The following is a 132,837-nucleotide window of genomic DNA, read 5'->3' as shown; positions in this document are numbered from 1 at the left end:
CAAAGTGCTGGAATTACACCGTGCCCAGCTCTCCCGAATCTTTATATGGTCACTCTTTTTCATCCTTCGAGGTTTAGCTGCACAACTGTAGTCCCAGCTGCTTGGGAGGCTGAGGCGGGAAGATCGCTTGAGCCCAGGAGTTTGAGGTTGCAGTGAGTCAGGATTATACCACTGCACTCCAGCCTGGGCAACAGAGCAAGACCCTCTAAAAAGCAATAAGAACAATAAAAACCAAGCTTTAGCTACTTTCCTCTGGGAAGCCTTTCTGACTTGCTGTCCTCAGAGCTCCTCACCTCCTCCTCACCCTGTCCCTCACTGACTCCCATCCTAGCAGGTAGCACATTCTGCATTTCTACAACAATTGGGTCAATTTTTTTTTTACCGACCGCCTCTCACACCAACCTGTGAAATCCACAAAGGCAGGGGCCGTGTGCATTTTATTAACCAACGTGCCCCCACCACCAGACACTCAGCAAATGCTTCACCCGCTCCCAAGGCCTCAATCAGATCTCCAGACCTGGGCTCTGTGGCCTTGGGGAAGTTACTCACCCTCTCTGGGCCTGTCTGGCAGGTAGAGGGGCCTGGCTGGTGATGTATGCCTCCTCTTATCCCTGGCCCACGTTGTGGCAGGGAGGGGAGGCTGCCCAGGCTGGCCTTTCATGTGCTGGGTACTTCTCAGGGCAAGCTTCCACAGACAGAGCTCCCTGAGTGTTTGCTGAGTTAAACAGAAGGACCTGGAAACCTCGATGCCAACACCTCCAGGAATGAGAAGGCTGCAGGGGAGCCAGCTTAAGGCCCAGGGAGCTAATTGCACCATTAGATGATTAAAGATGTTTAATGACGGGGATGCAGCTGTGGTACAAAGTTAAGCACAGACCACAAGTGGCCCGAGGCTTGGTTCAAATTTGGGGTGTGGGAAGGAGCCTCCCCCAGATCCAACCATCTGGATAGGAGAGGTCACAGCCACAGCCTGTGGCCCCAGGCAGCTGAGGCCTGAGCCAGCACTGGGGCTGGGCTCCTTCCGGGCTCCTTGGGGATCCCTGCCTCTGGAGTCCTCCCTGAGCTGGCTGGGCCCTGGGAGAAGGTGAGGCCAGACTCAGGGTGTGACGTGGGGCGGGGTGGCTGGCTCAGTTCCTGCTCTGGAAGCCAAGCTAATGTGCTAGCCTCAGATAGGGGCTGAGATGGGCCTGGCATGGCGCCAGCCAATCTGGGGAATCCAGGCCTGAGATTCCTGTCCCAACAAGTGTTGGGGCCTGTTCAGCGTCAAGTGCTGATCTGAGCAATGCTGGAACATGATGATGACCCAGCCCACCCTCTCCCTGCTGGCGAAACATCCACTGTGAGGAGTGCAGATGGGATCCACGAAGCTTTGCCCCGGGCTGGGGGGTCAGGGGAGGGACCAAAGAATGGAAGAGGAGTGAGCAGGGGGATTAGAGACAGGAAGGACATCCCAGCAGACGGCAAGCAGGAGCAGGGCCCACTGGAGAGACAGTGGCAGGGGCAGGGACGCGGGGTGGTGGAGGTTCAGCCGTTTAGCCCTGCAGGCAGATGAGATGGGACTGGAGAGGCTGGCGGGGCCCTGGTGGCCTCTTAAGTGTGAGCTTTGGCCTAAGGCCCCTGGAGAGCCACTGAAGGACCAGAGCTGTGATTTGGAAAGAGGAACACAAGGACTGTTTTGTTTTTTTTTTTAAATTATTTTATTTTTTTGAGATGGAGTCTTGCTCTGTCACCCAGGCTGGAGTACAGTGGCATGATCTCGGCTCACTGCAGCCTCTGCCTCCTGGGTTCAAGCAATTCTCCTGCCTCAGCCTCCTGAGTAACTGGGATTACAGGTGCACACCACCACGCCTGGCTAATTTTTTTGTATTTTTGGTAGAGACTGGGTTTTGCCATGTTGGCCAGGCTGGTCTCAAACTCCTGACCTCAAGTGATTCGCCCGCCTCAGCCTCCCAAAGTGCTGGGATTACAGGCGTGACCACTGAGCTCGGCCACGAGGACTGTTATAGGATGAATTAGGGAGGGGCACAGCTGGTATCTGGATGAGCCAGGCCCCACCTTAGTATTGGGGAGGGGATGAAAGGAGGGGATAATTGGAGTGAAGGAGGGAGGCTGGGGATGCCAGGTTTCTGGCGGAAGTTCTTTTTGTTTTTTTAGATAGGATCTTACTTTGTCGTCCAGGCTGGAGTGCAGTGGTCATGGCTCACTGCAGCCTCAACCTCCCTTGCTCAAGCAACTCTCCCACCTCGGCCTCTCAGGGTGCTGGGATTCCAGGTGTAAGCGACCTCACCCCGCCTGCCTCTGGCTGAAGTTCTTGAAAGGGTGGGATCCCGGAGGAGGGCCAGTTTCAGGGAACAGAGAATGTGTTCTGCCTGGGATGAGTGGAGTCTCTGGGATACTGTGCCGGCGTAGGGGGACGTTCTAGGGAAAGGTCTGGATGATGACTGGACAGACAGGTCCAGAGTTCTGGAGGGAGGCCAGGGCTGGGGAGGGAGGTCTGGCATGGAGCTGGGTAGGTAGTCCCTTCTCGAGCCTACAGCAGTGACCTCCAGAGTGCTCCATGTATTGGCTTTTCTCCTTCCCTGCCTTTCTCTTCCTGCTCCTTTGCTCCAGCTTCCTGGGGTCACTTCCCAAAAGAGTAGTCTCAGGCTCTGCTTCAGGAGAACCTGAACTAAGATAGAGTGAAGCTGAAGCCACCAGACAGTTGGCTGACTCCTCTTAGGCTAACACTGGCTGTGTGCTCAGCCCAGGCCCAGTGCAAAGGAGCCCACCTTCCTCATTACCCACTTCTGCCCTACCCTGGGAACGTGTGTGGATGTAGAAAGGGTGAGTCAAGGTCAAGGGGAAGGGGAAGGGGCATCCCAGAACGTCATGGAGAAGAACTGGGCACTTCCTCCTGGGGGTAGCACTCTTTCTCATCAATGGTGCCAGGACAGGTACAAAATGCACAACAGACGTCACAGAGCATCCCCAGCAGGTGCCCCCAGAGGGACCAGCCCAGAGGGGCTGCAGAAAGGCCAAGTGCATGACCAGCTGCCTTGAGGACTTTGGCCCCCAGGAACCTTGGGCCATGGACTAGGCCTCATACTTGGGCTTCCCAACTAGTTGGGAAGCAAAGATCTGTGTGAGTAGAGGGCGCTAGATGGCACTTTAAAAATAACTCATAGGCCGGGTGCAGTGGCTCACGTCTGTAATCCTAGCACTTTGGGAGGCCAAAGAAGGAGGATCACTTGAGCCCAGGAATTCAAGATCAGCCTGGGCAACATAGGGAGACCCTTGTCTTTACAAAAAAAAAAAAAAAAAAAAATTAGCAAGGCATGGTGGCAGTTGCCTGTGGTCCCAGCTACTTGGGAGGCTGAAGTGGCAGGATCACTTGAGCCCAGGAGTTCAGGATCAGCCTGGGCAAAATGGCGACACCCTATCTCTAAACAAACAAACAAACAAACAGAAAAAGAAAAGAAAAGAAAGAAGGAAGGAAGGAAAGAAATGAAAGAAAGGAGGAACGAAGGAAGAAAGGAAGAGAAAAAGAGAAAGAAAAAGAAAGAAAGAGAAAGACAGAAGGAAAGAAAGACAGAAAGACAGAAAGAGAAAGAAAGAAAGAAAGAGAAAGAAAGAAAGAAAAGACAAGCCAGGTGTGGTGGCGCTCATCTCTAGTCCCAGCTACTCTGGAGGCTGAGGTGGGAGGATCTCCTGAGTCCCGGAGGCTGAGGCTGCAGTGAGCCGTGATTGTGCCATTGCACTCCAGCCTAGGCGACAGAGCAAGACCTTTTCTCAAAAGAACTAAAAAAGAAAATAAAGGTTATATGGATCTACATTATTAATTTTAAGGCTGTCATAATTATCTACTTTATTAAGGGACTTCTCCGGCTGTACCAGAAATAATAATGATATGCATTTACTGGGTATCTAGCATGTGTATCATTACACAGGCATATGAGGTGCGTACAAGTATCCCCGTTTTACCAGTGAGAGAAATGAGAGTTGGGGGTTAATGACTTCCAAGGCCACACAGCTACCAAGGCAGGATTCAAACCCGGGTCTGCTCTTAACCGTGATGTTCAGCCACCTGGCAGGTCCCTCCCACTGACCCCTATATATTTGTTTCTGAAAAAAGTTCTGATGAGTCAGAGCCCCGTGTGTGCATTTTACCAGTTCCACTTGGAGGGAAACTTTATTTGCAGGACATTACATTGGGGCAGGCAGGGTTGGGGGAGCAGTCATCACCATCCGTCCTGCCTGCCCCCTGGACATCATACTGCTTCCCTTAGCAGCTATGGAAACCACGCTGGCCAGAGAAGGGAAGGGACTTGCCCAAGGCCACACTGTTCAGAGGCTGCACAGGACTGCGGTCCTGGCTTCCGATTCCCCACCCGGGTGTGGATGAAGCATGCGTGACACACGGGATAGAGACCCAAGCTCCAAAGGGCAGGGATGGTGCCAGTCTTGGTCATTCACTGCTCACTCATCTGTCCCCAGCTCCAGCACAGGAGCTGACATGCAGGCCTGAATGGATAAAGACGATAAGGAAGCCAAGATTGGGAGGGATCTCTGTGGAAGACTTCCAGGAGGGGCTGGGGGTGGGCCAAGGGGGAGTGGGGTTTGGACCATGGTACCTCGTGGGCAGGTGTGTGGAGGAGGGAGGAGACCTGGCCTGCCGAGGGCAGAAATGGGTCTGGGAGCAGGCCGACCAGCCAGATGGGGGTGAGTCTGGGAGTGGCCAGAGCAGACTGAGGAGGCTCCAGGCCCTGTCTCTGAGGCAGCCCCTGTCCCCCAGTCCCACCACAGAGCCCTGCCTGGGTAATTCCTGAACAGGAACAGAAGGAGGAAGTTCTACAAGTGACACTCAGCTGGTGAGTGGGAGGCAGGGTTTGGTTTCCTTTCCAGATGAGCCCTGGGTTTGTTCAGCCCTGGTGCCTGCCCCCACCCCTCCCCCTCCGCTGCTGCCTGTGCCCTTGGCTTAGGCACTGGTGAATCTCAGAGGCCAGGGAGGCCAGGAAGGAGCCATCCAGGCCAGGAAATGGGGAAGTCCTGCTGTGTGGGAATCCCCTGGGAGGGTGGCTTGACGTGTCCCCTTCTCTCTCGGACCAGACTGTGAGAACTGAAAGCTGGGGCCGCAGCTTTCACATCCTTCCGGTGTGGCAAACTCCTTTCCATCCTTCGGGACCCAGTCTATTTTATTTTTTTACTTTGGAGATGGGATCTTGCTTTGCTGCCCAGGCTGGAGTGTAGTGGCACAATCATGGCTCACTGCAGCCTCAAACTCTTGGGCTCAAGTGATCCTCCTGCCTCAACCTCCTGAGTAGCTGGGAGTACAGGCACACCCACCACACCTGGCTAATTTTTAATCATTTTTGTAGATACGGGGCCTCGCTATGTTGCCCAGGCTGATTTCAAACTCCTGGGCTCAAGCGATTCTCCTGCCTCAGCCTCCTAAAATGTTGGGATTACAGGTGTGAGCCTCTGCACCCAGCCAAGACTCAATCTAAATGTCCCGTTTGGTAAACTCTCCGAGAATCCCCTATCAAGGCAAACTGGCAAACGCTCCCCACCCCTGAACTCCTGTAGCACTCAGAACACACATAAAAATAAAAAGAATCACTGTTTCTTGGGAGTCCACAATGCACAGGGTCTCACATTTCACCTCCTTGTACCTCTCGGCATCACTGACAATTGGCACCATCCTTAGTTCCATTTTACTGAGCAGCTCAGTGGGGCTCAGGGAGGTTGCAGGGTTGCAGGCAGTGGGGCTGGGTCTCCTGGATACCAAAGTGTGTTGCTCTCTGGCCCTCCTGCTCATAGCGTTTCAGGGTCTGTTTTCTCCTCTGGCTTGGAGTCTTCAAGGGGCAGAGTCCGTGTCCCTGGAGACCTGGCCGTGGGGAGGTGTTGACCCATGGACAAATCTTTGAACCTCCCCACCAGCCTTCACCATGATGAGGACCTAGACTGGTGCCTTGTATACAGTAGGCTGTTACTGAATTCTTGTGACATTGAGAAAGCTTGATCTTAAATTTGTCATAAACGTGCAGTTTGAGCTTGGGCAAGTCACTTCTCTTCTCTGGTCCTAAGTTTCCCCGGGTTTAGAAGGAAATGTTTACAGACAAGTGTCTTAGCTTCCTCCCTGTCCAAAAATTCAGTCCTTTGCTCTAGAACATGGCACATACCCCACACTAAATTTCCCTGATATTTCCCTTATATTGTTATATTAATTTTTTTCCTCAAGTGGGCTTTCTAGGGAATCCCTTATTATTAATATCCATGATAGTATAGTATATTTGTTACAATTAATGAACCAATATTGATACATTATTATTAACTAAAGTCCATATTTGATATGGAGTTTCTTAGTTTTTCCCTAGTGTCTTTTTTTTGTTTTTTTAGATGGTGTCTCTATCTGTTGCCCAGGCTGGAGTGCAGTGGCATGATCTTGGCTCACTGCAGCCTCCACCTCCTGGGTTCCAGATATCCTCTTGCCTTAGCCTCCTGGGTAGGTGGGATTATAGGCACACACCACCATGCCTGGCTAATTTTTGTACTTTTAGCAGAGACAGGGTTTTACCATGTTGGCCAGGCTGGTCTCGAACTCCTGATCTCAGGTGTTCCACCCGCTTTGACCTCCCAAAGTGCTGGGAATCCAGGTGTGAGCCACTGCACCCGGCCCCTATGTCCTTTTTCTCTTCCAGAATCATGTCTCCTCTTGGTTTTGATAGTTTCTGAGACTTTCCTTTTTTTGATGACCCTGACAGTTTTGAGGAGTACTAGTTAGGTGTTCCGTTTTTTGTTTTTTTGTGTTTGTTTGTTTGTTTGTTTTTTGAGATGGATTTTCGCTCTGTTGCCAGGACAGAGAACAGTGGTGTGATCTCAGCTCACTTCAACATCTACCTCCTGAGTTCAAGCGATTCTCCTGCCTCAGCCTCCCCAGTAGCTGGGACTACATGTGCCCGCCGCCAGGCCCAGCTAATTTTTGTATTTTTAGTAGAGATGGCGTTTCACCATATTGGCCAGGATGGTCTCGATCTTTTGACCTTGTGATCTGCCTTCCTCAGCCTCCCAAAGTGCTGGGATCACAGGCATGAGTCACCGTGCCCGACCTTTTTTGTTTTTTATTTTTTGAGATAGTGTCTCACTCTGTCACCTAGGCTGGAGTACCATGGCACAATCATAGCTCACTGGAGCCTGCACCTCCCAGGCTCAAGCGATTCTCCCACCTCAGCCTCCTGAGTAGCTGGGACTACAGGCATGTGCCCCCACACCCAGCTAATTTTTTTTTTAAATTTGTTTTTTGGTAGAGATAGGGTCTCGCCATGTCACCCAGGTTGGTCTTGAAGTCCTGGCCTCAAGCGATCCTCCCGCCTTGGCCTCCCAAAGTGCTGGGATTATAGACGTGAGCCACAGTGCCTGGCCTAGTCTGGTGTTCTGTAGAATGCCCCGCTATTGGAATCTGTCTGAAGCTTTTCTCATGGCTAGACTGGGGTTCTGGGTTCTCAGGAGAAAGACCACAGAGGTAAAATGCCATTCTCATCACATCATATCAGGGACAAATGTTATCAGCAGGCTTGTTGGCCCTGATCACCTGGCTGAGATAGCGTTCGTAAGGTTCCTGCACTGCAAAGGCACCACCCCCACCCCTCTTTCCACCCTGAATTCTTTGGAAGGGAGCCACCAAGCACAGCCCACACCTAGGGACTGGGGAGTCATGCTCCCCCTCCTTGAGGGTGGAGTATAGTGTGAACATTTTTTCTTCTATCTACTTTTCAAAGTACTCCCACAAAGCATTGCTACATTGTATCTTCCCAATGCCTAGGAAATGTGGAGGATGGAGGCATTCCACTGAAGTGGAGGCCAGTGCTCAGAGGGGCAGCGGTGGTTCCCTGCCCGGCCCCTGTGCATCCGGCCTTTCGCTTTTGGATATGAAATACGTGAGCTTCGAGGTTCACAGACCCGGGTAGCACAGAACCGCAATGCCTGAGTTCCAGATTCAGGAAGCCTTAAATTTTTTTTTTTTTTTTGAGAGTGAGTCTCGCTCTGTCACCCGGGCTAGAGTGCAGTGGTGCAATCTCAGCTCACTGCAATCTCAGCTCCACCTCTTGAATTCAGGCAATTCTCCTGCCTCAGGCTCCTGAGTAGCTGGGACTACAGGCACCCGCCACCACGCCCGGTTAATTTTTGTATTTTTAGTAGAGACGGGGTTTCACCATGTTGGCCAGGCTGGTCTCGGACTCCTGACCTCTGGGAAACACCTGCCTCGGCCTCCCACACTGCTGGGATTACAGGCGTGAGCCACCGCGCCCGGCCAGGAAGGCTTGAATTTTGCCTGGGTTTGAATTCAAGTTCCTGCCCTTCCTCACCACGTCATGTCACCTCACTGAGTCTCAGTTTCCTCATCTGTACGGTGGGATAACAATAGCTCCTACCTTGTTGCGTTGTGAAGAATGAACTAGATACTACTTCAGGGTCCCTGGAAGCAATTCCCTGCTCAGGAAACTCCTTGCACCAGGACTGTGAGCCGTGGTGATTATTTTTACAACGATTCTTTCAGCCGTCCCGTCGTGACCGTCTCCTCTCTGTGCGGCGGGTTTCTCGCCCCCTGTGGACTGTGGGGTCACAGCTCTAGCTGCAGATTTCCGGCTGCCCTCTGCCCTCCCGTCAGGCCAGGCAGATCAAGGGCCCAGCCTCCTTTCATCTTTTCTCACAAACATTCTGGGATGTGGCGGAAGGAGGCCTGGGCTGGGGTGGGGTGGTGGCTCTGCCTGCCAGCGACTCTCTGTGTGACCGTGGGAGAATGCCTGTCCCTCTCTGGGCCTCTTCTGCAGCCTGAGGTGAGTGAGGTGATGAGTGGCTGAGTTTCTTGGCACTTGGCCGTCACGTGAGCCCAGTGGGGCCAGGCGTCTCCCCCATTTTCACACGGACAGGTCTTTTCTGCCTTTGACGTCAGTGTTTTGTCTCCAGATTCTGGGCTGGGTAGAGACACTTTTGAGCCTGAGGTCCCCATCTGTGAACCGGCCACACAGCCCAGAAGGTCCGGCTGTGGGGTTTGAGTGTGTGGGGCTGTGCTCGGTGGTTAACGCCGTTTGACCACCGAGGTCACCACTTGGGCACCACCTGCTCAGGTGCTGCTGTCTCCATCTCTTCCCTGACGGGGACACATTTGTTATGATTAATGAATCAATACAATATTGATACATTATTATTATTTTTAAAAATTTCAGAGGCAGAGTCTCACTCTGTTTGCTAGGCTAGAGTGCAGTGGCATGATCACAGCTCACCACAGCCTTGACCTCCTGGGCTCAAGCGATCCTCCTGCCTCGGCCTCCCAAGTAGCTGGGATACAGGTGCACACCACCATGCCTAGCTAATTTTTTGTTGTTTTTTGTGGAGACAGGGGTCTCACTGTGTGCCCAGGCTAATCTTGAACTCCTAGACTCAAGTGATCCTCCTGCCTCAGCCTCGATGCTGGGATTACAGGCGTGAGCCACTGCCCCTGGCCTGATATATTATTATAACTGAAGTCCATGCTTTAGTCAGACTTCCTAAGTCTTTCCCTAATGTCTTTTTTCTACCCCAGGATCATGTCTCCTCTTTGCTCTGATAGTTTTTCAGATTTTTCTTTTCTGCCTCTGACATCCATGTTACGGATGCCCCTCCCGGCGCTGGCCGCTGCGGGAGAACAAGCTCATCTGCTTCTGGCTCCTGACTCCCATGTGGCTGGGAGTCTCTAGTGTCTTGGGTTTCCCACCTTTGGCCAGTTTGGCCTCACTTCCTGGAACACAGATATATGCCCATGCACACACTCCTGTGTGAGCCAGGCCTTCTGCCTTAACTGGGTCCCTGCTGCTCCTTAGCACAGAGGCCTCCTGACTGCCCCCTCCCTGTCCCCTAATGTGGCTGCCACTCCACATCTCCCCAGGCCCTGCTCTGCTCACCACCCTCCATGGCTCCCACCACCTCCAGGACGGAAGCCACGACTGGCACTCAGGGATCGTCAGGTTCCCCTGCCACCCTTCCCACTTTACTTTCCTGACTCCAGCCCAACCGCCATGCTGTGCTTTGCAAACACCACGTGCTTCTGCATGGAGTTCCAGACGCAGCGGCATCCGCATCTCTGTCTTTGCTCATGCTGTCCCTCTACCTGCACGCTGGCCCTGTCCTGTTTGTTATTATAATTATTTTTTTTTGAGACAGGGTCTTGCTCTGTTACCCAGGCTAGAGTACAGTGGTCGATCATGGCTCACTGCAGCCTCGATCTCCTGGGGTCAAGTTATCTTCCCAGTTCAGCCTTCCCAGTACCTGGGACCACAGGTGCACACCATCACATAAGGCTAATTTTTAGGGTTTTTTTTGTAGAGACAGGGCCTCACTATGTTGCCCAGGCTGGTCTCAAACTCCTGGGCTCAAGTGATCCTCTTGCTTCGGCCTCCCAAAGTGTTGGGATTATAGGCATGACCCACCATGCCCTGCCTCCCTGTCCCATTTTCACCTGGCAACCATCTCCCCAGGCTTTTAAACTCTCCATAGACAACTCTCTCCTCAACACACATGCTGGGTTAGGGGCCTCACTCGGGGCCCTGCAGCCCCTGTTCTTGCCCATCCCTGATTCCTCTAAGTTAGAGACCAGAGACCAGCCTTGGTTTTTTCACTGCTGTATCCCAGCATGTAGCGCAGACCCTAGCACATAGTAGATGCTCAATAAATGACCACTGCAGGAGGAAGGATGAGTGCAGCCCAGCCAAGGGCCAGGGGGTGGGAACCTTCCAGGCAGAGGGATCAACACATGCAAAGGCCTCAGGACAGGGACTACTTGTGGAGGGACAGCAGGAGGCAGGTAGAGGAGGGGAGGGGACCAGGGCCTGCACAGCAGGACATCTCTGTGGAAACTGTGAAGTGCAGTGCCAGGGGAGGTGCCAAGCCCATTCCACAGCTTCAGGCTAGAGCCCATCCCTCACCCAACCCTATCCTGTAGCCCTGAGCCCGGTGGCTTCAACTAGACCACTCACAGCACACCATGTGGAGAATGGCGGAGCTGGTCTGGAATTTCCCACTGAGGCCTGTGATGGGTCCAGTTTCCTGGCTGCTGCAGCAAGGGTGAGCTGGGCTGGGGCTGGGCATGGCAGATCAGCCACCATTGAGCCAGAGTCACCAGGGCACTAGGTGTGGTGTGGGCAGTACCTCTAATCCCATGTGATGGGACAACTCTGACTGGTGGGTTCACTGCCTTACCCTACCCCCTCCACCCCTCCCCTCAGTTGTGGCTTTGACCCACCCAGGTTGAGGGAAGGAGGGAAGAGGAGGTTTCTGGAGACAGAGGACTATATGACCAGCACTCACCATCTCAGCAATGTTGATGTCAGTAGCATCTATCATCTGCTGGATGCTTTTGGATTGGGAAGTGGTTCCTGTTGGTGTTCTAAGACTGGTCTGGCACCATGTATACAGTTGGTAGTCAATAAATGCTTGCTGTCCATTAATGATGATTTGCAAGAATTAAGCAGTAAGTTGCTGCTTTACCAACAAAGAATGTTTTAAGCAAAATAATTTGCACAAAGAGTCACTTATCCACCAGGCCAGACCCGCAACTCCCAACTGCATAATCCTGGAGCTTGCCAGGGTTGTTACCCTCGTTTTACTGATGAGTAAACTGAGGCCCAGAGAAAGCGGGTTCAAATAGTCACTGAAGGGAAGAGCTGGAACTTGAACTCTTGTCTGTAGGTCCTAAGTCAGTGTGTGCTGCCTGGCCAACTGGGCAGTGCCTGCTCTGTGCTGGGCATGGGCCAGGCCTTGGTCACTGCCCTCAGGGTGGGGACAGACACACTCAGAATGGACTTGGCACGTGCCTCCATCAGGGTGTGTCAGGAAGCATGTTGTGGAGAAGGTGGCATTTACTCTGGACTTTGAAGAACAAGGCGAGGTAGCCAGGGACAGGGGCTGAGCATTCCTGGCAGGGGTTACAGCCTGAGCAAAAGCCCAGAGGGGTGGTTAAAAATAAAGAGCGCTTCAAACGCTCAATAATGAAACCATTGTGCTGGCCACATCCTCCTGAGAACCTCAGCCGCTGAGCCAGGCCCTTGAAGCCAGCGGTAGCTTCAGGTGCGAAGCGGCATCTGCCTGCAGAACCCTTACTTGTCTGAGTTGCCTCCTCTCTGATAAGAGCGTGTAGGGTATGAATGAGAATGAGATTTCACATGTGCTGAGCGGGCATCACCTCATTTCATCCTTACGTGCGTCTTCTGGGGGCTGTGATATCTTTAGCCCACTGTTCAGGTTGGCATACTGAGGCTTCTTGCATTATCTGCAAAGTGGCAGAGTTGAGACTTGAACCTGGGTCTGGTCCAAAATCTGTACTTTTAAGCTCTCTGTCATCCCAGTTCTCGAAAAGCCCAGAATTTTCTGTTGAACTCCTGGGGATGAATTTAGTGATGTGCTGGTACATATTGAACAACCAGCTCTGTGGAAGAAAAAAGAGACTTGATTGATAGCGTATTCTGATGTCCAAGGGGTAAATACTCCCACTGTGGCTGACATGGAGCTAACCAGTGTGACATTCTTGAATATGGACTTGGGAAGAGATGAGCACAGTCGGTTCTTGCAAGTAGGCAAGGGCCAGCTCCAGCGTGTCACTGGGTGAATATACCTGCCTCCCCCCGAGCCCAGTACGGCCAGTAAAGGCCTTTAGACATGTCTAAGGAATGGAAGAGGGCTGAGAAACCTGCTTCTCCAGCCGGGGGCCCGCCTAGCCCTGAGAAGCTGCGGTTAATCTTTAAGCCAGCCTTGCAAACAAGGGCAGCCATTTCGCCTGGCTTCTGCTGTTGACTGGCTGTGGCACCTCAAGCCTCAAGCAGCCCCTTTCCCCTTTGGCCTCAGTTTATCACCGGAAGAGCTACTATTCATCTAGCACAACCTGACCATCCTCACACTGGTCAGTTTCAGCCTTCCCAGGAATCTTCTCTGGCCACGTTCACTCCGGTTTTACAGGTGAGGGGGCTGGGCTGGGAAGTTGATGGACTTGTCCACCCCACAACAGAGGGGCAGCTAGCCTAGATGCAAACCTAGATCAGTGTAGAGTAAGGCTTTGCTCATTCCTGGTCTCCTGGAAGGTATTTTGTACCCAGAGGCCTTTGCCTTCCACATTCTAGGGTGCTCCTCCCGGTTCCTCTCAGCGGGGACCTTTGCCCAGGGAATAGAAGCCTGGCAAAGGCTTCTATTTGTCTTTGACCTGGCTGGGCCTTAATTTCCCATCTGTGAAATGGGAGAACTTTCAAAGAAGGAACATGGAGGCAGGTGTGATATTTAAAGCAGGACCCAGGTCCACCTTTCCCTGTGCTAGGATTCCAGGACAGGTGAGGAGCCAAGGGTGGGGTGCCCAACCCCAAAAGGATAGCCCTGGAGCCTGTGCCAGGGGGTGATAGGGGAGTCTTTGTGGCCTAAAGCAGCATTTCCTCAATGTCCCGTTTCTCCGCTACACTTCCTGCCCTGGTTCAGAGATACTTAGCCTGTTTACTTACTTGGAACTGTGAGTGCCTCTCCGATGCCCTGGTCAGCCCCTCCTAAGCAGTAATAACCGGAACTAGGGCACTTCCAATGGGCTGCCAGGGATGTTTTTTCCTTACGCACTTAAAATGAACCCACAACTATTAAAATAAATGTCGCTCCTCCCCACCCTGTCCCTCCTGCTTCAGCCCCCACTTTGAGAAACTCAGGTTAAGGTTAAAGTCTAGGGCCTGGTTCTTGTCAGTGCCTCAGTTTCCCCATCTGTAAAGTGGGGCGATCTTCCGCCACTCAGGTCAGGTGGTGGTTAGGATTAAACCCTGAAGTCGAACTGAGCAGCTTATCCTGGCGCCTGGCCCAGAGCGGGCGCTCCACGCCCGCTGATATTATTACTAATTGTAATTTCGGGAGAGGCAGATTTGGGGCGTAAAGGGTGGGTGGGTTGAGGAGGGCATTTTGTCCTGGGGGCGGATGGGGCCCGCGGGGTGGGGCGCCCTGGCGGAGTGGGAGGCGGGGCTTATGTGCCCGGTGTCCCCACACCCCCCCAGACCCCGGCTTGGGCCGTGCCTGGGTCTCTCCCGGGTCACCGGCGGGGAATCCGTCCCCGCGCGCTTCCTCCTTCCTTCTCCTCCCGGCTGCCTGCCGGGCCCCTCCTCCCAGCTCGCGCGCTCCCTCCCTCCTCTTCCCCTCCCCGGGCCGCCGCCGCCTCCTTCTCCTCCTCCTCCCTTTCTCTCTCGATCTGTCTCTCCCAGCCCGGAATCCATTCCGGCCTGGGAGCCGGAGCGGCCAGGCCGCCGTCTGCCCTACCCGCCGGCCGTCCCGCGGTCCGCCCTTCCGTGCGTCCGTCTGCCGGTGCGCCCGCCCGCCCGCCGGCCCAGGTGAGCGCCCCCTGCCCCTCCGCGGGCCCCCCGTCCCGGCCAGCGCGGGGGAGCCCCCGCCCTGGACCACCTGGCGTCGGATCGCGGGCCCGCAGGGGCTCCTGTCCACCCCCCAATTCCCATCCCCCGGGCCGAGCCGCGATACCCGAGCGCCGGGCGGGCGCACGGGGCCATGCCCAGCGCGGCCTTTTGTTATGATGCCGCGGGGGGAGGGGACTGGGCGGGGGGACGCAGGGGTCCTGGCTGCGTGGGGACCCCCTCCAGCTAGTGCTCCCCATAGGAGCCCCCAGAGAAGCGGGTGAGCTGGGCCCTAGCCCCCGGGCCAGGTCTAGGCCAAATCTGAAATCTGAGCCAGTCGGCGCCGCCTCTGGCTGGGCTGCTCGGTCCTGCGCCCCCCGGCCCAGGGTGGGAGGTGGAGGGGCTCGGCAGGGCAGGCTGAGGGGCCCCGGGGTCAGGGCACCAGGCCGAACCACCAGGACCTCCCTGCCCTCATGGGGCCTCGGGTAGGGCCTGGTGCTGCCGGCCTGGAAGGGACTGGGCCAGACTGCGTCTAGTCTCCACTGCCCACAGCCCCCAGCCTCGCCCCAGAGCAGGCCCAGCCACCAGCCGGCTCAGAAGTTGGCAAAAGTTTTGGGTGTTGGCCACCGGGCCAGGTCCACTTGTCTGCCTGGGCTGGGATTGGGGGTGGGTTTGAGTCCTGCACCAGGGCTGCCACTTGCCCTGCTGTGTGTCCTCAGACAACTGCCTGCCTCTCTGAACTGGGGTCCTCATTGGTGGCAGGTGGGCCTGGCTGGAATTGCTCTGGTGGAAGGATGGGGTGAACAGAAGGGGCTCACCTTTGTGGTATCCTTTCAGCCCCTGTCCTTCAGGTGGACTTAGGAGTGGACAGAGCCTGTGTGTGCCCCTGGGCAAGGCCTTCTGAACTTCATGGACTCTGTACAATTTGGGGCAGTGGTTGCTGGGTCACCTGGGGTAAGTCCAGGCCCAGCCACAGCCACAGTGCAGCTGGGATCAGACTTGGTTTCTAGGGTGGGCCAGGCTGGTCCTGTTGCAGACCCTCTTCTCAGCCCCACTGGCTGGTGAGTCAAGGCACTGAGGCTTCTTGTCTTGCCCACTGACCTGGGCCAAGAGACTGCCCCACTAAGTCCCCATACATGAAATGAGAATCCTTAGGTGAAGATTCTAAGCGCTTCTGCAGGTAGAGGCTTGGCATGTAGTAGATGCTCAATAAATGAATTGTTCACTGGATGCATTGGCTGAGAAAGACGGGTGAGATGTGAGGTTGCTGGCTAGTTCATCCTAGAAGAAGATGGGTTGGTGCCTTGAGAAACAGCCCTGGCACCATCCTGCCAGCCAGCAGCTGGGTGACTGTAAGCAACTCACTTTTCCCTTCTGGCCTCAGTTTTGCCACGTATAAAACTGGGCCAATGGTAATGACAGCTGCCAACATCTACTGAACACCTTTTAGGAGGTAAGGACTCTTGTTTATCCTCATTTTGCTGATGGGGAAACTGAGGCTAAGAGAGGGGAAGTGACTTGACCAAAGTCATACAGTTGCAAGCTGGAATGAAAGCCCAGACCTCAGAGACCACGGTCTGGCTGCCCTTGCATCCCTCCAGTGATGGGGCAGCGGAGGCTCCCAAGACAGGACTGTGCACACAGCAGGGTCGGAAAAGACTGTTGTGCCAAGGGATTGAATGAAAGCCACGAGGCCTTTTTGGTGATGTGGTGATGTGGTCTTTCCACCCAAGGAAATGATTTACAGTGTGTCACCTCTCTCAGCTGACTGCCCGCCTAGGCCCTCCCGCGTGCCCCTGGGCCTTTGCTTCTAAACAGCGTCCCTCCCAGAGCACCCTCTCCTCCAGGTGCTGCTTATCTACCCTTGCCCCACCAGGCTTAGCTTAGGCCCATCTCTTCTAGGAAGAAGAGCCCTGGCTCTCTCTCCCTGTCCCCTAGCTCTTCTTGGAGCATGACTTACCCACAGCTCAGCCTGGTTCCTGCTTTTGCTTCTCTGATTGTGACCTGGGGGGCGGGGTGGAGGGCTGTCTGGCTCCCTCAAGCCCCAGGAACCAGAGAGGAGATGGCTCAGTGACCTGTTGAGGGACCCTATGCCCATCTCTGTTGTCCTCAGCTGACCCCATTTTCTCAAACCTCCCCATGTATAAGCATTTGTGACCCCTGTATTGAGCACCTGCTGTGTACCAGGAACTTGGAACTGGGGCTGAGCAGTATTGTGCTGGAGTTAGCAGGGAGTGGGAGCTGTGGGAGTCTTGGAGGCTTCTAGAAGGTGGCAGGGCCTGAGCTGAGGACTAGCAAGAGTTCACCCAGCAAAGAAGGGGAGAGGGAGCTCTTTTTCCCTTCCTAGGGGCCCTGGGGTGGTGGGGTGTGGTCAGCCTGGTTGGATACTTGCTGGGAGCCTGGGAACAGGTCCTTGGCCTGCCATAAGTTTGAATCTGGAGGGTGAACAAAGTTGCAAACAAGTTGCCAGTTGAGTTACTGTATAATCACAGATATGATAAGGGCTCAGGGAGAGAGGCCTGGGGTACAGAGGAATCTTGAAGGAGGCATGTAGGGGTTGACCAGGCATAGAGTTAGGGAAAGGGCTTGCCAGGCAGCAGGAAGTGCACGTGCAAAGGCCCTGGGGTGTGTGCCAAGATGTGTCCTGTCATGGAGAATCAGTGGGAGAAGCTGTGAGGCTGGAGTGTACACAATGAAGGGGAGTGGGTAAGAGGTAGAACGAGCGGGTGTATCAGCAGGGCCGGACCATGCTGGGGCCTTGTGGGCCCTGGGGAGGAGTTTGGCCTTCATCGTCACACAGAGGGCTGATTGGTGTCCCCTGTGTGAACAGCGTCAGGCTGGAGACCAGAGGTACAGAGCTGACCAATAGAAAGATCTGACGATAGAACTAGATTTGTGGGCTGGACTCCAGTATTTTATGGAGGCCTAGATCAGGTCTCAAGAGGATCGGGTATTTGAGGCTGGGCTTTGGAAGTGGAGTAGAAGTTCACTAGCAGCGAGGCTGGAGAGGATGAGAGCCGGGGGTGTGGGAAGTGCAATGCTGGGTGGCTGGAAGCTGGGAGTGAGGTGGGGAGCAGGGAGGGGTCAGCCCAAGAGATGGGGACCAAAGATTTGATAAGGGCTCAGGAGTCAGACAGGCCTGGGTTTATGTTGCAACCGTCCCACTTGCTGTGTGTCTTTGGATCATTTACTGTATCTTTTGAGAGACTTAGTTTCTCTGTCATGAAAATGGGGACAATAGCTATCTCCTTGTTAGATTAGGGTTAAAGGAGGGCTGTGTGCCCAGTGTCTGGTACCGGTAGGTACTTGGCAAATGGGACCTGCTTTGCACTGTTGCACTGGACAGGTCACTTGGCCTCTCTGGGTCTGGCCCTGCCATCTCTGTGGTCAAGCCTTTGCCTGGGTGATCTCATTGAGTCTGAAGATGCCGGTTGGGGCAGGGCTGGCTCAGGAGAGGATGTTGGCAGCCAAGGCTGCCAATGTGCAGGGTGACTTTGAGCCCTGCCCTGCACTCTCTTTGCCTTCTCTGTGTGTGAAGAGGCTGAACTGGGGAGAATGCCATGCGTCTAGCCTAGCCCCGCTTCTTCAAAGCCTGCCTTTGGTGTGATTGGCCCCATTTTCCAGTTGTAAGTACTAAGGCCCGGGAAGGGAAAGCCACTTGCCTAGGGTCTCCCAGTTGCCAAGTGACAGGGTCAGGCCTTGGCTGTAGGGCTCTGGACTCCTAGTCCAGTAGAGCCACTGAAAAAGGCTGCCACTTCCCTGCTCTGGGCCTTTTGCCGGAGCTTCATTTCCTGCCTCGGTGTGTGTCCCCACATCTCTATCTCCCTTCGGATTCCCACAGCCCTTTCCTTCCCCTCCATGGCTCCCACCCCTTATCTCCATGGAAAACCCCTCTGGCTTCCCCTTGAACTCCTGGGGGCCACTTCCTCTGGGGAGCCTCAGTTTCTTCATCCCTGAAGTAGGATAGTGAGTCATGGTTCCCAGGATGTCCCAAGAGGACAGAAATAAAGTGCTTAGCACACATTAGGGACTCAATCAGTGGAGGCGGGGGAGGGCCAGGCACCTGCTCAAGTCCTGCCTCCTCTGGCAGCTGATTCCCTGTCCTGTGATTCAGTTTCTGAAGCTGTGAAATGGGCCTAGGGCTTGTACCTAGTAAGGCTAACAAGAGGATGGTATGAGGCTGTACCTTAGGTCCCCACCTGATGGCTGGCTCCGTGTCTCTGTTCCTGGGGGAGGGATACCCAGTAGAGGCCTCCTCTGTGTTCAAGGCCTCATTCCCCGCTGTTTGTCCAAAGCCAAGTCACTTAGTCTCTCTCATCCTCAGCCTCTGCACACCTCCCTTGTGAGGATTAAATCAGCTAATGTATTCCCAGTGGCTCAAATCTACTGGGTGCTTGGAAATTTTTATATTTTTCTTTCCCCATCCTTTTCCCTCTTGGGGACTCAGATATTATCTAGTTTAGGGAAGGCTCTGAGCTTTCATCCCCCTGGCCTAGAGTGCTGTGTTGAGAAGCATTCTGAGGCTTAGTCTTGGCTTCATGGGAAAGAGTGCTGTGATAGATTAGTCATGTCTGCCATGGGCAGAGGATAAGAGAATATTGTATGTGTGCCATGAGTTTGTCATTCTTGATCTATTCTGACCTTCTCCTTTCACAGATGGGGGGATTGAGGCCAGAAAGACCCAGGGCAAATCATCTAAGCTGGGAAAAAAATGCAGAGCTCTTGTCTTTGATCCAGGACTCTCCCCAGCCAGCCAGCCTCCTCCTTCCCACAGTACAGCCTGGTAAGGCTGAGTCAGGGATAGATGACTGGGGAGGATCTCAGAGCTGGGAGCCAGACCTCCATCTCCCTACTCCTTGCTTTGGGTCCCTGAGCAAGTGACCTTCCCCCAACCTTGGTTCCTTTGGTCTTCCTTCTCCCTTAGAACTACTCAGAGAAGTTCCAGAGTAAAAGGAGAAGCCAGAAGGGAGGAGAAGTTGAATGATCTTGGCCAAATCCCTTCCTGTCTGGTCCTCAGTTTCCTCAGTATGGTGAGGACTCCTCCCATTGAGGCTCTGTGATGGTAACCCTAGCTGGGGAGTGTTCCAGGGGCAGGCCCAGTGGAGTCCTCTTAGATGCTCATGTAGGGGTGGGGATGTCTGTGGTGGGTGGGTGGTGATATCTGTGGACCCACTGAGAAACTTTAGGAATGGGTTCTTTTGAACCCTTGGACCTGCTGGGCTATGAGGCTGACAGACAGAATCCAGTGGCTGGGAGTGGAAATTAAGCTGGAGTGGCTTCGGGAAGCATGGCTTCCCTGTTGGGGTCTGATTAGCTTCTCTTAGGCTGCTTTGCCCAAATTCATGGCCTTGACTTTTGCCTTATCTGATATTGATATCTTCATGTCATGCCCTTCTGAGCTGGATCATAATAAGGTGACCCATCGTGTCCCTTGCTCCATCCTGGCAGCAGTCAAACTCTTATTCCTGTTACATGGAAAAGGAAACTGAAGCTCAGAGAGGCTAAGAGCTGGGGCCATAGGAGCGCAGCAAAGTGAGGTGTGAGCCCAGATTACTGGTTGCTGAGTAATTTGTGGGGATCTGATTCCTATTAAGTGTGTACCCAATGTGGCTAAAACTTTTCCCAGGTATAGGAGGGGTGTGTTGCTGGGGGCAGGTGACCCTGACTCTCTGGGTTCCAGCTCTGGCTGATGGATTCCCCAGTCGGACCTGGAGTACTGGGATCTTGAGTGCTCAAGGGTGCTTATGCCATAAAGGGTAATGGAATTAGCAAAGCCTTTGAAGGCAGTTGGTTCTGGGTTCATATCCTGGCTTGGCCACTTGTTTGCTGTGTATGATTTTACAGCTTAGAACCTCAGTTTCCCCATCTGTGAAATGGGGATGATGAGGCTGGCACCAGCTTTGACAAGATAGCATGAGGATCCAGTGAGCCAATGTGTGCCAAGTGCTTGGGTGTGGGGCCTGCACTCAGGAAGTGTGTGATATTTATGAATGCCTGTTAGAAAGGTGATTCCCTGATGAGGCAGGAATCCTGGGCCTCTGCAGGTCGATTGATCCAGAAATCCCCAGGGCAGTGACCGGCCACCTTTGTCTGTGGTTGGCTTGTTCTGTGGGGAAGGGAGTAGGGGGAAGATTAACTAGAGACAGACAAACTTGGTGGCTGGATCCATTGGAAGCCATGAGCTCCCTCCAACCTCCCTGAGCCTGGCTCCTGCCTTAGCCCTTGCCTGCCTGTGACCTAGCATAGCCTCCCAGTGCCCTGATGCCTCACCCTGGCCTCCCTCCTCCCCCTCACTGAATGGGCCCCTCTCTTCAAAGGTGGATTCTATTTGAGCATCCTTGCCTGTTTGACCTGAGAGGCAGGAGCTGTTCTTGCTCTTGTTTTTTGTGAGGCAGCTGAAGCTCAGAGAGAGGCAGGGATGGGCTTAGGCTGCACATCAAGGGCTGTAGCTATCTTCCTGCCTGCCCGGGATTGTCGGGCCACACACCTTTGCCTCTGCAGCTCCCACTGCCTGGTGTGCCCTCCCTCTCAGTACCCCTCCAGTGGCTGAGATGCCTCTGGCTTCAGAAGGCCTTCGTGACCACCCTCCCAGTCCCACTGAGTCCATGAGTCCGTACTGACCCCACATCTGCCACTGAACTTCACCTTGTCCCTTCTTTGCCCTTTCTCATGGCTCTGACACATTCTGCCTTAGATGGCAAGTCATAGGATTCTTTTTGCCTCTAAGGGAATATGGTAATCATCACTCGCAAGGGCATAGCCCTTTACAAAGAACTTCCCGCAGTTACCTCTGTGCATCCCTATCACCAGCAGGGCTGAGACAGGCAGAACCACCGTCATAAACTTTGTGTGGCAGATGAGGAAACTGTGACCTCAAGTCAGGGTCATGCCAGGTGCTCTCTCTGCTTGGGCAAAAGGAACTGGACTCTTGCCCCACCGAGCCTGTCTCCTCAGTCCGGAACCCCTCTCCCAGAGCCCTGTGAAAAGTATGACTTATTGTCAAAAGGAGGATTTGGAGGTTCAGAGAGGTAAAGTGATTTGCCTGAGGTCACGCAGCTCTGAAGGAACTTGGAGGGTTCCTTCTAAGAATCAGAGAAGAGGCAGATTAGGCCAGTTTTCTTCCCACTTCTGAAGGGAGGACCAGACACGCCCGGGACCCTGAAGGAGCAGTGAGCCACGGTGAGCCCTTGTGGTCCCTTCAGCCAGCGTTCGTTCCTCCAGCACAGAGTTGAGCCCTTCTGCAGTGCCAGGCAAATGGTTGTCTCATGCTCACAGCAGCCCCGCAGGGTAGTGGTCCCGGCCCCATTTCACCAAAGAGGAAGCTCAGGAGCCAGGGGACTTGCCCAAGGTCATCCAGTGCATGGATTTGAACCCAGGGCCTCCTGGGCATGCCAGGCCTGCCCTGCTTCATCTGGACTGAGCCCTCCTCTGCTTCCACAGACCCTTGATCAGCCCTCTAGCCCTCCCCACAGTTCCTCACTGGGCAGCGTGAAGACCGGGAGACTTCCCCTCTACCTCCAACTGCTGTCACCCACTAGCTGCGTGGCTTTGGTGAGTCAGTTTAACCGCTCTGTGCCTCAGTTTCCCCATCTGAAAAATGAGCCTAGTGGTAGAACCCACCCCATGGGCTTGTTCCAAGGATGAAGTCTTGCGTCCAATGCTCTCAGCAATGCCAGCACATAGTAAGTGCTCGATGCGTGTTGTTATTTTATTGTAATTTGTATTGACCTGGGGAAGAAGGGAAAGACCACCCCGTTATCCAGATAGGAAGATGGAGAGAAAGGAAATAACATCCGCCAGGTCACAATGTGATGTCACAGCCAGAAGTCTCTTGGGGCGCATTCTGCTTTCCAGAGGGGGAACTGAGGCCTGGAACCTGAGAAGGGACTCAATCAAGGTCCTAATTTCTTGCCTTCAGTTTGGGTTGCAGCCTCCTTGTCCACCTGCTTGCCCTGGGACTATGGGTCAGTTGCTTCCCCTCGCTGAGGCTCAGTTTCCTCATCTGGGAAATGAGGGTAACAAGCGTGCATCCGGTGGGGCTGGGCTGGGGACTGGGTACAGTCATCTCCATAAAGCATTTAGTTCAAGGCCTGGCCTGGAGGCAGCACTCAACAAATAGCTGCAGGGACGGACTTCCAGGGCTCCATTTTCTCATCTGTGCCATGCTCTGTGCATGTTTCTGGGGAGACAGTTCCATCACGCCTCGCCAGTGTGGCTCCTCAGTCTCTTAGAAGCCACCCTAGGCAGGGGCAGGGGCTGGGGAGGTGAGGTCTGGCTTTCTCTTCTGCCTGGGAGGTCAGGGCTGTGCCTTGTGGACCTTTTCCCTGAGTTGTGCCAAGTCCTCAAGGCTGGGCGTGGTTGGGAGGCTGCACCAATCCCCACCAGGCCTTCTGGGTGCCCTGTGGTTGCCAGCACCCAGATCCTGCCACATCACTGCATCTGCCTGCCTTTGCTGCCACGTGCCCCAGGTGGGGCTTCTCTTTCTGAGCCTTGGTTTTCTCACCTATGAGATGGGGTCAGGAGTCTTCCTCACCAAGCTGTTGGGAAGGCTTGATGAGCTCATTCTCCCCATGCCAGGCCTATAGACAGTGTCACTGTTAATGGGCATGGCTGTGAGGACGGGTAGGATCCTGACTGGCAGGAGGGGCGAACAGCATCCTGGGTAGAGGATACACATGAGCACAGGCTTGGAGGTGGCACAGTTTGGGGAGCACCCTGTAGCCAGGTGGGTGAAGTGGGAGAGGACCCCATAATGTGGGGATTTGGACTGGTGCTGGGTGAAATGGGCAGGATCTCAGCGCCAACTGTGGTGATTTTGGGTGATGCTGACTCCCCTGCCCTCTAAACTTTAGATTTCTGTTTGAAGCCTCGGGAGCAGCCTCCTGCCCTCCCCACCCCCACCCCGCCAGGTGTTCCCGAAGGCCCCGGAACCAGATGAGACATAGTTCTATTTGGGGACAATACTGCTGTTCCCGTTTCTCTCCTGTGCCCTAGTTTTAGAAATGGAGTGGGTTTGGTTACCAGTTGGCCATTTGCAGAGAGCTCCCCCCTCCGCCCACTCCACCCATACCTTAGAGCTGTGGGCATCACGGGCAAAATAGGACTCAGTGCTGTCACTGGGAGCGGCTCCTGGGCTCTGCCCCTGGGTTCTCTGGGTAGGGAGTTGGCAGCTGGACTCTCGCTTGTCCACCGGTGATATCTGGGCCTTGTGATGGCTGCTGGGAACCCTAAGGATGTGCTTGGGACATAGCTTATATTTTGGGGGAGCCAGACACAGACCCCAATAATTTTCCTATGGCACCACGGGGTAGGGGCCATATGAACTATGGTAGCCCAGCACAATGCCAGGAGAGCTTCCCGGAGGAGGTGATACCTGGCCTGGGTCTTAAAGGGTGAGCAGGAGCTCATGAGAAAAAAAATAAGGGCAAGGGTGGGCCAGGAAGAGGGTACCGTGTGCACAAAAGCCTGAGGGTAGGTAGTAGCCAGGAGGTGTGGATAGCCGGGGAGGTGGGAAGCAGCAGGCGTGTATGGGGGTTAAAATGTGGCTTGGCTGATCAGGCAGAGCCTCACACTCTCACAAGGCACTCAGGCTTGGGCCTGGGGCTGATGAGAGCAGAGCAGGTTGAGGCTGAACTCCTGCTGCAGGTGTGGAGGACAGGGAAGGATCAGATCAGCCTCAGGGGCTCAATGACTTTTGCCAAGTAAAGGCAGCCCACAGAGGCTAGGGTTCAAGACAGGGATCAAAAACCTCTCCCTGGGGCAAAAGGTAGAGGCTGGCCTGGGTCCTTGGAGGGAGTGGGTCGGGGAAGACTTCCTGGGGGAGGAGATACTCTGATGGAAGGATGGGAGGGACCTCTAGCGGGGGATAGAGCTTGACAAAGGGCCTGAAGGTGCCTCTTGGAGGTCCGAGGAGCCGTGGAGTCTGGACTTGGGTCAGTTGGCTGGTGGCAACGGGTAGAGGGCCTGGGGGGCCTGCTCCTCCGGCAGTGAGGAGGGGCTACTGGACGAGAGTCATGTGTCCCACGTTCTGGGTAGTGCCTAACTCAGGGTCAGTGTGGCTTCAGTGAGGTGACCCTGGTGGCCACACTGAGAACAGATGGGCCTGGAGAGAAGGGGAGTACTGGCAGGGGAAATGACCAGGTCTGGGATGGACAGGGGAGTGGTGGGGGGCAGGGTGGGAGCCTCTGCCCCTGGGTCCTTCTGCCTGTCCATCCTTTTCTCGAAGACTCCCACCTGGCAGGAAGTGGTGGAGACGTGGTGCAACCCAACTGGCAGATTCCCAAGGTGCCTCGGGCTTTGGGCAAAGGCTGTGGGGTTAGGGCCTGGCCTAAGGGCTGTGGAGTTAGGGCCTGGCCTCTCTTCCTTTTCGGGTAAACCTCACCAGGGCAAAGCTCCCCTACTCAGGTGAAGGGCTAGGCCTGATGGCCTCTATAAAGACCCCCTCTTCCCTCTTGAACCCAGAGGGTCTGGACTCTAGACAGGGGGAGTTGAGAGCCTTGGCTGTTGGCACTGGTGCCAGGTGAGCCTGGATTAGAATCCAGGCTTTGTTACCTGCTGGCTGGCAGACGTTGGCCTTTGAGAGCCTCAGTTTCCCCATCCGCAAAAATGGGGGTCACACTAGAGCTTCCCTCCTACGGCTCCTGAGAAAATGAAATGATCCTGTGAAGAGCTGTGCCAGCACTCTGCCCGCCTCAGGGGTCTGTGACTAGAGCTGTTGCTCTAGCCGGCTCGGGGACTGAGATTTGCTGGGCTGTGGAGGGCGGCTTCCGGTCTACCCTGGGCTCTCAGCACAGAGGACAAAGCCCCTTTGTGGAGGGCGGATGGAGCCTGAGAGCCCCCGTACTTGGGGAGCAGGGGACTGCTTGCCCCTTCTCTTCACTCAGCTCCCCCGGGAGAAGGACCTTCCTCAGACACAGAGGGTGGGAAACGAAAGTTGGGCTGTGCAGAAGGAGAGGCTGGGCTGGCTGCGGCTGCCCCCCCTGCTCACTCCTCCATCCATCCATCCATCCATCCGTCCATCCATCCATGATCAGGTACTCACTCCATGCTGGGCTGTGTGCCTTTGGCCAGTGTCTGTTCTGACCCGCTGGTACCCAAGCATCCCAGCTATTCATTGTTTTGAATATTATACCTGCTGCAGAGTATTCAACTATAGGGAAGACAGAAGTGGCCCCGTCCCCATGAGACGGGTTCTCACACAGTGAGTTTTGTCAGCAGATCTGTGATCATCCATGCTAGGAAGCAGAAGCTGAAGATCCTCACTGAGACTGGGGTTTGAGGGAGGCTTTCTGTGAGGAAGTGGCTTTGGAGCTGAGACTTGGAGAACAGAGTTGGCCGGGTGTATCAAGAAACAGGTGGTCGAGGCAGGCCTGTCTGAGCAGGTGGCTGAGTCCTGAAGACCTGAAGGAGGCAAGAGAGTTGAGTGAGCCTCCCGATGCACTGTAGGGGACTGTATCTCTTCCTGCTGGGGACCCGATGCCCTGCATATGCGATGTGTTCAGTGGTTAGTGAGGATTTTGATTACTCTTGTTTTTGTGGGGAGTAAGGGCCTGTGTGTGGGTTCAGGCTCACAAGGGAGGCAAGTGTAGGTGCGGGTGGAGTGTGCTGCCGGTGCAGGAACAGCAGGTGCAAAGGCTCTGAGGCAGGAGTATGCTAGCTTCTCAGGGAAGGGGCAGGCGGCCGGTGTGGATGGAATAGAGTGAGGGGAGGGATGGGGTTGGTGGAGGCCACTGAGGGCCCTGGAGGCCTCTGTGACGACTTTGGCCTTTGTGTCAGGAGTGTGGGTACTGTGGGTGGTATTAAGCAGGAGCGAAGGGTTCAGACATTTCAGAAGGGTTCCCTGCTCCATGTTAGCCAGTCTGAGAGGAGGAGGCTGGGTCTGGCTGAGGATGTGGTCATGGTGGGAGGGAGGGAAGTGGATTCAGAGTGTGTTGGAGGTGAAACTGACAGGGCTTGGAGCTGGGGAACAGCAGGACAAGAGGAATCATCGTTCCTCTTTTGGGCAGCTGGTGGTGAAGGGCAGCATCCCCTCACAGACAACGGTGGGCTTCTGGTCCATGTGGGCCGCCCTCCCCACGTGCATCTGGAGCTACACAGCCCCAGGGCTTCCCTACCTGGCCCCGAGCGCTGGCCCAAGTCCTCGGTCCTGCAGCTTCTGATACTGGATGTACCTTAGGCGAAGCTGGCAGGATTCTACCCATTTTACAGGTGAAAATACTGAGACTGTGAGCGGCACACCCATGGCCTGGGTTACACAGAGGGGCAGGGGTGGGTCTCAGCCTCCCCAGGACCAAGGGGGGCTATGGACTTGGGGAATATGGACTCTGTCCCCTAAACGCCAGCCAGCGACTTCAGAGCATACCTGGGACAGTACCTGTCTCAGGGAGATGGAGGCTGCACAGTGTGACCTTGGGGATGGGGCCAGGAGGCCTGAACTCCAACTTGCCATGTGAATTGGGCCTCAGCTTCCCTTCCTGTGAAATGGGCACAGTAACGGTCCCTACCTCGCAGTGCTGGCAGGAGGAGCCGACGAGGCTGAGTGTGAAGTGCTGGCCGGATGCCCTGCATGCGCAATGTGTTCAGTAGTGAGTGAGGATTTTGATGACTGTTGTTTTTGTGGGGAGTAAGGGCATGTGTGTGCGCCCGGGCTCTGGCCGTGGTCATCCCAGAGCTGGGCTTTGGGGAGGGGGCTAGAGGGCTGAGTGGCCTCTTACAGGTAACTCAGCACTTTGGGATTCACAGTCCTGGAATCCATCCCAACGCCACTTTCCACACAGGGAAACAGAGTCCAGAAGGGCTCGTGGATGCACTCAAGGCCCCCAGCACCTTGGGACAGATCAGGGTTTCCGTGCCGGGTGGTCTCTGCACAGCCCAGGGCTCACCTCTCCTTGCCCTGTTCAGGCGCTACCCACTTCCAGGCAGTATGCTTCCTTGGAGGGCTTCCAGGCCCTGCACAGGCCCCGGTGGGAAGGGATACAGGCCCCTACAGTGCAGGCCAGGGGCTGGGGTCTGAAAGAAGCCCCTTTTTTGCCTGGGAGGAAGCTGAAGAGCGGCCGGAGCTGGGACAGTTGTACTCTACAGGGTGTGAGTTGGTAGGAGCTCTGTGGCCCCCCTGCTGGGCCTCTGCCCTTTGTGGGCTGCAGGCCCCATCCCCAGTGCACCCCTCCATCTCTGTCGGTGTCCGCCCCAGCCTGCCGTCTCCACCCCAGCCCCACTGGCAGAGCCGGTTTGAGCCTACTGTCCCTGAGCATGTTCGCACCGCGGACACGGGACCAGACATGTTCTGGCTGCCCTGGCCCGCGCACGGCCCCTTGCTCACTCTTCACTCACTCCTCGCTCACTCAGCAAACATCCCCTGGGACCTCAGTTCCCAGCCTGGGCTGTGCTGGGCGGGGATCAGGGCCTAGAGTTGTCTCAGACTTGCGTATGCCCTGTGTAAGCCAGGGTGGGCAGAAGCTCTGCCCCAGAGATGGACCAGGCCGGTGGCAGAAGGGCATAGTGGCGGAGCATAGGCTGTGAGACTGGACAGATCTGGGGCCGAGGCCTGCCACCTCTTATTCCTGTGGGGCCCTGGGTGGGGCCCATCCGTCTATCCATCCCACAAATATTTTCTGTGCTCAACAATGTTCTACAGGCTGCAGATAGCAAGGAAACAACCAAAGATCCCTGCTTTTGCAAAACTCACATTCTAGAGGGGGAGACAGAAAAACACAACAAATAAGGAAACTGCACACATAGCCCATAAGAAGGGGGTAAGGGCCACGAATCCATAATGCAGGGAAGCGGGTGGGCCTGCTGGCGAGCTCATGGAGGATGGGTCGCAATTAGATGGTGGCCAGGGAAGGCCTCACACCTCAAAGAAGCTCACAACAAAGGAGGGGAGGAAGGAGCCATGCAGCTCCTTGGGGAGGGAACAGCCAGTGCGGAGACCCCGAGGCAGGGGAGAGCCTGGAGTGCTGGTGAAACTGAAGGGGGCCAGGGGTACAGAGTGAGAAAGGGGAAGAACAGGGGAAGAATGGAGGGAGAGGAGGGCAGATCAGGGAGGGCCCCTGAGCCATCTAAAATGCAGGCTTTGGACTTGGAGCGAGATGGGGTCACACGAGGGTTCTGGGCGCACCTGGCTACTGTGTGAAAAGCAGACTAGGGGGTGAGGGTGGTGGCGGGTGGACCAGTGAGGCGGCTGCTGCATTAGTCTGGGGGGTGGCGGTTCGCTCAGTAAAGTCAGTAACTTTCCTAAGGTCACACAGCAAGGAAGGGGTAGTTGTTGGGAGGGTTAAGGGTCCAAGCATTTTTTTTTCTTTGCATCATTTAAGTTAGTCTTGCTTTTCCCATTCTATGCTGGAGGTGTGTTCATAGAATGAGGCCCATGAACCCATCGCTGAGCCAAGCACCACTACCCGTGGCCAGTCCCGCCTCCTCCACACCTGTTCTATCCCATCCTATCTTGTGTCGTTTTAGAGCAAATCACAGGCATCATATTTCATATGTAAAATATTTCAGTGTGTATCTCTAAAAGACAAGGACTCTTGTGTTTAAAAAGTAGCCATACAACTATAGTCCATATAAAATAAGTTAACAATTTCTTTCTCTATCTCTCTCTCTCTCTTTTTTTTTTTTTTTTTGTGAGACAGGGTCTCACTCTGTCAACGAGGCTGGAGTGCAGTGGTGCGATCTCAGCTCACTGCAGCCTCAAGCTCCTGGGCTTGAGCGATCCTTCCACCTCAGCCTCCTGAGTAACTGGGACTACAGGTGCATACCACCACACCTGGCAAGTTCTTAAAATTTTTAATTTGTAGCGATGAGGTCTCTCTATGTTACCCAGACTGGTCATTCCTGAGTCAATTCCTGACTCAAGTGATCCTCCTGCCTCTGCCTCCCAAAGTGCTGGATTACAGGCATGAGCCACCGCCTAATGGCTAACTTCTTAATATCAGCAAAAGTCCCCTCCTCTCCCAGATACACTCTGGTGGTGCCACTGATGTCTCTGGGCTTCCCCTCCTTGCCATAAAGTGAGGTTCGTAATAGCCACCACTGTCATGCTATTGTGAGATCATTCAAGTAGGATGCCTAGCACAGGCCCAGCACATAGGTGCTCAACAAGGAATAGCTACTCCTACTATTTTGACTGATAGCAAACACTTAGGGCACACTTGCTAGGGTCTGGGCCCAGTCCTGTGTGCTTCACAGATACAAACATATTTAATCCTCACAACAGTCCTTTGAAGTAGATGATGTTTATCACTATTTTATGAGAGGGAGTGGAGCCACAGAGAGGTGGAGTAACTTTCCCAAGGTCACACAGCAAGGAAGGGCCAGAGCTGAGTTTTGAATCCTGGCAGTCTAGCTCTTAATCCCTATGTGGTGGAGGCTATGTGAGCCCAGAAAAGGGTGGGGGTCCCTCTCTCAGCTTGTGGGGGGGCAGGCAAGGTCAGACACTGCCTGTGGTCAGCCCCAAAGGGTACACTGTAGTTCATGGGGGGGCAGGGAAAGGGGAGGTGGTTGGTGGAGCTTAGGGGAGGGAAGAGCATGTGCAAAGGCTTGGAGGCTAGAGGGTAGTTAGGAGTTTAAGGGAGGGTCAAGGGATGGGAGCTTGTGGCAGGCCCCCTCCACCACCCCAGGTTGACCTTGGTCCTGTGATCACCAGGCTGGAGTGTAGAGCGTTTTTATCATCTTACGATCACCGTCCCCGGCCTTAGTCTCGGATGCCCTCTCCTTCCTCTGAGACCTGCCAGAGACCCCATTTCATGGATGAGTAAAGGGAGGCTGACCTTCCTGTGACCACACCGCCAGGGGTAGGCCACCTGCAGGCTTGAACGGGGCCGGGGGGTGGGTTTGGAGCTCAGACTGGGTTGTGTGGAGGGGCCTGGCCACTAGGCGCTCCTGCCCACCAGTGTCCCTGGAGGGAGATACTGCATGGGTGTGGGCGTGGAGGAGGGGGCACTGTGTGTTCCCAGAGCAGCTGGCAGGGAACAGCGGGTGCTGTGGGCAGGGGCCGGCTGGCGGCCATCTCCACAAAGCACATCAGCCATCAGCCATCGGGGTGGGGCAGCTGGGGGCTCTGGGAGAGATGACTTACCACTGGGAGAGAGCAAAACTTGTCACCTCAGTGTTCCCTGTGGTCCTTTACTGACGCTGAGCAGGGGTGGGGGTGCTGCTGAGGGCCTCTGTGTGCGGGTAGAGATGTCGGGGTCTCTGTGTGCGGGTAGAGATGCTGAAGCCCAGGTTAGCTCTTCTTGTTCTTCTTTTATTTTTTTCTGAGACAAGGTCTCACTCGGTTGCCCAGGTTGGAGTGCAGTCGTGTAATTGTAGCTCACTGCAGCCTCAAACTCCTGGTTGCAAGCCATCCTCCCACCTCGGCTTACCGAGTAGCTGGAACTCTTAGGTACCACTATGACCGGTTACATTTTTTTTTCTATTTTTTTGTGGAGATGGGGGTCTCGCTTTGTTGCCCAGGCTGGTCTCAAACTCTTGGCCTCAAGCGATCCTCCCATCTTGGCCTCCCGAGTCACTGGGATTACAGGTGCAAGCTGCTGCTCCGGCACACAGTGATTCTGATGGAAGCCTTCACTTGGCCACGTGGTGGTTAGCCCTCAGCAGGCCGGCTCAAAGTTTTGTTTCCTCTTCCAGTTTCTCCTCAGCTCAGTGCTTTGGGGCCTGGTGCCCCCAGAATCTTATCCTCAGTGCCATTGCCCCCAGCCCACACCCTTATTTCAGGGCAGGCCTTGGCCTTGTTGTGTGACCAAGGGCTGGCAGCCCCCTCTCAGCCTTAGCCTCCTCATCTGCCCAGGAGAAGGGCCCACAAAGGCTCCCGGGGGTTGGGGCTGTGACCTCCGGGCCTTGTGAGCTGCCCTACCCACCCCGAGACGGGGCTGCCTGCTGATAGACAGATAGATAGGGATGGTACCTGGAGTGGGGTGGGGAGGTCTGTGAAGCCTCCTCCCCCCTCCAACTCACCAGTCCCTAGATACTGTCTCCTTCTCAGTGACCTCACTCCGGGGCATGGGAGCTTGGAGGAGGGAGAGATGGTGGGAAGTGGGTATAGGGAAGAGGGAGGCACCCCCGTGTGCCTGTCTTTCCCCCATTTTGCTGCTGAGGAGACTGAGGCTGCAGGACTGAAATTGACATAGCTCCCTCACCTTTCTCTAAGCGGTCCCAGCTGCAGGCCCTGTCAAAGCCGTCCCACCTACCTGGGTCACACTCACCACCCTCTCTTCACAAACCGCTTAGCCTTTGGGCCTCAGCTGAGATACCCCCTCCTCTGGGAAGGCCACCATGGTTTAGGTGTCTCCTCTTGCCCCTCAGGCCCTTTGGAGCTGGAGATGACTGTCCCTGAGAAGACACTGGGGGAAGGGCCACTGTGCTCTGGCCTCCGGCTCCCAGGGGCCTGAGAAAAGCTTCCTGGCCCTGCTCTCAGTTTTGCAGGCCTTCGTGGCTTACATTGCTGAAATATCCCTCTGGGGGTCTCCCCTAGGCCCCCTCGTGCCTAGGCCAAGGGCCAGCAGTGACCCAGTTACACTGGAACCCACTCTGGCCAGACCTCGTTCTGGACAAGGCCCTGCCCACCTGACACTCTGGTCCGCCTGCGCCTCTGCACCCAGGCTCCCTCCTGAGCTGCCCTTGCTGTGCTCCTCACAGGGGAGGTAGGGGAGGGTGGGCTCTGGTGTCCCTCAGATCTGGTTGGCATCCTGGCTGTCTGCCCTCTGGCTGGGGCAGCCTCCTGGAGCCCCCGTGGCCTTGTGTGTGAAACGAGTGTGGCCACAGCTTGCTACAGGCTGCTGGCAGCTTTGGAAGGGAGCATGAACTCCAGGCAGAAGGATGTGAGGGGGAAAAACTGAGGGGGAGAAGCGTGGGTTTCTGCACTCCCGTCAGCACACCCCATTCCACCCCTGGCCTAGACCAGAGCAGCTGGTGACATTGGGTTTTGCCAGGAGGAGCCCAGGCTCCTTCCTTTGGCTGTTTCCAGGGCCCTGGGTGGCCGTCCTGGTTAGGAAGACATGCAGAGGGTTAGGGGTTGTCACTCGGCTGCTAAGAGTTGGGATCTCAGGCACACCATTTAACCCGTCTGTGCTTCGGTTTCCTCATCTGTGCGATGGGGTGATGAGTGTGGCGCATGGCAGGTGATGCGTGAATATCAGCCACCGCTGCTGTCAGTGTTCGTATCCCTTGCTGTGAAGCCCATGCCTTTCTGCATTTCTACACTTGTAGAAAAACACTGCGGGTGAGCAGGTCATTCTTTTTTTTTTTTTTTTGAGATGGAGTCTCGCTCTGTCTCTCAGGCTGGAGTGCAGTGGTGCAATCTCCACTCACTGCAAGCTCTGCCTCCCAGGTTCACGCCATTCTCCTGCCTCAGCCTCCCGTGTAGCTGGGACTACAGGCGCCCACCACCGCGCCCTGCTAATTTTTGTATTTGTAGTAGAGACGGGGTTTCACCGTGTTAGCCAGGATGGTCTCGATCTCTTGACCTCGTGATCCGCCCGTCTCGGCCTCCCAAAGTGCTGGGATTACAGGCGTGAGCCACTGCACCCAGCCGAGCAGGTCATTCTTTTGATAGCGGGAAGGAAAAAGAGAAGCAGGGGAGGATCCCTGCCCACGGGGAGCTTCCACTCCAGTGTGAGGGGCAGGAAGAGGGTGTTGGGCTTGGAGGAAGACGGTGCCCATCTATGAAATGGGCAGATTGCGCCCCCTCTCATGCTTCTCCCAGCTTCAGCCTTGCTGTCTCTGGATGCGGCCAGTGCTGGCAGGGGGCCCTGACCCCCAGGGTTGTTGTAGTGGCCTGGGCCCTGGTGGCTGCTCCCGCCCTATTGCTGGCCTGCTCTGCGGCCTTGGGCCAGCCACTTTCCCTGTCTGGCTCTCCATTTCCCCTTTTGGAAAATGGGCCAGCCATGGGGCTCTGCTTAGTCCCTGGGGTAATTTCCAGCTGGGAGAGTGGCCTTGGGGAGCAGTGCCCACACTGGCCTGGGGCATCAGCTGGCCATCTGCTGTGTTGGACGGGCCCCAGGCATCTCACTTGGCTTCTCTGAGTCCCTCTCTGTGCCCCCATCTGGAAAGAGGTGCAGGTTGTTGCTGTGTAGCAGGGTCTTGGTGAGAATAGAAGTCCGAACAGTACCAGTGAGAATCTAAGGTTGGGGCACAGCAGGGATCTCTGTTCATGGGGCACGGCCTGTGTGCCCAGGTCTTGGCGTGGATTCACCTGTTAGCCTTTGCAACTACCTGAGGGTGACTCTGGGCATCTCCATGGCACTGAAGGAAACTTCAGTCCATGTGCCCAGAGTCCTCCTGTGGTGGCAGCAGGGTCCCCTTAACCATGATGCCCCCACCTGGCTTGGACAGGTGCCTGACAAGCCCTTCTGCTCTCCCGTCAGAGAGAGGATGGCTGCCAAAGGGCCAAGTCCCTGCCTGCCGCCTTCCCCCTTCATCCCCGAACAGGCCTGACACTACACCCACCGCTGCTCTTCCCTGCCCCGCCTCCCACCTTTCCCCCGCCACTGGGGCACTGTTATCAGGAGGCATTCCAGGACTGGCTGAGAACAGCTTCCACCCTGGGCCTTTCTGAGTGGATGTGATCACTGATAGGATGCCCTGCTGGGGCCTCCTTTAAGGAATGGGCTCTGGGGTACGAGACGGTGGAACCCAGATAGTCCGGGTTTGCCTCCCAGTGCTGTGTCTTATGAGCTGTGTGACATCAGGCAAGCAGCTCCACCTCTCTGTGCTTCAGTTTCCTCATCTGCAAATCAGGGCCCGCCACAGAGGGCTGGGGTGGTCCACTGAGTTCCTAAGCCTGGTGCCCGCCACCCAGAAACACCGTGATGGTGACGCTGTAGCTGTTGTTATCCTCTGAGGACCAACCATCCCTCCTCCTTGTGGGGCCCCTGGTTTATTTGGCCTCTGTGTCCACCCCTTGATGAGGGCATGGCAGGAGGACCCCTCTGGACTTTCTCTTCTCCAGGTCTAGAGGACAAGGAGAGGGTGGAGCTGAGAGAGGCTATGTTCAGAAATTGGGAACCTGCTGTGTGATCTTGGATGGCCCCTCTCCCTTTCTGAGCCTCCATTTCCTGGCCTGCTCTATGAGCCTGTGGACCTGGCCCCTCATTATATCTGTCACGATACTTTCTGTAGTTCCTCCCTTGGCCAGCCCAGCTACATGGCTTTTGACTGTCTTTCCCACTACAGCATCAGTAGGTGCTCAGCTAAGCCTTGTTGGAGGAGCCTGGCAGTGCACCATTGAGTGACTGTCCAGGGCTTTCCCACTTCCGGCCTTTTGCTTGTGTGGCCCCCTTTGCCAAGAATGTGGCCCCCATTCATCTCTACTTGTGGAAATCCTTCTTGTCCTCAAAGCCCTTCGCAAATGCTGCCTCCCCCAGGAAGCCTTTCCCAGTTTCTCCCAGCCAGAGGGGATGCTGGTCCTTGGAACACTTGCTCTAAGGCTCTCTGGTGGTCCCTGTTACAGTGCACTGCAGTGTCCATAGTTACAGATGAATGGCAAACAGGGACTGTGCACTTACTAGGAGCCAGGCACAGGGGGAGGCCCTGAGCTTGTGCTGTCTTATTTCATCTTCCACACCAACCTTGCAAGGTGGATATTAATCCTATTATCCCTCCCTTTACAGAACAGAGAACAGAGGCTCAGAGAAGTGAAGCAACTTGGCCAGCTATGAGAGACAGAGCCAGGATTTGAAACCAGGTAAGCTTGTGTTTTTTCTTTAAAAAGGAAAGAAAAAACATCACACACACACACACACACACACACACACACACACACGACAGGGAAAAGTAAGTCTCTCTCACACCCAGGTCTCCTTGCCAGAGTCAACCACTTGAAAAAATTTCTGGTGTATCCTTCCAGGGAGATCCAGGCATATATAAGCATGTATATTAACAATTTTTTTTAGCATAATGTGAATTTCAATAATGATGGGAATGCCAGGTGTTGATATTTTTAGCTTCCGCACTTGACTCAATATTACACATTTGCAAAGAATTTTGTTTTTTTCTTAGACAGGGTCTTGCTCTGTTGCCCAGGCTGTAGTGCAGTGTCACAATCATGCTTACTGAGGCCTCGAACTCCTGGGCTCAAACGATCCTCCCACCTCAGCGTCCCAAGGAGCTAGGACTGCAGGGAAATGCACCACACCCAGCTAATTATTTATTTTTTTGTAGAGACAGAGTCTCACTATGTTGCCTAGGCTGGTCTCGAATGTCTGGGCTCAAGCAGTCCTCCTGTCTTAGCCTCCCAAAGTACTGGGATTATAGGTGTGAGCCATCACCCCCAGCCAGAAAGTTTTTTCTCTTTTTTAGACAAATGATAGCACACAGTCTACCCTGTCCTCAACTGACTTTTTTCTCTGGACAGTGTACCTCAGAGGTCATTTATTTGTGCTGCATTTTTCTTGTTCATGGTTGCGTAGTATTCCACTGCATGTACGGTGGTCACACTGTACTTAACTAAGGACAGATATTTTGGTTGTTTCCAGTCTTTTGCTTGTTCTAGACAATTCCACAAATGAATATCCTCAATCATATGCCTTGTGTTTGTGTGTTCTTTTAGGATTAATTCCACACTGCAGGGTCAGTGGGTGTGTAATTGTGATAGGTATTGCCAAATTGTCTTTCAGAGAGATTGCGCTGGTGTCCCCACACCCTCTGTTCTCCTCACTCTCACCAGCATAGGATGTTATCAAATTTGGGGATAAATTGCATAGGTGCAATTTGCCAAGCTGATAGGTGAACAGTAGCCCCCAGTGTAGTTTATTTGAAAAATGTGTATCACAGCTTTACTGAGATAAAATTCACATAGCATACAATTTATCTATTTAAAGTATACAATTCGGTGGATTTTAGTAGAGTCACAGAGTTGTACAATCGTTACCACAGTCAAATTTAGAACATTTTCATTACCCCACAAAGAAACTTTACCCATTACAGTTACTCCCCACTTCCCCCTAAACTTCCCTCCCCTAGACCTGGGTGGCAACTAATCTAGTTTCTGTTTCTATAGATTTGCCTATTCTGGGCATTTAATAGAAATGAAATCATTCAAGTGTACTCTTTTGCGGCTGACTTCTTTCACTTAGCATAATGTTTTCAAGATTCACTCATGTTGTAGCATGGATCAATATTTCATTCTTTTTTTCTTGCCAAATAATATTCTATCATATGGATATACCATATTTTATTTATCCATTCATCAGCTGATGGACATTTGGGCTTTCTGGCTATTACGGGTAATACTGTTCTGGACATTCATGTGCAAGTTTTTGTGTAGACATATGTTTTTCATTTCTCTTGAGTGTGTACCTACGAGTAGAATTGCTAGATCATATGGTAATTCCATGTTTAACTTTCTGAGGAACTGCCAGATTGTTTTGCAAAGCAGCTGCACCATTTTACATTCCCATCAGCAATGTCTGAGGGTTCCAGTTTCTCCACATCCTTGCCAACATTTGTCTTTTAGATTCTAGTCATCCATCCTAGTGTCTGTGAAGTGGCATCTCACGGTGGTTCTGATTTTTTTTTTTTTTTGACAGGGTCTCAGTCTGTTGCCGAGGCTCACTGCAGCCTCAAACTCTTGGGCTCTAACAATCCTCTCATCTCAGCCTCCTGAGCAGCTGGGACCAAAAGTGTGTGCCACTACTCAGGCTCATTTTTTTTTTTTTTTAGTTTGTAGAGATAGGGTCTCACCATGTTGCCCAGGCTGGTCTTGAACTCCTGGGCTCAAATGATCCTCGCACCTCGGCCTCCCAAAGTGCTGGGTTTACAGGCATGTGCCACTGTACTCAGCCATTTTGATTTTTATTTGCCTAATTATGAGTGACATTAAGCATCTTTTCATGTGCTTATTGGCCATTTGTATATCTTCTTTGGAGGAATGTCTATTCAAGTTCTTTGCCTACTTTTATTATTAATGTAATCTATTTTTTTTTTGTCTTAGCAACAGGGTCTCACTATGTTGCCCAGGCTAGTCTAGAAGTCCTGGCCTCAAGTGATCCCCCTGCCTCAGCCTCCCAAGTAGCTAGGACTATAAGCGTGTGCCACTGTGCCTGGCTTAATTTTTTTTTAATTTTGTAGAGATAGGATCTTACTCTGCCACCCAGGCTGGAGTGCAATGGTGTGATCATAGCTGACTGTAACCTCAAATTCCTGGGCTCAAGCAATCCTCCCATCTCAGCCTCCTGAGTAGATAGGACCACAGGCATGCAACACCACGCCTGGCTAATTTTTTTTCTTAATTTTTAGTAGGGGTCTGACTATGTTTCCCAGGCTGGTCTCAAGCTCCTGGCCTCAAGAGATCCTCCTGTCTTGGCTTCCAAAGCACTGGGATTACATGCATGAGCCACTGTAAGAGATTTTTATATATTGTAGATACAAGTATATGATTTACAAATATTTTCTCCTATTCTATGGGTTGTCCTTTTACTTTCTTGATGTTGTTCTTTGGAAAACAAAAGTTTTTAATTGTGATGAAGTGCAGTTTATTTTTCCTTTTGTTGCTTGTGCTCTAGGTGTTATATTTAAGAAATCATAATCTGGCCATGCGCAGTGGCTCACACCTGTAATCCCAGCACTTTGGGAGGCTGAGGCGGGTGGATCACCTGAGGTCAGGAGTTAGAGACCAACCTGGCCAACATAGTGAAACCCCGTCTCTACTAAAAATACAAAAATTAGCCAGATGCATTGGCAGGTGCCTGTGATCCCAGCTACTAGGGAGGCTGAGGCAGGCCAATCACTTCAATCCGGGAGGCAGAGATTGCGGTGAGCTGAGATCGTACCATTTCACTCCAGCCTGGGCAACAGAGTGAGACTTCGTCTCAAAACAAGCAAATGAACAAACACAAATAAAGCAACCAAACAAAAAAAGAAATCATAATCCAAGGTCATAAAATTTACGCCTGTATTTTCTTATGAGAATTTTTATTTTCACCTTTTTCATTTAGGTTTGTGATTCAATTTGAGTTGATTTTTATGCAGGATTTGAGGAAGGTGTCCAGCTTTCTTCTTTTATATGTGGATATCCAATTGTTCCTGCACCATTTGTTGAAAAGACAGTTCTTTCTCCCTTGAATTGTCTTGGCACCCTTGTATAAAATCAATTGACTGTCAATGTGAGTGTTTCTTTTTGGACTCTGAATTCCCCTCCACTGGTTTATAGGTCTACACTTATACCAGTACCATGTTGTCTTTGTTATTGTAGTTTTACAGTTTTGAAATTGAAAAGTGTGAGTCCTCAAACCTTGTTTTTCTTAAAGACTGTTTTGGCTTTTCTGGGTCCCATGATTTTCCATATGAATTTTAAGATCAATTTGTCAATTTTGGCAAAGCTAGGGCTTTGATAGGGAGCAGACCAATTGGGGAGCATTGCCATCTTAATAATATTTAGGCTTCTGAGACATGAACACGGGATGTCTTTCCATTTCTTTTGACTTTTTTTTGTAGTTTTCAGAGTATACACTTTATACTTTTATTAATCTTATTCCTAAGTATTCTTTTGATGCTATCATAAATTTCCTTCTTAATTTTATTTTTGGATTCTTCATTGCCAGCCTATAGAAATACAATGTATTTTTGTATATTGATTTTTTACTCTACAGCCTTGCTGAACTCATTTATTAGTTCTAATGATTTTTGATGGAACTCTTAGGATTTTCTCTATATAAGATCATATTATCTGTAAATAAAGATAGTTTTACTTCTTCCTTTCTAATCTGGATGCCTTATGTTTCATTTTCCTTCCTAATTGTCCTGGCTAGAAACTCCAGTACAATCTTGAATAGAAGTGGTGAGAGTGGATATTCTTGTCATTTCTGATCTTAGGTGGATGGCATGCAGTCTTTTACCGTTAAGTAGGATGTTAGCTATGGCGTTTTCTTTTTCTTTTTTCTTTTCTTCTTCTTTTTTTTTTTTTTTTTAGACGGAGTTTCACTCTGTCACCCAGGCTGGAGTGCCGGGGCGTGATCTCGGCTCACTGAAACCTTTGCCTCCCGGGTTCAAGCGATTCTCCTGCCTCGGCCTCCTGAGTGGCTGGGATTACTGGCATCTGCCACTACGCCCAGCTAATTTTTGTACTTGCCGTAGAGACGGAGTTTTGCCATGTTGGCCAGACTGGTCTCGAACTCCTGACCTCAGGTGATCCGCCTGCCTCTGCCTCCCAGAGTGCTGGGATTACAGGTGTGCGCCGCCGTGCCCGGCCTGGCTGTGAGGTTTTCATTGCTGCTCTTTATCGGGTGAGGAGGTTCCCGTCTATCATTTTTGTCATGAAGGAGGTTGAATTTTGTCAAATGCTTTTCCTGCATATATTAGAATTATTACATGGTTCTTGACCTTTATTATATTGGCATAGTGTATCACATTAATCGATTTTCAGAAGGTAAACCAACTTTGGCTGGGCTTGGTACCTCACACCTGTAATCCCAGCACTTTGGGAGGCTGAGGCGGGTGGGTTGCCTGGGGTCAGGAGTTCAAAACCAGCCTGGTCAACATGGTGAAACCCTGTCTCTACTAAAAATAGAAAAACTAGCCGACGGTGCTGGCGGGCGCCTGTAGTCCCAGCTACTTGGGAGGCTGAGGAACGAGAATCGCTTGAAGCCGGGAGGTGGAGGTTGCAGTGAGCCGAGATCGTGCCACTGCACTCCCGCCTGGGCAACAGAGGAAGATTCTGTCTCAAAAAAAAAGTTAAACCGACTTTATATTCCTGAGATTGGTCTTACTTGGTCATGGTGTCTAATTCTTTTCACATGTTGCTGGATCCAGTTTTCTAGTATTTTGTAGAATATTTATATGTATGTAATACATATATTCATTTTCATAAAAGTTACCGGTCTGTAATTTTCTTTTCTTGTGATGTCTTTGTGTGGTTATGGGATCGGGTAATACCGGCTTCAGAAAATGAGTTGGGAAGTATTTCCTAGAGAAGAACTGGTATTATTTCTTCTTCAAATATTTGGTAGAATTCACCAGTCCAGCTATCTGGGCCTGGGCTGCTTCTGTGAGAAAATTTAAAATTAATAATTCCATCTCCTTATTGCTTTAGATTTATTCGAATTTTCTATTTCTTCTTCTTCTTCTTTTTTTTTTTTTTTTTTGAGATGGTGTTTCATTCTTGTTGCCCAGGCTGGAGTGCAATGGCACTATCTTGGCCCACCTCAACCTCCGCCTCCTGGGTTCAAGCAATTCTCCTGCGTCAGCCTCCTGAGTAGCTGGGATTACAGGCATGTGCCACCACGCCTGGCTGGTTTTTCATTTTTAGTGGAGACAGGGTTTCACCATGTGGGCCAGGCTGGTCTTAAACTCCTGAACTCAGGTGATCCGCCCGCCTCGGCCTCCCAAAGTGCTGGGATTACAGGCGTGAGCCACCGCGCCCAGCCTATTTCTTCTAATTTTTGATAATTTGTGTTTATTTCTAGGAATTTCATGTAAGTTATCTAGTTTACTGACATAGAATTATTCACAGTAGTCTCTTATAATCTTTGTTTCTTTAAGGTTAGTAATAATGTCTTCCCTTTCATTCCTGAGTTTAGTAATTTGAGTCTTCTCTTTTTTTCTTGTTCAATCTAGCTAAAGGTTTGTCAATTTTGTTGATCTTTTCAAAGAATCACCTTTTGGTTTTGTTGATTTTCCCTATTGCTTTTTATTTTTGATTTCATTAATTTCTGCTCTAATCTGTATTCTTTCCTTCCTTGTACTAGCTTTAGGTTTAGTTTGCTCTTCTTTTCCCAGTATCTTAAGGTAGAAGTTTAGGTTATTGATTTGAAATCTTTCTCCTTTTTATTTTTATTTATTTATTTATTTTTGAGACAGAGTTTCAGAAACTCTTATTGCCCAGGCTGGAGTGCAATGGTATGATCTCGGCTTACTGCAACCTCTGCCTCTGGGGTTCAAGCAGTTCTCCTGCCTCAGCCTCCCGAGTAGCTGGGATTATAGGCATCCGCCACCGCGCCCTGCTGATTTTTGTATTTTTAGTAGAGATGGGATTTCACCATGTTGGCCAGGCCGGTCTCGAACTCCTGACCTCAAGTAATCCGTCCCCCTCGGCCTCCCAAAGTGCTGGGATTACAGGCGTGAGCCACTGCACCTGGCCTATTTTTATTTTTTGAGACAGGGTCTCACTCTGTTGCCCAGGCTGGAGTGTAAGTGGCATGATCATGGCTCATTGCAGTTCTGAACTCCAGGGCTCGAGCAGTCCTCCCGCCTCAGCCTCCCGAGTAGCTGGGACTACTGGCAGGTGCCAGCACGCCTGATGATTTTTAAAATTTTTTTATTTTTTAGAGACAGGGGTTTCACCATGTTGCTCACGCTAGTCTTGAACTCCTGAGCTCAAGCGATCCATCTGCCCCAGCCTCCCAAAGTGCTGGGATTACAGGCATGAGACACCACATCTAGATGGTTTCTTTTTTTTTTTTTTAAATATAGGATTTTACAGCTAGAAATTTCCCTTTAAGTTCTCTTTTACCACATCCTTACATTTGGATATGTTGCATCTTCATTTTCTTTCATCTCTAAGTATTTTCTAAGCTTTTTGGTGATTTATTCTTTGACTCACTGGTTATTGAGGAGCGTGTTGTTTAGTTTTCACATATTTTAATTTTCCAAATTTCTTTCTGTTATTGATTTCTTACTTCATTCTATTGTGGTTGGAAACATACTTTGTATGATTTCACTCCTTTTAAATTTATTGAGCCTTGTTTTATGGTGTAGCATATGGTCTGTCCCGGAGAATGTTCCATGTGCACTCGAGAAGAACGTGTATCTGCTGTTGTTGGGTGGCTGGTATGATTTGAATTTGCATTTATCTTATGAGTGAGGTTGAGCATCTTGTCATATGTTTGTGAGCCATTTGTTTGCTTTTTCTTCAAACTATATGTTGTCATTTTTCTTATTTTATGGGAGCTTATTATATACATGCTAAGAAAAAAAACACCCTTACCTATCATAGAGTTGCAATTATTTTTCTTTGTTGTTTGTCCTTTGAACTTGTTTACTATTGAGCTACACAACCATTTTAGTTTTTATATAGATTGATTTATCATTTAAAGAATGATTTCTAGGTCTTATATCATGTTTAGGAATGCTTTCCCCATTCAGAGATAAGAAAATTTATTATCTTTCCCCCTTTACACACACACACATATATTTTGTGGATATGAGATTTTGCCGTGTTGTTCAGGCTGGTCTCAAACTCCTGGACTCAAGCAGCAGCTCTCCTGCCTTGGCCTCCCAAAGTGTTGGGATTACAGGTGTGAGCCACCATGCCCGGCTCCTCCCCTTTTTAGAGCTTTATGGTTTGAGTATTTTGTGGTTTAAATCTGATTGATTTGTAATTTATTTATTTATTGTATTTTATTTATTTATTTTTATTTTTTATTTTTTTTTGAGACGGAGTCTCGCTCTGTCGCCCAGGCTGGAGTGCAGTGGCGCAATCTCGGCTCACTGCAAGCTCCGCCTCCCGGGTTCCCGCCATTCTCCTGCCTCAGCCTCCCGAGTAGCTGGGACTACAGGCGCCCGCCACTGCGCCCGGCTAATTTTTTCTATTTTTAGTAGAGACGGGGTTTCACCATGGTCTCGATCTCCTGACCTTGTGATCCGCCCACCTCGGCCTCCCAAAGTGCTGGGATTACAGGCGTGAGCCACCGCGCCCGGCCGATTTGTAATTTATTGGCATATATAGTGAGACCAGCTTTGTTTTCTGATGTCAGACTGTTGCTCCTAACTCCACCTTAAAAATCATCCACCTTTTTCTCGCTGGTACAAACTGCCATCTTCATTATATAGTAAATTCCCGTATGTTTCAGGACAACTTTTGGAATCTCTATTCTGTTCCCCTGATTTACTGATGTGCCAATAGCACACAGTTTTAATTACTGTATCTTTGTAGTAAGGTTTACTGTCTGGTTGGGCTGTTTCTCCCTCATTACTCTTCTTTTTAAGAATTCTCTGGTTACTCTTATTCAATATTTTTACTTACAAATTTAGACATTGACTTGTCTAGTTAAAAAAAAATCTTGTTGGGTTTTTTTAATTGGGATCACATTGAACTTTTAGATTGATTTATGAATAATTTTTTTTTTTGACAGAGTCTTGCATTGTCGCCCAGGCTGGAGTGCAGTGGCATTATCTTGGCTCAACCTCCACCTCCCGGGTTCAAGTGATTCTTCTGCCTCAGCCTCCCGAGTAGCTAGGACTACAGGCACGCATACCCTGCTAATTTTTGTATTGTTACTACAGACAGGGTTTCGCCATATTGGCCAGGGTGGTCTCGAACTCCTGACCTTGTGATTTGCCCACCTCGGCCTCCCAAAGTGCTGGGATTACAGGCATGAGCTACTGTACCTGGCCAATATTTTTATAATGCTAAGCTTTCTTTCATTTTATTTTCTAATTGCAATTGGTGTATATACACATAATTGATTTGGGAATGTTAACTTAATTCCCTGCCACTTTACTTAATTTGCTTTTGGTTTAATAGTTTTGCAGTAGGTTCTCTTGGATTTCCCAGATCTATACCTATACCAAATACTATAATAATACTCTTTTTTGGTGTTGTTTTTGAGACAGAGTCTTGCTCTCTTGCGCAGGCTGGAGTGCAGTGGCGCAATCTTGGCTCACTACAACCTCTGCCTCCTGGGTTCAAGCGATTCTCCTGTCTCAGCCACCAGAGTAGTGGCATTACAGGCATGTGTCACCACACCAGCTAATTTTTGTACTTTTAGTAGAGACAGGGTTTCACCATGTTGGCCAGGCTGATCTTGAATTCCCAACTTCAGGTGATCCACCTACCTCTGCCTCCCAAAGTGTTGGGATTATGGGTGTGAGCCACCGCACCTGGCCAATAATAATACTCTTACTTTCTCTTTTCTAATTCCATTTTATTCTTCAATTTCTTTTTCTAGTCTTCTTTTTTTTTTTTTTTTTTTTTTTTTTGAGACAGAGTCTCACTCTGTCACCCAGGCTGGAGTGTAGTGCCATGATCTCTGCTCACTGCAACCACTGCCTCCTGGGTTCACGTGATTCTCCTGCCTCAGCCTCTCAAGTAGCTGGGATTACAGGTGTGCACCACCACGCCTGACTAATTTTTGTATTTTTAGTAGAGATGGGATTTCACCATGTTGGCTAGGCTGATCTCGAACTCCTGACCTCAGGTGATCCACCTGCCTCGACCTCCCAAAGTGCTGGGATTGCAGGCATGAGCCACGGCGCCCGGCCTCTTTCCTTTTTTTTGAGACAGTCTCACTCTGTTGCTCAGGCTGGAGTGCACTGGTGTGGTAATAGCTCACTGCAGCCTCAACCTTCCAGACTCAGGCGATTCTCTCACTTCAGCCTCCTGAGTAGCTGAGACTACAGGTGCATGCTATCATGCCTGGCTAATTTCTTTAGTGTATTTTTTGTAGAAACGGGGTTTCACCATGCTGCCCAGGCTAGTCTGAAACCCCTTAGTCTCATACGATCCTCCTGCCTCCACCTCACAAGGTATTGGGATTTCATGCGTGAGCCAACACACCTGGCCAAATTTTTGTGTTTTTTTGTAGAGATGATGTTTTACCATGTTGCCCAGGATGGTCTGAAACTCATGGGTCCCAGCAATCCATCTGCCTCAGCCTCCCAAAGTGCTGGGATTACAGGTGTGAGCCACCACACCCAGCCTTCTTTTTCTAAGCTAATTGTATTGACAAGTATCTTAGAGTGGGGTTAACTGATGGACTTGTATCTTAGTTCATTCAGGCTGCTATAACAAAATACCATAGACTGGGCAGCTTAAACCATGAACCTTTATTTCTCACAGCTCTGAAGGCTGGAGAGTCCAATATCAAGGTGGCAGCAGATTCAGTGTCTGATGAGGACTCTCTTCCTGGTTTGCAAACGGCCACCTTCTTCATGTGTCCTCACATGGCAGAGAGAGACAGGGCTCTGGTCTCCTCCTCTTCTCATAAGGGCACTAATCCTATCATAAGGACTCCATCCTTATGACTCATCTGAACCTAATCACCTCCCAAGGCTGACCTCCAAATACCATCACACTGGGGATTAGGGCTTCAACATGTGAATCTGGGGTGGGGGAAACGCATTCAGTCCATAGTGATATCCTTGTCTTTTCTGGGTTCTTTCCCTGTAAAGTGGCTTTTGTAGGCCTTGGCTCCTAATCAACTCCACCAAACAAGCCCCGCCAGGACCATGCACAGGGCATGGCACATATAGTAGGCATTTTGGAGGCTTTTGCCTAACTATGAAATTGACTGCAAAAGAGATCAAGTGTCTGAACAAGATCTTCCACAGAAATCATAATAATTGCTAATTAGATATTGAGCACGTTCTATGTGCCAGGCACTTTACAAATATGATGTCATGCTTTCCTCACAGTGAGCCTCAAATTATGTAGGAAAAATCACACCAGTTCCCATTTCCCGAAGCTGCATGGCTAGGAAGTTGCAAGCTGGCATCTGAACCTGGCATTCTGGTCCCAGGCCACCTGAATTTTTTTTTTTTTTTTGAGATAGAGTTTTGCTCTTGTTGCCCAGGCTGGAGTGCAATGGCACAATGTCTGCTCACTGCAACCTCCACCTCCCTGGTTCAAGTGATTCTCCTACTTCAGCCTATCAAGTAGCTGGGATTACAGGCGTGCGCCACCATGCCCGGCTCATTTTGTATTTTTAGTGGAGACGGGGTTTCGCCATGTTGGCCAGGCTGGTCTCAAACTCCTGACCTCAAGTGATCCACCCGCCTTGGCCTCCCAAAGTGCTGGGATTACAGGCATGAGCCATTGTGCCCGGCTCCACCTGTAGTTTTTGACCGCTCTGTGATGCTTCTGCTTCCCTGGAGGGTCTAAGATGTGGGCAATGAGGTCATAGGTTGCCCTCTGACCCCCATGTTGCTTTGGGCTGTGGGGTCATTGGCACGGTGGGCGGGGCACCAGAGGTAGGTTCTGACACCTCTCTCCTAAACCGTGAGCATCCCAGCTCTGCTGTACTGACTTGCTGTGTGGCCTTGGACAAGGTTTTCGTTTCTCTGAACCATCTGTAAAATGGGTGCAGTTACAGTCCCTGCTTCATTGTGCTGTTGGGACAATTAAGAACCAGCTGTGTGTAAAGCGCTAAAGGCCCAGCCTTGTGCTTGGCGTTCAAGGCTCTGCCACTGCCTCCTCTTATTCCCTGGAATGATCATAACAACAGTAAACAACATCATGTGCTGTTTATCGTGCACTTATTCTTTTCCTGCCACATGGACTCTCACTCGTACTTTTCAGTTGTTAGGTTTCTAACCTCATTTTAAAGGGCAGGAAACTCACAGGCAAAGTGACTTGCGCAAGAAAATGTAGCTACTAAGAAGTGCAGCCAGGACTCGAAGCCAGGTTTGACTGGAGTCCTCACTCTCAGCTCCTAAGCTCCTGGCCTGCTCTCCACCCTTAGAAGAGGTGGAGATGATGTTCTTCAGAGTCAGGAAGGAAGGGGCTGGTGTGTAGTGGCTGAACAGCAGTGTGTTCTGAGCATCTGTGAGCCAGGAGGTGAGAGAGAGTGTGTGGTGCCCTGTGGTTGGGCAGATCACTGTGGGAGGCTGGGACATGCTCTGGGAGGCTGGGACATGCCATGGGAGGCTGGGACACGCCATGGGAGGCTGGGACACGCTCTGGGAGGCTGGGACACGCTGTGGGAGGATGAGACACGCCGTGGGATGACGGGACACGCCGTGGGATGACGGGACACGCCGTGGGAGGCTGGGACACGCCGTGGGATGATGGGACACGCCGTGGGAGGATGGGAAATGCCGTGGGAGGCTGGGACACGCCGTGGGAGGCTGGGACACGCCCTGGGAGGATGGGAAATGCCATGGGAGGATGGGACACGCCGTGGGAGGATGGGACACGCCGTGGGAGGATGGGACACGCCGTGGGAGGATGGGAAATGCCCTGGGAGGCTGGGACACGCCGTGGGAGGATGGGACATGCCGTGGGAGGCTGGGACACGCCGTGGGAGGCTGGGACACGCCGTGGGAGGATGGGACACGCCCTGGGAGGATGGGAAATGCCGTGGGAGGCTGGGACACGCCGTGGGAGGATGGGACACGCCCTGGGAGGCTGGGACATGCCGTGGGAGGCTGGGACATGCCGTGGGAGGATGGGACACGCCGTGGGAGGATGGGAAATGCCCTGGGAGGCTGGGACACGCTGTGGGAGGCTGGGACATGCCATGGGAGGCTGGGACACGCCGTGGGAGGCTGGGACACGCCGTGGGAGGATGGGACATGCCGTGGGAGGATGGGACATGCTGTGGGAGGCTGGGACACGCTGTGGGAGACGGCAGCAACACCATCTGCAGGGCCGTGTGGACCCAGGTGATGGCTTTAGGCCTCATCCACAGGATTATGATGGGAAGCTCTTGAATATTTAAAAAAAATTCTCATTTTAGAAAATCATGACAAAGTCATTTCTAAATGTCAACTGATACAGGGTGTAAAGTGAAAAGGGATTTTCCTCTCCCCATCCCACACTTTTGAGATGAAACATTGTGGTGAATTTGGAATCCTTCCAGAGCTTTCTTTTTTTTAAGTTTTTTAAAATTTTTAATTTGTATGGGTACATAGTAGGTGTACATATTTATGGGGTACATGAGATATGTTGATACAGGTGTACACTGTAATAATCACATCAGGGGAAGTAGGGTATCCGTCACCTCAAGCATCTATCATTCTTTTGTGTTACAAACAATCCAATTCTACTCTTTTTTTTTGAGACATGGTCTCACTCTATCGCCCAAGCAGAGTGCATGTATGTGTGCAATTTCCTTCCTTTCTTCTTCTTCTTCTTCTTTTTTTTTTTTTTTTTTTGAGACAGGGTCTCGTTCTCTCACCCAGGCTGGAGTGTAGTGGTGTGATGATAGCTTACTGCAGCCTCAAAATCCAGGGCTCAAGTGGTCCCCCCACCTCAGCCTCCCAAGTAGCTGGGACTACAGGCTAATTTTTAATTTTCTATAGAGATAGGGTCTCACTATGTTGCCCAGGCGCAATCTTCTTTACAGAGATAATAGCAGCTCATGTTTGCTACAGGCCAGACACCACACTAAGCCCATTGCCTGCATTATCACGTTTGATTGCTGACAACCCTTTTCCAGAGGAGGAAACTGAGGCCCTGAAATGCCAAGAGGAGATTCTGCACTGCCACCGTCTTCTTTTCACTGAAACGGTGTGTTGGGGCTTCTTCTCGGGCCACTCTCAGCTCTCATTCTTTATAATGGCTGCACTGCTGTCCACTTGGTGACTGCAGCCCCTTTATTTAACCAGCCCCTCTCTGAGGAACACGTAGGTTGTTAGTGGCTTTCTGTGGAGAGTTTTAGGTGGGGGAGGCCCAGCTGTCTGTGAGGTTTACAGAGCCGCCTCTGGCTGCAGGGGGAAGGTGGGCTGGAGGGACCCACACTGCTGTGTCCAGGCCCAGGACCACAGGGCCCTGGCCTGAAGGACTGGAGATAGACAGCGTGGTGGGGAGGGATGAGCTTGAGGAAGATTCAGGAGCTTCCCCAGGGCTCCCCACAGGCAGAGCCCCGCACAGGGCTTGGCACATGGCAGGTGCTCTGAGAACACCTGGGGAATGACTGGGATGGGATGTCCAGTGGTGTCGCTGAGTCAGTGATGGGGATGGGGGTGAGGGGGGATGCAGGCTTAGCGGGAGGTGCTAGGCCACTTGGGGACCTGCTGAGCTCAAGGCACTGGGAACGCTGAGGGAAAAGTTCGTATGGCAGCAACCCGGCACCTCTTGAGGGAGTGAGGCATAGAGCAGGCCCTGTCTGCTGAGGAGTCCAGAGCCCGCGGTGAGGAGTGACTTCCCAAAGGAAAGGGTCCACCTTTCCCTGGGAACCTCAGGCAGCCCCAGTACAGGGCCCCCACTGCTTCCCCTTGACCCCCGCAAGGGTCTATCTCTATCTTGGAGGCTGCAAGTGGCGGAAGAGATGAGGGGAGGTTGGCCCCTCTCCAAGGAGCAACTCATGGTGACTTGTCGGTTGGGCCACAGAATCAGGAAGCCCAAGGACAGAGCTCTGCGTCAGGGAAGAAGGTGGTCTCTCCTGAGGTCCCACAGCATGGAAGCAGCCCCCCGAGACTAACTCCCACTCTCACTGAGTCATCGAGTGAATAGCTGTGCAGCTTTCGAGACCAGCCCGGCCAACATGGTAAAACCCCATCTCTACTAAAAATACAAAAAAAATTTAGCCAGGCATGGCCGGGCGCAGTGGCTCATGCCTGTAATCCCAGAACTTTGGGAGGCCGAGGCGGGTGGATCACGATGTCAGGAGTTTGAGACCGGCCTGACCAACATGGTGAAACCCTGTCTCTACTAAAAATACCAGAATTAGCTGCGAGTGGTGGCGGGCACCTGTAATCCCAGCTACTCAGGAGGCTGAGGCAGTAGAATTGCTTGAACCCGGGAGGCGAATGTTGCAGTGAGCCAAGATCACACCATTGCACCCCAGCCTCAGCAACAGAGTGAGACTCCATCTCAAAAAAAAAAAAAAAAAAAAAAAGAATGAGAGAGCTCAAAGTGGCCTGAGAAGATGCTCCGAACACACTAACACACTAAGTGAAAAGAGGGAGGCGGCAGTGTAGAATCTCCTCTGGGTATCTCAGGCCTCAGTTTCCTCATCTGGAAAGTGGGGGCCACAATGCTACCCGCATGACCCTCAGTGGGCCATTCTTGCTCAAGCACGTTCTGCTTGGAGCTTTCTCAGGCTTTCTCTTGGAGTGGGGCGGGCTGCTTTATCCTCTCACGCCTCTGCCAGGGCCATCTGGCTGCTTTGTGAGAGAGAGTCCCCGGAGGTAGGAGGTGCGGCCCGTGAGTTTCCCCACCAGACCCGGTGAGCAGCCCCTGATTCCCACCTGCCCAGTGTAGTTCCCTGGCCCCTTTTCACTCACCCATGCTGTGCGACCTCAGGCAAGTTCTTCAACCTCTCTGTGTCTTAATGTCCTCAACAGTAAGATAAAGACGTGATTAGTATTTACCTCCTAGATTATCATGAGGAGCCAATGAGTCAATGTTTGCAAAGTACTTAGAGCAAGGTCCAATTCAAGGTCTGAGCTCTGGGAGTATTTGAATACCATGGAATGATATTTAGTCTTTTCAGTGCGGCATTGCAGGAACAAAGCAGGATGCAAATTATACATCCATGCTCATTTAGTCTTTTGTCTATTCTGCAAATATTTCCAGAGCACCTGGTGGGTGTCAGGCGCATCCCGGTCTCTGGGGGCCTGGAGATGGATCCTGCCTGGCCCTGCCAGCCGCAGGTGCACAGTGGAGGTTACTGGGTGGACCCCAGTTGAGTCTTGCGTTGCTGTGAAGCTGGAAGGAAATGCACCACCACACCCAGGTGGTTGTCTTGTAGGGGCAGAATTCTGGGGCATTTTCTTTTCTTTTTCTTCTTTTTTTAAATCTTCCGGTAGTTCCCAAAGAGTCCACTCTGAATGATAAAAGTTACCATTTACGGAGGCCTGGCAACGTTCTGCGCCATCCTGAGTGTGTTCCGTGTACATCCCTCACGGATTCTCCCAGCAGCCCTGACATGAGTGTTATCCCCGATCGATAGAGAGGAAAACTGAGGCGAAGGGTGGCAGGCCAGGATTCACACCAGGGAGTCCGTCCAGCACTCCAGCTCTTAACCTCGACCGTCTGCCTCTCCACAAACACCAGGACCAAGCACCAAGACCAAAAAAACTGTCCCACAAAGCAACAAATATTGTACTTGGTGGCTCAGGTCCCCTTAGCTTCGTCTTAAAGGTCCTTGTTATGCTTTTTCTGAATACCCCAGTGGGGAATGTTCTTCGTGTTCATGTAAGAGTGCAGGGGTCAGGGGCTGTGTCTTTTCTTCTTGTCCCCTTCCAAGAGGGGACATGTATCCTTGATACTGGAAGGGCCCTCAAGGTCTAGCCCTGGCTCTCTGTCTCCCTTCATGGCACGGCAGCCAAGTACCCATTGTCCTGTCTTGGATTACCTCCAGTGACAGGGAGCTCACTCCTCAACATTTATTTTATTCTGAAGAAAATTCAGGCTCTTAGATAGTTCTTCCTACATAAAATTTAAAAAAAATTTTTTTTTACTTCCTCTCAAAGTCACATAAACAAGTCCCCTGCTTTGGGGTCCTGAGGCAGGACCTGGCTAATTCGTCTCTATGTCCCCCTGTAGTGAGGAGCACAGGGCCCGCTAGTAGGTACTATAAATGCTGCACCAGGAAGCAAGTGGCTAGTGGGTGGGCTGGTTGGGCCCCCATAAAGCCTCGGGCTGCAGGTAACCAGGTCAGCAGGTCCTGCGGGACACCAGCTGGGTGAGTGCTGATGGGCACCGTGACCTCAATGGAATGGGTTGCCATAGAAACTGACTTTCCCTATCCCCAGGTTCATTGACGTGTCCCTCAGGAGACCGTGGTAATCCCTTGGGCTGTTGAGCAGGTCTCCCCAGGGCCTCCCCAACCCCACATTCTCAGAGCTGGGTGGTCCCCAGGGAGCATGCAAGCCATATCCCCATTGTGCAGCTGGGTACCCGGAGGCCCCACGGACACAGGGGACAGGCTGAAGTTCACACAGGCAGGGGGCGTCTCATAGCTGGACTGGGTGCTCAGGGCAAACAGTCTTGCCTGAGGACCCAGCCAGTGGGTGCTTTCCCCACTCATGGGTTCTCAGAGGAAATTCTGGACTAATTCCCAGGCCTTCTGCCTCCCCAGAGAATAATTGGAACCCACCTCCCTGGTGTGTCCAGGATCACACAGTATCAATAATGGCTGAGGTGCAGGGTGACCTGCTATGCCCCTAGCACTCTACAGTGCCTCATGCACTTACCACAATGGCCCCATCATTACAGATGGGGAAACAGGGCATAGAGAGAAGTGAAGTCACATGCCTAAGGTCACATAGTTATTTAGGGTTAGAGCCAGGATCTGGACGTGGAGAGCCTAGCTCCAGAGCCACGCTCAGCGCCATGCCATACTCTGCCTCACTCTTGCTTTGAGAGGGTTGAAAGAGCTTTGGGAGGGTTGAAGGGTACTTTAGGTCTAGGAGACTCAGCACTGGGCCAGAGCCACAGTCTGATGGACAGTGATTGGAGAGTGGACGCCATTGGGATTTCTCTTTCTAACGACATCCTCAAAACAGTGCTGAGATGTCTGCTTTACCCCTGCTTTGCAGATGAGGACACTGAGGCCCAGAGAGGGGAAGTCACTTGCCTAGGGACACACAGCGGGGAGAGGTGGAGGAGGGCTTCTAGTTCGAGACCCCTGACTTCACACCTGGTATTCGTGCCAAGACTCCAGGCTGCCTCCCAGGTCCTCTGGGACAGCCCCTGCCTTCTACCAGGTGAGATGATGGCCCTATCAGGGTTCAAGATGGGTGGGGAGACCCAGGCCAGTCTGAGTGGGAGATGGGACCAGCCAGGGTCCAGGGCCTGCGGATGGGGAAGTGGGAGGCAGAGGGTGGTGGCAGGACTGTGGGTGTCAGGGGGAGTATTCAACTTGGTTTATTCTGTGTTTCCCTCTCTCTGGAGCTCCCAGGTTTCTGGCTCTAAAGTCCCTTAGTTCTTAAATAGTAATTCATTCGTTCAACTGTTTACTGAGCACCTACTGTGTGCCACACCCCATGCTAGGCACTGGTAGCACAGCAGTGAACAAGATGAACAAAAGCCCATGACAGTAGTCATATAACCACATGAATTCAAACAACAAAAACAAAGCAGGACCACATGTTATCAAAGAGAGACAGAAGTCGGGGGACCCAGGGAAAGGGTTTGGGGGACACTTCCCGAGGAGGGGACTTTTGAGTTGAGAACGGAAGGAAGCACCAGTTACCGCGATGAAGTGGCCAGGCGAGAGCATCTGGGCAGTGGGAATGGTATGCACGAAGGACCTGTGGCTGGAGTGAGCTGCCAGGCATCTCTGCTTCAAACCTCCTGCTGTGCGGCCTCGACTGCCACTTTTAGCACCTTTCCCCAGCATTAGGCAATTCCCGTCAGCCACATATTCATTCAACAAACCCTCAGTGAGCCCCCTCCATGTGCTAGGTGCCCGGGACATAGGCGTGGCTCAGATACTGTCCCTGCCAGGAGGGAGGGAAACAGTGACTTGGGGGAGGTGGGTGGGTAAGGTCAGGGCTTCTGATTATGAGGCATTTATTCCGTTCCTGGCCCTGGACCGAGGAGGCCCTTTGTGGATGGATGCCATCCTTACGCTCATTTTACAGATGAAGCCATCAAGGTTTTGAGAGGCTAACTCTCCCAAAGAGGCTGGTGCCCCCGCTCCCCCCCCCCCCCGTTTTTTCTTTTTTTCTTTCTTTTTTTTTTTTGAGACGGAGGCTTCCTCTGACGCCCAGGCTGGAGTGCAGTGGCAGGATCTGGGCTCACTGCAGCCTCTGCCTCCCCTGTTCAGCGGTTCTCCTGAGTAGCTGGGACTACAGGCGCGTGCCACCATGCCCGTCTAATTTTTGAATTCTTTTTTTAGTAGAGACGGGGTTTCTGCATGTTGGCCAGGCTGGTCTGGAACTCCTGACCTCAAGTGATCCGCCCGCCTCGACCTCCCAAAGTGCTGGAATTACAGGCGTGAGCCACCGTGCCGGGCCCTGGTGCCTCTCTTTGGGCCTCGTTTCCCCCATCTGTGGGATGGGTGGGAGGGAGGCCGGCCAAGGGGCCCCGGCAACCCTGCCTGTTCCAGTGTCTCCTCTCTTTCCAGCCAGGACCATGGGCAGCAACAAGAGCAAGCCCAAGGATGCCAGCCAGCGGCGCCGCAGCCTGGAGCCCGCCGAGAACGCGCATGGCGCTGGCGGGGGCGCTTTCCCCGCCTCCCAGACCCCCAGCAAGCCAGCCTCGGCAGACGGCCACCGCGGCCCCAGCGCGGCCTTCGCCCCCGCGGCCGCCGAGCCCAAGCTGTTCGGAGGCTTCAACTCCTCGGACACCGTCACCTCCCCGCAGAGGGCGGGCCCGCTGGCCGGTCAGTGCGCGGGCGGCGCTGGGTCCTCGCCCTCCTGGGGCCACGGCGGGGAGGCGGCGGGGCTGTGTGCCCGGGGTCGCCTCCTCTGCGCAGGCCCTTACTCTAGCCAGGAGAAGCGCCCCTGGGTGACTTGGGTGTGCGGGAGGGCAGTACCCACTGTGAAGCGCTCCGCGCCGCCGCCGCCGCCTTTGGGGTGGAGCAGGCGCAAAGGACGCGGGGTCTGGTGAAGGGAACCTAGTGGGACGCTGAGGCCCAGAGAGACGGGCGGCGCGGGGACCGGGCCTGAAGCTGCTGCCTGGCGCCCAGGCCGTTTTCGTTGCCCCGGTCCGCCCAGAAATGAGTCGGGACCCGTGGCCCACGTGCGGCGGAGGGATCGCTCGGGGAACTGGGCACCGGACGGCCCCGGCTGGGCCCGCGCCAGGATGCGCCCCTGCGCCCTCTGCTGGCGCTCTGCGGTCACCGCAGCCCCGGAGAGGGCCGCTTGGAGAGCCGTGGCCGTGCCCCAGACCCTCCACGCAGACTTCACTCAGACCCGTGCACTTTCCCCACACGCACACGCTGGGCCACACACACGGCTACACCCCTGCCCGGGACACGAACACATGCAGAGTGGAGACAGGGTCACAGACACCCGCGGACACATCCCCAACGCAGATGTACCCAGATACAAACTCACATACATGCACAGGTGACGTCACACTTGTAGATGAAGACACACGCGCATGCCGTCAGACGCGCATTCAAAGACACACACAAGACACAGACACATGCTCAGCTGGAAGTCACCATCGTGGCCGCCCAGACGACAGATGCACACGGGTGCATCGAGAACATGCGAACACTCAGAGACACACGGACAGGCCTGAACCCCTCAGACGCAGACGCACGCCCAAGAGAGAAACAGACCCACAGACACACCATTCATTTGTTCAAGAAGTATATATGGAGCTCCTACTACAGGCCGGGGCTCCTCTGCTGCCCAGGCCCCAGCGGTGCGGACGGAACCCACCTGGGGGAAGGAAGCACAGGGCAGCTTGTGGAGGGCGTTAGAAGTGGCGCTGCGGTCAAGACACAAAACAGGCAGGGAGGGAGGGCTGGGGGATGTGTGGAGATGGAGGCCGTAGCTTAAAATGGTGGAAGGGGGTACAGGGGCCTTTTTGAGGGGACAGTTACTTGGAGCCAAATCTTCCTGGACACCAGGAGCGCCCAGAGTGACACACTTTACGGAGAGCGAGCAAGTCTCCCTGGGGCGGTGTTCTTCATTCACCGCTTTGTTCAGCCTACAGCTCTTTCTTGAGCACCTACTATGTGCCTGGCTCTGGAAACAAAACAAAGATGCTTGTTATTGGGGACTTCTGGTCCTAGAGCAAGACAGGCACCAAACAGATAAGCTGGGACCCAGCACTGCCCAAAGCCCCGGGGGCGGACACGGACAGGAAGGGATGCTCCCGCTCCCACATGCCCTTGCAGGGATGCGCAGACGCACGGATGCAGTGGACACATGCACAGGCCCATCTTCACTGAACCTGACTGTGTCTTTGGGCTGGGCGCTTGTGGTGTGTGGGAGACAAATCCCCACTCCTCCTGGGCACAGGACCCTCCTGCCCACGCCTTCCCTGGGTGTGGCTCCACCATTCTGACACACCCCCACCCCTCTCTGCAGGTGGAGTGACCACCTTTGTGGCCCTCTATGACTATGAGTCTAGGACGGAGACAGACCTGTCCTTCAAGAAAGGCGAGCGGCTCCAGATTGTCAACAACACGTGAGTGCCCCCTTCCCTACTGCCCCTCAGGGCTGGGTGGTGGGACTTCAAAGCGGGCAGGGGCTCATGCAGGATCTGGCATCAGGGCAGCACAGTGCGGAGCCCAGGGCAGTGCGGAGCCGGGCGCCTGCTGCACTCTCGCCCTGGGCAGCACCTGCTGTCGCTCCCCCAGCCGTGGGGAACTCCTCCCAATCCCTGGCTCTCGCTTGCTCCCTCCAGCCCTCTCTCAGCTTCTCCCTCTCTCTGCTTCTCTCTTGCTGGCCCTTAGGAGGAAGGTGGATGTCAGGTGTGTACATGCTCCGTGGGCGGCGGGCTGGGCAGGGTGCTTTGCGGGGGGTGGGGGCTGCTGTCTGCATGTGCTTCCACTCCCTGCCTGTGATCTCTGGCTCTCTTGGCTGCTCCTCACCTCCCAGCTTCTCCTCTCCCCCCCACCAATTGATTAGGTCCTTGACCTTAACCCCAGGCTGTGATCAGGGGCCCCTCCGTTGCACTCTCCTGCACACCTCCTCCCCATCCACCTTCCTACTCACTCACCCTCCCATTCTGCCCCGTCAGCCCACCCAAATGTCTGCTGCATGCAGGACCCAGTGCTGTGACTGGGATGGCCTGGGTGGAGAAGGCCTTGGCCACGCCCTCCTGGAGCCAGCATGTGGCCAGGGAGACAGCCCATGGCCCTATTCCAGGCCAAGAGTCAGGCAGTGGATGAGCCCAGAGTCAGCTCCTGGAGCCCCTGCTGTGGGTCTGTCTCTGGTGATGACCACAGGGATTGGGAGGGTCAAGGGCCTCGAAGGAAAGCCAGTGAAGTTCTCTGGCAGGTGGCGGTGGTGGAAGGGCAGCTTGCAGGAGGGGGCCGGGCTGGAGGGGGCTGACGCCTTCGCGGGTGTGAGAGGCAGGGAGGTTCTAGAGGGCAGAGGAGATTCGTTCGATCCCTGGGTGTCCTCGAAGGCCTGGCTAAGGAAGTTGGGGGTTTCCACTGGTCCAAGCGTGTCTGGCTTGCTCATACCCCACTTACTTGCCTTGCGCATGCTCTTCCCTTTGCCTGAAATGCCCTTTCTCCGGTGTCTGCCTGGAGAACTCCTGTTCATGGCTCAAGATCAGTGCAGGACTGCCTTCTCAGGGGGCAAAAGGGAACAGAGGTGCCAGTTGCCATGCCAGTCGTCTCCACCGGTGTCCTTGTATTGACTCCTCTCTGCAGTCTAGCCAGGGTTGAAGTGATCGGGGAGGGGCTGTCTCCATTTTGCAGATGAGGAAACTGAGGCTCAGCGATGTGAAGGTCCTTGTCCAAGGTCACACAGCTGCCAAGTAGCAAAGCCAGGACTGGAACTGAAGCAGCAACTTTCTGCCCTCCTCAAGCTGCTCTTGGCGGCGGGGGAGGGGGTGTGCGTGGAGGGGAGGGGCTCTCCCAGCTCCCCCTCCCCCGTTGCATGGCAGAGTCCTGGTGCGAAGCTACAGTTTCCTTATTGTCACCAGCTGTTTGTGTCTGCTTCCCCCCTAAACTGGGAGCTGCTGGAGGGCGGCTCTCTGGTGCACCTCACTTCTGGGTCCCCACAGCACCTGTAACTCAGCCCAGTGGTGGGTGCCCAGCAGGTGATGGTGAACAGGATGAATGAACAGCAGTGACAAAGTCACCATTTCTTGTGCTCTCTATGTGAGCCTGCTGAGTGCTTGAAGTCGCATTATTTTATTTATGCATCACCATAGCCTTGAGAAATGGGAAGTCTTACTTGCACCATTTTACAGATGAGGAAACTGAGGCCCAGAGAGGTGAAACGACTTGCCCAAGGTCACATGGCTAGTAGTGGCAGAGCTGGAAGACTAGGCTGGCCCTCCGACCCATGGTCCTTTCAGAAAGGCTCAGTGGAGGTGCAGCAGAGGCCACAGGCGGGAGGGGCCTGTGCAGGGGAGGGGCGCCAGCAGGATGGCTTTGAAGTCCTGGTGGAGTCTCTACCAAACGTCTCAGACTGGGTGACAGCTGGGGCAGAGGTGTGGAGGCAGGAAGGGCTTGGATAACTTTGGTTCTGCCTTTTTCACCTGGAGTCAGAGGGCAGCCCCATGCTTGCCTTTTTCCAGCCCTTTCCCTCCACTCTTCTTGCCTTCCGGGGGGGGTGCGCTGGGGGAGGTTTGGCCAGGAGGCTGGGGCTGCCAGGAGGCCTGGAAGTGATGGAATCTCATTCAGGGAAGACTCTGGGTAGACTGGGAGATGGGGGTGGGTGGATTGGGAGCCCCTCCTCATATCACAGTGCTCCAATGTTCCTTCACTTAGACGTCAGAGATGGTGGCTGAGCGCGGTGGCTCACACCTGTAATCCCAGCACTTTGGGAGGCTGAGGCAGGAGGATCGCTTGAACCGAGAAGTTTGAGACCAGCCTGGGCAACATAGGGAGATCTGGCCTCTACAAAATATAAAATTAAATTAGCTAGGTGTGGTGGTGCGTGCCGGTGGGCCCAGCTATTCAGGAGCCTGAGGTGGGAGGATCGCTTGAGCCAGGAGTTCAAGGCTGCAGTGAGCCGTGATCATGCTACTGCACTCCAGCCTGAGTGACAGAGCAAGACTGTCTCAAAAAAAAAAAAAAAAGAAGTGAAGGAGTGGAGTGTAGGTGGGGGCTGGTATTAGTAGAAGAGGAGAGGGAAAGGGATTTGGGGGCAGGGCTTGGTAGGAGATGGGCCACCTGAATTTAAGGTGTTTGAGTCTCCCACCTCACCCGGGTCCCGCCTGCATGCACATCCTTCCGCCATCAGTGCTCAGGGCCTATTACTGCGTAGTGCCTCCCCCACCCGGTAAGAGTGAGGGACTCTCTGAATCTAGTATGGGGCCCAGGCGCGTGTGGGGGCTGAACTGGCTGTCAGGGAAGTAGAGAGAGAAGAGGAACCTGTCTGTGGATGGGGTCTGGCTAAGTGGGAGTCCTCACAGTAGCAGACCCAGAGACCCCCCGCCATGGATCTTGGTGCCACGTGGCCCTGGGTCCTGGTGTTCTGGGTACCGTGTGGCCCTGGGCATGAGGAAGCCCTCTGGGGCTGAGGTCTGACTGCCTCAAGCTCCCTGACCTGACATCCGAGTCTCAGGAGTCAGGACTCCTCTGGGTCTGATTCTCGGTTGTTCCCTGAACTGCCCCTTCCTCCCACCCAAATTCCAGGAGCTTCTTTTGAGAGTTTTCTGGCAGGCGCTTCCAGGCAACAGCGCCTCAACTGGCCTCTGCCTCCTTGCCCTGGTCATGGCGGCAGGGGTCACCTCGGGAGTCCAGAGCCTCGGGGCCCTGCCTTCATGCTCTCCTCCAGAGACCTGTGCTGGCTTCACCCCTGCCTCGCTCCTCCCTCACCCCACAGACCATGTGCCCCAGGCCTTGGGGCTTGGAAACTTGGCCTCCTGCCCACTGCCCGCCTGGCCAGCCTCAGCCGTGGTGCACCAGCTCAGCGGCCATCCCCAGAGCCCTCCCAACCAGTCCCAACAGCCCAAGGGAGCGAATGTCAGTGCCCACGCTGCACATGTCCTGGGTTCCAAAGCTGCCGTGCCCCTGAGCCACATGCCACACTGGCTGGAACCCAAAGATTAGGGCCCCAAAAGAGGATCCTGGGGCTCAGAGAGGTGAGGTCAGTTGCTTAAGGGCCACACAGCTGGTGACCAGCAGTTGTGAAAAATCACAGCTCTGGGACTCTTGGCCCCTCTTCTAGCCACGGGTGGGAAGGCAAGGGGTCGGGCAGGAATGCACGATTCCCTTCCTTCCCTGCTTGCTGCCCGCCTTATGAGGACCAGGCCCCAGGGAAGGTGCTGGATGCAGTAGAACTCCTCACCCTGATGGCTTGATGCTGCTGTGACTGACGACCGTAGCCACCAGAGGCAGGTTTGAGCCTCCCAAGCCCCTGACATGGGAAGATGGGGATTGATACCTCCATTTCACAGGTGGGCAAACTGAGGCTCAGATGATCATCATGGTCATTATCTCAGTTTACTCTGAGCCCAGCTTGACGCTCACTGTTTACACACTTTGCCTGCAAGGGAGATTCTGTGAATATTGTCTCCTTTTTACATATGAGGAAACTAAGACCCAGAGAGGGCAGGGTACTTGCCCAAGGTCACACAGCAAATCTTTGTTGGAGCCCAGGACTGTGCTGCTTTGGTTTTTAAAAACATTTTGGGGAGTAGGAAGCGGCACTGTGGAAATATCGATTTAGTTGTTTCTAGTTTTATTTTTTAGCTAAATCCAGATCTAACAACTGATGCATGTTGTGCTGGGCTCTGATATAGCTTTTTTTTTTGGAGACCGAGTCTTGCTCTGTGACCCAGGCTGGAGTGCAGTGGTGCAATCTTGGCTCACTGCAATCTCTGCCTCCTGGGTTCAAGTGATTCTCCTGCCTCGGCTTCCCAAGTAACTGAGATTACAGATGTACACCACCACGCCCAGGTAATTTTTATATTTTTATTAGAGAAGGGGTTTCGCCATGTTGCCAGGCTGGTCTCAAACTCCTGACTTCAAGTGATCCATCTACCTCAGTCTCCCAAAGTGTTGGGATTACAGGCATGAGCCACCGTGCACTGTCTGTTCTGGCATTTTATATCCTGGGAGGGAGACATGGCTAACCCTGCAAATGAGGAAACTGAGACTGGTGAGTGTGGTGTGGAGGGGCCAAGGTCACACAGCCAGCAAGTGGTGAGCTGGGATGGTGTCTAGGGCAGTCCAGCACTGGAGCTTATGCCCTCAGACCCCTCTAAATCAGGGGCCAGGCTGAGACTGGATCTTGGGTCCTTCAGTAAAACTGGAGTGCATCTCATCTCTCTCCCTGTCCCCTGTGAAATGAAACCCCCGGACTGGACCATGAAACCCCAGACTCACAGGTGGGCTGACTCTGGAGAGTGAGAACCCTGCTCACTGAAATCTGGGTAGTGTCAGCTGCGCTCCTCTCGTTCTTGGGCCCTGCTTGGCCTCCGATCATAGGCCTCCTGCCAGCCTTTCACTCTGAGTGGGTGACTGGAGGCTCCCCAGAGGCTGGCCAGCCTGCAGACGGTAGCTTTGTGAAACGGCCTCAATTTTTAGCATCTGGCCTTAGACCTTGGCCCCTTCCCGCTGTGGCCTGTCCTCTGCCCCAGCCCTGCAGCCTCCTCTTTCATCTGCCACTGACTTTCCCAAAGGTCTCAGCCTCTCTGGGGCCTGGGGAGGCCTACTGTGCCTGGCTGTGGACAGTCAGGGGCACTGCTTCCCACTCTTGCTCTGCCGTTGATTGACCGTGTGGCAAATCACTGGCCTGTCTGTGCCTCATTTTCCCCCATTGGTAAATGGAGGCTTTGAACTGAAAGAGCTCAGAAAGCTGTTTTGTGTGATTTGAGTCCTTGCTTTGTAGCTTTGGGCAAGTCCCTGCACCTCTCTGTCCCTCAGTTTCCCCAACTCTCTAAAGAAAGTGCTGGCCGGGGGTGGTGGCTCACGCCTGTAATCCCAGCACTTTTGGAGGCCGAGGCGGGCAGATCACTTGAGGTCAGGAGTTCGAGACCAGCCTGGCCAACATGGTGAAACCCCGTCTCTGCTAAAAATACAAAAAATAGCTGGGCTTGATGGCGCTCGCCTGTAATCCCAGCTACTTGAGAGGCTGAGGCAGGAGAATCGCTTGAACCCAGGAGGTGAAGGTTGCAGTGAGCCGAGATCACGCTGTTGCACTCCAGCCTGGGCGATAAAGCAAGACTCTATCTCAAATAAATAAATAAAGTGCTGGGCTACTCTGACCTGGGTGCTGTGTGCCCCTGCGCTGATCCCTTGACACTTCTGAGCCACAGTTTCTTCATCTGGGGGCCCTGCCTTCCTCCCTTGCAGGGTGGCCTTGAGGGTCAGTGGGAGAGACAAGTGTGGACACCCTAGGTGGGTATACAACAAGGAGGTGGGTGGGGATTTGGGACATCCAAAGGCTTCTTTCCTTGAGGTGGATCTTGCCCCCTTACTCCAGGGTCCTCCCTCCAGTGACCCCACATAGCTTGCTTCCCTGCCTGAGTGTGTGTCCAGCCATCACAGAGCTGAGATAGGCCACACAGCCCCAGTCACACGCCCTCGCCTCACTCCATCAGGAGGGGACACCACACCCTCTGGCTCACTTCTGGCAGAACCCCAGGGTCTCAGGTGCTCACCTGTCCTCCGACAGGTCCCTGGAGAGCTCCCCAAGCTCTGCTCCCTCCTGGCCTCAACTTCTCCATCTTCTATATGGGCTGAAGAATATGGCCAGAGGCAGCTCAGAAGAACTGGGAGCCAGGGATCCAGGTTCAAGTTCAGATTGTGTGACTGTAGGCAAGGGCCTTTCTCTCTCTGGGCCCTGGTGGTGGGTGGGGGCCACCCTGCCTGCAGCGTGTCTTCTCAGGATCGTGGTGAAGTGCAAAAGTGGCCTTGGATTGAGAAGAGCCCAGCAAGCTGTCAAGCCCTGTTGTACCCTGTAGGGGGCGCTCCTTCTATCTGGGAGTCAGGAGCCCCGGCCTGGCTGTGTGACCTTGAGCAAAGAGGCCTTTGCTTCTCTGGCCTCAGTCTTCCCAGCTGTACAGTGGGAATGAGAGGGGGCTGGACCCTAGTTCCCAGGTCTCCCTGCCCATTGACCTCTCCTCACTCCCTGTGGACCCTGTCCCTGTCCCCTTGGTTGCTTTGGATGTGAGGCCTCTGTGGCTGCCCCCTCGTCCCCTGTCCCCAGCACCGCCTGGCTCTCCCGCTCTCTCCCCTGCTCTTTCTGCCACTCTCCGCCTCTCACCACCCCCATCTCTGCCTCTTCTCTCCTGTTGGGCTCTCGCTCTCTCCTCCCTCCTCTGTGTCTCTGGACCCCCGCTCCAGCCAGACCTGGTTCACATTCAGATGGCTGCAAAGGTACTTCCGCCCCTCCCCGCTCCCACCCAGGCCCAGGGGACCCGACCACGCCGGGAGCTCCTCCTGCCCCGTCCCCATCACCTCCCCCCCTTTTCCTCACTTTCGCCTAGAAGTGCCCTGGGCATCGGGGCTCTGCCACCTCACCCCCTCTGACAGGGCTCACTGTGTGACTTTGGGCAAGTCCCAGCCCCCTCTGGCCTCAGTTTCCCCCTGCAGATGGGTAGGCTGGAGGAGGGGGCCTGTAGTTTTCAACTGAGGAGCCCTTTAGGCGTGACCCGTGATTTGGGACAGAGGCAAGCCTTGCTCTCGTTTGCAGGGTTAGGGCCTGGATGGTCACTGGGTCCCAGAAGGGCCCCTGCTTGCCTCCACCCAGGTCTCACCAGCTCTCAGGAGCAGGCTTCCGAATCTCAGAGCATGGGGACACTTTCAAGTCTCACTTGACATTCTCTCAGGCAGGAATCTCTTCTATTACAACCTTGCTTGCCCGCAGAGACAGGGGGCTCCCTCCCTCCCTCCCAAGGCAGCTCTCCTCATCTTGAGATGTCTTGGTACATCTGAAAGGAAGCAACTTTCTTCCTGTCCCGGGACTCCTCCCCTGTGGATTTGAGCCTCAGATGACTAAGGCCAGTCCTGCCCTGGTCCTAGACAAAGTCTGTCTGATCCAGCTTCGGCAAAAAGGCGTCTGGGCCAGGGAGGGGAGGAGTTCCAGGCCAGCTGGACCTGGCATGCTGCGGGGACTCATGCTGGCCCCACCACCTCCCTGGGCCTCCCTCAGCCACTAGAGCCCTGAGCACAGCACCTAGGAGGATGGTGGGTGCTGGGCTTGTGGCTGACTGCTCCCTTCTCCTTTTCTCCCTCCTTCTGTCCCTGCTCAGAGAGGGAGACTGGTGGCTGGCCCACTCGCTCAGCACGGGACAGACAGGCTACATTCCCAGCAACTACGTGGCGCCCTCCGACTCCATCCAGGCCGAGGAGTGAGTACTGTCTCTGGCTGCCTCTACCCGTCGTCCCTGGACACTGCCGGTGCAGAGCACCTCTCCTGGGCTGGGGTGGGAGGTCTGGCTGCCCAGCGCCCCAGCCATATCCAGGGAGAAGTGCTGTGAGTGGGCAGAAGCCCGGACAGTCAGCAACATCCTCCGTCCTCCCACTCCCAGGTGGTATTTTGGCAAGATCACCAGACGGGAGTCAGAGCGGTTACTGCTCAATGCGGAGAACCCGAGAGGGACCTTCCTCGTGCGAGAAAGTGAGACCACAAAAGGTACGAGCACTCTCATTGGCCAATGGATACTGAGTCTTCTGTGAGTGGTTTGAGCTGGGTGTTGAGGAATGAGCAGGAGTTTGGTTTGTGGAGTAGGGAGGGAAGAGCCTTCCAGGTGGAGGTAACGGCAGGATCAAAGTCAGGGAGGTGCATTTGAGGAACGCCGAGTCACCTGTGGTGGCCAGATGTCCGGAGAAAGATGAGGCTTAGCCTCTCTGGCCTCAGTTTTCTCAAATGAAAGATGGGCATAAGTTGTCTGGAGGTTTTTCTGAGTGTCACACAGTAGCAGGCTTGTTCCCAGGGTAGGTGCTGCTACAAAGAGCCCCGCTTCTTCCCCTTCCCCAGGGGTCCCTGGGCTGCACTGGATTCTGGAGGCTGGCTTTGCCGTCCCCCAACCGCAGTCCTGATCCCTGCCCCTCTCACGTCCCTCCCCTGAGCCAGAGAATGAAGACCATCCCCTTTTTCTCCAGCCCCTCTGAGAGTGGGTTGCGGGCGCCCATCACCATGGCAACCAAGCTGGGCTGCTTCCTGTGGGCCTGGGGCTCAGCGGGAGATGGGGAGCAGAGCATCCATGTCGAGCCGTGCATTTACGTACAGTTGTGCAGCCGTGTGCGGGTGTGCACGCTGTGTGTACGTCTGGGCGTGTGTGTGTGTGTGTGCATGTGGGGTGGAATTGTCTGTGTGTCGCTATGTGGGAATGGACTGTTGTGGTTTGTCTGGTGCCCGAGGGCCTGGGGAGCGTGTACCTGTATGAGCATGTGGCCACTAGGCACGGGCATTCCTGTATGTGTATGCACATATGGCCGGGGTTGGCTTCAGTCTCAGGCCTGTGGCTTCCACGTGCACCAGCCAGGCCGTCAGTAGAAAATCACGGTCGCCCAAGGCAGGTTGAGTCCTCGGGTGTGGGTTTGAGCCCCAGCCCTGTCTCTGGCTTGCCGGGTGACCCCAGGCTGGCCACTTCCCTCTCTGGACCTCATTTCTTCTGTACGCTGGGATCGTAACCTCCTCCTGGAGATTGCAAAGGGGAGGTCTGTGGGCTAGGAGAGCTGGGCTTCCCCCATGCCTATGCACTGCCTGGCCAGGCTCCTGGGAAGGCCGTTCCTGGCCGCTGGAGCCTCTGCCCTTGCCTCCAGGGCTCAGCCTTGTTCCCTGATGCCATTTGGGCGTCTCTTGGCCTCTGGTCCTACCTGGGCCTGCTGGATGGGAGGAAACTTTTCTGGCCGAAAGCTTTTCTAGGCTCAAGAGAAAGAGGGGAGGCACCAGGGCTGGCCCTGCTTGACCCAGGCAGCCTTCAGGCCACACCCAGCCAGTGGTCTCCTGCCCATGACGGCCAGCCTCTGCCAACCACCCCTCCCGCCTGACCCTGGGCCTGTCTTCAGAAAGGAGGTGTGGGGAACACGGACAGTGCCCCCGTGAGCCGATCCAGAGAGGGAAAGCAGTTAGGCCAGAGCCACACAGCAACAAGGAGCCACTCACAGGCTCCCAGCAAACAGTTATTGAGTGCCTACTGTGTGCCTGGCCCTTTTATATGTGGTGGCACGGAATCTCCCCAGCAGCCCTGGGAGCACCAGCATTGTGCAGAGGAGGAAACTGAGGCCCAGAGAGAGCCAGCAACCCCTCCAAGTTCCATAGCTAGGATGCCCACCTGAGATATGGGGGTCTTGCTGGGGCCAAGGGTACGTGGCAGGACGTTCCAATCAAGTGTCTCTTGGGTCCCTTGGCCCTACCTCTGTGGCCGCCCCAGGACTGGCTGTTGAGAGACAGGGTGGGCCGGGGGCCCCGCCTGGGCCTCCCTTCCCTCCGATGTCAGGCAGGCACAGAACGGTGTCCAGAGCAGCGCTGAGTGCTGCGGCCTGCGGGGGAGAGGGCGTGGCGGTCACGGCTCCCCTCTGTGCCCCGCAGGTGCCTACTGCCTCTCAGTGTCCGACTTCGACAACGCCAAGGGCCTCAACGTGAAGCACTACAAGATCCGCAAGCTGGACAGCGGCGGCTTCTACATCACCTCCCGCACCCAGTTCAACAGCCTGCAGCAGCTGGTGGCCTACTACTCCAGTGAGCCAGCCTCGGAGGGCGGGCGGGCAGAGCCTCAGCTGCAGACCCTGGGGAGGGGCTTTGGAGCTTAGAAGGGTGGGGTCTTCTGTTATCCTGTGATGCCAGGTTTCCTGCTCCCCTCCCCACTTTCTCCCTCCCCCTTCCCTTCCTCTCTCCTCCGTTTTCCCTACTTTCCTCCGTCTCCTTCTTCCTCTTCTTTCCCCCGACCCCCTCCTCCCAGTCCCCATCTCTCCCTGCTCCTGCTCTGCAGCTGGCTGGTATGGAGGGGGCTGCCCTGAGGAGCCCAAGAGTGAGCTGGAAGGGAGGGGACAGAGGCTGGTGTCGTTTGTCTATGTAGCCCTAGGACCGGTCTGAACCGGTTGCTGGGAGAGGAGGAGGGGGCGGCCAGATCAATTGCAGCAGAGACGGAGAGAGCAGCAGAGGGAGCTTGCGGGGCTTGCGTGCTGGGTGAGGGCTCGGGCGTGGGCGCAGTGCTGTAGCCCACCCACCTGGGCGTCTGGAGCTGACTGCAGTGTCGGGGCCTGTGGGTGCCTGTGTGCCCGTGTGTCTGTGGCACGCGTGGCCTCTGTGTGCAGGTGTTGGTCCACTTCCCATCCGAAGTCTCCTCCTCCTCTCAGCTCGGCCTCCTGACTTCCTCTGGGATCACCCACCACGCTCTTGTCTCTTCGGCCACCGCTGTGTGGCTCATGCTGAACCCCGTTCCCTCACATCAGAACTCTCCAGGGGCTGTCTTGGAATCTTGGGATAAAGACCCCCACCAGCCCCCGAGTGGTCTAATCCCAGCTGCTTCCCCACCTCTGCCTGGTGCCGCCCTTCCCCACCTGCTCCCTGCAGCTCCTTTTGCCTCCGCTTCTTCAGCCCTGCAGCTATTCTTTCCTCAGAGCCTTTGCTGTGGCTGTGCCCCTGCCTGGAGGGCTCTTCCCTGCTTAACCCCTCACCCTCCTGCATATCCAAGCTCAGTTGCTGCTTCCTCCAGGAAGCCTCCCAGGACCCTCCTGCTGTTGCACGAACAGCTCTCCTCCAGTCACATTCATGTCTGTGGTCCTGGGAGGTGATTAGGGAATTGGGGCTCCTCCCTGGACTCGGAGTTCCTGAGGGTAGATTCCCTGGACTTGTTCCCCGCAGGGTCCCTGGCACCCCCTACTGTCTGCTGAATGACTGACTCAGCAGATGCGTAAAGCACTGTGGGCCTGTGTGGGGGTGGGACTGTGTGCACATAGATGTAGATGCCTGGCTTTGAGGGCGCCCTGTGTGTCTCCTGAAATCTGCATGCATCTGGCATGTAGGGTGACACACACTGAGGGGCAGGGAGGCCCCAGGGCAGAAGCCCCCCCAACTGCTGCTCTTGCCTCCTCCTCAGAACACGCTGATGGCCTGTGCCACCGCCTCACCACTGTGTGCCCCACATCCAAGCCTCAGACTCAGGGCCTGGCCAAGGATGCCTGGGAGATCCCTCGGGAGTCGCTGCGGCTGGAGGTCAAGCTGGGCCAGGGCTGCTTTGGCGAGGTGTGGATGGGTAAGGCCTGGCCCCTGCCCTCGGGAGAGGCATCCATCCCCCACCCCGTGTGGCAGCTCTGGGCTCTGTTGGTCCCTTTGCCTTTAGCTGCCTCTGCTGGACGACGGGGCCCTGTTGTAAATCAAGCCCCCCAGCGGTGGCTGGCACCGAGTTGGGATGTGGCCCCCCAAGCGCTGTGCCCCAGACCGTGTAAACCATAGCACCTGATTCCAAGATCCACACAGGGCTGGGCATTGCACAGACCTGCTGTGTAGGCTGGGCCCGGTGGCCTCACTCGGAGTCTCAGTCTTCCCGACTATGAATGGGGCTGGTGACAGTGGGACTTATGGGAGGCTGTGGAGGCCCTGGCCCAGTGCATGTCCACACACCAGCTGTTTGCCATGGAGAGAGAAGCCTGGCTCGTGGGAGGAGGTGCTGGGAAGCTTAGTTCTGGCATGGTCTGAGCCTGTTAGTGATTTCCTGTCTAACCCTGGAGAAACAGCAAAGCATGAGCACCGTGCAGCCCTGACAAAACCCAGGCCCCTCTTCCACCGGTTGCTTTCTGCTCACACGGAGGGACCGGAGGCCAGGGTGGAGGAGGGACAGCACTTGTAAGCCTGTAAGCCCATGGTGCTAGCGGGGATCACGGTGTGCTGTTTTCAAGGTGGTTTCATCTGAGCCGCATCTCCGCTCAGTCCCACTGCCTCCACTCTCCACCCTCCAGAGTGCTGATGGAGGACAGCAGAGAGGCCTTCTGGGTGGAAGGCGCTGCAGGGACAGAGGCCTGGAGGCTGGAGGTCAGGCCGTCTGGAAGGGGGAGGCGTGGGCTTTGAGCTGGTGAGAGGAGAGAGGGGTGAGAAGCCAGGGTGTGAGCACAGCCACAAAGTGAGGACTTGAGCGAAACCTGGGTGAATGCACAGCGTCAGCCATTCTGGTGGCTGCAAAACTCATTTCTGGCTTCGGTGAGTGGTGATGACCCTGGGAAGGGCCTCACTTCCTCCCTGGGTGCTCCAGGTCGACTCATGAAGTGCCACATGCAGATGGCTTGAGCCAGGAGGGCCACAGAGGTGGGCCTGAGCCCTAACCCTCGGAGAGAGGACCAGTGACTGGGAGGAATGGGCCCAAGGTCACACAGCAAAGGAACCTTGAGGCCTGCTGGGACAAGAACCTGGATTAAACATGCTGGTCTAGAATGCAGCTTCCCCCAGAGCCCCCAGTTAGAAAAGCAGATAGTAGTGAAACAATAACCGCATTACTTACTGAGCCCTCACGGTGGGGCTGGCCCAGTGGTTAAAATCTCATTCAGTCGTCAAACAGCTCCACCAATAGACACTGTGGAATCCCCATTTTCCAGATGAGATAACTGAGGCTGAGAGAGGGGAACTGACTCTCCCATGGTCTCTCTGCTGGCTGGAGGCGGAGGTGGGAGTCAGGCTCTGGCCAGCCTGACCCCCAAACCCTCATGCTTAGGACAGTGTCTCACTTTTTGGGATGGGTGGGCTCCAGAGGTGACCTCTTGTTCTGGCAGCAGCCTCCGCAGTCCCTGGGCCAGCTCCACATCACCCCTGGCCTCCATCAGTACGCATTGCATGCTAACACATGAGGCACGTTCAAAGTCCTGCCAGAGGGAACATGACCAACCCAGGAGTGACACCGGTTGAGTTGGAACCTTGGTCCCCTATCTATCATGCTAATAAGCTGCTTTTAAGGACTTTTTTTTTTTTTTAAGACAGGATCTCACTCTATCACCCAGGCTGGAGTGCAGTGGTGAGATTTCGGCTCACTGCACCCTCCACCTTCCAGGCTCAAGCCATTCTCCTACCTCAGCCTCCCAAGTACCTAGTATTACAGGCACACACCACTACTGCCTGGCTAATTTTTGTATTTTTAGTGAAGACAGGGTTTCACCATATTGGCCAGGCTGGTCTTGAACTCCTGACCTCAAATGATCCACACTCCTCAGCTCCCTAAAGTGCTGGGATTACAGGCGTGAGCTACCACGCCCGGCCTGGACATTCTTAATAATCACAGTCCAGGCTAGGCGCAGTGGCTCATGCCTGTAATCCCAGCACTTTGGGAGGCCAAGGCGGGTGGTTCGAGACCATCCTGGCTAACACCGTGAAACCCCGTCTCTAATAAAAATACAAAAAAATTAGCCAGGCGTGGTGGCAGGCGCCTGTAGTCCCAGCCATTCGGGAGGCTGAGACAGGAGAATGGCGTGAAGCTGGAAGGCGGAGCTTGCAGTGAGCCAAGTTCGTGCCACTGCACTCCAGCCTGGGCGACAGAGCGAGACTCTGTCTCAAAAAATCAATCAATCAATCAATCAATCAATCAATCAGTCACAGTCCCGACAACAGCTACTGGTTCTTGAGCATTTAATCCTAGTAACAATCCCGTGAGGAGCACCCTGCCATTGTACCTATTGTACAGATGGGGAGACTGAGGCTCAGAAAGGGCCCAGGCTTTGACTGGGTTTGTCACATGGCTGTGGAGGCCACAGCTGACACCAACACCCAGGCGAGCAGATCCTGGATCCCTGTGCAGTAGGAGTTGAGGGGCTCCACTGAGGCAGCCTGCATCCCTCCTCAACAGGGACCTGGAACGGCACTACCAGGGTGGCCATCAAAACCCTGAAGCCTGGCACGATGTCTCCAGAGGCCTTCCTGCAGGAGGCCCAGGTCATGAAGAAGCTGAGGCATGAGAAGCTGGTGCAGTTGTATGCTGTGGTTTCGGAGGAGCCCATTTACATCGTCACAGAGTACATGAGCAAGGGTGAGGCCTGGGCGGCCCGGCAGGGGCAGGGGGCATGAACCTCGTTTCCCCTCATGTCTAGAATGGGTATCTTCAAAGATGAAATGCGGTAGAGCCAAATCCTGGGTCTCCTGGGCCGGAGTGCAGTGGTACAGTCGTAGTTCACTTCAGCCTCAACCTTCCGGGCTCAAGCCGTCCTCCCATCTCAGCCCCCCAAGTAGCTGGGACCACAGGTGTATGTCACCAGGCCCAGCTAGTTTTTTATTTTTTGTAGAGATGGGACACTATGTTGCCCAAGCTGGTCTCGAACTCTTGGGCTCAAGCAATCCTCCCACCTCCACCTCCCAAAGTGTTGGGATTACAGATGTGAGCCATAGTAATTTTTAAACTAATTAGTTATTTTTCAAAATTCCACTTTTTGGAGGTATAGTTTACATATGATAAAATATGCCCCTTTTAAGTGTTCAGTTCAGTGAGTTTTAACAAGTGGATTTACTGTGTACCCCTAACCATAATGAAATTATGTAACATCTCCATCACCCAGAAAGTTCCTTGTGCCCTTTGTAGACAGTACCGTCCAGCCCCAAACCCAAGCACCCACTGATCTGCTTTCTGTCATTATAGATTTGTTTTGTTTATTCTAGAATTTATTGCATGGAATCTTTTACATCTGGGATGCATCCTTTTTTTACTTTTTTAATTTTAATTTTTTATTTTTTGAGATGAGGTCTCGCTTCGTTGCCCAGGCTGGAGTGCAGTGGTGTGATCATAGCTCACTGCAGCCTTGATCTCCCAGGCTTAATTGATCTTCCCATCTCAGCCTCTCAAGTAGCTGGGTCTACAGGTGCACACCACCCTGCCCAGCTACTTTTTTTGTGTGTGTTTTTTGTACAGACAGAGTCTTACTGTGTAGCTCAGGCTAGTCTCAAACTACTGGGCTCAAGTGATCTTCCTGCCTTGGCCTCCCACAGTGCTGGGATTGCAGGCAGGAGCCACCACGCTCGGCCTGAAATGCATCCCTGTTGTGTCTCCCAGCGGTTTGTTCCTGTTGTCGCTGAGCAGGACTCTGCTGTCTGCATTAGTACAGTTTACCTGTTCACCTGGAGGTGGACTTCTGGTTGTTTCCTGTCCTGCTTGCCTTTTGAGTGATAAGCACTGAGTGAGGCCTTGCTGTGCTGGTTAAAGCAAGGCCAGCTGCCTGGGAGGACAGGTTTTGGGAATCACTGCATCCTGGCAGAGGGACAGGGCAGGAGCTGGAGCTGGATCTCTCTCTGCCCAGGGAGTTTGCTGGACTTTCTCAAGGGGGAGACGGGGAAGTACCTGCGGCTGCCTCAGCTGGTGGACATGGCTGCTCAGGTGAGTCAGCCCTTCCCGCCTCCCCACACCCTTGGTCCTCAAGCACCCAGTCCCATCTGGTGCAGCCATTTCTGGCCTCTTGAGTGCCGCCTCCAAGAAGCCTACCTTGATTGCCTCCACACTCATTGATCTTGCTGCACGTATTTACCAGGTCTGCTTACAGGTGCCCTGAGTGGTGATTCTGGGCAACAGAAAGCGCTTACCTGGGCATCAGGGGTCACTGACTTACTGTGGGACCTCGGGCCTTAGTTGCCATCTGTATAAAGGCCATGTAGCGCTCAGCAGACATGTGTTCGCGCTTGCTGCAGGCAGTGCTCAACAAGTGTTTTGTTTAATTTAATCCTCATCACGACCGGGAGTGACGAGGATTGGCTGTTATTCCCACTGGACGGATGAGAAAACTGAGGCTCAGAGAGGAGACTTGGGCAGCAGGCAGGACCTGGCACTCATCTGTGTCTGGGTCCGCTGGGGCCTCTTTCCATGGTCACCTCGCTTTCCTGGCTGCATCTAATCTTGTGCCTCCCTTTGACCTTTGCCCTCTACCCTCTGCCCTGTGCTCCCTATTCCCGCAGAGCACTGCTCCTGCTTTCGATGCCAACAGCATTTACTGTGAACTGACCTCACTTGCCTGAAGAAGTGTGGGGAGGGTGGGGAAGGGGTGGTTGGCTCTCCAGCCCCGGGGTGCTCTGTGGCCTTGGGAGGGCATGGGTGGCACCTGAGCTGGGCTCCCGCGATTCCACCTGCAGATCGCCTCAGGCATGGCATACGTGGAGCGGATGAACTACGTCCACCGGGATCTTCGTGCAGCCAACATCCTGGTGGGAGAGAACCTGGTGTGCAAAGTGGCCGACTTCGGGCTGGCTCGGCTCATCGAAGACAATGAGTACACGGCCCGGCAAGGTGAGCAGGGACTGTGTGGTATGCTGCGCTTGGCCTGGGACAGGTCACGTCCCGCTCCGAGTCTGTTTCCTCATCTGTCATTCCTCATGGTGCTTATCTACCAGAGTGGTCGTGACAGGAGGTCAGAGCTGCCCCGACCTTTCTCGTTCCTGCAGGTGCCAAATTTCCCATCAAGTGGACAGCTCCGGAAGCTGCCCTGTATGGCCGCTTCACCATCAAGTCGGACGTGTGGTCCTTTGGGATCCTGCTGACTGAGCTCACCACAAAGGGACGGGTGCCCTACCCTGGTAAGAAGGTCCCCATGGCCCATCTCTAGTCCCTGAACCCGTCTGCCCTGGTGGCCTTGGGCAAGTCATGACTCCTGATGGGCCTGTTTCCCCATCCGTACAACAGAGAAGTTGAGCATCTGATGTTAGGCTCTCCCGATGGTCCGTGCTCTCAGCTTCAGGGACAGGACCTACCTATGGTCACACTCAACCTGTCCTAGGCAGGAAGCCCTCGCTGTCCTCCCCATCAGCTTCCCCCACCCCTCTTTCCTCACTGGAGCTGGGCTCCCCATGCCTTGCTCTGCCCACAGGGATGGTGAACCGCGAGGTGCTGGACCAGGTGGAGCGGGGCTACCGGATGCCCTGCCCACCGGAGTGTCCCGAGTCCCTGCACGACCTTATGTGCCAGTGCTGGCGGAAGGAGCCTGAGGAGCGGCCCACCTTCGAGTACCTGCAGGCCTTCCTGGAGGACTACTTCACGTCCACTGAGCCCCAGTACCAGCCCGGGGAGAACCTCTAGGTGCAGGCGGGCCCAGACCGGCTTCTCGGCTTGGATTCTGGGCTGGGTGGCCCCTGTCTCGGGGCTTGCCTCGCTCTGCCTGCCTGCTGTTGGTCCTCTCTCTGTGGGGCTGAATTGTCAGGGGCGAGGCCCCTCCCTCTTTGGTGGTATGGAAGGGGCTTCTGGACCTAGGGTGGCCCGAGAGGGCGGCAGGTGTGCGAGACCAGCACAGTGACTCTGTCCGGCTCCCGCTGTAGCCGCACGCTCCTCCCCGCACTCCCTCCTGGAGCTCTGTGGGTCTCTGGAAGAAGAACCGGGAGAAGGGCTGGGGCCGGGGCTGAGGGTGCCCTTTTCCAGCCTCAGCCTACTCCACTCACTGAACTCCTTCCCCACTTCTGTGCCACCGCCGGTCTATGTCGAGAGCTGGCCAAAGAGCCTTTCCAAAGAGGAGCGATGGGCCCTGGCCCTGCCTGCTTGCCACCCTGCCCCTCGCCATCCGTTCTGGAAACACCTGTAGGCGGAGGCTGCCGAGACAGACCCTCTGCCGCTGCTCCCAGGCTGGGCAGCACGAGGCCTCGCCTGACCTGATGATGGTGGGTGGGTGGGATGAGTACCCCCTCAAACCCTGCCCTCCTTAGACCTGACGGACCCTTCGAGATCACCACTTCCTTGCCCCCATTTCACCCATGGGGAGACAGTCGAGAGAGGGGATGTGACATGCCCAAGGCCACGGAGCAGTTCAGAGTGGAGGTGGGCTTGGAACCTGGTGCTCCCTCTGTCTTCCTCAGGAACCAACAGTTCGTCGGAGGAATCATGGAAAGACTGGGACAGCCCAGGAGACAAGGGGTCTGAGGATGCATTCGAGACGGCAGATTCCCACTGCCGCTGCCCGCTCAGCCCAGCTGTCGGGAACAGCATGGAGGCAGATGTGGGGCTGAGCTGGGAATCAGGGTGAAAGGTGCAAGTGTGGAGAGAGAGGCTTCAATCAGCTTGTGGGTGATTTTTGACCTTCAGAGCCAACCGGCCATGAAAGGGAGTGAGCCCCAGGGCTCTGGAGGCAATCAAACAGACATAGAAGAGCCAAGAGTCCAGGAGGCCCTGGTCCTGGCCTCCTTCCCTGTACTTTGTCCTGTGGCATTTCAATTCCTGGCCCTGTTCTCCTCCCCAAGTCGGCACCCTTTAACTCATGAGGAGAGAAAAGAGTGCCTAGGTGGGGGTGAAAGAGGACGTGTTACCCCCTGCCATGCACCAGGACTGGCTGTGTAACCTTGGGTGGCCCCTGCTTTCTCTCTGGGCTGCAGCGTCTGCCCCACATGTGGCCATGGCTCAGCTCCAGTCCAGGCCCTGTGGCAGGACATCCATGGTGAGCCCAACCCTGGGACGTCAGGAGACTGGGCTCTGGCTCTGTTCAGCCTTAGGGTGTGTGGTAGATTCTCCCTGGGCCTCAGTGTGCCCATGTGTAAAGGGGCAGCTGATAGTTTGTGGCATCTTGCCAAGGGTCCCTGTGTGTGTGTGCGTGTGTGCATGTGTGTGTGTCTCCATGTGCGTCCATATTTAACATGTAAAAATGCCCCCCCCGCTCCGTCCCCCAAACATGTACATTTCATCATGGCCCCCTCATCATAGCAATAACATTCCCACTGCCAGGGGTTCTTGAGCCAGCCAGGCCCTGCCAGTGGGGAAGGAGGTCAAGCAGTGCCTGCCTATGAAATTTCAACTTTTCCTTTCGTACATGTTTATTACCCAAGTCTTCTCCCATCCATTCCAGTCAAATCTGGGCTCACTCACCCCAGCGAGCTCTCAAATCCCTCTCCAACTGCCTAAGGCCCTTTGTGTAAGATGTCTTAATACTGTCCTTTTTTTTTTTTTTTTTTTTTAACTGTGTTTTGTAGATTTCAGATGACTATGCAGAGGCCTGGGGGACCCCTGGCTCTGGGCCGGGCCTGGGGGTCCCAAATTCAAAGGCCCAGACATGGGGGGGTGGGGGTATCCAGAATTGGTTGTAAATACTTTGCATATTGTCTGATTAAACACAAGCAGACCTCAGAATTTGATCAGCAGTTTATTGAACATCTACTGTGTGCTGGAGAGCGAGATGGGGCGGAATATGCGAGAACAAACTGCCCCTTGAGGGGTCTTTGGGCAGTACTAGTAGCTGGAGGGCTTCAGGCCAAGGCAGGGGTGACATGATCAGACTGGAGACAGCTACGGCAGAATGTGGCTGTTTGTGCACATCTGCACCTGTGTTTGGGGGTGAGCACCTGGGAGAAGGACAAGGCACATCACAGGACTTCCCCAAGCATGACAAGTTCAAGACTCAAATGTCCATGGTGGATGGTAGCAGTGACACTGGGGAGTGGGTGGGGCTGTCAGGCCTGCCTAGAGGAGATCACAAATACATGACGAGAATGCCACTGTGTGTGCTCTTCGCGTGTTTCCTAGGAGTGCAGGGCAGGGGTGCTGGATCGATCCACAAAAGTCCTGAAAATACTGAAGAAACACCCAAAGACCCTTCCCCTCCTCCTTCCTCACCACCAAAGCACGCAGTCTTGAAGGTTGATTTGCAACCGTCTATTCGAACACATTTATTTTACACAAATATACATCAGATCACACACCTGTACACTGGAGTCAACTCTGGCTGCAACATCGCTTAATTAAAAACAAATTTCAACAAATCATAGTGTCTGGGTCAGGGTGGCATCAGGAGATCACAGTAGTGTGCGTGTCTCGGGAGTAGAGATGATCTGGATGTGAGGTTGTGGCAGGTGCTCTCTGCTTGCTGGTGGGAGCGTACCTGGATGCGTGTGCCTTTCTGTTCATGGGAGTATGTGCGTGGGCTCTGTTCGCAGACATGGTGTTTGGATGTTTGTGAGCAGCTGTCTAGGTGGTCTGTGAGCCTGGGCTCATGGAGATGTGTCCCAGATGTGTGTGCTTGGGCATTAATGGGATGAGGTGAGCCGCTCCGCTTGCTCTGACTGTGTGTGTACGGTGTGAACACAGATCCACGGGGTTCATGAGCCTGTGGGCTCCTGGGGTGTGTGGGCACCGAGGTGTGCAGCTGGGTTCACGTGGATGTGGGTGGGGACAGCATGCGTGTCCGTGTGGACCCGTGTGAGCTTGGGCTCCCACCTGCAGCGCTGGCGACTCCTGTCGGGACCCACGTGTGCCCGGGGGCGCAGGGCCACGTGCGAGTACGCCGGGGACAAAGCTCTCGCCCGTGCTGCCGCGGCAGGTCAGGAGTGCGCATGCGCGGAGAGGCAGGGTCCAACCCCAACCCCCCGCGCCGGCACAGGCGGGACCCGCCACGGCGGGGCCTCTCTCCTCTTCCTTGTCCGTCTGAGCCTTTCTCTGTCTTCCTCTCTCTTGTCTGTCAGTGCCTCTTCAGCCCTCTCTGGCCTTACATCAATTTCCTGTTTCTTCTTTTTTAAGTTTTAAAAATTTCAATAGCTTTTGGGGTTACAAGTGGTTTTTGGTTACATGGATAAATTATATACGGGTGAATTTTGTAGTATACTCGTCATCCGAGTAGCGTACGTTGTACCTAATATGTAGGTTTTTTAAATCCCACACCCCACCTTCCTTGCTTTTTTCTTTCTTTCTCTTTCGTTTTCTTTTATTTCCCTTTCCCCTCCCTCCCTCCCTCCCTTTTTTTGAGATGGAGTCTTGTTCTGTCCCCAGGCTGGAGTGCAGTGGCTCACTGCAACCTCCACCTCCTGGGCTCAAGCCATTCTCCTGCCTCAGCCTCCCGAGTAGCTGGAACCACAGGTGCGCGCCCTCATACCCTGGCTAATTGTGTGTGTGTGTGTGTGTGTGTGTGTGTGTGTGTGTGTGTAGAGACAGGGTCTTGCTAGTTGCCCAGACTGGTCTTGAGCTCCTGGGCTCAGGTGATCTGCCCCCTCGGGCTCCCAAAGTGTAGCGATTATAGGCGTGAGTCACTGCGCCTGGTTGATTTTGCTTTTCTTTCTCTATGTGTCTTTCTGTCTCACTGTTGCTAATTTCTGTCTCTTTTCCTCTCTGCCTGGATGCTGTCTCTCTTTCTTTAGTCCCCACCCTCCCTTTCTGCCTCTCACATTTTTCTCCCCATCCACCTCTTCACATCTCGGACTCTTCCCAGGCCCTCCCACACCTCCATGCCTTTGCCCAGGCTGTTTTCACCGCTGGGAATGCCCTTTCTTCCCGCTGTACAACCTGACAAACTCCTATTCATCCTGCAGAGCACATCTCCGAGGCCACAGACCGGCCCTGGGAGCTCTCCCTGATGCCCTGGAATCCGCAGAGGTTGTCAGCCCGCCCACTAGAACAAGCACTTGAGGGACTGGGTGACGTTCTCCCTGATGATCCCAGGCCTGGCCACATGGGTAACTCAGGGGAGGCAGGTGGGAAAGTTGCTCTGTCTCTCCCGCTCCTGTCTCTGGCTCCTTCTCTGGTTGGGACCTCCTCACTCTGGGCCTGTGTCCAGTTGGCTTGTACTGTACTCGGTGTGTAAGGGAGACAGAGAGAGACACACAGAGATGCAGTGCAGAGGCAAGAGATGTCATCCACTCTGCCTGGCCATAGTCTCCTGGCCCCACTGTCCCCTCCTTCAGCCCTGTGTAGTGTCTAGGTGTCTCCAGGGGAAATGCTACCCCAGAGCTCCATGTCCCCTCAACCTTCCTTTTCTGCCTTCAGTTGGTTTTACTCTTAATTCTGCATGCATTTTTTTCTTTCTGAGAAAAATAAAATGTTTCCCCCATGACAAAAAATAATATGTATTCTTTCTGGCAAAGTAGGAAAGATAGAGGAAAACACAAACCAACCAACCACATTTCACACCCCCTGCGCCGCCCCTCCCATCTGGAGTCTGGGGCATGTCTCCAGGGTGCGTGCAGGGGGTGTGTGGTGTGTGGTGTGTGGTGTGTGTAGGGGTGTGCAGCATATGCGTGTCCCTGCTCCTGTGGCCCCCCAGGCTTCGTCCTATGAGCTTCGAAAGTCTCTTTGTTCATCCTCTGCCTCCCACCCTAGTTACATTCTCCAGACCAGACTTCATGCTGGGTGCACGCATGCACAGACACGCACAGACACGCACGCACACACGCATACACACGCACACACACACAGAGTTTCTTCTCTGCATTTTCTATCATCTCTGTCTTCTTTTCCCATTTTTCTCTCGGAGGCTCTGAAATGCTGTGGTTCATAGAGAGAAAAAGAGATGAGTAGAGACTCAGAGATTCAGACAGGACAGACAGGAAAAGGGGATGGAGACAGAGGGGCTGGAATTGGGGGTGGGAAGGGAGCGGTAGGCACAGAAACTTTTTGTCCATCTGTTTGTCGTCTGTGAGGTCCATCCCGATTCTCACTCCCCGCAGCCCTCCCTTTTCTGCTGCTTTTCCCACCCAGCCCTTGGAGCGTGTCTCCTGGGATCCTGGGGCCGTGTCCATCTGTCCGTCTGTGCGTCAGCCTCTGCCTCTCGCCTGCCTCTTGCTGTGGTCTCATTAAATGCTCATCTCTTTCTTTGATTGTTCCACCCCCAGGTTGTGTGTATGGGCACATGTGCCTGTGTCTATGTGTCCAGAGCTCTGTGCCTTTGTGTCTGTCCATCTACCTCCCACCTGACTTCCCCTTGTCCCTCCCTCCTGTTCTTGCCGCCATGTCAGTGTTTGTGTGCATCTGTGTACATGTGTGTCTGTGCATGAATCTCTCGCTCACCTCACTTCCCCTGTCCCAGAGGCTCCTGGACTTGGCCTCTGGGGTGTTCTCCTCACTCCCCATCCTGGTCCAGCCTCAGCCTCAAGGCTTGCCTCCTGGACAGTTTCCCTAGCAGCCATCCCTGGACATCTTACCTGCAACCTCCGAAAACTCAACTCACCTGTCCACTCCCACTGTGTCTGCAGGGGGACCTCCAGCACAGAGCCACGTGCCGTGGGTGGCTCAGCTGTCTCTCACTTACACTCTGCTGTGGCTTTCACTTCCTCTTCCCACTTCTGGCCCCACTCAGAGCCCTGTGTCTCCCTCACCTGCCATTCTGGCCTGGCTCCGGCTGACCTGTGGCATCCTGATCCCGACCATGCAGGCGTTGCTCATGGTGCCTCTGCCTGACATCTTTCCTTTCTTTTTTTTTTTTTTTTGAGACAGAGGCTCACTCTGCTGCCCAGGCTGGAGTGCAATGGCGCAATCTTGGCTCATTGCAACCTCCGCCTCCTGAGTTCAAGCAATTCTCCTGCCTCAGCCTCCCAAGTAGCTGGGACTACAGGTGTGCACCACTACGCTCAGCTAATTTTTGTATTTTTTATAGAGACGGGGTTTCACCCTGTTGGTTGGCCAGGATGGTCTTGATCTTTTGACCTCGTGATCTGCCCGCCTCAGCCTCCCAAAGTGCTGGGATTACAGGCATGAGCCACCGCACCTGGCCAACGTCTTTCCTTTCTTCAGCCTGCAAATCCCACCTCCTCTGGGAAGCCCCCCTGATAACCCCCTTTGCTGGGTTCCCTTGTCTCTGATACTCCCTGCAGTGAGATCTGTCCTGACCTTGGTCTTGTCGCAGGCTGGGCACCCACCTGGAGTCCCATTTGGACTTTCGTGGGCCTAGGCACATTTGCCCTTTCCTTAGAAAAGAAAATTAAAAATTACATGTTACGATAGCATTGGTATCAACACGAATATATTAATAGGACATACCGAAACATTTTCTTTGAGTTAAAAGTTCATTTTTCTTCTGATTTTAAAAGAAATTGAAACCTTTTCTTGGGGTCCTAAAAGTATGGTGCCTGGGCTACAGATTCACTGGGTCCCTCGTCTTGCCAGGCCTGGGCGAATGCCGTGCCGGGCAGGCTGTGGATGCTGCCCGCCTTCTGCCCTCTCTGTGTCTGTCGTCTTCATTTTGCTCCTGCAGTTTGTCCTTGTGTGAGTGCATCAAAGCAAGACGATGCGTGTGTGTGTATGTGTGCGTGTATGTGTGTGCACGTGCACGCGTGCCACATCCTCCCTCTTCATCTCTGTGTCCATCTGTCTATGTTTTTTGTTTGTTTGTTTGTTTGTTTGGACACATGGTCTTGCTCTGTCTGCCAGGCCAGAATGCAGTAGTGCAATCATGGCTTACTGCAGCCTTGACCTCCTGGGCTCAAGTGATCCTCCCACCTCAGTCTCCTGAGTAGCTGGGACTGCAGGCGTGCACAACCATTCCTGGCTATTTTCTTTTTAAATAGAAACAGGGTCTCACTATGTTGCTCAGGCTGGTCTTGAACTCCCGGGCTCAAGAGATCCACCCACCTCAGCCTCCTAAAGTGCTGGGATCACAGGCATGAGCCACTGTGCCTGGCTTGTGTTCGTCTCTTTCACCATAACAGGTTTGTCTCTTTCTCCGGAGTCCCCTCATTCATTCGTTCATTCATTCATTCCTGCAACAAACACCTGTCCCTGTGTGCGTCGGCGTGTCTGCCGGGGAGCAGGGGTCTTGGTTCCTCATCTTTCCCCAGGTCTCCTGCCCTCCAAGATCTGCAGGCTGTGAGCTTTCCAGGGTCGGCCATGCTCCCTGCTCCCGACCCTTTGCCTGCCCGCCCCGCCTTGCTCCAGCGTTGGGGTCACTGCCATGGGTGGGGTTGTCTTCCCTCTCTCCCTTGGTTCTTCCCAGAACACCATGCAGCAGCTGCTCCTGCCCAGCACGGTGTGCATGTGTGTGTGTGTGTGTGTGTGTGTGTGTGTGTGTGTGTGTATGGGATGGAGTGAGAGAGAGGGCCAGGCCAACATACAGACAGACAGACACCAAGAGAGGATGACAAGTGCACAGCCGGCACCTGTCTCTCCTATATTGGCCTTCAGTCTCCTTCCCTCTCCTCTCTGGGGTTTTGCTGGCATTTTGTCTTTTCTCTGGGCTGCCTGCATTTGTGTGTGTGTGTCTGTGTATGAGTGAGTGTGTGTGTACGCATGTGCACGTGGCATGCTCAGGTCTGGGTCCCCCCTTCCTCACTCTTCATGTGTCCCCTCCATCCCCACACCTTCTCTACCACAGTCCAGTTGTGAGTGTGGTCTGCGGTGTGTGGTGCGTGTGTTGCATGGTTGTGTATTGTGTGGTTTGGGTGGTGTGGATGTGGTGCAGCGTGTGTGCAGCATGGCATGTGTGCGGTGTGGCCGCGGCCTGTGGTCCCTTGCCGTTGCCTGCATCCAGCGACGGCTGTGCTGAGGCCCCTCCCACCCATTGAGGCCTCTCCTCCTTTCTTTCTTTCATTCATTCACTTGCTCCTTCGTAAAGTCCTGACTGAGCCGTTCCCATGAGGCAGCCCCAGTGGCCAGGGCGCGCTTCTCTCTCTGGGTCGTTCTCTGTCTCCTTCTCTCTCTTTTCCTGTCTTTGGCTCCGTCTCTGCGTCTCTTTTTCTGGCTCTGTCTTTTATTTTGTTCTCTCTGTTGTCTGAGTCTTTGTCACTTTGTTTCTATCTTTGCCTCTTGGTTTTAGCCAAACCCATTCAGGCACTAATTAGTTGTTCCCATTAGGAAGTGGCTGAAAAGTCGTGTATGTGTGTGTGGGGTGTGTGTGTGAAAGTGTGCATGTGAGTGTATGTGCCTGTGTGAGTATACGTGTGTGTGTGTGTATGTGTGCATGTGAGTGTATGCGCCTGAGTGTGCGTGTGAGTGCATGTGTATGTGTGTACATAAGTGTGTGTTTGTGTGTGTGTGACTGTGTGTATGAGTGTGTGTGAGTGTGAGTGTGTGCGTGTGAATGTGAATGTGTATGAATGAGTGTGTCTGTGTTCTTGTTCTCTTTCCAACAGGTTTGGCCATGACTCCATCTCCCATTCATTTCCTAAGCACCCCCTACACACACACACTTGTAGGGTCCTCCCAGGTGTGCGCATGTGTATGTGCAGCTAACAAGTCTGGCTCCTCATTGTTCCCCGAGGCTCCTGCCCATGGTGGCTGCAGGTCGGTGGGATTCTGGTGTGGGCAGCAGCTGCCCCCCCTTGCTCCAGTGTGGGGGTCACTGCCATCGGCTGCGGGTTTGTTTCTTTCAGTTTCGCAGCTCTTCCCAAAACACTCATCTCGGAGCAGCTGCTCCTGCCTCTGTGTGTGTGTGAGAGAGAATGTGCATACCTGTGTGTGTGTGTGTTTGTGTGTGTGTGTGGAGGGTCAGAGCAGCCCCTGCCTGACCCCCTTTCTGCAGGCCTTGGCTTTTGTGTTCATTCTGAGTCCCTTGCACTTGTCCCTCTGTTCAATCAACACCCCTTCATCTCTCCCGTGTACTGGCCTCTGTGTGTGTGTGTGTGCGCGCGCGCGCGTGTGTGTGTGTGCATGTCTCCACTTCTCCTCTTTCCCACCTGTTCTCGCCAGTCTAAGGCACTCTGAAATCTGCCCTGGCTGTATGTGTGTGAGCTCATAGGTCTGTGCACGTGAACCAGTATGTGACAAGCTGTCAGGGCATCGTCTCTGCCACCGTACCTAATCCTTCACTCCCACCCTGGGGTCATTTCCTTTATATTTTCCTTTGGTCCACACATGCAGAACAGCTCCTGTGAGTTGTGCACACAGGTGTGTGTGTGTGGGGTGTGTGTGTGGCGTGTGTGTGTGTGTGGTGTGTGTGTGGTGTGTGTGGTGTGTGGTGTGTGTGTGTGTGTGTTGTGTGTGTGTGTGTTGTGTGTGTGGTGTGTGTGTGGTGTGTGGTGTGTGTGTGTGGTGTGTGGCATGTGTGGTGTGTGTGTGGTGTGTGTGTATGGTGTGTATGGTGTGTGGTGTGTGTGTGGTGTGGTGTGTGTGGTGTGTGTTCTGTGTGTGTGTGGTGTGTGGTCTATGTGGTGTATGTGGTGTGTGTGTGTGGTGTGTGTGGTGTGTGTGGTGTGTGGTGTGTGGTGTGGATGTGTGGTGTGTGTGTGTGGTGTGTGTGGTGTGTGGTGTGGATGTGTGGTGTGTCTGTGGTGTGTGTGTGGTGTGTGGTGTGTGTGTGTGGTGTGTGTGTGGTGTATGTGGTGTGTGTGTGTGGTGTGTGTGTGGTGTGTGGTGTGTGTGTGTGTGGTGTGTGGTATGTGTGTGGTGTGTGTGGTGTGTGTGGTGTGTGGTGTGCATGTGTGGTGCGTGTGTGTGGTGTGTGTGGTGTGTGTGGTGTGTGGTGTGGATGTGTGGTGTGTGTGTGGTATGTGGTGTGTGTGTGGTGTGTGTGTGTGGTGTATGTGGTGTGTGTGTGTGGTGTGTGTGTGGTGTATGTGGTGTGTGGTGTGTGGTGTGTGTGTGGTGTGTGGTGTGTGTGTGTGTGGTGTGTGTGTGGTGTATGTGCTGTGTGTGTGTGGTGTGTGGGGTGTGTGTGTGGTGTGTGATGTGTGTGTGTCTGGTGTAGAGGGGAGAGAGAGAGACAGATCTCCTCTCCCCTTTGCTCTCTCTGGCTCCATCTTGACCCTTGCACACCTGCCAGGATCCGTCTCTCTCTCCACTTCCCCCAAACCTCTCCTTGTCTCTTTCTGCATCATCTCTGAGACTTTGCTTTCGCTCTGCGGATAAGAGAGGGTGCTCTGTCCATCCATCCATCTAACCATCTATCTGTCTGTCCAAGGGTTATTTGTGGGCCCTTTTCTACCTCCCCACTTGTTTCCTGGGCCTGCACTCTTCTCACCCGCCCCCCTGCACCCTCCTGCGGGGCCATTTCAGCGCCCACCCTCTTCTCCCCTTCATCTCCATCTCTCCCCTCTTGTGGGTTTTGGACTGAGAACAAAGCTGCCTCCTGGGCCCCTCACCCATCACCCAGCTCCAAACCCTTCAAGGCCCATTCTGGGCTCCGCATCTTGCTTGGCTCTTTCCCTTATCAGGGGGCCTCCTGCTGCCTCACTCCACCTCAGCAGATCACCGCTGCCGGGCCGTTCCCCTGGCCACTCTCCTCTGCCCCCTTCTAGCTCAAGGCGATTTCCTTCCTGCCCTGTAAATCCCCTACCTGCATTTCAGGTCTCCCAGGGGCCTCTCCTTTTCCATGTGGGGGTCTAGGAGTCGGTCTTTCTCTCCTGGTCAGGTTCCATTTTATTTCCTTTTTCCTCTGACTTGGTCGGGTTTTGTTCTTCCCTGGGCATCATTGGTACCTGTGTGTGTGTGTGTGTTCCTGTCCCTGTCTGACGCATTCATCTTTCCCTCCACCTTTTATCCTCTTTCTCTCATTTTAAAGAATTGGGATCTCACTTACATATCGTAAGACGCATAAATCTGAAATGGAAAGCTTTGATGAATTTCACCTGTGTCTGCACCTGTGGCTCCACCACCCTGAGCAAGAAACAGACCGTCCGGGCCCCAGGGCAGGCTCCCTCCCACCCGCCCCTCGAGGCTCGCGTGTTTCTCACTGTGTGTATGCGTGACATTTTGTCTGTCTATCTTGCCACTTTCTCAGCTGCTGCTTCCCTCTGGGAGCCCCTCGTCTTTGTTCCTGCACTCCATCAGCGGTTATTGAACACCTCCTAAGACGGCTCCGCGTGTGCCTACCTCCCTCCCCGCCACCCTCCCTGCCGGCTCTCTCCCGCTCCGCTCCCTCTCCAAGTTGTTATTGAATTCTGCTTCTATTCTGTGCGTCCCTGTAGGAGTGTGTGTGTGTCTCCCCGATTGCCCACCACCTCCCTGCTCACCCACCACCTCCCCGCTCGCTCTCCTTCCCCCCACCTCTGCCTTCCTCCCTTTCTCTCCCACTCCCGGGGGCTTCATCGAGATTGTTCCAGGGGAGCCCAGCCCTGTGTCTCTCTGGCTCTCCCACCCCTCCTTCCTCCCCTCACTGTCTCTGAGGGGTGGGCGCAGGCAGGCTCTCACCCTGGGCATGTGCCGGCCTGTCTGCTTCCATGCCAGCTCTGGCCACCTCCTCCTGCCCCTGGCATCACCCCCATTCCCTTCTGCCAACTCCCTTTGCTCCACACATAAGCTGCCAACATCGGGTCTCTAGCCAGGATCTCTGAGCTGAGCCCAGACCTGTCCACTCATCATGGTCCATCTCTCCCACTGCAGAGCAACCCCTTACCCGCTTCAAGCCCCCACCCCATCCCTCCCCTCCCCATCCTGAGCTGTCTTCCTGTCCGCACCTCCTTCTCACTCACTCCAGCTGCGATTTGTGCCGGACCTCCCACATGGCTGACACCAGCACCTCGCCTACCTCCCTGCAGACATGACCTTGCTCTCATCTTCCTCGACTTCTCCAGCATCTGACTGTAGACACGTTGGTCCCCTGAGCCTGCCCTGCTTCTGGAGGACTCCTAACATGCTGTTGTTCCTCGTCCTCTTCTCCCTTCCCATCATGCCTGGTGACTGTCCCCACTCTGGGCGTCAGTTCCCCCTTTGTAGGGACCACCCAACCTCCATCCCCTGAGTTCCAGGCCTCCCTGCATACAACCTTCCAGACATTCCATGGGCAGCTCACAATGGACTCACCCACCCCTCTTTCTCCAAAGCCTGGGGTGTCCTGCCTCATGTGCCCACTATCTGGCGGCACCCAGCCCAGAGCCCGGGCTGGTCCCCTTTCCCTCCTCGCCCACGTCCTGTCCATGTGGTCTCCCAGTGGGTCTCGCTCCATCCCTTCCTCTCCACCCCAGTACCTTGCCTTGGGGTTCATGTCCCCTCCTGGGCTGTGTGCTCTAGTCCCCTCCTTGGAGTCTCTGTCACCTGCCACTTCCTGCAGTGCAGCAACCCGTGCAGTGCTCTGGCCTGCACTTGGCTCACAGCAGGCAAATTTGGTCGTGGCTTTGGTAGATGCTCACGACCCAGCACCCCCAGGGGGCAGACTTAGGGATACAGAGGCAGATCCGCGGCCCCGGTCCCTGGTCTGGTGGGGAGACGCCAGTGGAGTCCGCTGGGCTGCAGGTCGTAGGCTCATACGATCCTCCTCAGCTGTGACTTCTCTCTTCTAGTGACCCCCTCTCCTTCCTCCTGCCTCCTGTTGTTCCACCCAACTCTTTCCACAGCAGCGGGGTGTTTCAGCCTGTCTGAGGGAGGGGCCGCAGGCCTGTGCCTGTCTGTCTGTCTGTCTCTGAGTGTTGGCGCTGAGTATCTGGTCTGCCTGTCCGTCTATCTTTGTGTCCGCGAAGGATGTGTGTGTGTACGCATTCTGCTGTCGGGCAGTGCTGCCATCTGATTTGTGTGTGTGTGTTTCTCTGTGTTGGGGTGTGTGTGGTGGTCTGTGTGTCCTGGAGTGGGTTTCTGGCTGGCCGGTTTTGCCCGTGTGGAGGGAGGCCTGCAGCATGGCAGCTGTTTGTGGGGGGCTGTCTGTGTGTCTGTCTCAGTGTGTGGGGCTGCCGGCCAGTCCTGCCTGGGTGCAGAGATGAGCTGGGGGAGCTCCCTGAGTGCAAGGGTCTGTCTGGGTGAGCCCATCCATGTGTCCTTCTTTCCCTCTCTGGGGGCTCTGGAGGCATCACGACTCCCCTCTCTCTGTCCGTCTCCCCCTCCTCTTCCCTGAGACCCCTCTTGGGGGCTTTGTCGGGGTCTGCTTGTCACTGCCTTGCCTGGTGCACGGCCTGCGTCACAGAGCACAGCTGAGACCCTCTCCCTGCGTGGGGCTGGTGTGCGCGTCATCTGGGAGCCCCCGGTGGTGTGGGGGGCCTTGCCTCGCCGCTCCGAGCTCTCCAGCCCCTCCCTCTCTCCCTCTGAGCCTTTCTGGAGCTTTCTTCCCCTTCCTGCGTCAGGCCTGCGTCTGTGCCATGGAGCTCCCACCCTCGTCCCTCTGGTGGCCTTCCTGCCACTGAGAGAGTTTGTCTGGAACTTTTGAGATGTACCTGAGCCCTGCACCCACAAACTCCTACGGGGCAGGGCTGGGCAGAGCCGGGCAGGGCCCTGATATGCTCTTCAGTCCTCACCAGAGCCCCGCTTCCCTCCAGGAGCCCCACCTTTCGGAAGTGGATCCAAGGCCCTCACTCGACCTTCAGGGAAGGCCCTTTGGCTCTAGCCTGCGCCCTCCTCGGCAGCCCGCAGACCCCACCACGCCTTGTGCTGCAGTCACCCTGCCCTTGCCGTGCCTTCGATACACAGGCCGTTCCTGCTGCCTGAACTGCCCATCCCCAGAGAGGTCCTACCTGGCCACACTGTGTGAATGGGTCTCTGGCGCTCTCTTTCCCCCTACGCTGCTGTTTGTCCTCATAACACTGATCACTCCCTGCCATCCTCTTACACGTTGATTTTTGGCTTATTTTCAGTCTCTCACACTATTGTCTCTGTCACTATGCTGTGAGCCCCATGAGGGCAGGCCATGTCTGTCTTGTCCAGTGCTGCGCCTCCAGCGCCTGGAACAGTGCCTGGCATGTAGAAGGGGCTCGACTGAATGAACAATCTAATCTCTGAGCTCTATCTGGCCAGGATGCAGCGGAAATCCTTCCCCTCGTTCACCCGGTCCCCAGGGAGGCCATGCCTAGCTCTGTCCTCCCCTTCCCAGTGTGCACATGGAGCCTGTGGCTGCCTCTCCAGCATGTCTGGCCATGTGTCCCTGGCTGCTTCAACCCCTCCTGGGCTCCCTCCATCCCAGGCCTTAGCCTGGGCGTCAAACCCTTGCACGCCTCAACCCCCATTGCCTCTCAAGCCTTACCCCTTCTCTGTCACCAGCCACCCAGATGGCCTGTCATCTCGGACACCATCCCGCCCCCACACACATTCTCACCCCTCCTGGCCCTTGCAGCCGTCATTTTCTCTGCGTGAGGTGTCCCTTCCCAACCTGCCCTGGTGATCAGGCATCTGGCTCCAAGTCACCTCCCCTGCAGATTGGGAGACTGTTCCCGCCTGCCCCTCCCCGTCCCTCCCACCCCTAAGCAGAGTTAGTGTCTCCCCTGCCACCGTGGCTTCCTGAGGGAAGGGGTTTCCAGGAGCGCTCCTACCCCACTGTGTGCTGATGGTGTCCATCTGTCTGTCAGGTCAGGCCGTGAGTCACTCGCCTCTGGGTCCCCTGTACCCAGGAACAGCTTCCCCCCAGGTGGCTGTAGACAGGGACTCGTGGGGGATGAGAGAAGGGGCCGTGTGTCCTGGCCCCTCGGCCCCTCCTCCTCTCCCTCTCTGTCTTCCCCCTCCTCTTCTGAGTGTCCCGCGGCCAGTTTCCTGCCCACTGTGTGTGTCTGTCTGACTCTTTCCGCCACACCTTCCTCCACTGGAGCATTAGGTGCTTCATTGCTCCTTTGGAGCATCAAATACTTTGCCCTGTGTGTGTGCCACAGTGCCAGCCAGCACCCTCTCTCAGTCTGTCTGTCCATCCGTCTGTCTCACCACACTGTACTCTTTGCTTTCTCTCTGCTCTAGCCCTGGAGGTCATTGTCATTCTTTGAGCATGTGAGACACACACACACACGCACAGGCACACACACACAACACACCAGAACCCCCGCCTGCCCCCTCTCTGTGGGGTCTTGCTTTTGTGCTCATTCTGTGAGTCACTGCATTCACTCCCTCCTTCAGGCAGCAGCCCTCGAGTCGCTCCTGTGTGCCGGCCGGGCACGTGTATGTGCGCGCATGTATGAGTGTGTGTGCGCGCGTGTGTGTGCGTGTGTGCGTGTGTTTCTCTGGCTCTTCCCCTGCCTCCAGCCTGTTCTGTGTCTCTAAGGCGTTGCTGAAATCTGCCCTGGCTGTCAGAGAGACAGAGGTTGGGAGGGAGGGAAGGGAGGTGGGCAGCTTCCCAGTGCCTGCTACTCACTGCCCGCTCCCGTTCTTCTCTGGCTGTGTCTCTCCGTCTCTCAGCCTCTCTGTCTGTCTCTCTCCATGTCTCAGCATCTCTGTCTCTCTCCATCTCTCAGTGTCTCTCTCTGTCTCTCTCCATCTCTCAGTCTCTGTCTCTCTCCATCTCTCAGCCTCTCTTTCTCTCCCCATCTCTCACCCCCCTTTCTGTCTCTCTCCATCTCTCAGTGTCTCTTTCCATCTCTCAGCCTCTCTCTCTGTCTCTCTCCAGCTCTTAGTGTCTCTCTCCACTTCTCAGTCTCTCTCTTGTCTCTCTCCATCTCTCAGCCTTTCTCTATCTCTCTCCATCTCTCAGCCTGTCTCCATCTGTCAGTCTCTTTCTGTCTCTCTCCATCTCTTAGTCTCTCCCTCTCCATCTCTCAGCATCTCTCTCTGTCTCTCTCTGTCTCTCAACCTCTCTCTCTGTCTCTCTCGGCTCCTGCTCTTCTCTCCCTCTCTCTCCATCTCTTGGCCTCTCTCCTCCCTTCTCAATTTTTCCAGATGTGCCATGTCTGACTCTGCTCATGCCACGTATTTCCCTTCCTCCTCCTCCTCCTCCTCCTCCTCCTCCTCCTCTCTCAGGCTCTGTCTTCTCCCCCTTCTTCTGGCCTCCTGTGCATCTGTGTGTGTCTGTGTGTGTGTCTCTGAGTGCATAGCTCTGTGTGTGTCTGTGAGCATGTGTGCGTGTGTGTCTGTGAGTGTGTATCTCTGTGTCTGTGTGTCTGTGTCTCTGTGTACGTCTCTGAGTGTGTATCTTTGTGTGTCTGTATTTGTATGTGTCTCTGAGTGTGTATCTCTGTGTGTGTCCGTGTGTGTGTATTTCTGTGTGTCTCCAAATGCGTATCTCTGTGTGTGTCTGTGAGTGTGCGTGTATTTGTGTGTCTCCGAGTGTGTATCTCTGTGTGTGTCTGTGTATTTCTGTGTGTCTCTGAGTGTGTATCTGTGTGTCTGAATGTGTGTGTATCTCTGTGTGTGTCTGTGAGTGTGTGTGTATTTCTGTGTGTCTCTGAGTGTGTATCTCTGTATTTGTGTGTATTTCTGTCTGTCTCTGTGTGTATCTGTGTGTGTGTGTCTGTGTGTATCTCTGTGTATGTGTGTGTCTCTATGTATGTCTCTGAGTATCTGTGTGTCTGTGAGTGTGTGTGCGTCTGTGTACCTCTGTGTCTGGGAGTGTGTCTGTGTCTGTGTGTGTTCTGGAGTATGTGTCTCTGTGGTCTGTGTCTCTGTGTGTCTGTTTCTGTGTGTGTCTGTGTGTGAGTGTGTCTCTATGTGTCTGTGTGTGTGTTTGTGACTGTGTGTATGTCTATATGTCTGTGTCTCTGAGTGTGTGTCTGTGTGTCATGTGTCTCTGAGTGTATGTCTGTATCTGTGTGTGTCTATGTGTGTCTGTGAATGTGTCTATGTGTGTCTGTGTGTGTCTCTAATTGTGTCTGTGTGTATCTGTGTGTGTCTGTGTGTCTCTGAGTGTGTCTGTGTGTGTCTCTGAGTGTGTCTGTGTGTGTCTGTGTGTTTATGTGTGTGTGTCTCTGAGTGTGTGTCTGTGTGTCTCTGAGTGTGTGTCTATGTGTGTCTGTGTGTCTCTGAGTGTGTGCGTGTCTGTGTGTCTCTGAGTGTGTATGTCTATGTGTGTCTGTGTGTCTGAGTGTGTTTGTGTGTCTGTGTGTCTCTGAGTGTGTGTCTATGTGTGTCTGTGTGTCCCTGAATGTGTGTGTGTCTGTGTGTCTCTGAGTGTGTGTGTCTATGTGTGTCTGTGAGTGTGTCTCTTTCCCCTCCCTCTGCTCCTACCCTGCTGGGGGCCTGGGGGACTCCATCCTGGGGTCGTGTCCTCTCACTAGTGCCTCCAGCTGTGGTCTCACTGCTCCTGGGACTCCATCCTGAGGGATCCCCACATCCCCCATGTCCCCCAGGAGGCCACAGAGCTAAACCCACCCTCTCATCACACCTGGTCCGTGGTCCCAGAGCTGGAGAGTCCCACCCTCACCCCACTTGCCCAGGCCAGGGCTGGCTTGTCCCTCCCCCATCCACAAACCATCATGAGGACTCCTGAACTCCCCCTCCACCCTCCACACCCCCGACAGCTCTCAATCCCCACCTCCCTCTCTACGGCCACCCAACCTCCCTGTAAGGACCCTGCTGGCTTCCTTTGTGGCCTCTGCTTCCGCTCCCATCAGGGTCAGAAACCCAGAGCGGCGCTCGTCCCAAGTCCTCCAGGTGCCCACACCCAGGCCCCGCCTGGCCCCTGCCTTCTCTGTCCTCTGTCTCTACCACTATCTGTCTCTGTGTCTCAAACCAGGATCTTCTGCTCCTCCAAGGCTTTGTCCTTGTGTTCAGCCTTTGTCCTCTGCCTGGTGACTGGGCCCCCGTGTACCCCGTGCCCTCTTCCCCCTCTGCAAACTCCTCCTCCTCCCCCAGGGGCCCCGCTTTGTGCTCCTGGGCTCTGGGACCTTCCTCTAGGAGACCCTTTCCCTGCCCAGCCTCCAGCTCAGCCCAGACTTGCCCCCAGATCGAGGTAGGTTCAAGGGGAACCGGCTGCAGCCCAACCTAACCCCGGAAGCCTGCACACAGCAGCAGGTCTTCCCAAACGCACCCCAGTCTCCTTCTGAGTGGGTGCCAGCCTATTTGGGGTTTGGGGTTCAGCGCCTTGGAGGCCTACCCCACCTTGCCGGCACCTCCTTGTTCCTTGCCCACAGCCTCCCTGCTTCTCCTTCCCCGTGTGCAAACACATGTGTATGTATATGTGTGTATGTAGGTGTATGCATGTGTGTATGTGTGTATACATGTGTGTATTGTGTGTGTGCATGTGTATGCAAGCGTATGTGTGTATGTTTTTGTGTGTATATATGTGCATGTGTGCGTATTGTGTGCGTGTGTGTGTGCGTCTGATGGTCTCCCCTCACTTGTTCTCTGTAACTTCATCTCCATTCACTCTCTCTGCGACATTTTTGTTTCTTTATCTTCTTTCTTCTTCCCAGGCGCGCGTTTTTTTCCCCGATTGCAAAGGTAACGCTCCATCGTCATGACAGGATGTTTAGAAAATACAGAGAAAACAATAGAAGCCTCCATGGGTTCCATTTCCCAAGAAGAGGGGCCCCTGGGTATAGGCCGGGAAGTAGGCCCCAGGTCGGTCTGAAGCCCAGGCCCCTGTGCACAGGTGTGTGTACCTTGCACGCTCTTGCCCACCCCTTCTTCCCTTGGGCTCTGCCTGGCCCTCTCTCTGTTCCTCTCAGGGACTCTGCCTTTCTCAGGCTGTCACCGTTTCTCTGGTCTGTCTCTGAACCCCTCTGTCTCTGGGCGCCTTTCTTGTCACCATTCTGCCCTCACCCTGGGGGTTCCCACACACATCCACTTTCATTTATTCACAAACCCCACTCTGCGGACGCCGTGCCGTGCCGTGTGTGTCTGTGGGAGATCATGCTTCCTGCTGTCTCTCAAGGTTCCTTGGATTTTGTCCCTGCTCTGCCGGAGATCCTGGGGTGCATATGGGGGGCGGGGTGTCCACACATCTGGCTCCCTGGACACCTTCTGCCTGTGTGTGAGCTTGTCTTTCTGCCACCTCCCTTTCTCTGCGCCTTTGTGAACTGCCATCTTGCCCTTCACTGCATCCTCGTGTGTGTGTGTGTGTGTGTGTGTGTGTGTGTGTGTGACCCTCCACTGACTTTTGTCTCCCTCGCTTCCTCTCTGCGGTTTCCTCATAGTTCGCTCTCCCTCTATTCCCCCGAGTCACCCCCATTCATAAGTGCTTTTGCTCATTCAAAAATGGAGCATCATGTCTTTCATTATCTGCCATGAGCACAGAAAGCTTTATTACCTTGGTAATAATAAAAAAAAGAAAAACCATGAACATTGCACCCACCACCACAGGAGTAACAGGGGTGCTGGTGCCTGTTGCTGGTGTCCCTCCGAGGTGTGCCTGCGCCGGGGTGGGCGAGTGTTTCTGTCTGTCCTTGCACCCCCAGCCTTCCTGGCCGCCTCTCCTTCTTCCTCTTCTCCACCCTTTTTCCTGGAGATTTCTGGAATTTCACTCTCGCTGCTCCTGCTGTGAGCCTGAAGAATGGGCTGTATGTGTGTGTGTGTGAGTGTGTGTGTGTAGTGTGTGGTGTGAGTGTGGTGTGTGTGTGAGTGTGTGTGAGTGTGTGTGTAGTGTGTGTGTGGTGTGTGTGTGAGTGTGTGTGTATGTAGTGTGTGTGTGTGGTGTGTGTGTGGTGTGTGTGTGAGTGTGTGTGGTGTGTGTGTGGTGTGTGTGTGTGGTGTGTGTGTGGTGTGTGTGTGGTGTGTGTGTGTAGTGTGTGTGTGGGGTGTGTGTGTGTGGTGTGTGTGTAGTGTGTGTGTGTGTGAGTGCGTGTGTGGTGTGTGTGTGAGTGCGTGTGTGGTGTGTGTGGTGTGTGTGAGTGTGTGTGGTGTGTGTGTGTAGTGTGTGTGTAGTGTGTGTGTGAGTGTGTGTGAGTGTGTGTGTAGTGTGTGTGTGGTGTGTGTGTGTAGTGTGTGTGTGAGTGTGTGTGTGTGTGGTGTGTGTGGTGTGTGTGTGTGAGTGTGTGAGTGTGTGTGTAGTGTGTGTGTAGTGTGTGTGAGTGTGTGTGTAGTGTGTGTGTGTGTAGTGTGTGTGTGGTGTGTGTGTGTGTGTAGTGTGTGTGTGTGGTGTGTGTGTGGTGTGTGTGTGAGTGTGTGTGTAGTGTGTGTGTGTAGTGTGTGTGTGTGGTGTGTGTGTGAGTGTGTGTGTAGTGTGTGTGTGGTGTGTGTGTGAGTGTGGGTGCTGAGGGGTGTGTGTGTGCGGTGGGTGGGTGTGAGCCAGGCTGCACGTGCTCCCGCCTCCCCTCGCCACTTCTCTGCAGCCCTGCCAGCCTTTGTTCCCCTCCGTGAACATTTCCTCTCTTTCAGATATGACATTTATTGTTTTCCTTTGGTTTCAGATGTCATATGTGTTCCCTGTAGAAAAGGTGGAAAATACCAAAAAGAATGTGGAGAGGAAGACAAATAAAAATCCCTGGTGCTCCCACCTCCCAGGGAGAGAGGAGCTGCCGCCGACATTTTGGGGGCTTTTCATTATCTCTGCCTTGTGTCTGTGCACTGTTTCCCTCGCTCTTTCTTTGCAGATTCTATCCTACTCGCTACTCTCTTATTCATTTCTTCAGAAACACTTGAGTGTCCCCACTTGGGACGCCCCTGTGTGTCTGTCAGCGCATCTGAATGTCTTTGTCGGGAAGGTCTGTGTGTTTGAGGGTCTCCTACCTCTCTGCCTTCGTGTGGGTGTGAGTGCGCGCGCGCGCACGTGTGTGTGTGTGTGTGTGTGTGTGTGTGTGTGTGTGTGTGTGAAGCTAGAAAGAAATAGTTGTGGGGAGAGAGAGAGAGACAGAAAGAGACCCCGCGTTCTCCGCCCTCCCTCCCCGTCCTTCCACCTCTGCCCGCTTTGGGATGCAGGGATGATTGTGCTAGGTGCATGCCTGTGGCCCCCAGTCCCTTTTCCTGTCCCCATCCCTTTGTCTTTGGGTTCCTAAAGAATGGCACAGAGCCTTAAGGAGTGGAGGGGGGCAGTGTAGGCAGAGGACGTAGCTCCCAGCAGCGAGTGGAAGCAGGAAAGGGTTCTGTTTCCGGGAGCTTTCCTCGTGTGGCCTGGGAGATGAGGGGGCAGGGGACCAGGGGACTGGCCACGGAGGAGCTTCCCCCTTGCTCTACCCTAGTAGGGGCTGGGAAGTGGGCCGTGTCGTGGGAGCACCAATTACCTGTTGTCAGCACGCAGTGGGACAGACCCCTGCTTGACCCCTGGCTTTTGCCACCCAAGCCGGAGTGTCCTGCTTCCTGCCATTCTGAACCCCAAACATCTCCCTGAAGTCCTGTCTCCCCCCTGCCCCCTTGCCCTGGCCTGGGCTTTGTCATTGCAGGCCTGGACTCTGCCTGGGGCCCCTCCGCTGGCCTGTGGTGACTTCACAGTATGGCTGAGAGGCTCTGGGGAGTGGGGGTGGGAATGGTGAGCAGAGGGATGGGTGACCCGTAAGAGCCCCGCACTCTCACGAGGCTCCCAACCTACACTCTGACCCCGAACCAGCTCTGCCCCATCTCTGCCTCGGTTTCTCCCCAAGCCTTCCAGCTCAGTAGAGGGCAGGAGGACATCAGAGAGGGGCATGGAGTGTGGATTTGGAGCAGGTAGGTCTGAGTCTCCCTCCAGGGTCGCTGCTTTCATCCTCACCCTTGAGCGTCAGTTTCCTCCTCTCTGACATGGAGCTGCCACTAGCGCCTCTTCCAAACGCTGTGCACCTGGCCAGTGCCAGGAGCGTTTTCTCCAATGGCACTATGGTCATTCTTATCACTGGTGATCGTGCCTCCAGCCCCTCTCCTGGCACACAGGAGGGCTCCCTGGCTGGCATTTGAATGAGTGACTAAGAGAGACTTGGAGAGCAGGCCTGACCGAGGCGGGTGGACAGAAGGACAGATGTGTGAACACACACAGGCGTGCGGGCACCACACGCACAGCAGCACTGACCCACGGATTGGAAGGAAATGGAATTTAGTTCTAGAGACAGGCACTGAGAAACAGAAGACAAAAGTCGCAGGGTTGGGGGCCAGGACAAAGACCCTCCAGAGGCTGACCTGGAGCCCAACACAAAGACTGGGACACACAGCCTGCCCTGGGGGGCCTTTAGGGTCTGCACCAAAGTGCTGGCCACTGGCTGCGGAGCGTGAGCAGAATAGAACAGACTCCAGGAGGACAGAGTCGGGGAGAGAGAGAGGGAGAGAGAAACAAAGAAATGGAGAGGGAGACAAAGAGGCACAGAGAGAGAATGGGAGGGAGGGAGAGACAGAGAGGGAGGGAGAGAGACAGAGATGGGGGCGAGGGGAGGAGAGAGAGAGGGAGGGAGAGAGAGGGGGAGAGGGCGACAGACACAGAGAGAGAGACACACAGAGAGAGGGAGGGAGAAAGACAGAGACAGAGATGAAGAGACACAGGGGGAAACAGAGGAAGAGATGCAGAAACCCAGAGGGTAACAGTAACCCAGAGAGAGACAGAGAGACAGAGAGAGATATAGAGAGACAGAGAGAGACAGAGGGAGGGACAAAGGGGGGCAAAATGGCAGAGACACGCAGGGAGAGACAGAGATGCCCACAGAGACAGCGAGAGTCCAGAAGGATGCAGAATAAGGGGTGACATGGGAGATAGAGGGAGCCAACGGGGAGAGGGAGCTGAGGAGGGAGGCGTGTCCACTGGGGACTGAGGGGTGAGAAAGTGCCCTGACAGGAGGTCTTGGCCGCGGGGAGAGCCTGGGCCAATGCCAGGAAAGCTGCTGTTGCCCCGTTTTAGCAGACATTGGGAATTCTGGGCTTTACTACATGGGCTGTAGGGAGCTAGTGAAGGTTATAGAGCAAGGGGGTGATCTGTCACAGTGGTGGAGTTTGGTAACGTGCTCTCTGGCAGCAATTGAAGAAGAAGGAAGGTGCAGAGGCTGTGAGGGACTGGGGTGGCAGTGGGGAAGAAGGAAAGAGGTTGGTCCACGCAGGTGCGCCTCCCCCGAGATGTTTAACAGATACTCAGGGAATAAGCCCGGGAGAGAAATTATGGAGGCCTGCAGGCGGTGAGGATGTGGGAGGGAAGGCTGGTTAGGATCACTGGGGGCACAAGTGGCCTTCCCCAGCTTTGACACTTTGCTATGGCTGTCCCCTCGGCCTGGGATGCACCCTTCTTCCCTCCTCCTACTCTTTACCCGGCTCCCTCCATCTCACAGCACCCCTTCCTGTCATCCCGCAAGTGGTCATCCTGCCTTGGGGCTCCCATGACCCCTGGGCACCACCCCATTGTTGCTGCTGTTCCCACCTTCTCTTGTAATTATCTGTCTCTCTGTACCTGCCTGGTACCCAGGCTAGGCGTGGCGGAGGGCAGGCCTGGCACTCAAGTTCTCTCTGGAGATTTTCCTTGCCTGCCTAGCACGGAGCCGAGTGCACATGAGGCACTCAGGGGATCCCAGGGAGCAGCTGGAAGAAGGAACACTCCTTCTTTCTCCAGCTGGATAACTTCTATGCATCCTTCGAGGCCCTGCTCAAATGGCCCTTCCTTCTGAAGCCTTTCCTGCTTCCCCTTTAGAAAGTGGCTTCCACCCTGGACTCTCTCATAACAAGCCTCAGTCACATCATGGGTCTCTTTGTGTCTGTCTGCCTTTCTCAAGGCTGTTGGTCCTCAAGGACAAAACAAGACAGGATAGAAGAGCAGCAGCCACAGATCCTTACACAGTGCTCACCACACGCTGGAAACTGTCCTAAGCGCCTTCCGTGGGCTTTTCATTTAATCCTTACAGTACAAGTATAGATCCTATGATTATTGCCATTTACAGATGGTGAAACCAAGGCCCAGAGAGGTGAAAAGACTTGTCCCAGGTCACACGGCAAGTAAGTAGTGACGATAGGATTTGAACCCAGGCTGTCTGGCTCCAGAATCACCCTGTAAGGTGGTGTGAGGTGGTAGGTATCAAGCACTTCTCTCTCAGGGTAAAGGGCCCTGGAGTCTTTCTCTTTGCTGCAGTTTCTGCCCTGCCCTGGGCTCCCTGTCCCCTGTCCACCTTCTGCACCTTCTCACTGGGCAGCCCATCCCCTACCCACTGTGCTGACCCTGGAGTCCCTCCCTGCAGTTCGCCTGGATGAAGGCACAAGGCCAGCACTTGCTAGTCCCTGCACCGATGCCTCAAGCCCACCGCCTGTCGCTACAGTCCCCAAATGTGTTTTTCTCCTGTTCTCATTAGTGTTGGGCGTCACCACCCACTGGGGCTGCAGTCAGGAGCCCAGAGTCATCTCTGACTCTTCCAGTGCCTGCCGCCCACCACCCATCTGTCCCCACTTCCTGCTGACTGTCCTCCCTGGCCCACCACCTCCGCTTTCACCCTCCACTTCTTACTCAGACACCTGTTACCTTCCTAAGTCCCCGTGTCCGTTAACGAAGCTGGTGATGACATGTTCCTCATGGGGTATCTCGAGGATTAGGCAAATACGGAAAAGCTGTTGCAGCAGAGCCAGGTATGCAATCCGTAGCTGTTATTAAAGATTAAACGGGTAGCTGTGACTAAAGATTTTCTGAATGAATGAATGCGTGAACAGCCCCATGTGTGTGCCAGTTTCTCTTCCTTATATTCCTCTCAGGTTCCCCGACCCCTACACTCCTTGTCTCTAGGGCAGGATTTTTACCATTTTTGAGTGATGGCTGCCTTTTGGAAATGCCCTGGGTCTCCTGAGCCAGCCTGAAAGCCTCTCCGGTCTTAGAAAAGATCCTTCCCGTGACTCCATCTCTCTTCCCGCTACAGCCCCATTCCTTTCCTTTCCTTTCTTCTTAGAAAAGCTCTGGGAAAGAATTGCACTTCCCCCCGCCACTAGCCCCATTTCCTCCACCCACTCCCATCAGCCCCTTCCCCAGACGCCTCTGCCCTGGTCAAGCTCATAGGTGGCCCCCATGCTACCAAATTTCATGGACATTTTAAATGCTAGTTTTTCTCTTCCTCTGACTCTCTGCAGCATTTCAGCACTTTCTGGGATGCCCCTTCCACATCTCTCCTCATGTCCTCCGATGACCAGCCCCTGGAGTTGGAGGACATGACCAACTCCTTCTAGAGGTTGTTGAAATGTTGGTGAGCCCCTGGCTCAATGTCTGCTTATCTTCTCTTTCTTTGTCTCTGTTTCTCTCTCACTTCCTTGGGAATCCTGATTCACCCAGTCCTATGACTTGAAAACCCAGAAAGACTTATGTTGATGATTCCTAGCTTGGGCCTGAGCTCCAGGCATGGATGTCCAGCTGCCCCGTGGCCATCTCCCTGTGTCAGTCTGTGGCCACTCAAACATCACATGATCTAGATGAGCCCCTGACTTCGATATTCCAAGCTGGGCCTCTGCCTGGCTGCCCTCACTTCAGGACCTGGCACAGTCACCACTCAAGTCTAAAATAATAGCTGGGCATGGTGGTGGGCACCTGTAATGCCAGTTACTCGGGAGGCTGAAGTGGGAGGATCACTTGAGGTGAAGAGGCAGAGGCTGCAGTGAGCCAAGATCATGCCACTGTGCTCCTGGGCAACAAAGCAAGATCCTATCTCTCTCTCTCTCTCTCTCTCTCTCTCTCTCTCTCTCTCACACACACACACACACACACACACACAATCTAAAAAAAGGGCCTCTCCTGACATGCCACTCTCCCTCATCCTCAGGGTTGCATCCCCAGCCCTCCTCATGACCCCCTTTCTCGTCTTTTGCTCACTGTTTCAATAACCACACAAATACTGATGATTCCGGAGTCTGTATCTCTTGCCTAACCTTTATTCTGAGCCTGTGATTAGCCATTTCCTGGAGGCTTCTACCCCGAAGTCCCTCAGGCACCTGCTGCTCCATCTGGACAATGTGGACTCGGCGTCGTCCCTTACACATACTCCTTCTCTCTCTGGGGTCCTTGTGTTGGCAAAGAAGACCACCATGTGCCTTACCATGGAGGGCACCCCACATCACCCTTAATTCTGCATTTTTTACTTCCACTAGTATTTCTCACTGGGGTGGTCATTTGCCAAGTCCTTCTTGTGCCCCCTCGATCACTGTTTGTTTCTTGGTTCTCTGTCTTCTCTATTCTGAATTCTGTGGCCATTCTTCATCAAGAATGACTTCAATGCCAACATGGATGGCGTAGCCCACACTGTGGTCTGGACCTCCCAGGTGCCCAAAATATTGTCCTTTGCTCAGCCTCAGCTATGACCACATCTTTGGTCTTGCCACACAATGATAGCACCAACTCTGAAATCTCAATTTTGAGCCATCCCACTCCCCAGCAGTCATCCACTGCCATTCCACCTCATTTACTTGAGCAAGTCTTTAATCAAAACAAGACCTTGGAAGTCAATCCCCAACTATTCTTTCTTTAGCCCCTCTAATTAGCCTTCCATCCCCACTTTGCTGCTGGCATTGCTCTTGGCAGGATCACCAGTGACCTCTATCTTGTCCTATCCAGTGGTCACTCCTCAGCCCTCATCTTCTTTGTCCCATCAGCAGTGCCTGTGGGGTTGATCACTCCTTCAGTCTCAAAACATTCACTTGTCTTGGCCTTCATGATACGACACTCTTGTACTTTTCCTCTCAGCCTCTGTTGTTGGATCCTGCTGCTTCCCCAACCTCTAAATGGCTCCCTTCTCTTTTGTACCCACACCCTCTCCTGATCTCCATCAGCTCACTGGGTTGAGACACCATCTATTTGCTGACGACTTCCTAACTCCAGCTCTCCCTGAACTCGACTCCACTGCCCATTCCACATCTCAACTTGGATGTCCCAGAGGCATCTCAAACTCACTATGTCCAAAGTGGAACTCATTCCATCTTCCCCAAAACTTGCTCCTTCCCCAGTCTTTCCCACATCAGTAACTGACACCACTCTAAGACCTTAGAAGTCATTCTGGAGCCCCCTGTTCTTTCATCACTCATATCCATGTTTAATCCACTGGTAAGTACTGACTTAACTCCCAAAGCTCCCCACATCCATTCCATGTTTTTCACTGCCCCATGTTAACTCAAGCCCCCATCATTCCTCTGGGACACCAGTCCAGCCTCCTCTGTGGGCTCCCTGTTTTTACTCCTGTTTCCAACTCATTCTCCATCTAGAACCAGAGGGATCTTGTAAATAGGATCATGCCACCTCCTGCTCATAAAATCCAAGTTTTGTGTCGTATTCTACAAAATCTGACATGATGTGACCCTGATCCCAGCTCTGGCTTCATTTCCTGCATTGCCTCCCTCCCACTTGCTTGGTTCCAGCCCTGCTGACCTGCTTGCTCTCCCCCAGACACACAGAGCTGATTCCTGTCTTAGGGCTGAGCCTGCAGTTCCTTCAGACTGGAAGATTCTCCTCCCAGTAATCCACAAGGCTATGTCCTTCCTTCTTGTCACTCAGTGCTAGGTTCAGATGCCACCTCCTCAGGGAGGCCTTTCCTGACCATACCCCTGGACTCAGTCTCACCAACCTACTTTATCCTCTTCTTTGCTCTTATCATTATCTGAAATGATCTCATTAATTTACTCCTCCTTTCTTTCTGTCTTCTGTACTAGAGGGTCAGTTCCAGGATGGCCGGGGCTGGGTCTGATCTGCTCCCTGGTGTAATTTGGTCATTCAGCAGTGTCTGGCATGCAGGAGCTCTGTAAATTCTTGTGGGTTACAGGCATGGCTCAGGTCCTTTCAGGTTGGTTCCTTAACAGCTCTCACCTCTGTGCCCTCCACTCACCTCTCTGCCTCCCTGCCTTGTTCTCTGAGCTCCCTTCTTCCTTGTCTCTTGGCTTCAGGGTTCTCACTCTGAGTCCGCACAGGTTTGGCCTCCCCTTTGTGAGTGCATCATCGTGTGTGTGTGTGTGTGTGAGTGTGTGAATGCACACCCATATCTGTGCCTGTCTGTGTAACTGTGGGTCATACTTCTGTTTCTCTCTCACATAGTGGGCTTTGATGTAACTTCTGGTTTGCCTCATTCATTCATTCATTCATTTGTTAATTTATTACTTTATTCAGTTATTCCATCTTTAAATATCCTATTGTGGATGCTATGCTAGACAGTGTAGATGTGTGATATGTGTGTGGGCGCATCTGTGAATCTCTCATATTCTGGACCCTTATCGTGTGTTGTTTTCACTCGATATTAGCCAAAAGGCTGAGAAGCAATCAGGTTTTGTTCTCATCTCTGGATATTCCATCCATCCATCCACACTCCCACCCCCTATCCATCCACCACTCCTCCTCTCCACCCACCTACTCACCCACCTATCCATCCACCCATCCACTCATCCATCCACCTATCTATTCATTCACTTCCATTTATTCATCCATCCATCCACACACTCACTCACCCATTCATCCATCAACCCATCCACTCATCCATTCATTCACTCCTCCATTTATCCATCTATCCATCTCTCCACTCACTCATCCATCCACCCATCAACTCATTCACTTCCATTTATTCATCCATCCATCCACCCACTCACTCATCCACTCATTCATCAACCCATCAACTCATCCATTCACCCATCCATTCATTCACTCCTCCATTTATCCATCTATCCATCTCTCCATCCACTCATTCATCCACCCATCCATTCATTCACTTTCATGTATCCATCCTTCTATCCATCCACCCACCCACTCACTCATCCATTCATCCATCCACCCACCCATCCACTCGTCCATTCACCTATCCACTCATCCATTCACCTATCCATTCATCCACTCTTCCATTTATCCATCCATCCACCTACCCGTCCATCCATCTAAAATACTCTGTGCCAATCAGTGAAAGGTGAGTTTGTGCCTGTATCTGTAGGGTGCCTGTATCCATGTCCCTGCTGTGTGTCTGAGGGTCCCATCTCCCTTCCCTCAATGCCTGGGTTTTCATCTCCTTCCAAAGCCACATTCCCTTTCTCTCTACAGAGAAGCCTTGTTGGATTTTTGCTTTGAGTCTGCAAGCCATTCACGGGGTGTGTGTGTGTGTGTGTGTGTGTACATCTGTCAGTCTCTCACTTCTTTCCCCCTAGGACTTGGGATGGGCGGTTCCTGGTCTCTGGGTCACTGTCATTTACACCTTTTCCATCTATTTGTTGATTCATCCACAAGAGGTTGATTAAACACCTGCTTCATGTCAGGACCTGGGCTGTTCCATTGTGTATATGTGTGCATGTGTGAATGCACGCTGTCTACCATCCCTGCCTTTGTCTCCTTCTCCTCCTCTTCTTCCACCTGCCTTCACATCTTGGGGCCCCAGGGCATGTCCTGAGCCCCACCCTCCTCCTCTGCACCAGTCCTTGGTGCTGATGGCCCCACAGGCCAGGCTGCCCTCATGCTCACAAGTTGGATACTCAAAGCCAATCCTCAGCTGTCTTTGGTATCACAAACTCAGTGGATGACAAACTCACCACATCATTTCCGCACCCCTGATGTGTTTCTCTCCCTGTTCTCGTTAGCGCTGAGTGTCATTGCCTGCCTGGGTCCACAGCCAGAAGCCCCAAGTCATCTATGAGTCCTCACTCTCCTGCCGCCCACATCCCATCTGTTCTTCCTGTGTAATCTTTCCCCAAAAGCTGCTCAGCACCCCCCAACCCCCACCATCTTATCAGCCCCTGCCTCAGCCTGGGCCTGGAAAATTGAAGCCTGGACCACTGTACACATCCATCCATCTGTCCATCCACTCATCACCCACCCATCCATTAATAGACTTACACTGAGTACACACTGGGTCCCTGCTGAGGACACAGGCCCCAAAGGCAGGAGCTCAGAGTCCAGAGGGGAGACAGACGAGTTATCACTGCCCTTCAGGATGGGTGATGGAGACTTCCCAAGACTTTATGTCCCTTTTGTCATCACACAAAAGTGTGTTTGGGGGAGTGATCTCTCCCTCTTTTTTTAGACAGAGTCTGGCTCTGTCACCCAGGCTTGAGTGCAGTGGCATAATCACGGCTCACTGGAACCTCTGCCTCCCCAGCTCAAGCAGTCCTCCCATCTAAGCCTCCCGAGTAGCTAAGACTACAGGCACACGCCACCATGCCCAGCTAATTTTTGTATTTTTGGTAGAGATGGGGTTTTGCCATGTTGCCCAGGCTGGTCTTGAACTCCTGAGCTCAAGCAATCCTCCTACCTCAGCCTCCCAAAGTGCTGTGATTACAGGCGTGAGCCATTGCACCTAGCCAGCATCTATCTTACGTATCACTTTTTCATACCTCCTTCCTACATCCAACCCTCTACCAGGGCTGTGTCCTCCCGCTTTGGCCCAGGTCCTTCCATGGTGAGTGCCTGCTCCATGCCATCCCTGCCCAGGGCTGCAGAGATGCCCTTCACGCAGATGCTGCTCACGTACGTCCACTCTGCAGAGATGCCCTTCATGCAGACGGTACTCTTGTATGTCCACTCAGCAGGGGCTGGGTCTAGGCTGCGCCCTACTGTAATTTGGTCATTCAGCAGTGTCTGGCACGCAGGAGCTCTGTAAATTCTTGTGGGTTGCAGGCGTGGCACATGTCCTTTCAGGTTGGTTCCTTAACAGCTCTCACCTCTGTGCCCTCCACTCACCTCTCTGCCTCCCTGCCTTGCTCCGAGCTCCTGTCCTCCTTGTGTCTTGGCTTCAGGGTTCTCTCTCTGAGCCCACACGGGTTTGACCTCCCCTCTGTGAGTGCATCATTTTGTGTGTGTGTGTGGGTGTGTGAATGCACACCCATGGCTGTGCCTGTCTATGTCACTGTGGGTCATATTTGTTTCTCTCTCGCATAGTGGGCTTTGATATAACTTCTAGTTTGCCTCATTCATTCATTCATTTGTTAACTTATTACTTTATTCAGTTATTCCATTTTTAAGTATTTTGTGGTGGATGCTATGCTAGACAAATCCACTCAGATGCCCAGCAACACCACAGACTTGCCAAGATAGCATCAAACCTCTCAACATCCCCACCCTCCCTCCTTGTTCCCACCCGCATCTCTGAGACCAGAAACCCAGACACCTTCTCTTCCCCCTTGGACAGGGAAGAGATATCCATCTCCAATTTGACTCTAATTTCTTGCCGATTCTTCCTCTAACATCTCTCCCCTGTCTTCCCCTTTGGTCCTCTCCATCCTCATGGCCAGTATTGTTGCCCTGGCAACGGCCATTCTCCCTTCTCTCCTGGCTGCTCTCAGCTGGGGAGTGTGCCCTCTTCTCTCTAACTTGTAGAGAAACTCTCATCTTGATCTGTCTCCCTTCTGTCCTCTCCTTCCATCATCAGAAGAGCTGTGGAGGGAGCCACTGGCTTCAGTGTTGCCACCCCTGCTTCCTCTGTGCCAGCCAAGGTGCTCAGGCAAGGCCCTCTACCCACCTCCTGTGTGCCAGATCTTCAGGCTCTTGTCCTTCGCACGTTCATCTGCCCAATGTGAGAGGTCCCTGTGGGTGTCTTCACCGTTGGCTACAAGGACCTCTTTTCCTTCCCTTCCCAAACCCATCTTTCAAGAATAAGACACTGTGTGTCCCCTTTGATGAAGTCTCTGCTGGTTTCTTTCCTCCTGGGACCCCCAACAAGAGCTCCCCCAAGGAACAGCCAGGCATTCCTTGGTTTGGGCACCTTTCTCCCCTACCAGAGTGTGAACCTTAATGTCAAGGTCTTCTGTGGATGTCAGCACAGAGGAAGGCTAGGGATGTGTGTGGCTGCGTGGGGAAGGGGATGGACAGACAGATGGAAGGCATGTGTGTCTGTGGGTTTCCTCTTTGTCTTCTTTTTTTTTTTTTTTGAGACAGGGTCTCAGCCTGTGCCCAGGCTGGAGTGCAGTGGCACAATCACAGCTCACTGTAGCCTCGACCTCCCGGGCTCAAGTGATCCTCCCACCTCAGCCTCCAGAGTAGCTGGGACTACAGGCGCACGCCTGGCTAATTTTTTTTTTTTTTTTTTGTACAGATGGGGTTTCACCATTTTGCCCAGGCTGGTCTCAAACTTCTGGCCTCAACTGATCTGCCCACCTCGGCCTCCCAAAGTGCTGGGATTACAGGCATGAGCCACTGCGCCTGACCTCATCCTCTTCTTTATCAGTCCCTTTCTCCCCTTCCTGTCATTCCTCTATTTTTTTTTTAACCAAAATTACTTTTACTTTCCAATCTCATCAGTGATATACAAATACATTTTCTTCTTAAAAGATTAAAACATTACATATAAGACTAAAGCCTCTGCCACTGTACCCACCACCCTACCTGCTGGTCCCCAGTCCTCTCTTTCCTGAGAGGAAACTAAGTTATCAAATTAATGGGAAAAAATTCATCTCTCTCTCTCTCTCTCTCTCTCTCTCTCTCTCTCTCTCTCTCTCTCTCTCTCATAAAACAGCCCAAAACAAAGCCAGTGATGAGACTGCTTTCCTTTAAGATCAGAAACAAGGCAAGGGCACCTGCTTTTAGCCTTTCTATTCAACATCATATTGGCAGTCCTAGCCAGTGCAGTAACACAATAAAAAGAAATAAAAGAAGATATAGATTGGAAAGGAAGAACTAAAACTGTCTCCATTAGCAGATGACATTACTATCTATATAGAAACTTCCAAAGAATCTACAACCCCCCCACCCAGAAGTATAAAGTGAGTTTAGCAAGGTTGCACAATAAAAGGCATTGTAGAAATGGCCAATATAAAAAAGAAGCCAATGAACAGTTGGAAATGGAAGCATATATATTCCTCTAGAAAATGCAGAATACAGTTTGGTGTTTTTTAAGGAAATGGTCTTATACTATATACATTATTCTCGGGGGCTTTTACCTGCAGCAGCCCCCTAGGGCCCTCTTTCCCCTTTAGAACAGAGAGTTGCACTACATTCTTTTCCTCTGCTGCACAGGATTCTGGAAAAGGGAGGCACTGGGGTTTATTTAGACATTTTTCCAGGGAAAAGGTTGTTTCTACCTTTTCACCAGTACAGACGAGGCTGCAGTGAACACACATGTCTCCTTCTGGCTCCCTCTTTTAGGTTCCAGGGCACCCCAAACCTTGTCTGGGCATTCATCTGTCTCTTGGGGTCTCCGAGTGCTCGGTCACTCCCCTCCTTGGCCTCATTTGCCCTTCGTTTCTCCCTCATCTTTCCCAGTTCCCCTGGACTTGGCCCTAGTTCTTGAGTTTGTGTGTGGGGCATGTGTGTGTTGTCTGTTCCCCATTCTGTTTATGTAACCATAAAGGGTCCCATCAGGAAAGTGATATCACAACCAAATTAGGATAATTTCAGGTGACTCCTTCTCTCTGGGGCGTTTCTCAGGTTTTTGTTCTCACTCACTGGGCTACCCCACCCATCCTCCCACCCACATTTTGGTGAATGTACCCATTCCCCATTCACAAAAACGCACTGAGCCTGTTCCAGGAGCTGGGGTTTAAGCTTGGCCATGTGTGTGTCCGGGTGTCTGTGTGCATGTCCGTGCCCGGGTCTCACCTGCCTGCCTGGCCGTCTCTATGAAGACCCCACCTCGCTCTCTTTCCCATGCTCTAATTTTTTGAATGTACACATCATCTTGCTCATCCAGCTTCTGTCTTGATCTTCTGGCTCAGTGTGTTTTTTTCCCACTCTCTTGAGAAGTGTTATTTAATTTTGCTTTGAGTTGGTGCATCCTTCCTGCTGTGTGTGTGTGTATGTGTGTGCACACGCACATGCGCGCACAGCTTCCCCTTAGTCCCCTCTTTTTCTCAAGCTCATGAAGTTTCCCACTTTCTCCAGGCCTTGCTGTGTGTGCATGCACATGTGTACACATGTTGGTCTTCACTGGATTCCACCCTCTCTGTTGTTCTCAGTGATTCTGCATCCATTTGCCAGTCCATCCATCCAACACACCATACTTGTTGAGCTGGGACCAGGGGCTGCCTGTTGTTCCTGTCTCTTTCTTGCCTTCCTGACTCCTCCTGCTTTACACACCCTCACATCTTGGGGCCCCAGGTTCGTGTCCTGGATCATTCCCTCCCCAGCTTTTCACCAGCTCCCCAAGGTTCACAGAGTCATTCTTTGCATTGACACCCCAGCATCCCCTGCAACCCAGACCCTACTTGTTCTCTCCCCATCCTGTCACTGAATCGTGGCTCACACAGACTGAGCTCTTTCACTCAAGCCCAGCACATCCTGTCCCCATCCTCCAAATGCGTTTCTCACCCAGTTCTCATTGGCACCGGGCTTCACCACCACCTGGGGTTTCACAGCCAGGAGCACGAGTCATCTCTGATTCCACTCACTCCTGCTGCCCACTACCCATCTGTCCTCTTTTCCTTTCAAGTCTCTCTCCATGGGGTGGCTAAGCAGCCCCCTCCCCACTCCAATCACTTCAGTCCCTGACATAGCCCAGTTGTCAGGTTTTTGATGCCAGTAGTATCCATCCATCTATCCCCCCATTATCCATTCATTCCCCATCATCCATCCATCCCCCCTCATCCATCCATCCCCCGTCATTCATCTCCCCCATTACCTATCCATCTCCTATCATCCATTGTCCCATTGTTCATCCCCCCATCATCTGCCCACTCATCATCCATTCCCCTCATCATCCATCCCCTTGTCCATCCATTAACAGATTTGCACTGAGCACCCACTGGGTATTTGCTATGGTCACAGGTCACAAAGCCTTAGCCATGGCCTGTGGGAGCTCAGAGTCCAGGGAGAATACAGAGCAGTTATGCCTGCACTACAAAATGGCTGATGGAGGCTTCCTAAGACTTTATATCACTCTGCAAATCACAGTGTGTGTGCACGTGCACATGTGTGCGTGTGTGCATATGTGTATACATACGAGTGTGCACCTGTGCGTGCGTGTGTGTGTGTGTGTATGTGTATGAGTGCATGCGTGCATGGGTGGGGTCACTCCTGGCTACTTCTCCAGCCCCTTTGCCTCTTCCTTGCTTTCCAGCAGAGACACCTCTGCAGCTGCACTTCCCCCTTCTGCTTCTCTCCCTCCCTGAGATCTCCCTCCTTGTCCACTCCTGGGAATTCAAAGGTCCTGCCACAAACTGCCTCACCTCAGTGTCCCCTCCATTATGGCTCTTCAGCTCAAGTCCCAGACATTGCATGTTCACTGTTCTCTCCCTGGGTCTGTTCACTGGTGCCACCAGTGAACAGACTCCCTGAGCCAGGATGAAACTCTCCACCCTCCTACCCCTACCGCACTCCCAGACCCAGCTGTCTGGATACCTCTCCCCTCTCCCTGCTCCACTTCTAATCTGCCCCAGGTCTTCACAATCTTTTCCACATAATCTCACTCCCACCCCCACCCCCCGCTGTCCTCTCCCCTCCCCCTGGCCCTCTCAGCAGGTAGATGAGGTGGTAGAGGTGGGGGTGAGACTGTGTGCCCTCATAGGCTCCCTCTTGTTTGGCCACAGGTGAGCTGGAGAGGAAGTATTAGGCCTGGTGGTTTCTCTCCCTTCCCTCTGCAGCTGAGGACCCCTGCCATAAGCCCCTCATAGCGCCCCTCAAGGCTGCCTACCTGCTCCTTGACAAACCTGCAGCCCGTCCATTCTCGCTCCCCTGCCCCTTGGAGACCAGTGCTGGCTTCTGGACAGCAGCCTCTCCCTGGACCCCAGATACCAAGGCCAGGCTTTCCTGCACCTCTCAGTTGGGCCTCCTCCATTCCTTTGGAGGGTTTCTCCCTCCAGCCCGCGTGGGACTCCAGTGCTCCAGGGCCCTGCCCTGCCTGCTCCCTGCCACTTTCCTGCCCTTCCAAGGCTGATCCAGGCCAGGCTCCACTCTGGCCCTCTCTGCAGAGTCCAGATGTCATCAGCCTGATGGGGAGGCTCCAGGTGGAGTGGCCACCAGGTTCCGTCCCCTTCTCCCACACCCCACCATTGTAAAGAAGGCCTGGGCTCTTGTCCTCCCCAGAGAACTCCCTGCTGAGCCTTCCCTTGGGCCCTCCTGGATGCAGGGAACACTACCCTGGGAGCACCCAGCACCAGGCTCATGGTTGTCCTTGTCCCCTCCAGGCCACGGGCTCTATGGGGCCTGGGTGTGACCTCTGTCAGGGTCTTGGCACCGAGGGGAGTGTGGAGATGAGGACAGACGGAGCATCTGCGAGCTCTGCTCTTCTACCCTCTTACTCTTTCTCCCCTTGTTGCTTCCTGTTTCCTTTTGGAAAATCATTTTTTAACTCCATACATGCTCTAAGGACGCACTGTATTTGTAAAAAACACAAAGCCTTCCATGGAGGACTGAGGTGCCCTTTGGCCCCTGCTCCTATCTTCATTCAGGCCCCAACAGGAAACAGATGTCTGCCTCTGATCCAGGAAGCCTCAGGATGGTCTGTTTACAAAGGTGCCGAGGGAGGGGGCGCAGGAGCCAGGAGAGCAGCAAACTTGTGATTTCCGGTGAATCTGAAGGAACGAGGGAGGAGAAGTTTCCAGAAGGCAGCTGAGAGGGCAGCTGAGAGCAGAGGGCATAGCAGCCTGAGCTCCAGGGGAGCAGACACGCTGATCTCCCTCCCTCCTCCCTCCACTCTCCTGCTGGAGGTCCCCACTGGCCAGGTCCAGCTCGAAGCTGGAAGGCCCACGGCTCATCCACAGGGCTCAGTCTCCTCAGCCCGGAGCAGGGAGGAGGAGGCGGACCGGTGGGGCGGGAAGGTCAGGTGTGGGAGTCATCAGGCACCTGCGTCGCCCTGGGGGCTTTCTCCCCTGGGGCCTTTCTCAGGCTTGGCTGCCCTCTCTGTGCTGCGGCGTTCACCACCCACCTAACAAACGCACGTGAGCGCCTCCTGGGAGCCGGCAGGTGGGCTGCGCGCCTGCTCCTCCGCCTGTCTGCCTCCTCAGGCTTCTGCTCCCCTTCCTTGACTTTTCAAACTTTTCTTTGATGCACCACCCCCTCTCTCGGTGCCTCTGTCTCCCGCTTCCCCAGCCTTGCTCCTCCAGCTTTCCAGGGGAGCTCGTTGAATGGTGCTGCTTGTGCATCATTCCTGCAGTGTGCGTGTGAGTGTGTGTACACGGTCAAGGTTGGTTCCCACCTTTCCCATCCTGCTTCATCTGTCTGTGTCTGGCCACCCATCTATCCAGTAGTCATTCAACAAATGTGAATTGAACATCTGTGTGTGCGCTGCTGAGGGCGAAGAGCCCAGAGTCCCAGCCAGGCTGTGTCCTGAAGAAACTTGGAGTCCAGGGCAGATGGACCAGTTGTTATATCACAAGAAGACTGGGTTGGGTCACCAAGCATCACGCTCAGGGTGTGTGTGTAATGCGTGTGTGCATGTGGGTGTGTGTGTTGTGTATATTGTGTTATGTGTGTTGTGTGTGAGTTGTTTGTGTGCATATGTGTGTTGTGTGTTGTGTTGTGTGTTGTGTGTTGCGTGTGGTGTCTTTCTGCATTGCCCACTTCTCCACACCTGTTCCCCCCTCACCCCTCCAGCATCGCAAACTCTCTAAGCCCAGTGAGAAATCCTTGACTTCCCAATCCTTTCCCTGTGCTCCCCTTCACCATCCCTGGGCACTCCTCCCCTCTACTGCCCCCAGCTTTCAGGTTTACCTCCTCTGAGCCACACTCCCACCCCATCTTCCCTTCACTCCTCTCCATTAACCCATTCGTGTGGTTGCCCTGGCAACGCCATGTTCCCCTCTCCCAGGTTTTTGGAGGCAAACTTGTTCACCTCCCTCTGCTGACCTTTTGTTTCCATCTCCCTCTCATCTGCTCTCTCCTCCTGTGTCCACAGAAGAGTTTGGGATGGAACTTTAGTCTCTTTCTCCTCTTCCCCCCGTGGCCCTCTGTGACCACCACCTGCCTCGACCTTGAGCCTACCATGGGGCTCACCTGGGGCCTCCACTGACCTGTTTGCCAAATGGAAGAGGATCTTTTATCTCCTCCTCTCCCCTCATTCATTCCCCTCATTCATTCCCCTCATTCATTATCTCCTCCTCTCCCTCTCCTCCCTAAGCTCCTGGGACAGTGAGGGTGTCGGTTCCTGCCACCTCTCGGGCCACCTCTCCGGTTTGCTTTGGCGGATTCTCTTGCTCTGTGATCTGCTGCATCGTAGAGCTCCCCAGGCCCCTGCCACCTCTCGGGCCACCTCTCCGGTTTGCTTTGGCGGATTCTCTTGCTCTGTGATCTGCTGCATCGTAGAGCTCCCCAGGCCAGGCCCTGCCTTCCCCAACCTGCTCCACAAACTCTGTGGGCCATTTCCACCCCTCTCAGGCCATAGGGTCCATTCACACCTTGACTGTGTCTGCGGCCAGCTCTTCCTGCTGAGCTGGGACCCCCACATCCATTGCCCTGAGGGACTGTTCCCCTGGCTGTGGCCTCCACAGGCCTCCTTCCTGTGTCCTCCCCACAGACGGCCCTGCTGACCCTTCCCCTGGAGAAGCTCCCCTGCCCCCCAAGGGCACCGGGACCCTCAGGAACAGCTAGGTTTGGACATCTTTCTTTGAGCTTCTTGAAAAGAGTCTGCATGTCTGGTGCTCAGCATGGAGAAGGGGCTGGCTGGAGGGCAGGACAGACAGACAGACGGATGAAAGTTGTGTCTTTCTAGAGGATCTCTTCTTTTCCTTTAACTCTCTTGTTCTCTTTCTCTTTTAAAAAATTAACACTTATGGTGAAACCTCGTCTCTACAAAACAATCAGAAAATTTGCTGGGTATGGTGGTATGTGCCTATAGTCCCAGCTACTAGGGAGGCTAAGGCAGGAGGATCACCAGAGCCCAGGAGTTCGAGGTGGCTGCAGTGAGCTGTGATGTCACCACTGCACTCCAGCCTGGGTGACAGAGCAAGAGCCTGTCTTGAAAAAAATATTAATGTTTAATTACTTAAGTGACACATGACCACGTCATCCTGCAGAAAGAGCAAAGTATTACAAATAAGGCTAAAGGTCTCCTTTGACACTCACTCCTCCCATCCTGTTCTCTAGCCATTTCCTCTGGGGAAAACCAGTTCTTACTTTATCAGGAATCATTCTATACTATATACATATTTTTAAACATAAAAATGTATATTTTTCCCTGACAGAATCTGATTTTTTTGGTAGGTTTTGGCTCAGGGCATTTTTTTTCCCATATAAATTGCATTGAGCTATGAATATTGCTCTTCAGCGGGACTTTGACTTGGCATATTTTGGGGATCTCCTTCCATCTCAATACACAAAGCTGTCCATCTGCCTTTTTGTCAGCTGCATAGTATTCCAGCAGACAGAGCTGTCATGGTTTATTGGCTGTTCTCCTAGTAACCATTTAGATGGTTTCTACTCTTTTGTCATTAAAATGAGGTTGCCAGGAACACCTGTGTCCCTGCTTCCCCTTCCTATTGGTGCGTTCTCCCTTCTGCCTCCCGGGGCCCTGGGTTGCTCTTTCTGTCTCCTTTCCTTCCTTGTTCCCTCTCAGCTTCTCATCCCTCCCTGTTCTTTCTAGATGTAGCTGTCACTTTATGGGTCCCAGCAGAGGGTGTGTGTGTGTCTGCTGTCTATTTTTTTCACTGTGGGCTTGTGTTAGTCAGGGTCCTAACAGGAAAGGGATGGAACACTTAAATGTACAAAAATCTGAAGCTTACTGAAGTTTACAAAGGTGCTATATTGCAGGATGTGGATTTTGCAGAAACCTAGAGCTAATAGTTGTGAGGCTGTGACCACCCCCTACTCCCTAAGGGGTGAAGGGTGGAAGTAATGAATGACCAGGCGCCGGAGACAAACTGTCACCTAGAGGGGCTGCCTTGCCGGGAGCTGAGACCTCTAGGAGAGGGACCACCCAGCCTGAGGTGACCCAGGGGAATGAACATCCTTATCTCATTCTCCTCCCCCATCATCTCCTGCTGGCCATCTCACTGGCCAAGCCCAGCTGGAAGCCAGAGGGCAGGGCACCTCCCTGATGGGTGTCATCAGCCTCCTAGAGAAAAAGAGAAGGGTGAAAGGGACAAGGGAAGTAGAGGGCATCTAGAACTTTCTCTTTCCAAGCCCTCTATCGGGTTTTGTCTCCAGTCTCTGGGTTACTTCATCCACCCATCACCCCCATCCACACATCCACCCAGCCAATGTATATGGAGCCCCTCCCAGGTGCCATGTGTGGAGTGGTGCACCTTTTGGAGGGTTTGGTGCCCCTGTGAGCCTGTGCTGGGCCTCTGCCTACCACCCCCACTGCCTGCTGGCATGGCTCACGCCCCCTCTTGTTTTCAACTTTCTTATTGACATCTACTCCCCCTTCTCTTCCTGTATCTGACTTTGTCTTGCTCATCTCTGCTCTTTCCCTCTCTCTAGAGGAGAGTTATTGAATTTTGCTCTGAGGCTGTGCGTCATTCTTGCAGTGTATCTGTGTGTGTGTGTGTGTGTGTGTGTGTGTGTGTGCTGTGTGTGTGTGCTGGCTGACTTTCCCCTGCAGCTCTCTCTTTTCTGAGGCTTGTGGAGTTTTGCTCTAAAGTTCTAAATTTCTTATTGATTTTCCTGATCCTAGTTTCCATCCCCTTTCCCAGAGGAAATTTTGATTATCACAATGATGACCAGCAAAGTGGTCACATAGGAGTATTTCTCTTTCTGGCTCTTTGATTTTATCCTTACTCCTTGAATTACTCCATCCGTCCACCCATCCTTCCACTCCATCTCTTCATCCATTCATTTATCCATTATCTATCACCCATCCATCCATCCATTCATCACCCATCCATCCATCCATCTCTCCATCTATTCTCCCATCCATCCATCTCTCCATCTATTCGCCCATCCATTCATCCATCCATCCATCCATCCATCCATCTCTCCATCCATTCATTCATCATCCATCCATCCATTCATCCATTCTCCCATCCATCCATCCATCTCTCCATCCATCCATCCTTCCATCCATCCATCCATCCATCCATCTCTCCATCTATTCTCCCATCCATTCATTCATCCATTCATCCATCCATCCATCATCTCTCCATCTATTCATCCATCCATCCATCCATCCATTCTCCCATCCATCTCTCCATCCATTCTCCCATCCATCCATCCAATCCTCCCTCCCTCCCTCCATCCATCATCTGTCCACAAACACATAGCAGCTACTGAGTGCCAGGACCCATGTCCCTTTTCCTCTCCAGTCTCACTGTTGTGAACACGCGTGTGGGTCTCATCTCTTGCTCTGAGGTGTGACTAGAGTTGCCCCCACCCTTTCTGTCACTCTCCTTGCTGTTTGTCTCCTGCTCTTTTATTTGTCTATAAACTGCTTAGTTCAGTGCCAAGGGTGGTCTGTCTGTCCTGTCTCTCCTTCTCTACTTCCCTAACTCCCCCTCCATCTGTTCTCACACCATGGGGCCCCAAGACCTATCTGGAGTCTTCTGCTCACTCTGTATACATTCCCTGGATGTGCTCACCCACAGCTTTCTGTGCTGACGCCACTCCCTTGGCCCCTCATGCAGCCCAGATCCTTTCCCTTTCCCTTAAGCCACAGGCTCAAGCTTGAGGAAGCCCTGCCCAGCTCAAGCCATCGCATTGTTTTTGTACCCACTAGAGGTGCTCTATCTTCATTCTCATAGGCACTGAGCATCTCTGCCACCCAGGGCTCAGCAGCCAGGAGCACCAAGTCACCTCTGGCTGCTCTTATCCCTGTCTTCACGGTCCGTCTGTCCCCTCTTCCTGCAAGATCTCCCTCGAAAGGGCAGGTAGATAATCCCTCTCCATCCCCTCATCCCCTGCCTCAGCCCAGATGTCAGAATCTAGTGCCTGGACAACATCCATCCATCCATTCACCATCCATCCCTCCACCACCAAACATCAGTTGGACAGTTCCTAGGTGCTCTGATTATGACACAAACCCCAGGCTATGCCCTGCAGAAAGCCACAGTCCAGGGAGAAATTCTCTTGAGTTCTTGGCCTTCTGTTAATGTCTCCTTCCTGCCTGCCACCCCCCAACTCCTGTCCACAGAAGTGCTGGGGAGGGAACCCTGAGCTCTGCTGTTCTCTCCACAGCCTCACTTCTCTGTGGCTACCTGTGGTTACCTGTGGCTGACCCTGAACTCACCACCAGGCTCAGGCAAGGCCCCCACCAGCTTCCCGTTGGCCAAACCCAACCAGCTCTTTCTGGTCCCACCTCACCACCGGGCCGCCCCTGATGTGGGCTGTTCTCTTCTCCTCTGTCCCTGAGGCTGCCGATGGCTCTTGGTTTTTCTCCCACTTCCCCGGGGTGATCATTCTCTGCTTCCTTTGTGGGAGTTTCTGTTCACCCTGCTTGGAATACCGCAGAGCCACAGGCCTGAGCTTCCTGCTGCTTCCCCCTGCTCTGCCTTTTCTGCTGGGGCAGTTTTCTCTGGGAAACAGGGTGGCTTGCTGTCCATGCCTTTTTGCACACAGTAAAGTCCAGACATGAGCTCCCATCTGCCTGGGGTGGAGACAGGGTCTCCCTATGAACAACCTACAGGTACGTCCTCCTACTCCACCTCTGGCCTCCTTCTTCTTCCTTCCCCCTCCATGTATTAAGAATAAGGCATCATTGAAAAAACAAAGAAGGCTGAGAATAAGTGGAGAATCAAAGTCTGTGCAGTTGAAGAGCTGAGGCTTTGCAAGTTCAACAACAAAGAGAGGAGATTGTGGAATCCAAACTAGATGAGAGTGAGGAAACGGGGTGAGAGGACAGTGTGCAACTGGCAGGCGCAATGATAACAATGAGGCCCTGGGGCCTCCCCACAGAGGCCTTTGCCGGCTGAATCCCGTCCTCCAGGAGCCCCTGGGCATGAGTATCAGGGCATCTTTCTCTTCACTCAGACATGGAGCTTCCTGGGAAGAGGACCTGCACCTGGCTTCCATTTGGGTCTCAGGTTGGAGAGGAGGATGGACAAATGGAAGGCGTGTCTTTCTACTAGTCTCTTCCTCCTTTGCCGCCTCTCCTCTTACCCTTTATAACATTAATTTTCTTTTGAGACAGGGTCTTGCTGTGTTGCCCAGGCTGGAGAACAGTGGCACAATCATAGCTCACCGCAGCCTCTAACTCCTGGGCTCAAGTGATCCTCCCACTTCAGCCTCCTGAGTAACTGGGACTACAGGTGTGTGCCACTACGCCCAGTTCATTTTTTTTGAAGCAAAGTTTCTGTTATTGTAATTATTTTTATGTACAGAAAACTCATCAGTGTATATTTAACCCAGTTTAGTGGCAAGTTCTTTAGCCTTTGCCTTTTTGAGCTTGGCGATGCAAGCCACAGACTTGGGACCCAGGATGTTGCCTCCCCAGTGACGGCGGATCTCGTCGTATCTGTCATTATCATTAGTCCTGATAGCTTCTACCAGTTTAGCCAAAGCGCTTTTGTCTTCCGAGTTCACCTGTGTGAAGGCGACAGTGGCACAGGTCTTCCTGTGGACTAGACACCCCAGTCTTGCCTGCCCCTTGATAATGCAGTAAGGGACCCCCATGTTATGACACAGGGCAGGCAAGAAGACAACCAGCTCCATGGGATCCACGTCGTGTGCAGTCACCGCCAGCTGAGCTTTCTTGGTCTCCACCAAAATGGTGACAGGGTGTTAACTCCTGCTCGAAGGACAGGTGGTCTCTTAGTGGGGACGTTCCGTTTGCCAGCAGCTTTCTTCTTGGCCTGGGCCAACAGCCTCTGCTTCTTCTCTTGCTTTGTCTCTGGCCTGTACTTGTGGGCCAGCTTAAGCAGCTGCGTAGCTGTCTGGCGGTCCAGGGCCTGGGTGAGCTGGTTAATTGCAGGAGGCACTTTCAGCCGCTTATAGAGGATGGCTGTCTGCCGCTGCAACCTGATAGAGCGGGGCCATTTCACAAAGCGGGTGAGGTCTCTTTTGGGCTGGATGTCCTGTCCGATGCCAAAATTCTTAGGCCTTTTCTCAAACAGGGGATTCACCACTTTGTTGGCCTCCTGCTTCTTCACGACAGCAGGGGCCGGAGCCACCTTCGTCCCCTTGGCCTTCTTTCCTTTCGGCATATTGGGCGGCAGGAGGAGAGAGTACACCCAGCTGATTTTTAAAAATCTTTTCGTAGAGACGAAGTCGTGCTATGTTGTCCAGGCTGGTCTTGAACCCTCAAGCGATCCTCCTGCCTCAGCCTCCCAAAGTGCTGGGACCACAGGAGCATGAGCCACGGCACCTGGCTGTAAAATTAACTTTTAATTACACAAGTCATTCATGGACCCACTGTCTTTGTGAAAAATAAAAATCAAAGCGTTGTACATAAGACTGATGTTCTTGTCCACTTTCCATCCCATCTAGCCCAGGGTACAAATACTGCTCCCCTGAAGTAATCACAGTATTGATTTGGGAGGATCATTCCACTCTCTGTATATGTTATCTTCTCACGAAAAAAGGCAAGTCCTGTGGGTGGTGCTGGCTTTGGCTTTGACGTTCAATGAGAGTCATATTGAACCAGGCACGCCTGCTCTGTGGTGGGCTTCTCTACACAACAGCGGGTCACAGATGGCTTCCAGGTCTCAGGCGCTCTGCTGCATGGTAGTGCAGAGGCCAGGTGCATGGTGGTTGATGCCACTGAGTGGATGGGCATGCGGCTGCTTCCCATGATCACTATTACAGACGAGCTAGCTGCAAACACCCCAGCCCAGCCTGCTCCCATCCCTCTGCAAGCTGAGCTCCAGGCTGTGATCTGTTATGTCCTCCCCTCTCCTTCTCAACTCCACCTCCTCCTCCTGCCCTTCAAGGTCAGGCCCCACTCCTTGTTCTAGTCCCACTCTTCTGGCTGACACCCCTATCTCTAACTTGCCATCCGAACTCTGCCCTGAAATGCAGAATCGGACCTGGAACCAATATGGACCCAGAGCTTCTCACCCCCAAGTCATCTTCACATTCCAACCTGTCACCTCCCAGGGCCAGCCACACACTTCCTAGTCTCAGCACTGTGCATCACCACCTGCCAGGAGTTATCTCAGCTGCCAGGAGTTATCCCTGACACCTCCCTCTCCTGTCACCCATGGTACATCTGTCTCCCCTTTGTGCTGCTGACTCTCCCTCCAAGGGGCTGTTCAAGACCCTAGCCCAACTCCTCAGCCCTGGCCACAGCAGGCCTTAGCATCCCATGCCTGGACCATAGGCCATTCATCCACCCACGCATCCATCTGCCTGCCTTCCTTCCTTCCTTCCTTCCTTCCTTCCTTCCTTCCTTCCTTCCTCCCTCCCTCCCTCCCTCCCTCCCTCCCTCCTTTCTTTCCATCCTTCCTTCCTCCCATCCATTTTTTACTTATCCAGCTACCCATCTATCCACCCATTCATCTACCCACCCATCCATCATCCACCCATCCATCTACCCATTCATCATCTGTCCATCCATCACCCACCCATCCATCCATCCATCCATCCATCCATCCATCCAACAAGCATACACTGAACACCTACTGGATGTTCTGCTGAACAAAACGCACAGCTCCCAGAGCCCAGGAGACATCCTGGTGGATCTGTGTCCATGAGGAAGCAGACACATCATCATCTGCAATGAAAATATGGGGTGACAGGTGCAGCCCATGTGTTTGTGTCACTGTGCCTTACAGTGTGTGTGGTGTGTGAAAGGGAGAGATGCCCACATGCCCACATCTCTGGGCCCACGCTAGATCCCTCTGCTGAAGCAGCATGCATTCAACCATGCACCCCACTGAAGACCCTGCCAGCAGCATCGACTCACCAAGTCCTCCACAGGCCCTGTGTTTCCCCCATTTTCCCAAATCCAGTACTGAAAACAGGCAGGCCCCATGCCCTCTGCCTGCCTCCCACTTCCAGCCCAGGGCCACTCCCTCTCTCTCATCCTGCTCACCCCTGCAGCTGCTGTGTACCTGCCAGTGGGGAGAAATGAGGCCTCCAAACCCCACAGCTCATTTTCTCTCCATTGATGGCCTCTGATGCTGGGAGTCTCTCCTGGCTTCTCACCCCCTTTCTTTCCTCGATTCTACCTCTGGGGCCTCCCCTCTCCTGTTTCCTCTGCAGCCTGCTTGGCGTCCATCAGTCCTCTATATCCATGTCCCCAGGGCCCCATCCTCCCTTTCCCTGTGCTCTGCCCCCCAGGCAGCCTCCCCTAGAGCCTGGGTGACCGTCCTCTTGCTGACCCCGTCCAGCATCTCCCTTCTCATCCTGCGGCTCTGCTGAGCAGGGTCATGGGAGGCCCTGGGAAGCCCCATGTCCTCCTCAAAGGAGTCCTTGCCAAGCTCTTCCTGGGGGCCCCTGACTTACTGGGTGAGGATTCTGTGTCTGGAGCACCCAGATATATGTGTGTTGGGCAACTTTCCCCACCAGGCCGTGAGCACCTTGAGGGCAGGACCTGCATCCGATTTATCTTTGCTGAATGGCTGTGACTATGGCAGGGGTGGGAGGAACAGACGAACTGAGGACAGACGGACTGAGGAGAGAGCTCCCTCCTCCTCACTCTCATGCTCCCTTTTTTTCCTTCCATTTTCTTCCTCTCCTAATTAAAAAATTAGTTTTTAATTATGTGTGATACGTGAAGAAATTATCTTTGCACAAAATTTTTAAATTTTTTTTATGCTTTCACAAAATTAAAGCATGACAAAAGGCTGAAGTGTCTTTTCTCTCCCTCCAGCATCCCACCTCCAACTCCCCCAAAAAGGGGAACCTCTGTGGCCAGTTCTGTGTGACTCTGTCCACACAGCCTATATGAGTCCTCTCATCTAAATAAAATAGAGCTGCATTTGGTGGTGGTGGGATGTTGTTTAAAATATAAATACCATTTACCCTGTGTAAGTTTTGCCAATAGCTTTGTCTGCCCAGTGATAAGTCTTCGAGTTCTTTCCTCGAACATGTGAGTGCACCGTCACTGGTGTGCAAGAGCCGAGGTGGGGACCTCTTCCTCATCCTGCTCAGCAATGGCATGACGGTAGCCTGAAATTGGCCATGGTGGTAGTATTTACACCACAGAAGCGGGACAAGCAACCCTTGGGGAACGTTCTCCCCAGACGGCCAGTGTGCCAGCGTACCCCAGAATGCACCCTGTTTCACAGATCTGCGTCTTTCGGGATAGAGCTGCACTGTGGGTGACCAGCTGTCCTGTGGATGGACATGGGTGTTTTCTCCTTTTCAATATGACAGATAAAGTCGCCACAACCTTATCTGTCATGGACTGCCCTTCTGCCTTGCCCTCTCCTGGGTTTTGGCGGGGCGTGGTGCTCAGAATTCATCTACAGTACGTGGGTTCTTTTCTGTCTGTCCATGGAACGTGCTGCCTTTTCGGGTCTCTGGGAGTCTGTCTCTCTCCTTCCTTCATCCTTCCTCATCCTCTCCCTCGTTTATTCTCCTCCTCTCCAGATTTGGCCCTTGCCCCAAGGGTCACGATTTGTGGCTGCCTCTGTGTGGAGGTGTGGGTCCCACTGTGCACCCCTCTACTTAGGCCCTTTGTCAGGCTTGTCCTCCCCCGTCTTTCCCTCCTCTTCTGTGTGCACGCATCTCTGCATCTGCCTGCCTCTCCGCTCCCCGAGGGTCCTGCCGCCCCCTCTTCATTTCATTTTTTAACTTTATTATTGATGTGCCCCGCCAACACTGCCTCTTCCTGCATCTTGCTCAGCCTCACTCCCTCCCGCTCTCCAGAGGAGCCTTATTGGATTTTGCTTCAAGTTTGTGCGTCATTGCTGCTCTGTGCATGTGTGCGCACATGCTCGTGCGTGTGTGTGCCTGCCACTTTCCCCGTCAGCTCCCTCTCTCTCTCTCTGGGGCTTGGAGAGTTTTACTTTTTTCGTGTGGGCACAGGTGCACATGTGTGTGAGTCACTTCTCTCTAAGGCATGGTCAGGGCTGGGTCCCACCCTCCCTGTCACTGTCATGAACTCCATCTATCCACAACATGCCTGGTGAGCTCTGGACCAAGGTCCATCTGTCCTCTCCTGTCCTCCTCTTTCCCTCGTCTCGCGCTGCACTGTCCTCTGCATAAGAGGTGCCCCCTATGCACCTTGGGCATACAGGTCTCTGTAAGGACACTCCCCAATTTCCTCCTGCATCCGAAAATCACCCCACCTCCATTCTCTGTTGCATGCCACAGATTTGGAGCCAGTGTTGACTGGGCCCCTCCAGAGGTACCTCAAACTCATCTAATCATCTCTACACTACAAACTGGCCCCTTTCCTGTTCTCATTAACACTGAATGTCAGTGCCTTCCTTGGTGTGGTGCTACAGCCAGGAGCCCTGCATCGTCTCTGACTACTCCTACTGAGCCACCCACGGCCCATCTGTTCCCCCTCCCTGCCAACTCTTTCTCTGAGGGGCTGCTAAAGGCCCCCACTCTCTCACTCTCTGCTGCGGCATCGTGTGAAGATGAAAGGATAATTGTCTTCCTTTGTCCATCCATTCATCCATCCATCCATCCATCCATTCATCCACCCATACATACATCTACCCACCCATCCATACATGCCTCCATCCATCCACCCATTTCTCCATTCATCTATTCATTCATCCATTCATTCAGCCATCCACCCATTCACTCACCTATCCATCCACCCATCCATACATATGTTCACCCACCCATTCATCCACCTAGTCTCTCATCCATCCATCCATCCACCCATCCCTCCCTCCCTCCCTCACACCACCTGACATACATTGAGCACCTGAGTGCTCTGTTGAAGACAAAGGCTCCAAAACCCCAGGTTGTGTTCTAAGGAGTCCAGGGGGAGAGAGGACCAGTTACTACCCATGGGAAAGTGGAGTGATAGGGACTTTGGAAGTCTCCAAGAATCACCGTGTGTGTGCTCCTGCATGTGCATATGTGCATGTGTGTGCTCTGTCTTGGCCACTTCCTCAGACCCTTCTCTTTCCTCCTGATCTCTGCTATCAGTGCTCCCCAGGGCTGTGTCCTCACCCCTCTGCCCTTCTCCTTCCATGGGCTACTGGGCCACATTATCCACCCCAGGTCTTCGGAGGTCCCCTCACACAAACTCCTCTGCATTTCTGTGCTCATCTCCCCTGTCCCAGACCTGTCTACTCACTGTCCTGTCCTCAGCCCCACTGAGTCATACTCCCAGCATCATAGACTCCCCAAGCTCCAACCAACCTCCCTCCTCTCCAGGCTTCATCTCATGCTCTCATCCTCCATCTCCAGGGACAGAAATCCAGGCTTCCCCTTCTCCCCACCTCCTTCCTTTAAACTTGTGCCGACTCTTCCTCCCAAATCTCTCATCTCCTTCTTTGCTCCTTACATCCCATGGCCAGTATGGTTGCCCTGGTGACAGTCATCCTCTTCCCTCCTGAGTCTGCTTTCCAGCACGAGAGATGTGTTCTGGTGACCTGTTCCTCCCATGCTCCATCTTCTCTCTCTGTCCATCTGCAGAAACTCTGGGAAAGGGACCCTTGGCTTTACTTGCTTCCATTCCCAGTCCACACACACCCCATCCTTGGCAAGGGACCCCAGCCACTTTGAGCCCACCATGGTTCTCAAAAGAGCTCTCCCTAGACCTCCTTCTTGCTAAAGCCCATGGTCCCTTTTGCTGCCTCATTTCTCCTGGCCTATTGGGGTCCTGATTGGGTGCCCATCCTTGCTTGGGAGGCCACTCTCTCCTCCTTCAGAACACTGGGTGCTCCTGGCTTTTCTCCCACCCCTTGGGCAGTTTCTCTCCTCCATCTACCTCTCAGTACTGATGCTTCCCTGGGCTCAGTCCTCCACTCCTTCCTGCCCTGCCCATTCCCCGAGGACAGCTTCCTCCACCCTCAGGACATCTGTGGCCACTCATTGTCCTTCTTGGGCATAGAGCTCTCTCCTGAACTGGGACTTGCACATCCATGTACATGAGCACAGGACTAGACACTTCCTTGCCCTTCCCACGCTGTTCTTCTTTTCTCCAACCTCCTCACCTGCCCAGCTCCCCATCCTCAACACAAGTAGACCAAGTCTCAGGCACTTTCTTGACTCCTTCTGACCACATCCAGTTCCACCATAGGGCTGTGCCTCCAGCACACCACCACCATCCCATCTGGGTGTCAGCTCCCAGGGCCTCCCGGTGTCCCATCTCCAGCCTTGCCCCTTCCTGTCTACACTTGGAGAGGCCACCCAAGCCACCTTGCTAAATCTCCCACCTGGCAGCTCACCCTTCGCTGGCCTAACCCCACTAAGCCAGCTTTCCCACCTCCCCACCCTCCTGATAAACTTCAAGCTAATTGGTCCTGCTTCAAAGCTCTGGATCAGGCCACACCCTCACACTCTTGGTGACTTCTCCCCCTGTCTCCAGACACAAGGAAGCTCTTGCAGTGCAGAAAGACTCAGCCTCTCCCCGCGATCCGCCCGCCTCGGCCTCCCAGAGTGCTGGGATTACAGGCGTGAGCCACCATGCCCGGCCAAGGCTTATTTTTAAGCTCTTTCAGAGTGGGTCCACGGTAGCCGTTAAAACTGTTACTCATGGGATAGTTCCTAACCTGTGTGAATTCTGGGAATTGTTCAAATTACAATGCTTCAGTCTTTCTTTGCCTGGCCTCAGGGAGTTTCACCCTACACACGTGAAGCCTTGCACATGGCAGTGATTCAAGAGGACACATGTAGATTTCTGGAGCTATTTTTCTTCCTTCAGTCAGGTACTCTGCCCCTCAACTTATAGCCACCTAAGCCTACCTGAACTTTGTTCTTTGTTTCAAAGATCAACTCATCAATACTGCTGGACTCTATTTGAATTTCCCCTCCCTACACCTAAGATGCCTCCAGGCAGAAAGCTGGGTGAACTGTAGAGCTAACCTGATTTGCTTACCGTTCTTCAGGGATCACTGTCTTATGCTACTGCCTGTTGTTCAATGTCTGTAAACAATTGTTTCCAGTGTTTTGTCTAGTTTATGGCAGGAGGGTGACTCCAGTCCTTATTACTTCTTCATGGCTGGAAGTGCAAGTCCAGGCTGGTGTTTTGTTTTGTTTTTTCTAATTTTCATAAAACTCTTCATTGGTTAGTGGAGGTACTGGGAGTCATGACCCCACCTTATAGCTTTTGTGCTTGGTTCCCTCTACCAGGAATGCTTCCCCCATATATCCACGTAGACAACTTGCTCACTTCACAAGTGCTCACATGTTACCCTCTCAGTGAACCCTTCCCTAACCACCTGCTATGGACTAAATGTTTGTGTTTTCCCAAAATTCAGGTGTTGAAGCCTTAATGCCCAGTGTAGTAGTATTTGGAGGTGGGCCTTTGGGAAGTGATTAGGTTTTGATGAGGTCATGAGGGTTAAGCCTCCATAATGGGATTAGTTCCCTTACAAGAAGAGGAAGAGAGGAGCAGATCCCTCTCTCTGTGTCATATGAGGATACAGCAAGAAAGCATTCATCTGCAAACTAGGAAAAGGGCCCTCACCAGACACCAAATACGCTGGCACCTTGATCTTGGACTTCCCAGTCTCCAGAATGATGAGAAATAAATACTGCTTAAACCATCCAGTAGATGGTATTTTGTTATAGCAGCCTGAGATATCACAGTACTTAGAACTGCAACTGCCTCAACTTGTAATGCCCCATTACCTTGTGTATTTCTCTCTACGTATATATTTACTGCCTATAAAATTAATTGCCTGTCTTCGTCCCCTAACCTCCTTCTGCTCTTTACCTGTCTTTTTCCATTAACATGGAAGCTTGATGAGGGCAGAGAATTTTGTCTGTTTATTCACTGCTGCATCCCCAGTGCAAGTGGGGATAGGCCGGCTTGACTGTGGGGATTTAAGTTGAGCAGCATTTCTGTAGGTGCTCAACACATCCTGGAGCAACTGCTGGTGCTCGCTGAGGTTAGGATGCAGAAGGGGTAGAAAGGCCTGTCCAGGGCCTAAGCAACTCACCATTCATTCACACTTGTGCTCAGAATCTCATTCTCTACCTATACCTACCACCTCTGACAAGGCAATGTCTAGCCTCTTTGCCCCAGCACAGGCTTCTTCCTCTGCCCAGAGTGCAACTCCCTGACTCAGCTGTGTGGCACAGACACCTAGTTTCAGAGTCTCCACCTCTATGCAGTGTTCTGTGAATCTCGTGACTTCCAATCCCTTCTTCACTTTGTGACCAAGAAAATTCTTTCTAGATGACTTATTCTATTCAGGCTTCTATAACAAATTACCATAGACTGGGTGGTTTACAAGCAACAAATAGTTATTTCTGAAAGTTCTGGAGGCTGGGAAGTCCAAGGTCACAGCACCAGCAGATCTGGTGTCTGATGAAGGCTCCCTGGTCCATAGACAGTGACTTTCAGCTGTGTCCTTGCATGGTGCAAGGGATAAGGAGTCTCTCTCAGGCCGCTTTTGAAGAAAATCATTTATTTTTCTTTCCAACTTTTATTTTATTTTATTTTATTTTTGAGACGGAGTCTCGCTCTGTCACCCAGGCTGGAGTGCAGTGGCGCGATCTTGGCTCACTGCAAGCTCCACCTCCCGGGTTCACGCCATTCTTCTGCCTCAGCCTCCTGAGTAGCTGGGACTACAGGCGCCCACCACCGCACCCAGCTAATTTTTTGTATTTTTAGTAGAGACGGGGTTTCACCGTGGTCTCGATCTCCTGACCTTGTGATCCGCCCGCCTCGGCCTCCCAAAGTGCTGGGATTACAGGCGTGAGCCACTGCGCCCGGCCTCCAACTTTTATTTTACATTCTTGGGGTACATGTGCGGATTTGGCATATAGGGAAATTGCATGTCTTGAGGCATTAGTGTGCAAATTATTTTATTACCCAGGTAATAAGCATAGTACCTGATAGGTAGTTCTTCCATCATCAGCACCTTCTTCCCACCCTCTACCCTCAAGTAGGCCTCTACGTTATTGCTCCCTTCTTTGTGTCCGTGTGTACTCAATGTTTAGCTCCCACTTATAAGTGAGAACATGCAGTATTTGGTTTTCTGATCATGCATTAATTCACTTAGGATAATGGCCTCTAGTCCCATGTATGTTGCTGCAAAGGACATGATATTGTTCTTTTTTATGGCTGCATAGTATTCCATGGTGTATATTTACCACATTTTTCTTTATCTAGTCCACTGTTGATGGGCATTGAGGTTGATTCCAGGTCTTTGGTATTGTGAATAGTGCTGTGCTGAACATACATGTGCATGTGTCTTTATGGTAGAATGATTTTATTCCTTTGGGTATATACCCAGTAATGGGATTGTTAGGTCAGATGTTAGTTCTATTTTAAGTTCTTTGAGAAATCTCCAAACTGCTTTCCACAGTGGCTGAACTAGTTTACATTCTCACCAGCAGTGTAGAAGCATTCACTTTTCTCAGCAACCTCAGGAACATCTGTTATTTTTTGACTTTTTAATAATAGCCATTCTGCCCAGTGTGAGATGGTATCTCGCTATGGTTTTGATTTCCATTTCTCTAATGATCAGTGACGTGGAACATTTTTTCATTTGCTTGTTGGCTACATGTATGTCTTCTTTTAAGAAGTACCTGTTCATATCCTTTGCCCATTTTTAAATGGAGTTGTTTGTTTTTTTCCTCAGGCCCCTTTTATAAGGGCACTAATCCCATTCATAAGAGTAGAGTCCTCATGACTTAATCATCCCCCAAAGGCCCCACCTCCTAATACCATCACCTGGGGATTAGGATTTCAACGTATGAATTTTATGGGGGGACATAAACATTCAGACCATAGCACTAATCCCAGAACTTTTTATGTCATTTCCTTTCTCTAACACCTTCCACTACACCCCATTGCTCCTGCGAGAAAATTCAAATTCCTAACTTAGTGTATCATCTTTTACAACATAACAAAAATTATCCCCATGCCCTTAACTTAGTGTATCATCTTTTACAACGTAACAAAAAATTACCCCCATGCAATCAGCTTAACATGACAAATACCATTTTCTCACAGTTTCTGAGGTCAAAATTCTTCGAGCAGCCTGGCTGAGTGTTTCTGGCTCAGGTTTTCTCGAGAGGTGTAGTCAGGCTGACAGCCTGGGCTGCTGCATCCTGAAGGCTTCAACTGGGGCTAAGGATCTGCTTCCAAGATGGCTCCCTCCCAGGGCTGTTGGCAGGAGGCCTCATTTCCTTACCACATGGACTTTCCACAGGGTTGCCTGAGTGTTCTTACATGGCAGCTGGATTCCCCCAGAGAGAATGATGACAAAGAAAGGTAGGGAGGGGAAGGGGGTGGGGAGGGAGAGGGGACACTGGGGAGCCACAGTGACTTTTATGACCTAGTTTCTGAGGCTGTACATTGTCACGTCCACTTTATTTTATTCACTAGTGACTCACTAAGTCCAGCCTACACTCAGGGGAAAGGAATTAAGCTCTACCTCTTAAACGGAAGAGTATCAAAGAATTTGTGGACATACCTAGCTACTCGGGAGGCTGAGGTAGGAGAATGGCTTGAACCCGGGAGGTGGAGGCTGCAGTGAACTGAGATTGTGCCACTGCACTCCAGCCTGGGCAAAAGAGTGAGACTCTGTCTCAAAAAGAAAAAAGAAAAAATTTGTGGACATATCTTAAAAGCACTATAGTCTTCCCTCTGACCACAAATTATTTACATTCTTCTAACATGCAAAATACAGTCCACCCTCTGAAGGACCCTGAAGTCTCATGCTGGTACAGTACGAGCTTGAACTCAAGACTTTTGTCATCTAAACCATACGCAGGTGTGGGTGAGGCTCCTTGGAAGTGGTTCCCTAAGCATATCCCTGCCAGTACAGTCCCTCTCAATGAGTAAACCTGTGAATCCCGAGAGGTGAGTTACCTACCTACCCCTCAACCCCACTCTGCACCCAATATACAATGGTGGAATAGGTATAGGATAATCGTTCAGAAAGGGGGGAAATGGGAAGCACAAAGAAGACAGTGGTCCATAGTAATTCTGAAATCTAGCTGGGGAAATCTTTTACCACTCTTTGCCTCAGACAACCAATAAGCTGCTTTCCATCAATGTAGATCAGATTTACATTTTCCTGAGTTGCACATAGTGGAATCATGCAGGAAGTACCTTTTTGCTTCTGGCTTATTTTATTCAGCATAATGTTTTGGAGATTAATCCATGTATCAGTAGTTTTCTCCTTTCATTCTTGAGTAGTATTTCATTATATAACTATATACATATTTATTTACCTTTTTGCATGCTGATGAACATTTATTTTTTACCCGGTTTATTTTTATTTTTATTTGTTTTTGAGAGGGAGTCTCATTCTGTTACCCAGGCTGGAGTGCAGTGGTGTGACCTCGGCTCACTGCAACCTCTGCCTCCCAGGTTCAAGTGATTCTCCTGCCTCAGCCTCCTGAGTTACTGGGACTACAGGTGCCCGCCACTATACCCAGCTAATTTTCATATTTTTAGTAGAGATGGGGTTTCACCATGTTGGCCAGGCTGGTCTCAAATTCCTGACCTCACATGATTCGCCCACCTTGGCCTCCCAAAGTGCTGGGATTACAGGCGTGAGCCACTGCACCCAGCCAAACATTTTTTTTCTTTTTCCCAGTTTTAGGCTATTATGAATAAAGCTGCTATGCTGTTTGAGGGCTGGTCTTTGTGTGGACATATGTTTTCGTTTCTCTTAGGTAAGCATATAGAAGAGGAATTGCTGGGTTGAATGGTTGGTGCGTGTTTAACTTTATAAGAAATTGCCAAAATGTTTCCCAAAGAAATTGCACCGTTATGAAGTCGCACCAGCAATGTATGAGAGTTTCAGGTGCTCCATATTCATGCTAAGATGTGATGTGGTCAGTCTGTTATTTGAGCCATTCTAGTGAGTGTGCAGTGGCATCTCATTGTGGCTTTGATTTGCATCTTCTGAATAATAATGTTGAGAATCTTTTCATGTGCTTATCTGTCACTCATATATCTTCTTTGGTGAAGTATCTGTTCAGATTCTTGCTAATTAAAAAAAAATCAGTTTGAGCATCTTGTGATTGAGTTATAACCATTCTTGTTTTGTTTTGTTTTTGAGACAGGGTCTCTCTCTGTCGCCAAGGCTGGAGTGGAGTGGCGTGCTCTTGGCCTCCACCTCCCCGGTCAAGGTGATCCTTGGCTTCAACCTCTGCAGTCGGCTCAGAGGATCCTCCTACCTCAACCTCTTGAGTAGCTGGGACTACAGATGTGTGCCACCACATCTGGCTCATTTTTGTATTTTTTTGTAGAGATGGGTTTTGCCATCTCTACAAAAAAGGTGGGTGCTGGAATTACAGGCATGAGCCACTGTACCTGGCCAGAACGTTCTTTATAAATTCTGGATATGATGTGAGATAAGAATTAAGCCTTGTTATTTTTCCATGTGGTTTTTCGATTGTTCCAGCAGCATTTGAGGAAAATTATCCTTTCCTTGTTGAATTGCTTTGGCACCCTTGTCAAAAGTCAATTAATTGACTGTGATGTGTGGTTTTACATCTGGACTGTCTATTAGGTTCCATTTAACTGCAGGCAATACCACTTTATCTAGGTTACTGTCGGTTTATAGTAAGTCCTGAAATTAGGTAGTTTAAGGCCTCCTAATGCGTTCTTCTTTGTCAAGATTGTTTTGGTTATTCTAGGTCCTTTGCATTTCTTTCTTTTCTTTTTTTTTTTTTTTTTCATGAAGTGGGGACGAAGTCTGGCTCTCATTGCCCAGGCTGGAGTGCAGTGGCACGATCTCAGCTCACTGCAACCTCTGCCTCCTGGGTTCAAGCGATTCTCCTGCCTCAGCCTCCAGAGTAGCTGGGATTACAGGCGCTCGCCAACATGCCTGGCTAATTGTTGTATTTTTATTAGAGACAGGGTTTCACCATGTTGGCCAGGCTGGTCTTGAACTCCTGACCTCAGGTGATCCGCCCACCTCCGCCTCCCAAAGTGCTGGGGTTACAGGCATGAGCCACCTCTCCGGGCTGGTTTTTTGCATTTCTGTATCAGTTTTACAATCAGTTTATCAGTTTCTACCAAAAGTCTGCTAGGATTTTTATTGCAATTGCATTGAATATATAGATCAATTTGGGGAGAATTGATATCTGAATACTATGTGACCCCAGGTCAGTTACATGCCTCCTCTGAACCTCACCTCTTTCCTGGTCCCTCCCTGACAGGTTCTAGTGAGCAGGCAAAGCTGAGCCGAACACAGTTCTGGGCACACAAGGGAACAGGCTCCCTGTGTGTTTCAATGGTGAGGACAGGGGCTGCCATAATGCTCTTCACAGTGTGTGCCAGCAGCAGGTAGCAAGACCATGGGGGCTGCCCCAAGCAGGGAGTCCATGGCCCTGGACTGGGTCCTGTGTCCCTACTCACTTGTTGCAACACTCCAGGCATGTGGCCTCCTCTCCCCGAGCCTCAGTTTACTCATCTGTAAATCGGAGGCAGTGGTGGTTGCCAGGCAGCTTCAATGAGATGGCGGAACAGCAGGAGCTTAGAAATCCGCCTGTTTTCTCTATTCACCCCAGGCTGCCAAGTGCCGCAGGCACAAATCACATCACCATGCCGCTTGGCGCCAGCACAGATTAATTTTCTCCAACCTTGGCTGGGTCTTAAGTGCAGCTCAGCAACCCCTCAACTGGTCCCCAAACTCCTTTCCATTCCTGCAGCAGTTGTTCCGCCTGGGCCCCCTCCCCCGTTGTTCCCCTGAGCCCTACAGACAACCCCAGCTCCTGCTCAATGGAGAAAACAGAGGCGTTTGTGGAGGCACCGGCCGCTGCCACTCCCCTCCCTCACGCCTCTGCAGCGATCTGCCTGCACCTTCCTGTGTCCAAGGCCAGTTGTCCTTTGCCTGTCTCCTCCCAGGCCTGACATCTGTCTTTTCCTTTCTCCAATTTCTCCCTCTCTGCTGGCTCTTTTCTCTCCACCCATAAATTCTCAAAAGCTCCCATCCATGCCTCTGCCTTCATCAAAGTTCCCCTCTTTCCTGGGCACCCCTCCCTGCATCTCCCCTTCTTGTCATAATCCTCACTACCCCCATGTTTTTTTCCCGGGATGCCACGAGGCTCCCACGGGCTCACCTGCCCGCCTGCCCTCTTCAGGAATTTCACCATCAGCCCCAGTCAAGTGGGACAACTGCTGGGGGCCTGGGCATGATGGAACACTGCCCCCCTGCCTGGGAGGATCTGGGGCCCCACAAAGTTCACCTAGGACATGGGGATAAAGTTACCCATTGAGGGCTTCATGTGTTCACCTCGGCAGCTCAACCCAACACTGAGGGATGGCTTAAATCTGAGCCTTCCACCAGGCCTGGATCTCATCAACGTGGGGCCTCCCAGCCTGCTTCTTCCTTCTTAATATACCCTGTCTTTTTCCTCCACCCCTCTACCAACAGCCCCCCTCCTTCTCAGGCCTGCTGCCCCTTCTGGGCTGCTCCAGACCCTGTGGGCAATTGAAACCTCCCCGGCCAATGTCATCAGGGTCTTCCATGAGGGCACAGCCAGTGGTGTTAGCTTGGCAGCATCTGAGACCATCAACCACCTCCTCTTCCTCAAACATGTGACCCCTGGGTTTCTCCAGCATCCACTTCTTTCCTGGTTTTCTTGCCCACTCTCTGGCCACTTTGTCCCCTCCTCACCCTTTGTAGCTCCTCTTCCCTGGCTTGCTAAGCCTGTAAGACTTCCTTCTTTCTCCTCTTCCTTTTCTTTTTTCTTTTTGAGAGACAGGGTCTTGTCTGTCACTTGGGTTGGAGTGCAGTGGCACGATCATGGCTCACTACAGCCTTAAGCTCCTGGGCTCAAGCGATCCTCCAGCCTCACTCTCTCAGAGTGCTGGGATTACAGGTGTGAGCCACTATCCACCTCCTTCCTTCTCTTCTGTCCTCTCTCGACACCCTCGTCCGGGGCCATCATCTCTCTGACTGCTGTTCTGGCCTCCTTACACTCTTCCTCGTGCTGGATCCTTGGCTAACACTGCTGATGATACATCATCACCTCGAAGTCATCAGGTCCCAAACCAAATGCTATTTTTGATGTTTATGGTAAATGCAAGATGAAAGAGGTGAACTAAGTCAATAACTATTGAAAATATGAAGAAGCCGGAACTTGATGGTTTTGAAAAGTCTTAGCCTCTTTGCTAAAATTAAGAGATGCTTTTTGAGCAAAGATTCAAAGATTCAAACTCTATCTTTCCTCAGAACCAGTCCTCCTTCCTGAGTGTCCCATCTCCCTGGCATCTGCCATGCCTTCAGTGCTTCATTAATTCAGTGATTTCAACAAGTATTTACTGGGCACCTACCAGGCGCCAGACCCTGTTCTAGGTGCTACGATGCTGCGTTTGCGGTGGGCTGTGTTGAGGCTCTGCTAGATCCCTTCAGACACTGCTTAGCAGTGTTTTATGCCCCTGAAGCCTATCTTTGGTATGTTAGTTTCCCACGACTAGCACTTGCAAGTTGTTTTCTGGTCTAAGTTTCCAGGAGCTTCTTTTCCCACAGGTTTCGAGAGCTGAAAGTACATGGGTATTTATGTTTTACTTCCCAACCCCACAATGCACCCCAAATCCTATAGCCAATGCTTGCCTTAGTGCAAGAGTCTGAAAGCCCAGCTTCCTTGCCTCCAGGAGGGACAGCTCGCGAGTGTGACTTACC

At 53.3% G+C, this 132,837-nt stretch overlaps 1 protein-coding gene and 1 pseudogene across 8 annotated transcripts; one reads left to right on the top strand and one right to left on the bottom strand.

Annotated features, from left to right (window-relative positions):
• The first annotated feature begins 12,826 nt into the window (after positions 1-12,826).
• SRC (SRC proto-oncogene, non-receptor tyrosine kinase) lies at positions 12,827-75,510 on the top strand. 8 transcript variants are annotated; one of them, XM_073006732.1, is made up of 15 exons: positions 14,037-14,354; positions 34,979-35,052; positions 49,354-49,510; positions 52,509-52,676; positions 54,041-54,298; positions 55,962-56,061; positions 63,760-63,858; positions 64,039-64,142; positions 66,045-66,194; positions 67,555-67,710; positions 70,282-70,461; positions 71,720-71,796; positions 72,543-72,696; positions 72,852-72,983; positions 73,274-75,510. In XM_073006732.1, the coding sequence occupies exons 5-15, from the start codon at positions 54,049-54,051 to the stop codon at positions 73,480-73,482; spliced, it is 1,611 nt and encodes a 536-aa protein (XP_072862833.1). In that variant the 5' UTR covers positions 14,037-14,354; positions 34,979-35,052; positions 49,354-49,510; positions 52,509-52,676; positions 54,041-54,048; the 3' UTR covers positions 73,483-75,510. The 8 variants fall into 8 exon arrangements, with proteins under 8 accessions (XP_072862831.1, XP_072862833.1, XP_072862825.1 ...); XM_073006724.1 differs by lacking the exon at positions 49,354-49,510 and adding an exon at positions 43,436-43,548; XM_073006730.1 differs by lacking the exons at positions 14,037-14,354; positions 49,354-49,510 and adding an exon at positions 12,827-12,963.
• A 40,653-nt stretch (positions 75,511-116,163) lies between these two features.
• LOC103246377 (large ribosomal subunit protein eL8 pseudogene) lies at positions 116,164-117,744 on the bottom strand (annotated as a pseudogene).
• Between the last annotated feature and the right edge of the window lie 15,093 nt (positions 117,745-132,837).

Source organism: Chlorocebus sabaeus, chromosome 2 (genome assembly GCF_047675955.1).
Source record: "Chlorocebus sabaeus isolate Y175 chromosome 2, mChlSab1.0.hap1, whole genome shotgun sequence".
NCBI classification, from domain to species: domain Eukaryota; kingdom Metazoa; phylum Chordata; class Mammalia; order Primates; family Cercopithecidae; genus Chlorocebus; species Chlorocebus sabaeus.
The sequence above is the reverse complement of the archived record's forward strand: the minus strand, read 5'-3'. Positions and strand labels throughout refer to the sequence as shown.

Coding starts and splice junctions, on each gene's coding strand:
- SRC (XM_073006730.1), top strand. CDS start 54,049: ATGGGCAGCAACAAGAGCAAGCCCAAGGATGCCAGCCAGCGGCGCCGC. Junction 71,797..72,542: donor TGGTGGACATGGCTGCTCAG/GTGAGTCAGCCC, acceptor TTCCACCTGCAG/ATCGCCTCAGGCATGGCATA. Junction 72,697..72,851: donor TGAGTACACGGCCCGGCAAG/GTGAGCAGGGAC, acceptor TCGTTCCTGCAG/GTGCCAAATTTCCCATCAAG.